We start from the raw sequence: 144,179 nt of genomic DNA on the forward strand, positions 1-144,179 counted from the left end.
GTCAGCTCGAGTCTTTCCATTGGATCTTTTCCCTTTGGAATTCTGTTACCCACGCTTTAAGTCGTGATCTACTCGTGCATTTTTATCCCTTTTTTATCCCCAGGAGAGTCCCCAGAGTCTTGGTCCCATGGAGTGAATTTCTCATATGGGTTATCAGTGGCTTCTGATTTCTTTGCTTTTGTGGACACATATCTCCATAGAGTGCTGCCATTTTTCATACCTACATTTGCATCATGAGGTATCTTAGGGACCAAAATTCGTCTCTTTGTTATTATTTAAGCCCATTCTACCCCGTCGAGACGAAGATTTTAACCTTCACTTCTCCGGCTAGAATGACCTTAAATAGGGGCATCTGTAAGACCCCAATTTTGACCTTAAGATCCCTCATGGCATCATAACATTGCATTTGCATTACCTCAAGGATCTTTAGCATCTTGGTTCCCTTTACCTTTGGGTGGGACTCCTTGTGATTGGTTTGAGATCACCAAGCATGCTTGAATTATACATCATTGTTTCTCTTACTTTTGTTTACTAACCAAAAGCACAAAAATGTGTCATTAACATCTTTTGTTTGAAGCTTGAGTATCATCCAAGACACTTTGTGGGTTCTATTTAGATGATCAGTCAACACAAGGGAATGGCTTGAGATACTTCCAACAGGTTCAAATGGGGTCTATTCGTCAGTCAAAATGTTAATCTTGAAGGAGCAAAAGTTTGTTCATGAGCTGTCATGCTCGCTAGGCGAGCAGAATGGGTCGCCTAGCGAGTCCCAAGAAAAGCCACCAGCATCACCTATGCTCAGAGGAATTTCTTGAACTGTCATGCTCGCTATGAGAAGCCCACGTGTTTTAAAAAAAATAAATTAACATGAATAAATAAATAAAATATAACAGAAAAAATTTGGACTTGGGCCTCTCTCATTTGAGCCCACAGGTCCACAAAATCAGGTTATAAATTCAGACTTTCAGTGAAATAAAAGGCCATTCTATTCCTATTACCCGGACAGGGAAAAAGATAGTGAGAGAAGAGCTAACAGAGTTCAGAGCAACCTCTAGAGACTGAAGGGAACTCATCGACAAAGAACCAATTCCCTCTCATATAAACCCTAAGAGTGCTTTGCAAACCCAACCAGGCAATTCAATTTCATTCGATCTCTCCAATCAGGTTTGCCCTTATCCTCATTACTCTATGCTTTTAATTTGAATACTCTGAATGTATGAGGTATTATGGGTGAATTTGATACGCTTTTGATGCATGTGTTTGACAAGAGGTTTAGGCCTCCTACCCTTGGTTGCTTTTTTTGAGCTTTTTGTGAATTTTAATGGCATGATTCATGTGGTTACATTTTGATTTGGGGGCAACTTTTGATTACCCTATCTTGTTTCTCTAACCTGTTTGTTGAGTTTTGTTTTGTGAGGGCTCATATGACTCTTGCAGAGATGGCTTGCCTGGTGTTCCACTTTATTTGTGGGATACCACCTGGAGGTTTATTCCGATTACCTGTACTGACTCACTTTCTTTGATGGTGCTAGATTGAGAGATCTCTGGGTTTCTTATCTCTTTAATTGCTGTTACTTCGGATCTTTATCCGTACGGTAGATCTCTCGATCCCTTTACTTTTCCCGCATGTTACCGATTTCTTAGGTTTCGTATAGCCTCTCGTGGCATGTCATTTAAGGTAGCGCGGTTCCTTCATCTAGGACTGCCTTTTTGCATGAGCAACCCTAAACACCCCAAACTCATTGATTTTTCTTCTCCTAAGAACACGTTATCTCCTTCTACTACAGGCGAGTAAGTCTCCAAAGGTCGAGCATTCGGTAGATTGCGTAGTAACGTCGTTCACCCCAAAACACAACCCCTACCCCATAGGTGGTCGAACTACGTTTTTCTCTGATTTTCATCCCAGATGAGATACGTAGGCATAAGACGCGATGTCTTAGCGAGCACACTCCTCTTTAACCCATAGGTAGCCGAGCTACGAAGACTCTGATTCTCAGATTCAGATGAGATACATATGCAGTGGATGCGACTTCCGTGCGAGTCATTTTCTTTTGACCCTTCTTTTAGTAAGTAGTACATTAGATAAACATACACACTTTTCTCATCCCTTCAATCATGTTTGCACAATAAAATTTTCAAAAACAAAAACAAAAACAACAACCTTTGCAACAAATGTGAAAAGGGCTCCCTAGGAGTACCTAGGATGCTTTGGGTGCCTAACACCTTCCCATTGCATAACCAACCCCCTTACCCAGATCTCTGACATTTTTATTAGTTTTTGATTCGATAAAACTTTTAGGTTTTTGTTCGCTTTCTAACCATTCCTTTGGATAAATAGAAGTGCGGTGGCGACTCGACTTGTATGGTTTACCTTGGATTTAGTCAATATCTCTAATGGTAACGAATACCCTGCTACATTAGCCTTTGAGTATGTTATGATATGGTATCTTTGTGATGTCTTGAGTGTCTTTATGTATTGATGCAATGATTTGATCTCAAAATTCTAATATGTCTTTGGCTATGTCTAAATTGTCCACACTTGTGTTCATTTTACTTTACAAATTTACATGTTGATCATATGCTTTGATGCTTAATTTGGATGTGGTATTGTTGCTCATTTTGATTTGATAATTTGTCATTTTCTTGTATCCTTCTTTCATGACTTGATATGGATTACTTTATTTATATTTCATCTATCCTTTCATGACTTGATATGTTTTGTTTAGTTTCCATCTTTTTGTTTCATGACATGATATGGATTACCCTGTCTACCTTCTATCTGTTCTCCCATGACTTAATATGGAATTCTATGGCTTGTATCTTCTTTCCATGACTTGATATGGATTACTTTGTTATCCTTAACCCTAGGTCAATCGTTTCATGATAACTCAGTGTAACACCCCAAAATTAGATACATTGCATTTCATCATGTCAATCGGGATTAGCTCCAAGAAGCTTGAACATCATCCAAGACACTTTGTGGGTTCTATTTAGATGATCAGTCAACACAAGGGAAGGACTTGAGTTACTTCCAACAAGGGTCTATTCGTCAGTCAAAACGTTAATCTTGAAGGAGCAAAAGTTTGTTCATGAGCTGTCATGCTCGCTAGGCGAGCAAAATCGGTCGACTAGCGAGTCCCAAGAAAAGCCACTAGAATCACCTACGCTCAGAGGAATTTCTTGAACTGTCATGCTCGCTAGGTGAAGCCCACGTGTTTTAAAAAAAACGAAGAAAAAAAAAACGAAAAATAAATAAATAAAATATAATAGAAAATTTTTGGACTTGGGCCTCTTTCATTTGAGCCCACTGGTCCACAAAAATCAGGTTATAAATTCAGAGTTTCAGTGAAACAAAAGGGCATTCTATTCCTATTTCCCTGACTGGGAAAAAGATAGTGAGAGAAGAGCTAACAGAGTTCAGAGCAACCTCTAGAAACTGAAGGGAACTCATCTGCAAAGAACCAATTCCATCTCATATAAACCCTCAGATTGCTTTGCAAACCCAACCGGGCAATTCAATTTCATTCGATCTCTCCAGTCAGGTTTGCCTTATTCCCATTACTTTATGCTTTTAATTTGAATGCTCTGAATGTATGAGGTATTTTGGGTGAATTTGATACCCTTTTGATGCATGTGTTTGACAAGAGGTTTAGGCCTCCTACCCTTGGTTGCTTTTTGTGAATTTTAATGGCATGATATAGGGGCAACTCTTGATTACCCTATCTTGTTTCTCTAACATGTTTGTTGAGTTTTGTTTTGTGAGGGCTCATATGACTCTTGCAAAGATGGCTTGCCTGGTGTTCCACTTTATTTGTGGGATACCACTTGGAGGTTTATCCCGATTACATGTACTGACTCACTTTCTTTGATGGTGCTAGCTTGAGAGATCTCTGGGTTTCTTATCTTTTTATTTGTTGTTGCTTCGGATCTTTATCCGTGTGGTAGATCTCTTAACCCCCTTTAACTTTCCCGCATTTTACTACTTTTTGCCTAAAGACCTCCATGAAGAGGGAATTGACGGATAAAAGGGATCAATAGTCAATCCCCCGTTATTCAGTGCGTCGTTCTTAAAGATCACACTACGTGTCGATGCTTCAGAACAAAAACCCCAGATCTTTTGTCCGGTCGGTCAGTGGAGAGGGTTCCACCTTTCTGAAACCCCATTTTTTGTCATGAGCTCACCCTGTCCAGGGTTAAGAGCTATGAGGTCTTATCCTCATTACCCCTTTTGCATGAGCGTTCCTAAACACCAACAACTCATTGGTTTTTCTTCTCCTAAGAACACGTTATCTCCTTCTACTACAGGCGAGTAAGTCTCCAAAGGTCGAGCATCCGATAGATTGCGTAGTAACGTCGTTCACCCCAAAACACAACCCTTAGTCCGTAGTTAGCCGAACTACGGCTTGCTCTGATTCTCATTCCAGATGAGATACGTAGGCATAAGACGCGATGTCTTAGCGAGCACACTCCTCTTTAACCCATAGGTCATCCGAACTACGAAGACTCTGATTCTCATATTCAAATGAGATACGTATGCAGTGGATGCGACATCCGTGCGAGTCATTTCCTTTTGACCCTTTTTTTAGTAAATAGTACATTAGATAACCCACACCCTTTAGACAAGAACTACAAGAGTGGATCCCATAGAGTACTACGGATGCGTAGGGGTGCTAATACCGTCCCTTCGCATACTCGACTCTTGAACCCAAGATTTGGTTGCGAGACCTTGTCTTTTCCTTTCCTTTTTCCAGGTTTACTTCGAGCGTTTTCTTTCCCTCCTTTGGGATAAATAACGCACGGTGGCGACTCTTCTATCTTTCCTTTTTCGCCGGTTATTTTTTCGCAGGTAGGTTGCGACAACTGGCGACTCTGCTGGGGACCCGGTTTCCCTGAGCGAGTCCCTCCTAGCTTTTGTAGGTTGTTTGTTTGTTGGGTGTTTATCCTTTTGTACAGTTATTTATTTTTCAGCCTTTACCTGCTTGATCTTATTGCATTGTGTACATATGATTTCCGTATCTGATGGTTCTGTTTTTGGGGTGGGATGTTCTATGAGAGGTGAAAGGCCCAATACACAGGTTATGAGTGAACCTTAGGACACCTAGGAATAGAGTGATTCATGGGAAGCGGGTGGTATGGCGCCACTTAGCGGAACATGGTATCACGAGCAGTTCAGATTCTGATGGGGTATTATCGTTGCATACACCTGGTGCGCATATGATGATATTCTTGAAAGGATTGTTTATGATGCGTTTTTCTTGACCTTACCCTGGCCTAGATTACACCCGTGAGTGGGACGGGAATGAATCATTTACAGGTACTGATGGTGACTTGTTCTGTTGGTGACTATTGTTCGGTTCTTGTTGGTGACCGTTGGTTCTGAAGTATGGGTTCTGAGTTGATGACTCTGTTCTATGGTTCCCGGTTCCGACTTCATGCCGAAGTACTAATCCGGTATTATATTCCTCAGTGGGTTTCTCTCTGGGCAGTGCAACCTGACACATGTTCAAGCGGATCCAGCAATCCTGATTGACATGCCTTTGCATTGCATAACATCATCTGCATATTTGCATCCAACATATCATGCTTATTCATCTGCAGGGTATTCCCTTCCAAAGGGGGGGCGCCTTAAAATTGAATAAGCAGCGCATCGCATACCATGCATATTAACCCTTGTTTGTTTTGCAGGTGTCACCGCAAAGTCTAATGTTTGTTCCCTGTATCAGGCACTATTGGTCCCAAGCGAGTCCACAGGTACCCGACCAAGGTAAATTATCCGCAACTAGCAATGGACCAGGTACAGAAAGAGCTGGTTGATATGCGTGAAAGGATGGATCAGTTCATGACATTGATGACTGGTATGGCAGAAGGCCAGGAAAAGCTGAGGGAGTTGGTTGAGCAACCGAGGCCCAATCCAGAGGTAGAGATACCAAATGCTGAGGGAAACCCTGGTAACCCTGGGAACGCTGATAACCCTGTGAACACTAGTAATGCAGGTAACACGAATGCTGATGGAAACCCGGGTAATGTTGGCAACACGGGGAATGTTGGAAATGGTATTGGCGGAAGGTACAATGTGAATCAAGGAATTCGGATTAACGGACGCCCCATTACTGAAGATTATCAGTATGATCAATTCTCTGTGCACGACGAAGCTCACGAGACCACTCGCCGTATGGATGAGCTTGCTGAGAAGCTCAAATCTTTGGAGTCTCAAAATTCCTTAGGTTTTGATGTCACAAATCTTGGTCTGTTTCAATGAGTAAGGATTCTTCACAAGTTCAAACCCCCTACTTTTGAGAAATACAATGGGGCTTCTTGCCCACGCACTCATCTCCAATCTTATTTGGGAAGGTTGGGAGCCCACACGGAAGATGAAAAGTTGTGGATGTACTACTTTGAAGACAGTCTAACTGGAGCTTCTCGTGAATGGTATTCTCATTTGTCTCGTACTACCATCAAGAGCTGGAAAGACTTGGCAGAGGCTTTTGTCAAGCAATATCAATACAACATGGACTTGGCTCCAAATCAGACCTTATTGCAAGGAATGTCTCAGACTGCGAAGGAGACCTTTAGAGAATATGCTCAGCGGTGGAGACAAATTGCTGCGTCCGTCCAACCCCCTATGTCTGAAAGGGAGATGGCGGACATGTTCATGAACACTCTTCAAGGCAATTATATTGAGAGATTGGCTGCTTGCCCGTCAATCAACTTTGCAGAGATAGTAATTGCTGGAGAAAGAATCGAGAGTCTGTTGAAGATGGGCCGCATTCAAGACGATAGTGCTTCCAAGAAACCATTTGCTGATAACGGTCAGCAAAGAAGAGAAGGCGAGACAAGCGTTGTGTATGTCGGCAGAGGCAGGGGCAGAGGACACCCTAATTATTATCAAGATCAAGTGGCCGTAGTCACTATTCCTACACCTGCTCCTCAACAACAACAACAACCGCAGTATCATCCACAACAGCAACCCAGGTACAACAATCAACAACAAGGAGGTAATCTGGGTCAACAAAGACACTATCAACAACGTCCAAGGCAGACGGACCGGGTCATTGAGCCAATCCCAATGCCTTATTCCGTATTACTTCCCAGGCTGATTGACCAAGATCTGGTTACGTTAAGAACTCTGGCCCCACCAATCGATCCCAATAATTTGCAAGGCTCTCCAGCTAAAGGTACAAGATTTGAGAGATGCCCAGGCTATCAATTTTTCTCCAGTGCCTAATGTTATCCAAAACCCGATGCCAGCTCACGGCGGGCAGAGGATTAATGCTGTTGATAGTGGGGAAGCTTTGAATTTGGTTTCTGATGTGACTAAAGTGAAGACTTCGCTATCGGTGGTTAAAGACCGACTCTTGAAAGGACAGATTTTCCCGGGCTGTGGGGAAGAGTGCAGAAATTGTCAAGCTGCCGAGAACGGATGTGACAGTTTGAGAAGAGGTATTCAGCAACTGATAGATGAAGGTTGTCTTCAGTTCGATCAGACCCGTCTAGTGAAGAATGATGTGTCGACAGTGACGTTTTATTTCACTCCTGAAGAAATATATGTTCCCGAGAGACCTGCTCCGACAACAGTTTATTTTCCAGAAAGTACAGAACCAACAACAGTAAACATCAAAAGTCCAGCACCAGTTACAATTTACTCTGACAGCCCTCAACCGACTTTGGTTAGTCCGGTCACCATCACGGTACGAGGACCTGTTATGTATGAGAAAGACAGTGCTATCCCGTGGCACTATGGGGTTGATATCTACTGCCAGGGGCAGAAAGTTAACAGGGAAGACATTGACATTGGTAGCTCCGCTGTAGACAATGTTGGAGGAGTTGGTGGCTTCACTCGCAGTGGACGCCTGTTTGCACCATCAACATTGCGCATGAATACTGAAGCTGAGGCAGCTGCCAAGGCTAAAGGAAAACAGGTAGCCACCGAAGAGGTTACTACTGAGGAAGCTCCTCATAAGACCATATTTGAGAAGGAAGTGGATGAGTTTATGAGGATTATCAAGAAAAGTGACTACAAGGTAGTCGACCAGCTAAATCAGACACCCTCAAAGATCTCTATTCTCTCACTATTGATGTGATCTGAGGCGCACAGAGCAGCCTTGTTGAAAGTAATGAATATGGCCTATGTTCCACCAGAGATAACTGTTAACCAGCTAGAGTCGGTAGTTTCAAATGTAAACGCTAGCCATGGGCTAGGTTTCACCGACTATGACCTGACATCTGAGCGCAGGAATCACAACAAAGCTTTACATATCACAATGGAATGCAAGGGGGTGGTGCTTTCCCATGTTTTGGTTGATACATGCTCTTCTCTGAATGTTCTTCCAAAGAAAGCCTTAATGAAATTGGATTGCGATGGCATCATCCTGAGGCCAAGTAACTTAGTTGTGCGGGCTTTTGATGGCTCTAAGAGAGCTGTCTTTGGCGAAATTGAGTTGCCAGTTATGATTGGACCGCAGGTGTTCAAGAGCACCTTTCATGTGATGGATATCCAGCCTGCTTATAGCTGTCTGCTAGGTCGGCCCTGGATTCATGATGCCGGTGCTGTTACTTCTACTCTCCACCAGAAGCTCAAATATGAACTAGAAGGTCAAGTCGTCACTGTCTGTGGTGAAGAGGATATTTTTGTTAGCCACCTGTCTACGTTTAAGTATGTGGAGATGGATGGCGAGATGCATGAGATGCTGTGTCAGGGCTTCGAAGCCATAAACATCAGTGAGATCGCGCCCGAAGCAGTCTTTTCACCTAAGTCTGAGAAGGTCGGGACTTCTATCTCTTCATACAAGCAAGCTGTTGAAGTGGTTAAAGCTGGTAATGCCCAAAGCTGGGGCAAATTTGTGGAGCCAATCATCAAAGAAGACAAGTTTGGATTGGGGTATACTCCGGGGTCTCAGAAGGATGAAGCTGGTACTTTTTCCAGCGGGGGTTTGGTTTCTCCCCACATCGTCAATGCTGCAGATGAAGATAAGGCTGACAGCGACTGTGACTTAGATAGCTGGATTCGCTTGTGTGTCCCGGGAGAAAAGCTCAACAATTGGTCGTCTGAAAAAGTCGTCCGGATTACTCTACTGAAAGAGTAATTTTTATTGTTTTCCTTTTTACATGCATAATAAAGTCTTACACTTTGCCCAAGGTGTAATGACTCATCTGTAGGGCCATCCATTTACTTGCATTTCACAATTATTTTCATCATCAATAAAGGACAACTTTTGCAAACAATTTTGTGTTCTCTTTCTTTCAATTATTTTTACTTTTACAAAAAATGGCAATGTTTCTTTTTCGTTTTTTCTTCTTTCCAAAAAAATCTCGTTCTAAAGTAAAGCATGATCACCCGAATCTCACTGCTAACGACACTGCTATGGCCAAGTATGACTTCGACAATCCTATCTATCAAGCCGGATAAGGGGTTGGGGAAGATTGTGAATTGCCTGAAGAGTTAGACAGGTTGTTGAAACAGGAGGACCGAGCTATTACACCTTATCAGGAGGTGATTGAGACCGTCAACATTGGTACCGAAGACGACAAGAAAGAGATCAAGATCGGGGCCAGTCTACAGGCCGAGAGGGAAGACCGTTGATCATGTACTTGACTGTGTTAGAAAGGTCAATGGGTTGTGTGCTCGGTAAGCATGACGAGTCAGGTCGAAAAGAGAACGCAATATACTACCTTAGCAAAAAGTTTATCGACTATGAACAAAGATACTCACTGCTCGAGAAAACTTGTTGCGCTTTGGCATGGGCTACTCGCCGACTAAGACAGTATATGTTGACTCACACGACTCTATTTATATCAAAAATGGATCCAGTCAAGTATATTTTTGAAAAGCCAGCACTTACCGGAAGGGTACTTAGGTGGCAAATGATACTGACAGAGTATGACATCCAATACACTTCGTAAAAGGCCATCAAAGGAAGTGTCTTGTCAGACTATCTTGCAGAGCAACCGATTGATGATTACCAACCTATGAGGTTCGACTTTCCTGATGAGGACATCATGTTTCTCAAATCGGAATGTTGCGAGAAACCACTCCCGGAGGAGGGCCCTGACCCTGAATCCAAATGGATTATGATGTTTGATGGGGCGGTCAACGTCAATGGTCAGGGAATTGGTGCAGTGTTGATCACGCCAGAGGGGGTTCATATGCCATTTTGTGCCAGAATAACCTTTCCCTGCACCAACAATGAAGCCGAATACGAAGCTTGTATCCTAGGACTTGAGGAAGCCATCAACCTACGGATTAAAACCCTGGATGTATACGGGGATTCAGCTTTGGTCATCAATCAAACCAACGGGAAATGGTATACACATCAGCCTCATTTGGTTCCTTATAGAGACTACACGAGAAGATTGTTGACTTTCTTTACGACAATGAAGCTGCATTACATTCCTCGTGAAGAAAACCAATTTGCTGATGCTTTGGCTACCTTGTCTTCGATGATTAAGGTGCTATGTGGGAACTACGTACCCCGAATTGATGTATCCCGGCTTGATATACCCACCTATGTAGGGAGTATCAAGTTGGTGAATTGGTACTCAAAAGAATTCTTCCTCCCAACATAGATCATAGGGGCAAATGGACACCGAACTATGAGGGTCCATACGTGATTAAAAGGGTTTTCTCTGGCGGAGCTTTGATGCTAACGACCATGGATGGCGAAGACTTCTCATCCCCTGTCAACTCAGACGCAGTTAAAAAAATACTTCGCATAATTGACCCGCTGGACAAAAGAAAGAGAGTCCAGGAAAAAAGGGCATCCCGACGAACCAAAAAAAAAGAATAAAGAGGTTCGGGCAAAAATTAGTGATATAAAAATAAAAATGTACACCCGGTGAGTCGAAAACCCGAAAGGGTGGCTCAGGCAAAAATGGGTATCCCGGTGGATTGAAAACCCAAAAGGGCGATCCAGGCAAAAGTTAGGGAATAAGTGAATGACTGCAATCTGAGTTCATCTGTGTTATATCACCGTTTCATTCAATCCGGCAATCTTCGAAGGTTTAAAGATCGACTTATCATCCACTTTAGAAGGCAAGATGAGCAGAGCGTCTTGAGATCATACGAGCCATAGCAGATTCGAAACTCAGTGGGACCCCGTATCCACGTTGCCATTAGGATAGTTTCTTTTGTTCAAATTACAGCGATCGCCTCTTTTCAGGGATCAGCTTCCTGATGTACTCGCCTATTCCTGGCACAAATTTTTCAACCAATAAAAGTCGAATAATTCAGTTAAAAAGCCTCTTTATTTTTTTCGTTTATCAGTTTGTTTGCAAAAGATGTCTGAATTCTTGATGAAACATATTGCATGTGAACATAATGGCGGCTTTTGCAGATGATTTGCACAGGAAAACACTTAAAATTGCTTTGAATGTGCTTAATCCCGGACGGTGAATTCAAATCGAGCAATTCCCCCGGGACATACGTGTGTGTTTGCAGGTCACAGGAACCGGATGCCAAGTCATGAATCCTCATCCCCAAGTGGTTGACAAAGTCTATCCTCAGCAGAGCATGTCCCCCCAGTAGAGTTGCACCTTTATCCCCAGCAACAGCAGAGTAGTTGCATACCCAACAAACAAGAGGGTGGTGTCCCAAGTGTTCATCCCATTCCCCAGCAGATTATTTTTAACAGATTTGTTTTGATCCTCAGCCTGAGGATGATCAGCAAGTTCATATCCCCAACAAAGGTCGATTCCTACGACATTTCCCCAAGAAGTGCTTTCCCCACAGACTCTCCTCACAAAGTCTCGCCAAACAAAGTTTCCATAGTTGATACTTCCCCAGCAAGGTCAACTTTCCAGAAAAAAGCCGATTTATTTTCGGTGGCTCCCCGGTCCCGGCAGACGGATCGTTCCCCACAGTGCATTCAAGGATTGATACAGCGATCCGTTCCCTACCGGAGCTTGCTTCCCCAAGCAAATTTCTTTTTACACCATGCATAACATTTGCATTTGCATGCATATCAAGCATACACATAAGCTGATAAACAGGTTCTTCATAGCAGACCGAAGAATTACTTTACAACCAAAGTCATGAGATTCAGCCAGAGGATCAAGTGTGTGTGATCCAGCATGAGGGTCATTTTGAAGATTCAGCCTGAGAATCATTTTCCAATGAGCCAGCCTGAGGTTCATTTTGAAGATTCAGCCAGAGAATCACCTACAAGCGTTATTTCCCCAGCAAATCAGCTAGAGGAGTAGATTGACAATTCAACAGAAAATCAATCTACAAGAGGATCCAGCCTGCGGATCGCAATTTAAAAACAAAAAGTCTAACTGAAGGGTCATTACAGCATGTTATAGCCTGAAGAATATGTACGAAGCCCAAAAAGTGGAATATTCTCGAAGCTGCATACCTAACATGAAGGCTGGGTGTAGATTTCGAAAGAGGGTCAACCAGCGCATGCCTCAGATACGAGATCCTGATGATGGGAATTTATCATCAAAACGAAGTAGATCTAGCCAGAAGATCGAAGTCAGGTCTAGCCCGAAGACCGAAGATGGATTCAGCCAGAGAATCAAATTGAGTAGATTCAGCCAGAGGATCGAAACTCCAAATCTAGCCAGAAGATTGAAGTAAAGTCTAGCCCGAAGACCGAAAATGGATTCAGCCAGAGAATCAAATTGAGTAGATTCAACCAGAGGATCGAAACTCCAGATCTAGCCAGAAGATCGAAGTCAGGACTAGCCCGAAGACCGAAAATCAAACAAAATAGATTCAGCCAGAGAATCGAAACAAAGAAGATATAGCCAGAAGATCGAGGAAGATCTAGCTGGAAGATCGAAGTAGATCTGGCCAGAAGATCGAAATAGATTCAGCCAGAGAAGCAAAGAGAATAGATTCAGCTAGAGAATCGAAGAAATCAGATCTAGCCAGAAGATCGAATCGTATCCAGCCTGAGGATCAAAATCAGATCTATCCAGAAGATCGAAGTAGATCTAGCCAGAAGATCAAAATCGTATCCAACCCGAGGATCAAAATCGTATCCAGCCCGAGGATCAAAATTAATATCCAACCAGAGGACTAAATTGAGTATGGATTCAGCCAGAGGATCGAAACTCCAGATTAAGTCAGAAGATTGATTCAGATTCAGCCAGAGGATCGGAATAAACAGCGCGGTGTATTTCAGCCTTTTTGTGGTGCTCTCAGAGCGCAAATTTTCGGGGTGTCTTTGGTATTCAATCACAGCTCACCCTATTTGTCTGATAAGTTGTTCGCTTTCATCCTGCTCGGGTTAGCTGATGACTGAATAGGGGCAGCTGTAACACCCCAAAATTTGCCCTCCTCATTCATGCATTCCTTTTTAGGTCATTTAACATTTCACATTGCATTTCATCATTATCAATCAGAATTAGATACATTGCATTTCATCATGTCAATCGGGATTAGCTCCAAGAAGCTTGAACATCATCCAGGACACTTTGTGGGTTCTATTTATATGCTCAGTCAACACAAGGGAAGGACTTCAGTTACTTCCAACAGGGGTCTATTCGTCAATCAAAACGTTAATCTTGAAGGAGCAAAAGTTTGTTCATGAGCTGTCATGCTCGCAAGGCGAGCAGAATGGGTCGCTTAGCGAGTCCCAAGAAAAGCCACCAGAATCAACTACGCTCAGAGGAATTTCTTGAACTGTCATGCTCGCTAGGCGAAGCCCACGTGTTTTAAAAACAAAAAAAAAAAAAAAAAAAAAACAAAAAAAAAACAAATAAATAAATAAATAAATAAAATATAACAAAATTTTTTTGGACTTGGGCCTCTCTTATTTGAGCCCACAGGTCCACAAAAATCAGGTTATAAATTCAGAGTTTCAGTGAATCAAAAGGGCATTCTATTCCTATTACCCTGGCTGGGAAAAAGATAGTGAGAGAAGAGCTAACAGAGTTCAGAGCAACCTCTAGAGACTGAAGGGAACTCATCTGCAAAGAACCAATTCCATCTCATATAAACCCTCAGATTGCTTTGCAAACCCAACCGGGCAATTCAATTTCATTCGATCTCTCCAGTCTGGTTTGCCTTATTCCCATTACTTTATGCTTTTAATTTGAATGCTCTGAATGTATGAGGTATTATGGGTGAATTTGATACCCTTTTGATGCATGTGTTTGACAAGAGGTTTAGGCCTCCTACCCTTGGTTGCTTTTTGTGAGCTTTTTGTGAATTTTAATGGCATGATTTGGGGGCAACTCTTAATTACCCTATCTTGTTTCTCTAACCTGTTTGTTGAGTTTTGTTTTGTGAGGGCTCATATGACTCTTGCAGAGATGGCTTGCCTGGTGTTCCAATTTATTTGTGGGATACCACCTGGAGGTTTATCCCGATTACTTGTACTGACTCGCTTTCTTTGATGGTGCTAGCTTGAGAGATCTCTGGGTTTCTTACCTCTTTATTTGCTGTTGCTTCGGATATTTATCCGTGTGGTAGATCTCTTAACCCCCTTTATCTTTCCCGCATTTCACTACTTTTTGCCTAAAGACCTCCATGAAGAGGCAATTGACGGATAAAAGGGATCAATAGTCAATCCCCCGTTATTTAGTGCGTCGTTCTTTAATATCACACTACGTGTCGATGCTTCAGAACAAAAACCCCAGATCTTTTGTCCGGTCGGTCAGTGGAGAGGGTTCCACCTTTCTGAAACCCCACTTTTTGTCATGAGCTCACCCTGTCTAGGGTTAAGAGCTATGAGGTCTTATCCTCATTACCCCTTTTGCACGAGCTTTCCTAAACACCAACAACTCATTGATTTTTCTTCTCCTAAGAACACGTTATCTCCTTCTACTACAGGCGAGTAAGTCTCCAAAGGTCGAGCATCCGGTAGATTGCGTAGTAACGTCGTTCACCCCAACACACAACCCTTAACCCGTAGTTAGCCGAACTACGGCTTGCTCTGATTCTCATTCCAGATGAGATATGTAGGCATAAGACGCGATGTCTTAGCGAGCACACTCCTCTTTAACCCATAGGTCAGCCGAGCTACAAAGACTCTGATTCTCATATTCAGATGAGATACGTATGCAGTGGATGCGACATCCGTGCGAGTCATTTTCTTTTGACCCTTTTGTTAGTAAATAGTATATTAGATAACCCACACCCTTTAGACAAGAACTACAAGAGTGGATCTCGTAGAGTACTACGGATGCGTAGGGGTGCTAATACCTTCCCTTCGCATAATCGACTCCCGAACCCAAGATTTGGTTGCGAGACCTTGTCTTTTCCTTTCCTTTTTCCAGGTTTACTTCGAGCATTTCCTTTCCCTCCTTTGGGATAAATAACGCACGGTGGCGACTCTTCTGTCTTTCCTTTTTCGCCGGTTGTTTTTTTCGCAGGTAGGTTGCGACACTCAGGAAGATGTTTCCCTCTTATCCTAACTTTAGGACCACTATTGCATTCAGGTAGGTTGCCAACATTAGGATTTATATTGAGAATTACTTTCGATTTTCCATTTCTCTTTAGCATTCATTCTAAGACAAAAACCTTTCTTAACCAAAATCCAAAAACATGATTATGCTATTTGAATCCTTTCAACAATAAGAGAGAAGTACTCAGATACCACCTGCCTTGGGGGGATCATTTGATGTATTCTTTCAGCAAAAATACTCAACGGATCAAACTTCTTTTGCTGCTTGGCTTTTCTTATGAAAATTTTCAATAAGGGTGGTTACCCATAAAAAGCACCAACAAACTAACATTTTTAAGAAGAACTATAATGCTCTGATTCTTTATTGATACATAGGCACTGGGTTGTAAAACCTAAGCGAGCGCAATAATAAAAAAAAATCTTTTTATTTTTCTTTTAAGTAACTCATCCATTTGTATGCATTTCCTTTAGTCAGTAAGTTTTAGAATAAACACACCCTTTTGATTAGAACAACAATAGTGGATCATGTAGAGTACTACAGACGTGAGGGGTGCTAATACCTTCCCCTTGCATAATTGTCTCCCTTACCCATCTTTTGGTTGCGAGATCATCAAATTCTTCTTTCTGTATGTTTACTCAGTGTTTCCTTTCCCTCTCTTGGGATAAATAACCTTGGTGGTGATTTGTTTTGTGTGCGCGTTTCTCTGAGATGCGACACCTGCCCCCTACTTGTTAAACCTTTGCTATAAATTTGTCTAAGCCTAAATTCTATTTTATCCCTTCTCTACAAGCCTGAACCCTGTGTTTAGCACCCTTTTCCCCAAGAATATTAAACCGTTATTTAAGTACACTCTCCCAAGCCCAAAATCTCGTTTTTTCCCTTACCTTCTGTCGCAACCTGAAAAAATACAGTGTGCGAAAAAAACAACCGGCGAAAGAGAATGACAGAAGAGTCGCCACCGTGCGTTATTTATCCCAAGGGAGGGAAAGGAAACGCTCGAAGTAAACCTGAAAAAGGAAAGGACAAGACAGGGTCTCGCAACCAAATCTTGGGTTCGGGAGTCGGTTATGCGAAGGGAAGGTATTAGCACCCCTACGCATCCGTAGTACTCTACGGGATCCACTTTTGTGGTTTTTTGTCTAAAGGGGGTGGGTTTACCTAATGTGTTTATTTACTAAAAAAAGGGGTTGAATGAAAATGACTCGCGCGGATGTTGCATCCACTGCATACGTATCTCATCTGAATATGAGAATCAGAGTCTTCGTAGCTCGGCTGACCTATGGGTTGGGGGGATGTGTGCTCGCTAAGACATCGCGTCTTATGCCTACGTATCTCATCTGGAATGAGAATCAGAGCAAGCCGTAGTTCGGCTAACTACGGGGTTATGGATTGGGTTTTGGACGAACAACGTTACTACGCAATCTACCGGATGCTCGACCTTTGGAGACTTACTCGCCTGTAGTAGAAGGAGTAAACGTGTTGCTTTGGGTTTTAGGGTTTGGGATGCTCGAGGGCAAAAAGGCAGTCCTTGACGAAAGAACCGCGCTACCTGCAGGGATATGAATACAAAACACAAAACATGTATCTCAAAGTAAAATGCCACCAAGGGGCTCAAACATTGCCTCCTATCGAGGTCTTCCAGCTAAGAAAGCGATAAAGTATGAGAAAGGGAAAAAATTACCACACGGATAAAGATCCGAAGCTATAGCAGTTAAAGGGGCAAGAAACCCTGAAATGTCTCCAGCTGGACCGTCAAAGGAAATCAGTCAACACGAATAATCAGAATAAAACTCCAGGGGGTATCCCACAAATAAAGTGGGAAACCACGCGAGTGTCTCTGCGAAAGCCATGTGAGCCCTCACAAAACTCGACAAAGGGTTAGAGTAGTAGGATGAAATCAAGAGAAAACAATGCCATGGAAACACAAGACAGGTTAGAATAAACAAAATAGGGTAACCCAGAGTTGCCCCTAAATCAAAATGTAACCACATGAATAATTCCATCAGAATTCACAAAAGGCTCACAAAAAGGTATCAAATTCACCCATAATACCTCATACATTTAGAGCATTCAAATAAAAGGCATAAAGATGATGGATATAGGGCAAACCTGATTGGAGAGCTTGTTTGAGTTGCGCCCGTGAGGTTTACAAGTTGAGTTCCTTTCAGGGTTTGGAGGTTGCTCTGAACTCTGTTGGCTTTTCTCTCACTATCTTTTCCTCAGGGTTTTGCTTCTCTTCCTTCTTTCTCCAGTGAATCTCCCAGTGTAACTCCAAGTGTCCAAGTGTCCAAGTGTGTTTTCCTCTACTGAAACTTCAGTATTTATAGACTGATTTTCGTGGGTAATGGGCTCAAATGAGGGAGACCCAAGTCCAAAATAATTTGTTATATTTTATTTATTTATTTTATTTATTTATTTTATTTATTTATTTAATTAATTAATTAATTAAATTATTTATTTATTTATTTATTTATTTATTTATTTTCGTTTTTTTTTCGTTTTTTTTTTTTTTTTTTTTTTTTTTTTTTTTTTTTTTTCAGGACAAATGAAGGGTAAATTTTGGGGTATTACACCTTCTCTTCAAGCCTAAACCTTGATGTTTATCCCTTTCCTTTTCTCTAGCAAGCCTAAACCTTGATGTTTATCCCTTTCCTTTTCTCTAGCAAGCCTAAACCATTGATTAGCCATTATTATCCTTCTAATCCTGAATTCTTTTTGGCCATTACCCTGTTTGAGCCTAAACCTTCGTTTAGCCCCTGTCCTGTTGAACATGAATACTATCAGACCTTCATGTGAGTCTTTTCAAGCCCAAATCCTATTTGGACATTACCTTTGCTTAATCCTAAGCATAGCATTCAACATCCTTTTTACCTAGTGAGTCTAAAATGTTTGCATTCCCTAAGCCTGGACCATGTTGTCTAGCCCCTTTCCATCCAAGGCTGAATTGATTGTGTAACCACTATCTTTTGCAACCTAAAAAATTGTTTAGCCGTATCCTCACCAAGCTTGGACCTTGTTGCCGAGTCCCTTTCCGTCCAAGCCTAAACTTATTTTTTAGCCAGTATATTTTGAAGCCTAAACCGTTGTTTGGCCATATCCTCTAAAGCATGGTCCTTGTTGTCTAGCCCTTTTTCCATTCAAACCTAAACTGATTGTTTAGCCACTATCTTTGGAAGCATAAATCGTTGTGTAGATATATCCCAAATCCTAGACCTTGTTGTCTAGACGTTTTCCATCCAAGTCTAAACTTATTATTTAGCCATTATTTTTGAATCCTAAATTGTTGTTTAGTCGTGCCCTTCACGCCTGAACCTAGCTGTTTAGCCCATTTATATACCCACAGTAAGCCTAAACCATTATTTAGCCATTCTCCTCAAGCATGGACCTTTTTTGTTCAGCCTCTTACCTCTTTTCAAGCCTAAGATATGTTTGGCCTCTAACTTGTGAAAGCCTAAATTGTAGTTTAGCCATGATACCCCACATCTACGCTTGGTCCTCTTCCCCCGCAAGCCTAAACTCCCTTGTTTATCCCTAGGTCCCCCAAACAGGTTTAAAGTATTTTTAACTCTTGTTGTATCACTTCAAGCCTAAACCTTGTTGTTTATCCCCTCATATTCCCATCAAACCTAAATTGTTGTTTAACAGCACCATCCTAAGCTCAATCTTTTTGTTTGGTCATCTCTCCAACAAGTTTAAACTGTGGCTTTACCTTTTGTATCCCCTAAGCCAACTCTCCAGCAGAATCTAAACCATTGTTTAATGTTCTATGCTCATTAATCCTAAACCGTTGTTTATCTAATCCCGTACAAGCCTAAACCTTATTTTTTAGCCTTCCCAAATTTTCCCAATTTCCTCAACAAGCCTAAACTTCTCATTTAGTCCCTCCTAAGCGTAAATCTTTGTGTTTGGCTCTTCTATCCATAAATCCCAAATCTTTGTGGCTGACCCTTCTATCCATAAAGCCCAAATCTTTGTGTTTGACCTTTCTATTCATCAAGCCCAACTCTTTGTGTTTGTCCTTTCTATCCATCAAACCCAACTTTTTGTGTTTGTACTTTCTATCCATCAAGCCCAAATCTTTGTATCTGACACTTCTATCCATAAAGCCCAAATATTTTTATTTGGCCCTTTATTCCATCAAGCCCTAATCTCTTTTTTAGCCCTTTTATCCATCAAGCCCAAATCTTTGTGTTTGGCCTTTCTATCCATCAAGCCCAAATCTTTGTGTTTGACCCTTTTATCCATCAACCCCAAATCTTTGTGTTTGACCCTTCTATCCATCAAGCCCAAATCTTTTGTTTGGACCTTCTATCCATCAAACCCAAATCTTTGTGTTTGACCCTTCTATCCATCAAGCCCAAATCTTTGTGTTTGGCCCTTTTATCCATCAAGCCCAAATCTTTGTGTTTGACCCTTCTATCCATCGAGCCCAAATCGTTGTATTTGACCCATCTATCCATCAAGCCTAAGTTGTGAACTTAGCCCCATCTTCTATCTAGCAAGCCCAAGTCTGGTTGTATTTAGCCCTTCTTCTCCATCAAGCCTAAGCTGTGAACTTAGCCCTTGTTCTACCCCTAAAGGCGAAATCATGTTGAATTTGGCCCTTCTTCTCCATCAAGCCTAAGCTTTGTGCTTAGTCCTTCTCCTCCATAGAGACCAAACTTAAATCGGCATCCCCCTCCTTTATACACATAAAAACCTGATTACTCTGATTCAAATTTCCTTTAAAAGCCCGGTCCCTGACTGGCCAATCATTTCTTCCCCAAATAAGTCATCTATCATCCCAAACAAGGTCAAAGACCATAGACTAATTTTTTTGGGAATTTGGAAAAGTCAAAAGTATTTAAAATCAATTAAAAAACAAGTCAAAAATTATTAAATTCACAATAAATATCACATCTAATCCAAAAAATGATTTTAATTCAAAATATGAAATATGAAATTATTTAAAGACTTTTGGTGAAAGTCCCATATTTTTTGAATTAATATTTAATTTAATATGAATTTAATAAGAAAAAACTATTTTAAAAATTAAAATGAAAAATTAAATAATCATAAAAAAGGAGGGCCATCAGATCTCCCTCATTAATTGAGGTGGCAGAACTGATGGCTAAGCGCGTGTCATACATGGTACACCCTAGTCAATGCATAGCAAACATGGTAATCAAATTCAAGGGACGAGATTAGAGGATGGGAACCAAATAAGATGGCCTGGACAAAGCTAGCGCATCACCGGAGCCCTAGCTCCGGTCATCTTCTCCGGTGACCCTCACCGGACTGGTGACCAAAAATGTTCACAAAAACACATGATCCATATACTATTTAAAAGAGAAAAATGCCAGGGCCTCGATTTTGACCGCCATTTCCTCCAAATCTCAATATATAGAAAGATACGTGGAATTGAAAAATGAGGTATGCAAACTGAGTTGCTTCGATTCAACCTCAAAGTATAAGTATAGAGAACCAAGCAAAAGTATAGAGAAATGAGAGAGAACCGAAGACTTGAAGTTTGAGAAATTTCACCTTCAGGTGATGAATTTTGAGCTAGATCTCGATGCAAATTCAATTGACCTTGCTTCCTCTTGCTTGCAGGAGATGATTAGAACACAAATGGATTTGAATCCTTGGAGTTTTAGCTCAAAATTTGAAGGTGAACTAAAACTCGATTTCAAGTGAAACCTTCAAGGTATTCTTTCAATGGAGGTTAGGGGGATTTGCAGATCAAAGCTTGGGCAAGGTCCTCTAATTCTGAGGCAATGGACATGTATTTATAGGCTTGTGAATTCATTTCCACACCATTTGATAAAATTGGTCAAAAATAGTAACTTGTGTGCATGGGTGCATGGGCATGCATTTAGGCCCAAATGATGATTGCAACAGGTCCAAATTCGTGCACAATTGAAGCTTAGATCACTTCATGAAGCCATGCAATGTTGTTTGAAAGTTGAGTTCAAAGCTTTCCAAATAGGGCCATGCAAAATAACCATGCGCAAGTCCCTTAATTTTGATCCAAATGTAATGATCTTGGACTCTTTGTAAAGATAGCATGAATGGGAACAACTTTGATGTCAGACCATTTTACATTTGAAGCTTGGATCATGATGAATTTTTGTGTGGAAGTTGGATGAATCAAACATACTTTAAATATTTCTAAGTTAAAAGTCAAATGACCCCTTTTTCCACCTTGAATAACTTTTACTATGAGCTTCAAATGACTTTGGTTCCTTCTTAAATGCTGTATATATTTTAATTATATTAAATTTGGTCACAAATTTGACACCATTTGGAGCTTGCATGATGGAGTTATGTATTTTATAAGTTGAGGAAAAAAGCTTGTTCAATGATGATAGCCCAAAATGACCTATAATGTTTCCTCATGGCACATGCCCTTGCAAGTGGAATTTGGAATTTCTCAAAGAATAAAAGTTGTATAGTCCATATTTAAATTGATCATGAAACTTGGATAACCTTCATATCACAAATATTGAGGAAGTTATTGTTCTTGGAAGTTAACCTTCTATCTAGGGCACAAACAAAATGACCTAAAATCTTTCACCATGAAAAGTGACTTTCCAAGAAAATTTATATCTTAATGCCAACATGAAAGTTGTTTAGAGTGTCATAAAGAGTAACTTTGATATTGGAATAATTTTCATATGATAAAAATTGTAGGAGATAGAGTCTAGGGAACCCTAGATTTGACTAGTTGACTTTTCTGGTCAACCTCCTTGAACCAACTTGCAAACTTGAAGTTATTTTTATCTTTGGAGCTCATGGAGGATAATATATGCTTATGATGAATTAAAATGGAGTATCTCTTGATATATTTGACTAAAAATTTTGAATAAATTTGTTGAGGAAGACACACAAGATACCCAGATGAATTAGGGCTTCCTTGACAAACAAGCTTCAATCTCTTGATGAATTCTTGATTGAAATGACAAATAAAGAACAATGGGATCCATATATGAGGCTTAGAACCAATTTTTGCCTTAGCTTTCTTGATTCCTTGCATTGGGGGTCCCAAACCCTATATGTGAGCTTGATGGGGCACAAGTGGATGCACACATTACCTACAAAAGAAATAAAACTACACTAGACATATTTTTGGATTTTGGTTAGTAAACAAAGAAAAATAAATTATGATACAATCAAATGTGCTTGGTGATCTCTCCCAATGCAAACACAATGAATGACAGGTGAGAAGGATACCAAGGTATGATCCCAATGCTAGTGCCAAGTCATGAGATGGCATGAGGGATCTTAGGGTCAAAATTGGGGTCTTACAACTGCCCTTAATTAAGGAAATTCTATCTGAGGATGTGAAGGTTAAAATCTTAATGTCAACTCGGTAGAATTGACTTAAATAACAACATCAAGAAACAAATTTTGGTCCCTAAGAGACCTCATGATGCATATGATATGAATGCGAAAATAATCTTTGTGGGGAATATATTGCCACAAAGGAAAAGAACCAGGGAGAGACTAAAAAATCCACAGGAGCACAATGCATTCCATAAGGAAAACTCACTGAGGAGACAAAGACTCTGGGGGATAACAACTTATGCATAGGCCAGACTACGACTTAAAAACTTCTAGAGATACGGAGGAATTTCCATGAAAATAAATCAATGGAAAGAGTTGGACTAGGGAAAAATCTGCATGTATCAGGATAAAACCAACACAGCAAGGAACATCCGCTGAGGGAAGAGAGTAAATCAGAACGAAGCTGAAATACTCAAACAAACAAAAGGGAATTTGATTCCACAAAGAAACAAGAATCCGGACTCAACTAGGGAAGAAAAATATTCAACACAGGAGTAAAAAGAGATATATCATCTACCACATGTTACTGGGTAGGAAGATAATACACTTGGGAAGAGGGACATATGTTAATGGTTAAGGTAAACATATCAAGGATGACCCACTGAGGAAAAACGAGGAATATTCATCACCCGTTACTAGGTAAGAATAAACTACTGGGAAAATGAAGCAAAATAAGATTTACAACTACCTAAAATTAGGCAGAAGACCAAAAAAAGAATATTTGTCATTGATTTAAGTGAACATATTAAGACTCAAAAAGTAAGAATATTCGTCACCGATTAAGATGAACATATCAAGGATAGACTGTCTGGGAAAAATAGGATTTACAACTACCGTTTAGTGGGTAGAAGACCAAAAATGAGAGTATCTGTCACCAGTTAAAGTCAACATATCAAGGATAAACTCAAAGGAAGAATATCCATCACTGGTTAAGGTGGACATATCAAGGATAGACTGTCGGGGGAAAATCACCAACTACCGATTAGGGTGGCTTAACAAAGGTGATCGACCATAAAACATAGGATTTATATCTACCAAAAATTGGGTAGAATACCAAACAAGAAGAATATTTGTCACCAATTAAGATGAACATATCAAGGATAAACTTGCTGGGAAGGAAGGAAGAATATCCGTTACCGGATTATAGTAAACATATCAAGGATATACCACCTAGGGAATGAGGAAGAATATCTGTTACCGGTTAGGGTAAACATATCAATGATAACCTACCAAAAGAATAGGATTTACAACTTCCAGTTACTAGGTAGAATACCGAAGATGAGAATATTCGTCACCGATGAAGATGAACATATCAAGGATAAACTTGACGGGGAAACGAAAAACAAATCCGGTGGAGAAATCAAAGAAGTAAATTACCTTTTACCAGTTACTGGGTAAATTAAGACAGGTAAATTACTCAACATCAAGAAGGATATTACTAGTCACTAGGTAATAAACTCTTGGGGGACCAAAAGATCTATCTAGGTAAGAACAAGAAAGAAACAGTCAAACAAGACTCAACCCAATGAGGACATAACTCAAGGGGAGAGGTTCCATCCAGATAATGAATTGGGGAGGAAACCGAAATAATAATCATCCACGAGGAAATAACTCAGTGGGGAAGAAGAAAGGGTAAACTCTTTCTGCTTAAGGGGCTGACACTCTACATTGAAGGAGTACCGACACACCAAATTTGCATGGGGAAATAATATCTCCAAAGCAGGGTATCAGGAAAATTAGGTCAATGCATAGAAATGCACAATGAAATATTTGATGTTATGTTTATGCATGTATATGCATTAGTATGTATATGATTATGCTGACAAACAAACACAAAGGATACAAACACTACAGATCCAAATCATCACAACTAGATACTTGACTAATATTAGGAAGATGGAAACAACAACTGGAGAACCTGATAGGGATTAAAATAAATCATCGAGGATATAAATCCTAACTTCAAAACATAACTCCCTGGGGATGGCATAACCAAATGCTCAAGGAAGTCTGGGGATATAACAATCCAAAATCAAGTGCTCAACTATGGTTGGGAGAAAGAAATGGGAAAGATGCGTCCAACCAGAAACTGCTGAAGGCTAAGTGCTCTAGGAGAAATGAAGAATTTATATATCAATAGCAATCGTGGGGATTAACATAAATCCACCTCAAAACTCAAATCTCAAGAGAGGAGGAAACAAATGCTAGGGTATAAGCAAAGATTGGCAAAGATCCTGCTTAAAGCTCAAAATCTCTAGGAGAGGAGAAAATACAGCTTGGCGACTTTTGCCGAGGGGCAAAAGTACTGCTGAGAATATCAACCAAACTGTTCAGGATAAGGGATCTGCTGAGAATCCACATCTTCAAGTTAAGGGATATATATATATATATATATATATATATATATATATATATATATATATATATATATATATCTATATATATATATATATAGATATATATATATATATAGATATATATATATATATATATATATATATATATATATATATATATATATATATATATATATATATATAACACAACAAGTCAATGCTGCGAGGAATTTTAGGTCAACACCATATCAAATGGGAGACAACCCTACAGGTGATGACTGCATCAATACTTCTCAAAGCAAAATACTACCGGAATGAGTATATCTTTCATCAGAAGATGGAACTCTGTCGTGGATCCACATTACAACAAGAGGCAAAACTCCAAGTGGCGAATCGAACAACCTACTGGGGATTCCATCAATTAAATCAACTTTGTGGGGACTTCACTGGGGAATAAAATTATGCCAGGAAAAATCAAAAGCCACACGAGGATGCAATCAACAACAATTCCTTCAGAGGAGAACAAAAGTCACAAGGCTCCTCTTGGAGATTGAGAAATAAACCAATTCCATGGTTCCAAAAATATCAACCGGATCTGCAGACTCACGCGGGGGAAAACCTGCCATGGCTATGCAATAACCAAATAAAGGTGCTAAGGGATCTGACAACCAAATAAAGGTTTCACTGGAGATCCAAGGCTCAATCACACAACAAATGCAAATTGAGAATGAAAACTCAAGAAAGCCTCAGTTGGGGAAGGATGATCTTCGAAGAGAACAACACATTAGATCCACCGGGGATAAATGATAAGCTGCTTGGGGAGCAAATCATCAACCATGCTGGGCATGAACGACGAATTGTTGGGGAAATAAAATCACAAAACAAATGCTCGGGGTAGACAATAATGTTTCACATGTCAAAACTTATCGTTCTTAGATTTCTATTGACATTCCTTTTTGAATTCAATGTTCTTAAAGTAAATGCCTTATTATTTCAGAAAAATGTTTATTCATTAATTTATTTATTTCGAAATTATCATCATAAAAATTCAATTTTATTAAACAGAAAAAAATAAGAATACCAAATAATTGGATAAAGGCTCAACTTTATTTAATAGAATGGTAGTCCATAAATGACAGGACTCCAAGGATCTTTACAAAGTTTGAAAATAGTAATTTATATTGAAAAGGGCTACATCGAATACAATAACCACTACTTTCCCTACCAAGATTGAAATCGACTATGCTCTTGTCTTCAGTTGAGAATGATGAATCAGAACCAAATGGTTGTTCAAAATTGCTTCCATGATCAAATCCAGTCGGATGTAGTTACTTGCCACAATCCCTAATTATTGCCTAGATTGCCCCAAGGTGGGGTACTCAATCTACCAAGATGATTTTTCCGTTTTATATCTCTATTTTTTTCCTGGATCTCCCTTTCGGGTTTTCAATCCACCGAGACGCTCATTTTTTCTTAAGCCGCCCTTTCGGGTTTTCAACTTATCTAGTTATTCTTTTTCTTTTTTTAGGCGAGGTATTTCTTGACTAGATCGGTGTTCACGGATCAAGTGAACTCTTCACCATCCATAGTTGTAAGAATTAATGCACCGCATGAGACGACTCTCTTAACAACATATGAGCCTTTACAATTAGGAGGCCATTTTCCCTTAGAATCGGGTTTGAAAGATAAAATCTTCTTGAGCATGAGGTCACCTTCTCGAAACACAAGAGGCTTGACCTTCTTATCAAAATCTTTCTTCATTCCCTATTGATATAACTGACCATGACACATGGAAGTCAATATCTTCTCTTCAATCAAATTGAGCTGGTCATATCTGTTCTGACACCATTCAACTTTGATTGACTTGGCTTCCATCAGCACATGCAATGATGGGATATCAACCTCTACAGGGAGCATAACTTCCATGCCATAAATAAGAGAGAAAGGGGTTTCCCCGGTTGAAGTGCGGATGGATGTATGGTACCCATGCAAAGAAAATGTGAGCATCTCATGCCAATCTTTATACGACACAACCATCTTCTGGATAATCTTCTTGATATTTTTGTTTGCAGCTTCAACAACCCCATTCATATTGGGTCTGTAGGGGGAAGAATTATGATGTGCTATTTTGAAGTCTCTGCAAAGAGCTTCTACCATATTGTTACTCAAGTTCGATCCATTATCGGTAATGATCTTACTTGTCACACCATATCGTCATATAATTTGATTCTTGATAAACCTTACAAAAACTTGCTTGGTCACATTTGCATACGATGTCGCTTCAACCAACTTCGTGAAGTAGTCAATAGGCACTAAAATGAAACGATGTCCATTTGAGGCTTTGGGCTTAATCATGCCAATCATATTAATTCCCCACTTGAAGAAGGTCCATGGGGAGGAAATGACATTCAAGTGTGTCGGAGGAATATGAATCTTATTCGTATAAATTTGACACTTATGGCATTTCTTCACATACTTGCAACAGTCAGATTCCATTGTCAGCCAATAGTAACATACTCTCAACATCTTCTTTGCCATAGCATGTCCATTGGAATGAGTACCAAAGGAACCTTCATGGACTTCTGTCATCAATAAGTCTACTTCGTGTCTATCCATGCATCTGAGCAAAACCATATAGAAATTTCGCTTGTAAAACACATCACCATTCAGGTAGAAGTTTCCACCTAATTTTCTCAAAGTCTTCTTATCTTTCAAAGATGCCCCAGGAGGGTAAATCTGACTTTGGAGGAAACATTTAATATCATGGTACCATGGCTTATCATACTTGATTTCTTCAACAACAAATACATGATTTGGCCTATCAAGATGCATCACAGTCAAATTAGGAACTTAATTCCAATACTTCACCACGGTCATGGAATCTAACGTTGCAAGAGCATCTTCCATCCGGTTTTCATCTCGAGGGATATGATGAAACTCAACCTTTGTAAAGAAATTTGATATCCTCCTCGTATAATCTCTATATGGTATCAAACCAGGTTGATTTGTCTCCCATTCACCATTGATCTGATTAACAACCAGAGCTGAATCTCCATAGACGTCAAGATATTTAATTCTGAGATCAATGGCTTCTTCGAGCCCCATAATGAATGCTTCATACTCAACCATATTATTTGTACATTTGAAGGTCAATCTAGCTGTAAACGGAAAATGAGTTCTTTGAGGAGTAATAATCACTGCCTCAATGCCATTAGCATAAGAATTAACAGCTCCATCAAATACCATGCCCCAACGGGAACCAGATTCTGACCCTTCTTCAAGCAATGATCCATCACAATCTTTCATCTTCAAGTACAAAATATATTTATCAGGGAAATCGTACTATACTGAATGATAATCATCAATATGTTGGTGAGCCAAGTGGTCATCCAAGACACTACCTTGAATGGCCTTATGAGCTTGGTATTCAATATCGTACTCATACAATAACATCTGCCAACGGGAATTCCTCCCAGTTAAAGCAGGCTTCTAAAAAATATACTTGACTGGATCTACCTTGGATACTAACCAAGTAGTATGATTCAACATATACTGGCGTAGACGCTTAGCAGCCCAAGCCAAAGCACAACATGTATTCTCAAGCATGGAATACCGAGTCTCAAAATAGGCGAACTTCATACTGAGGTAGTAAATTGCATATTCTTTCTTTCCAGATTCATCTTGCTGACCAAGAACACAACCCATACTTTCTTCAAGCACTGTCAAATACATGATCAGAGGTCTTCCTTCAACAAGTGGAGATAGAATCAGAGTCTCAAGCAAATATTCTTTGATACTGTCAAAAGCTTTTTGGCAATCCTCGGTCCAATCACAAGACTGATCTTTCCGAATGAGCTTGAATATAGGTGCATAGGTCGTGAAAACCTCTGACTTGCTTCTCGATTTTGGGCGCAGGAATCTCTTATATGGCTTTGACCTTGGTAGGATCAACTTCAATACCCTTCTCGCTAATAATAAAGCCAAACAACCTACCAGAGCGAACACCAAAAGTACACTTATTGGTATTCAAGTGGAGTTTATAATTCCTCAAACGTTGTAATAACTTCAACAAATGATCAACATGTTCATCTTCGGTCCTTGATTTGGCAATCATATCATCAACAAAGACCTCAATCTCTTTATGCATCATATCATGGAAAAGAGTGGTCATGGCTCTCTGGTACGTTGCACCAACATTCTTTAAACCGAAGGGCATCACTCGATAACATAATGTTCCCTATGGCGTAATGAATATGGTTTTCTCCATATCTTCGGGTGCCATCTTAATCTGATTATAACCAAAAAATCCTTCCATAAAAGAAAAGACTTCGAATTTAGTTGTATTCTCTACCAACATATCAATGTGTGGCAGAGGAAAATCATCTTTCGGACTGGATTTATTCAAATCTCTATAATCAAAAAACATACAAACTTTTTTGTCCTTCTTAGGAACAAGCATAATATTGGCCACCCACTGCTGATATTCGGAGGAAACAGGGAAACCATCATTGATCTTCTTCTGCACTTCCTCCTTGATTTTCACTGCCATATCAGGATGAGTTCTTCTCAACTTCTGCATGACTAGCGGACATTCTGGCTTCAACGGCAATCTATGCTCTGCAAGACCAGAATCAAGACCTGGCATGTCTTGATAAGACCAAGAAAACATATCAGAGTACTCTCAGAGAAGCTCAACCAACCTCTTCTTAACCTCTGGATGAAGTTGTGACCCAATCTTGACTTCCTTGATACCATCTTCAGAACCCAAGTTGACTAATTCAATCTTCTCTTCAAACAAGTGAATGGTTCTTTCCTGGTGCTCAAGCAAACTGGATAACTCATCAGGGACGTCTTTGTCATCATTCTCTTCCTCAGCTTCAAACACATGGAAATCAAAGTTTGGAGAGGGAGTATGATCATTATGTTCAATGGGTTTGAGGAACAACCTGCATAATGATTTGATATTTTGATTTTAGAGAAATGGAGTGCAAACAAATATTATGCAGATATGGGAAAATTTATTATTCATTCATGTTCTTTGTGATTACCATTTCCAGAAAAAGCAAAAAGCAAAAACATCATAAATGTGGATGAATAAAATTGTATTGTATTGATGATAATATTGAAAATTTCCAACAATGTTTCACTTCTCCCTTAGGAATAGGAGAAAGATTTTTCTTAAACAATAAGGCAAATTACTTTGAACGATGGACAAAAATAGGAATGTCTACAGTGACCCAATTGTTACAAGTCTGTCCGCATGTCACAAAGTTGGCACAAACTTCTTCGTCTTCATGGATTGCAGTTGAGTGTTGTTCACATTCATGAATGAACCCTCCGCTATGGAAAACTGGTTGCATATCCTTGACATTTTCGTTGAGCGAACCTTGCTGAAATTCCTGACCAGCCCTATTCTTGTTCTCGATGACTTCTATGACACGACCCCACTTGTCGGTGTTACCATCCTGAACAACTTCCCTTGCATCTTTTAGAGAAGATGTGGATTCCCCAGTCTTATGAACTTCATTAGCTACAGACAAAGCTTGGAACAGAGTCCCAACTTCTTCTTTAGCTTCAACATAAGTGAAGGAGGACAAATGGCTTACCAACATCGCTTTCTCTCCTCCTACAACCACGAGCTTGCCATTCTTAACGAATTTAAGCTTCTGATGCAAAGTCGATGTGACAACACCAGCCTCGTGAATCCATGGCCTTCCAATAAACAATTGTAGGCCAGGTGGATGTCCATTACTTGGAAAGTAATCTGAAATTCACTCGGACCAATCTTGAGTGGAAGGTCGACCTCTCCAATGACAATTTTTTAGGAACCGTCAAACGCTTTCACCACCACACCACTGTACCTCATTAGGGCGCCCTGATAAGACAACCTTGCCAAAGTTGATTTTGGTAGCACATTCAATGATGAACCAGTATCCACTAAAACATTGGACAAAGCGTCCTCTTTACAATTAATGGATATGTGAAGTGTAAAGTTGTGATTTCTGCCTTCCACAGGAATCTCTTCATCATAAAAGCTCAAATTATTGCAAGAAGTGATATTAGCGACCATATGATCAAACTGATCAACAGTGACATCATGCTCAACACAGGCTTGCTCCAGCTCCTTCTGCAATGCCTCTCTATGCGCCTCAGAGTTCATCAATAATGACAAGACAAAGATTTTGGATGGTGTTTAGAGCAGCTGCTCCATAACATTAAACTCACTCTTCTTGATTAATCGTAGAACCTCATAATCATCATATTTAACCTTCAACCTACTGGATTCACCAAACTGACAAGTTGAAGTGTTAACAGGATCAACTGAAGGAACATCTGCGTTCTTACCAACCATAACCTTCAGAGATACTGGGCCAAACACATGACCGCTACGGGTCACCTTAATAACATATACAATGCTCACTACTGAATTTACTGCGGGAAGAGGAACCTCTTGCCCATTCTCAATCATTGTAGCATTGTATTTATAAGGTACATCTTTATAGGATGGTTATGGGACTGGGCCCGCTAACCGTATTACCAATAGTGATACCGATCTATTATCACTTTTACTGCTGTCAAATTCGATCACTACTCGCTCTTGAGTCTTGAATACTGGTATAATTTCATTCACATCATTACCCATGTTCCTGGACTGTTGACTATGAATTACACCTTCATCCACCAACTTCTGAATGTCCCTCTTGACATTCACACATCCTCGAGGATTGACACTACAGATAACACAACCATCATGGTCATGCTCACAATCACTGATGAGGCACAAAGTCCTATGCATTCCCACCAACAACTGTCGGATATGACGAACATCAAAGACCCTGAAATTACCCAGAACCATCTACCATGTTCACAGAAGCATTGCCATGAGCGGACAATGGATTAGCTTTGACATTTGTTATGCAGTCCTCAAAGGACACCATACCACTCTTGATCAACTTCTGGAACTCATTTAATGGGTAGCAATTTTCAATATCATGGTCAGGAGCTCCCTGATGAAAAGCACAGTGCAAATTGGGATTGTACCACCATGGACGAGTATCGGGTGTATGCGGAGGATTCCTCAATTGAATCAGATTCTTGACAACCAAAGAAGGATACAATTTTGCATAAGTCATTGGAATGGGATCAAAAGTGACCTTGTTGTTGCTGTTACTGAACTGGTACTGATTGAATTATTGAATTGTTAGAAAATACCGGAATAACTGAGGATACTTGATGATGATGCTATTGAGATATGGAATTCTTCCTTACACGAGGCCTCCTCTGCCTCCCTACAGTCACTGCATTGGTTTCCCCCTCCTTCTTATTGGAGAAACTTCCACCATATTTCTTGCTTGTAGACACCTCTTCTTTAGATAACCGGCCCTCTCGGACACTCTCTTCTAATCGCATCCCCATGTTCACCATTTCGGTGAAGTCATTGGGAGCACTGGAAATCATAAGTTCATAATGGAATGAACTCAAAGTTTTGAGGAATATCTTTGTCATCTCTTTTTCCTCCAACGGTGGGCTAATTTGAGCATCAAGCTCCCTTCACCTCTACGCGTACACTTTGAACGTCTCTTTATACTTCTGAGATATGAACCTTAACTGATCACGATCGAGAGCCATATCAATATTGTACTTGTATTGTTTGACGAAGGCCTCACCCAAGTCGTTGAAAGTATGAATACTAGTAGTGTGTAAACTCATCACCAAAGAGTTTCACCGGTCAGACCGTCTTGAAAGTAGTGGATGAACAGTTGATCATTATCTATCTGAGTAGATATCATACGGGCATATAATACAAGATGACTCAGAGGACAAGTATTTCCCTTATACTTCTCAAAGTCTGGGACCTTGAATTTGATAGAGATATTGACGTTGGGCACTAAGCACAATTGAACAACACTCTTACCGAACATATCTTTACCCCTAGGGGTCTTTAATTCCTTTCTAAGCTCAAGAAATTGGTCTTTCATCTCATCCAATTTCTCATACACATCAGGGCCCTCAGACGGCTTGGAATGATAGATGGTTTCCTCAACACGAGGTATAATATGCATAACTGGAGGAGGAATAAACATGACTGGGCTAGATGCGGACATAGGAGCAAGAGTCAGAGCATAACCTTCAGGCATGAAGTTCGGAGGCATTCCCCACGGGAACGTGACAAGCATGGCTAGTGTAGACTGGCTAGCAGAAATCACAGGCACTGGTGCTGAAATAACCTTTGAGATGACAGTCCTTTGAGGAGGAGTGGCAGAAGTTGGAAATGGTTGATTATGAGAAGCAATGACAGACTCCATTAGAGCAGTGAGTCTGACAACTTCTTCCTTGAGCTCTTTGTTTTCCTGTTCCAAATGATCCATTCTTCTTTGACGATTAGCTCGAGTATTGTAGTGATGAGTCGGCTTGTCTAATATAAAGACGAAGATCAATAAGACATCTGGGTGAAGAACCCTGCTTATGCAAATGATGCATGGAATGCAATGTTTTTATTTTAATTTTCAAGGAACATTCAAATCCTTAATTGCAAATATTTCAACTTAATAATAATAATAATCAATAATAATATTTGAGTTGACCATAAAAATCTCTTTTTATTCATATAAATTTAGAAGGATTACATAGAGTATAATTTCAGAAACCAAAAATACAAATACAAGAGAAAAGTAAAGTATCATCCTAAGGATCCCTAGCAACTGAATCAGCTGAACTGGCCAAGGGCATGTACTTCCTTCGGATGCGTCTGATCTCTGATTCAAAAGTTGTCTTCATCTGAGCTTTCCCCATGACATATTGATCGAGGATCTTCTTCCAAGCACCGAAAGGCTAAGGAATACTAGAGGAAAATAAATCCTCTGGCTCTCTTTGTCTTTTCATTGCACGCTCTTCAAGAATCTCAATGAGTGCATCTTTATCCTTAAACTCAAGCTGCAACTCTACTTGCTTCCGATTCAAAGCATGGAACTATTCTTCCCACATGTCCTTCTCTTGCTTCATCTTGGCGAGTGCGTCTTCTAACTCCTCTACATCTTGGTTAGGGAGAGTCGATGGCTCATCCACAACCATATACATATGTCTTTCGCATGTGTACGACATCTTAAGCTCCATATCTCTCTTCTTCACCCAAGTAGTGTAAACTTCAAAAGCTACACAATTGCATGGACCAAGCTCGGCTATTCCCTTTTAATTAACATTATGGCAAACTTGCATCATTCTACTCTTCAAAATTTGGGGGGGGGAACCCAAGCTGACAACGAGTCAAAGCAGGGTTGTAGTTAATTCTTCCTTGTGTACTAATTAGAGGTACATTAGAGAACTCACCACAACTGTCAATAATCTCTAAGACATCTAATACCGAATCATACCAAACAATATCATCATTAGTGAGAGACAAAAGTCTCTGAGACAACCATAGACATTGTTGGTTCTCCAAGAGGGCTGGTGTCTGAGGCAAGTGAGAAATAAACCACTTCTATAGAAGAGGAACACAACACACAATGGTTCCACCACCCCTAGAATTCCTTAAATGCAGAGAGAAATACGTGTCACCCAACAAAGTTAGAACATTATTTCTAATCAAGAATATTCTAATGGCATTAACATCAACAAAGCTGTTGATCGCGACTTAGTAAGTCTATGTGAATCGTGACTGCAAGTGCATAGTCATATTGTATAGTTTTAAAGATTATCGAACCCACAAGGACTAATAATCGAACGTATCAGGGTCTAAAGTTACTATGTAAATCTAAGGCGAATGATTGTTCTAAGATTGGAGGGATGAAGAGAAATAACTATAAAATAGAATAAAGATAAATATATAAGATATAGGGGATATCGGAATGTAATACATCAAACCTCGGGGATTCGACATATAGTTGGTGTAATCTTATTGGTTATAATATTCTTCAGTAGATATTATTTATAGAAAGGACTTAGTCTGACACTCTCATATTTATTGACTCTGACCATACTCCTAAACCATAGTGCTTGGCTCTCGCGATCTCATTTTGAATTTAAAAGTATTTTTTGAATATAGATAAGTCTAATTAATCCTAAGGTGCCCTCGTTGTATTTAGGATTAATGCATAGTTTCAGCTATTTGGTTAAAATCTCAAACTCTCGTTCTTGTTGACCGTAACCTTAGTTTGTTTTGTACTCTCGTACGAAAAACAGTTTGATTAAATTAAGAAACTAAAACGGAAAAATAAGTTTTAATAAACTAACACGAATTATTTATTGAATCTCGTCGTTTTGACGGTCTTTACATACCGATACCTAAGGTTTAGCCGGACATAGATCCGATGACAGACATGGCAATTGGGGAATTGAACATACAGTAAGGCATAAATAAATAAAACAGTAAATAATAATAAACCTGGATTGCAATTTAAGAACTGGAATTGAATGTTGAATCTTCAATTAAATAATTCCTGCAGGCTTTGGCAATGAATACCCCTTACAATTGAATCCCAAATGCCTCAAAAATAATAAATCGTAATAGTTCCCGATATGGAGAAACTATCACTTTTCCAATGGTAAGAAACTTCCTAGAAAACTAAAAGAAAAATAATGCTGAAAATAATTAAGCATAAACTAAAAGCTTGAAGAAGAGAAGAGAGAGACGCCCCATTAGTAAAAACTCACATTACCATATATACTCCCCACATTCCTTAATAGTAGCTTTCCATTTCTCCTAGTGTGGAGTAGTTGATTGAAAAAGTAAGAATCAAACATGGAGAGGATTGTGGAGAAAGTTATGGAGAGGAACAAGGAAGGAAGACTGGGTTGGTGGCGGCCGCCACAACTCTAGTGTGGTCTTTGTGGCGGGCGCGACCTATTGTGGAACGGGCGCCCCACACGTCCGACCTTTGTGGCTGACACCACATTGTGTGTGTGGGTGCCACCACTTCCTAAGGCCATGTGGCTGGTGCCACCTTCTTCAAATGTGGTGGGTGCCACACATTTCTTTATTTTTGCTCCAGTTTCTTCCCTTTTTCTTTTCTTTTTGCTATTTTCCCTTTTTCTTGCATATACATCTCTTATTTGATAAATACCTGAAATAAACATAAAATATGGCGTAATATTATGGAAAATCAAGTAAAAAGCAATGTATATTAAGTCAAATATACGATACATTTTCGCGTTATCAAACTCCCCCATACATAAACCTTTGCTTGTCTTCAAGAAAATGCCGCGTACATGAATAAAAAAGTTTTGTAAAATCTTTGCAACATACAATATCAAGACTCGTAAAAGACACAGTTGCATTCGAAGACTCATTCTAGTCTATAAACTTTACTTTGGTAAAAAATTGCATCAACAGGTACCAACACACTAAGGGTATCTTTGGAACATATAGTCGCAATAGTGCAACCATAAGTCTCCCTCCTATACAAACCAATCTGAATCATGTCGTCATGCCTAAGCCTACCTTACTAAACCTTCTTTTTATACTTTTTCATTCTTCCGCAATCACATTAAGCCCGTTATCCTTTCACATTCATAACAAGATAATTTGTTAGTGACTATGATCTCATCATTATTTCTTTCTTTTTTGCAGTTTGGCTCAAATAATAGTTAAAGATGGTTATACCGTTGGGATAAATGACTGGGTGAGGATCACCTAACTTATAGGGGACAACATTTTTCATACATTTAGTCAATATTTTTCTCTTTTAATCCTGAGATCATACACTTATTTGCATCGACTTCTTGCGTAGTGTGTTCTTAGGATGGTGCTGACTGCTAGATAAACTACTTAAGGAATATTAAAGGATAGAATTTAAGGTTATGGCATGAAAAGTACTCAAATAGATCATATACTTGGGAGACTTAAGGTGTTAAAACGATACCGATCTTGTAAAGTTTTTTCCAAATCTCTACAATTCAACCTTAGTTTCATTTATAGTTATGAATTTTCAAAAGATGTACTGAATCTCTAAGTCCAGATTTTTGCAACAAAAAAATTGATATGGCTTAAGCAAATGGGAGAATCAGTAAATAACGGAAACCACGCATAAAGACTCGACAATACATTGATATTTGACTCGACTGACACTTAACAAAAATAACAAAAGGAAATAACAATGACAATAATTTAAATCTACCTAGAAAGCGATAAATAAAAGCGGTAAAGCTTCATCCCCCATACTTAAACCTTGCATTGTCCCCAATGCAACGACATAAGATAGGAAAGAAAGATAGAACCTGGGTAGCCTGCTACTGGTGCATTCTGCCACATGTACATGCACGTCCACTGTTTCCTGGATGGTCAGGTGGCGTATAGTCTTGTAGATCTTCCACATGCACTGCCAATGTTTCCATATCATCGATCAAGCTAGACATGTCTTGTTTGGTTCAGAAAGCGTATTCGTTTTGATCATGATGCATCTGGTGAATTATTTGCATCATTTCTGTTTGTTGAGCTTCCATGTTTTGGATTTGTTGGTCGCGTTGAGCGTCTTTTTCGCTACGCCGCAGCAGTTCAATATAGATCTCCTCAAGAGTGACAGGTGCTGCATTTCTTCTTCTGGGTCTTTGGCTGGAGGATGTACCTTCAACATTTTCAGATGACATGTGTGTGGTGTGTGGGTCAGTAGTGGGAGCATCTTGCTCCGAAATAGAATCGTATTCGGTGTCCCCACCAGTAGCTACATTCTCAGGAATATGCACGGGGACCGGATCATGAATATAACGAAAATTTTCCTGGTTACGCACATTTGTGCGAGTTGGATTTGGGAGGATGAAATCTTGTAACACATTATTTGCAATTATTAAATTAAACTTACCTTCTCTCCTTCGTTTTACCAATTTCATGCTCCTCACCATGTCAATGTCAATGGCATGATGCGGGAGTGGGGTTAGCCTGGAGAATTTTTCTTCGAGTCCTAGGATTCTGGCTATGGAGGTTATTAAACCTCAAAAAATAATCGGCCCTCTCTTTGCATTGACTAATGGCCTGCATGTGAGAGAACATAAAAGGGACGGTATTCACCTTTTGTGGCAGAAAAGTGGCGAACAAATAAAAGAGTTCTTTTTCGTTCACCTTGTTAGAGTTTGCTCGGCATAAAATGCTGGATGCCAAAATTTGGCAGAAATATCGAATAGTCGGGTTGTGAATTAAAGTGGCTCTGTTTCCCTCAAAACTACGGGTTATTATACCTGTTATTTCCCTCCAAAATGGTTGAAAGGCGCGTTGCCAACCCTAAGTATCTGGGACCTCACTTACTACGCCGCCCCCATGAGAAAATTGTAGCAGGTCCGCTAGTTGGGAAAATGTAAAGGCATATTCGATGTTGAACAAATGAAACTGGACAAACCCACTGGAACAGTTTGTGTTAGGTGTGGGACTAAAAACTAAAGAACTTAGAAATTCAAGTGTTAATTGATCATAGACAAGGTTCTTAAGAGATAAGAAATCATTTAAATTTAAAGTGTCTTGCATATAGTTAACACTATCTAAAAATCCTAAGGCAAATAAGCAGGGTTCATCGATGTACCTTGTTGATTCGATTTTTCTTACGCTTAGAGTCGTGTAAGTCTCTTCTTGTAATTCACCTGGCTCGTCGTTTCTGAACATTATTTCGTATTCCCTCCTCTGTTCCATGATGAATTTCACACTTCTTGTGTAATGTAGTGAGAATATAGCAAGAGAGGGGAGAATTATGCTTATGAGAGGTGTAGTTCTGTGAGATTATGTTGGTGGTTTATATAGAGATGGTTGTGGTTGGTAATTGATGAATGAAATTAATTTTATTGATGGTTTTCAATTCCACGGTCAAAGGATGTGAGAGTGGTTAAAGAGTTTTAATACAGTGTCCAGCATGCAAGGGACATGGTATTGAAAAGGGATCATGTGACATTAATACAACATAAAGCATGTGAACGGTAATGTATTGGCTGACACAACTTTTTATGCTTGTGGAAAACACCATTAGGGACTTGTGGTGGACAACACAGTCTTCACATGGGCGCCACAGCCTGTGTGTGGCAGGCGCCACATGCAGTGTTGTTTGTTACCATGTGTGGACCTCTTTATTGCTTTGACCATAATTTTCATTTGAATTTTAATTTACCGGCATAAAATAATGGTTTAATAATTAGTTAGAAGAAAACCAACATAATATATAGGTAGGAATGAGAAACAAGATATGGTAAAATGACATTAAAACGCAAAAGTGAAAAATAAAAGAATGGGGTAGACGGGAAAAGATGATATAATTCGTCTACTGGAATGAAAAGAAATGAAGTAATTAAATAAATTCCCAATGTGTAAAAACAACAATAAAATTCTAAACAAGAAAATAAAATAAATGTCAGTGCATTGGTAATATTCAAATAAATTAGCCATTACGGCGGCTGCTGGTAGGAGGAGCAAACGAGTAGAAGTGCTGGTAAATGTGATCCAGGTTCTCTGTCAGTACATCCATAAAGCCGTGGAATTCCACGTGCAAGGTGCTTAGCTCGCCTTTCAGATTGGCGATGTCTATCTGAACAACTTTGATGGTAGCAGCATGATCGGTGAGAGGTGCATCAGGTATAACTGGGGCGTGTGATTCAGCGTCAGAGAGATAAGTGTATTAGGGGTCATAGATTTGAGGTGTCTCTGGAGGAGAAGGTGGTGCATCTGGTGGTCCATCCAAATCATAGAGCCAATTGTTCCTATCATGTACACTCGTCCTATGGTCTGGCAGGGTAAACATGTGTACTACTTGGTGGTTAATTAGAAATTTAAACACATCCAGTCCTAGGTTCCTAATGATACCGGTGTTGAAACAAAATCCGATATTCATTGGTCGTATCCCACCTAAAGGGTTGAGCCTGATAAGTGGTTGTCTCAGTCCGATGGCATTTGCTATCATGGTCACTAAGCCTCCCATTAAGATTGGTTTATAGTTATCATGTGCTATACGGTCTAAATTATCTATCATAAATGTAGTGGCGTTAACAGGTCGGGCCTGTGATGCCCAATACATTATAAAGACTTCATCCTTGGACACGAAGGTTTTGTTCTGTTCCTTTCCAAATAAGGTGTGGTCTAGGATCTTATGAAAGTAATGAATGGCAGGGTTATGGATGTTCTCGGAATGCATAAGATCCGGCTCGGGATGGTCGTTTCTTGTGATGCTACCTCAAAAGTGATCTAATTCAAGGTCTATAAGCCTGACTTCCTGGGTAATGGTAAAGGTATCAGGACCATTAGGGCATCCTAGAAGTTCATCTATTTCTCTATGGGTGCAGCGGTAGTCATTATCAAACAACCTAAAGGTGATGAGGCCTTTGTTAAATCCCATACCATGGTTTGGCAGGTAAAATAGGGAGCTTAAGAATTCTAAAGTTGACCTACTGTAGGAACTAAATTTTCTTTTGATAGCAAGGCTATCCTAGCCAATTTGGTTAATTAGGAACATGATATTGTCTCTTATACCTAACTTGGTCATAGTACGTCGATCTGGGTATATGGTTAGTGTCATTTCCCTCTGAGCTAGAGCCTCAAAACGTCTCCTTTGAGCTCTGCCTATGAAGACTATATCCATGTAATCTACTTGTTGCATTGTGATGGTCAGTGGCTAGATAAATTTAAGTAGATACTGGTATTAATTCAGTAATGATTAATAATTAAGAAAAATACCTATTGACTTTATGAAAGGGAAGAAAGAAAAAAATGGATAGATAAAAAAAAGACATTAATAAAACAGGAAATATTTGCTATGTTTTACGTCGATAGCGCGACGACTCAAGAGTGTAAGTACTCATGGTGGTTATTTCGAGGATGAATCCTCGATCAAAATTTTAATTATCATCGATTTCAATGGCCACTTATCAATCCATCTCTCATATCCGTCACCTTTTCTTCTTTTTCTTCTGCGAGGTAGTTTATCCTTCTGAACTTGTGGTGGTGGTTCTGGCTCTATCTCGAGAGATAACTTTTCAGGTTTAGGTTCTATTTTTGCATCCACCACCTCAAAGTCTGGTTTACCCCTTCTAATACTAATGAGTTCCCTAGTTTCATGGTCTTCTAATTTTTTCTTCTTGTTCAGGGTCTCAAATAAATGTGTATTGGTGTGGATATTTTCTGATAGCTCTTTATATCTTTCGGATTTGGGATCTACCTTAACTTCCACAGACCTTCGTGGGAAAGGAATTGGTGATTTATAGGGAGGAGGAACAACACATAGTGCTTCCTTCTCTACCTCTTTGATAACCTCCCTTTCGAGTGGTGTCGACGGATCTTTCTTAATCTCTATTCTTTTCTCACTTGAATCCTCCTCATTATTACTCTCCTTAGGATTTTCGGTAATTTTTTCACTGATCATTGTTACAACATCCGCATGTTTCTCAGGGAATGATCCTGGAGGTGTCTATGCAAGCAGAGAGATTTGAGTCTCCAGTGCCTCATTGTGAGTGACGAGGGACTCGACCATAATGTTCAGTTGCATAAGGGTTTCATTGGTATAGAGAATTTGTTTTCTAAATTCTTCATTTTGAAGAGTTTGTGTAGCCATAAAGCGTTCCATCATAGATTCTAACCTAGAGTGAGTTTGCGTCACAATGAAAATCTCCATTAATATTTCCAGGTTGGATTTATAGGAATCTTGCGATTCCTCAAAATACTGGGAGTGATAATCGTAGAGAAAATTTGGGTATGTAATAGAGAGAAAAAATGCCTTAGTCTATACTGGGCAACACTGGAGTTATGATATTGACTAAATTAGTTCCTGGCAACGGCGCCAAAAACTTGATCCCAACTTAGTAAGTCTATGTGAATCGTGACTACAAGTGCACATTCCCATCGCATAGTTTTAAAGATTATCGAACCCACAAGGACTAATAGTCGAACGTATCGGGGTCTAAAGTTACTATGTTAATCTAAGGCGAATGATTGATCTAAATTGGAAGGATGAAGAGAATAACTATAAAATAGAATAAAGATAAAGATATAAGATATAGGGGATATCAATATGTAATACATCAAACCTCTGGGATTCGACATATAGTTGGTGTAATCTTATTGTTTAAAAAATTCTTCAGTAGAAATTATTTATAGAAAGGACTTAGTCTCACACTCTCATTTTTATTGACTCTGACCATACTCCTAAACAAGAATGCTTGTCTCTCACGGTCTCATTGTGAATTTCAAAGTATTTTTTGAATATAGATAAAGTCTAATTAATCCTAAAGCGCTCTCGCTGTATTTAGGATTAATGCCAAAGTATCTGGTTAATCCCAAAGTATCTAGTTAAAATCTCAAACTCGTTCTTGTTGACCGTAAACTTAGTTTGTTTTGTACTCTCGTACGAAAAACAGTTTGGTTAAATTAAGAAACTAAAACCGGAAACATAAGTTTTAATAAAAACTAACACCAATTATTTACTGAATCCCGTCGTTTCGACGGTCTTTACATACCAATACCTAAGGTTTAGCCGAACATAGATCCGGTGACAATCATGGCAATTGGGGAATTAAACATACAATAAAGGAATAAATAAATAAAATAGTAAACAATAATAAACCTGGATTGCAATTTAAGAACTGGAATTGAATCTTGAATCTTTGATTAAATAATTCCGCCGGGCTTTGGCAATGAATACCCCTTACAATTGAATCCCAAATGCCTGAAAATTAATAAACCATAATAGTCCCTGATGTGGAGAAACTATCACTTTTACAATGGTAAGAAACTGCCTAGGAAACTAAAAGAAAAATAATGCTGAAAATAATTAAGCGTAAATTAAAAACTGGAAGAAGAGACGAGAGAGACCCCCCATTAGTAAAAACTCACTTTACCATACATACTCCCCACTCTCCTTAAAAGTAGCACTCCATTTCTCCTAGTGGGGAGTAGTTGGTTGAAAAAGTAAGAATCAAACATGGAGAGGATTGTGGAGAGAAACAAGGAAGGAAGACTGGGTTGGTGGCGGCTGCCACAACTCTAGTATGGTCTTCGTGGCGGGCGCCACCTTTTATGGAATGGGATCCACACACGTACAAGCTTTGTGGCGGGCGCCATATTGTGTGTGGTGGGCGCCACCACTTCCTAAAGCCGTGTGGCGGGCGCCACCTTCTTCAAATGTGGTGGGCGCGACACATTTCTTCATTTTTGCTCCAGTTTCTTCCCTTTTTATTTCCTTTTTGCTATTTTCCCTTTTTCTTGCATAGACATCTTTTATTCGATAAATACCTAAAATAAACATAAAATACGACGTAATATTATGGAAAGTCAAGTAAAAAGAAATACATAGTAAGTCAAATATACGATACGTTTTCGCGTTATCAGCTGTCAATGTTAGGGAATAATGCTAAACCATAGATGAGCAAGAAAAAGATGGCTTTAAAAGCGTCTATGCTACCAGCTTGAGAATAATCAATAGCTCTACCAATGAAAAATGCAGAAGTTAGCTCTCGAATCCCTCCTTTCTACGTCATACTAGCATCGCTCTTAGACTTCTTCAGATGCAGAACATCAACTATGACTTGAGATCTAGGAATCTCTTCTAATCCACTGAAAGGAACGTTGTTAGATACGGGTATACCCAAGAGACAAACATACTCTTCCAACATGGGAATGAGCTGATAATTAGGAAAAGTGAAGCACCAATAAAGAGGATCATAGAACTGGACCAAGACACTCAAGAGTCCTTCCACAACCTCAGTTGACAGCACAAATTAAAGCTTCCCATGACGTTGCTTGAAATCCAAGGGATCTAATACAAAGGATGATAGATTCCTTAGCTCTTTCAACTCGGGAGATATGAAACTGTACTTCTTAGTGTTCGTTCGTCCATAATCCATAGTCTGAAAATATTTGCAAATATGACCTTAGTTCCTTGAAAATTTATTGTTGTGATGAATGCTATGATGCGCATGTATGCATGAATGCAACAATCACACACAAAGGACCACACACAAGGAAAACAGTAATAAAGGTCACGAGATGGATCAAGTTATCATAAAGATCAATCATCCATTTTGGTGGATTATGGTTTTCACCTTATCAACACCAAAGTTCCATTGATTTTGATGATAACTGATCGGATCAATCGAGAATAAAAGGTTTTGTTGTGAGTCACGAGCATGGAGTCAGGTTAAGAACCATCCAAAAGGAGTGTACTAAGGATAAAAAACCTGTATAGCATGTTCTAAAAAGTTCCTAGAGTCGTGATCCCATCTATCAGATATTTTAGGTTAGGATGACTGACTCGTCAACCCATAGTATTCTTAAGAGAAACTCATCTGAGTGTAGTATCGCGTAACAACTATTATCAAGTTTACACATGGACAGTCTCCGAACTATGTCCTAAATAGGCCAAGTTGGGTTAAATGTTCTACGATCCTCAACTTCTCGGACTCTCAGGTCGAAAAAAGTAATGCTTATCCACGACTTATTCGTGTGACATCAGTAATTCCAAAGGGGTCTCCATTGAGTAGATGGGTCTCAAGCCATCTCGTTAAGGACTACTCCACACGAGTCGAACATGACTATACCATCCTTCTATCTTAATTGCACTCAAGTTCGGGTTAGAACTTATCTCACCACTCAGAGATCACCAAGAAAGATAGAAAGAGAGTATCACACAACAATATATACAAATAGTAAAACATCAAATATCAAAAAATATAAAAACACAAAAAGTAGGCTAAACCCACTGAGGACTCATCCCCAGCAGAGTCGCCACTTTATTTCTATAGCAGTAAATTTATAACCACTTAGCTATTGGTTAACTCAGCGTCAATAAAACCAGAGTCGTCACCGCGCCTTTATTATTTCCAAAGAAAAAGGGGAAAAAGTACGAACAAAACCCAAAGATAAGAATTTTTCAAATAAAACTAATAAAATATCAAAGATTATAGGTAAGGGGGTTGGTTACACAGAGGGAATGTATTAGCACCCAAAGTGTCCTAGGTACTCCTAGGGAGCCCTGTTTTGTGTGCACGTGTTTTAGCTGAAAAGATGTTTGCTAAAGAAATTGAATGTGGGGATTATAAAAGAATTCATTTATTATATTTTTGTGTTTGAAAAGACCTTCGGTCTTATGCCTACGTACCTGTAACGGTGCATTCGTGACGATCGAGTTATGGATAAACCCGATGTCAATTGAAAAATCAGATCCGCCACCGCCCCTTATTTGTTTTCAAAGGAAAAGGGAAAAGTAAGAACAAAATCCAAAGATAAGCAGTTTTCAAATCAAAACTAATAAAATGCCAGAGATTACAGGTAAGGGGGTTGGTTACACAGAGGGAAGGTATTAGCACCCAAAGTGTCTTAGGTACTCATAGGGAGCCCTTTCTGTGTATAAGTGTTTTAGTTAAAAAGATTTTTGATAAAAATGGAATGGGGGGATGAGAAAATAATCCATTGATTATATTTTTGTGTTTGATAAGGTCTCGGTCTTATGCCTACGTACCAACTAAAAATGAGGGATCAAAACCCCGTAGTTCATGGTAAATTTTTTAAAGAAAGTTGGTGAATTGTTTTTAACAAAAGTTTAACAGGAAAGGCACAAGGATGGCCAAATATTTGAATGGGGATGTTAGTTTTTTTTGTCTTTTTTGAAGTTAAAGTCAATATGGTTAAGTTCATTCACAATTTGATTTAAGAAAAAGTTTAAAAATTCAATGGCATAAGGCCAAAGTTTCTAATTATTAAAACATGTCTAAGTTGAAAAACACACGCAAAGAAGATTTTTTAAAAGGAGGGAGAGATTTGAAACTAAATAAGCGGGAGGTGATGAAGAGGTTATCCTAGACAAAAGTTTAAAAGTTAAGAGTTGAAAAGATCTGACCAATGGGATGCAATCCACAAGACAAGAATGTCAGATAGAAACCCATTTCCTTTGGACTTTGGAGCAGACAATAAGCATAAGCAATATCAAAGCAAACCATATGAAGACCAAGGAATCAAATAAAGATAGCCATAATACCCAAGCAAGCACTCCATTAACTAGCAGTCTTCCAATGTATCAGATGAAAATATTCCTTGGCAAATTCTCAAAAACAATTATCAGATATCAACAATAATAATATTATAATAATCAAGCACAAAGACAAAGTGGCAGATGAACCATGGGCACTCAAGGTTTACATCAGATGAAAGGCACGGTCAAGGATAACACAGTCTCAGCATATTGGCATTGGACAAGTCCTCAATTCATAGGGAATGTTGCCTAATTCTAAGTCCAAGAGTTCAGATCAAATCCAATAGTCCACCAACATATTTTTCAGAGCTTTTGTTATTATTAAGTATTTTAATGTCCTAAGACCACAAACAGAAACAAATCACAACCACACAAAATATACAAACACAAGATATGACTCAAGTGAGCAAAAAGAAAATGACTGAAAAACACAAACATATTGCATGAAATGCAAATGGAAATGAATGATAAAGGTACTGAAATTTAAATTTGCATTAAGTAAATGACTTGAAAGTAAAGCAATATTAATAAGAGGTTAGTCAAATGTTAGTTAAGAGTTTAATTGTTTAAGTCATTCTTTGGAGAACACTCAACCATTCATTCACAAATATGAAGACATGAACCAAGACATCATCCATGAGAAGGGCTCCAACTTGGATAAATCAACAAGTATGCCAATAGCTCTCATGAATGGAAAAAGGGTCAAGTCTTCACACAATGCCATGAAGAATAGGAGACTTACAATCTCACTTACAAGAATGCAATGCCTTGTGGGGAAAATTTAGCTTTATGTTAAGCAATCGTAATTGGACATAGGTTGAAGTCACAACTATCTAAGGCGAGGAAAAAACGATATTGGTGTTAATGTATGTTAGAGACTTGGTACAAATAAACTAAGCTCCTAAAACATACCACGCACAGAAAATAAAGATGGGACAGACTTATCTCAGTCTGGCTCATGTTGATTCGTCTGACACAAAGGCATTGATGAATCAACTAGCATTTGGACATTAGTGAAATCATAGCTCAATAATGGATTGGGAAAGAATAGGGATGAAGATGAAAAAGGGAGGGGAAATAGAAACCCAAATTGATCATAAGAGGAAATTCATCTGATCAATACTATCCATTCATCTTGAGGGATGAAATGTACATTTCATCAACCCCCAAATCCAATAGTATTGATCAAATAAAAGTTCAAATCAACCATGATCAAGGCCAAACATAAAGTCAAACATCACCAAGTCAAACAAATTGCTCAACAATATTTTCAAGCAATTAATCAATTAAAGATCATATTTCAAATGAATTAGAATGCATTTTTAAATGGACAAAACCTCAAATCCCCTCAAATCACCAAATAAATGGCCAAGGGATTTATCCTAGGTCAAACAAGGTCAAAGGACCTTAGACAAAAAAAATCATAACTTTTGGAAAGTCAGAAGTATTTTAAAATATTTAAAAACAAGTCAAAAATCAATTAATTCACAAAAAATATCAAAATTAATCCAAAAAATGATTTTGACCCTAAGATCCCTCATGGCATCATAACATTGCATTTGCATTGCCTCAAGGATCTTTAGCATCTTGGTTCCCTTTGCCTTTGGGTGGGACTCCTTGTGATTGGTTAGAGATCACCAAGCATGCTTGAATTATACATCATTGTTTCTCTTACTTTTGTTTACTAACGAAAAGCACAAAAATATGTCACTAACATCTTTTGTTTGAAGCTTGAGTATCATCCAAGACACATTGTGGGTTCTATTTAGATGATCAGTCGACACAAGGGAATAGCTTGAGATACTTCCAACAGGTTCAAATGGGGTCTATTCGTCAGTCAAAACGTTAATCTTGAAGGAGCAAAAGTTTGTTTATGAGTTGTCATGCTCGCTAGGCGAGCAGAATGGGTCGCCTAGCGAGTCCCAAGAAAAGCCACCAGAATCACCTACGCTCAGAGGAATTTCTTGAACTGTCATGCTCGCTAGGCGAAGCCCACGTGTTTAAAAAAAAACAAAAAACGAAATAAATAAATAAATAAATAAATAAATAAAATAAATAAATAAATAAATAAAATATAACAGAAATTTTTTGGACTTGGGCCTCTCTCATTTGAGCCCACAGGTCCACAAAAATCAAGTTATAAATTCAGAGTTTTAGTGAAACAAAAGGGGATTCTATTCCTATTACCCTGGCAGGGAAAAAGACAGTGACAAAAGAGCTAACAGAGTTCAGAGCAACCTCCAGAGACTGAAGGGAACTCATCGGCAAAGAACCAATTCCCTCTCATATAAACCCTAAGAGTGCTTTGCAAACCCAACCGTGCCATTCAATTTCATCGGTCTCTCCAATCAGGTTTACCCTTATTCCCATTACTTTATGCTTTTAATTTGAATGCTCTGAATGTATGAGGTATTATGGGTGAATTTGATACCCTTTTGATGGATGTGTTTGACAAGAGGTTTAGGCCTCCTACCCTTGGTTGCTTTTTGTGAGCTTTTTGCGAATTTTAATGGCATGATTCATGTGGTTACATTTTGATTTGGGGGGCAACTCTTGATTACCCTATCTTGTTTCTCTAACCTGTTTGTTGAGTTTTTTTTGTGAGGGCTCATATGACTCTTGCAGAGTTGGCTTGCTTGGTGTTCCACTTTATTTGTGGGACACCACCCGGAGGTTTATTCCGATTACCTGTACTGACTCGCCTTCTTTGATGGTGTTTAGCTTGGAAGAGTCTTTGGGTTTCTTATTTATCTAATTGCTGTTACTTCGGATCTTTATCCGTACGGTAGATCTCTCGATCCCTTTACTTTTCCCGCATGTTACCGATTTCTTAGGTTTCGTATAGCCTCTCATGGCATGTCATTTAAGGTAACGCGGTTCCTTCATCTAGGAATGCCTTTTTGCCTGAGCATCCCTAAACACCCCAAACTCATTGATTTTTCTTCTCCTAAGAACACGTTATCTCCTTCTACTACAGGCGAGCAAGTCTCCAAAGGTCGAGCATCCGGTAGATTGCGTAGTAACGTCGTTCACCCAAAAATACAACCCTTACCCCATAGGTGGTCGAATTACGTTTTGCTCTGATTTTCATCCCAGATGAGATACGTAGGCATAAGACGCGATGTCTTAGCGAGCACACTCCTCTTTAACCCATAGGTAGCCGAGCTACGAAGACTCTGATTCTCAGATTCAGATGAGATACGTATGCAGTGGATGCAACATCCGTGCGAGTCATTTTCTTTTGACCCTTCTTTTAGTAAGTAGTACATTAGATAAACATACACGTTTTTCTCATCCCTTCAATCATGTTTGCACAAATAATTTTTCACAAAATACCAACCTTTGCAACAAATGTGAAAAGGGCTCCCTACGAGTACCTAGGATACTTTGGGTGTCTAATACCTTCCCATTGCATAACCAACCCCCTTACCCAGATCTCTGACATTTTTACTAGTTTTTGATTCGATAAAACTTTTAGGTTTTTGTTCGCTTTCTAACCATTCCTTTGGATAAATAGAAGTGCGGTGGCGACTCGACTTGTATGATTTACCTTGGATTTAGTCAATATCTCTAATGGTAAAGAATACCCCGCTACAGAAAAGTGGCGACTCTGCTGGGGATCGAAACATCCTATTGGGTTTTACCTACTTTTCATATTTGTTGTATTGTATTGTATATTTTTTTGTGTGACATATTTTTGTGCAATTTGGGATTACTGTATTGTATGTAATGATTGAATTGTTTAAATATTAATTCCTTGTATGCTTGGTGATCTTTGTGAGATGAGTTCTATACCCGAACTCGAGCGCACTTAGGATAGGAGAATGGCATAGTCTTGTCGACTTGTGTGGAGTTATTCCTTAGCAAGTTGACTTGCAAGTCCATTCACTTGGTAGAGGTTATGTTGGGATCGATAATGTCACACAAGTAAGTTGTGGTTAGACATTACTCTTTCCAATATAGACCTTAGAAGCCAAGGACCTTAGTTTACCAAGCCCATCTTGGCCTATTCTTAGGATGTAGTGCAAAAGTCGTTCAAGTGTAAGATTTGATACGATTGTTACGCGATACTACACTCATAAGAGTCTCTCTTGAGAATATTTTTGGAATACGAGTAGTCGTTTCTTTGATAATATTCGAAAGATGGGATGATGACTATGGGAACCTCTTGTAGAACATGTTTGGCAGGTTTAAACCCTAGTACACTCCCTTTTGGGTGGTTCTTAACCTAACTCCATGCTCGTGACTTACAACAAACCCTTGATTCATGGTTGATCCGTTCATGAATCCTTAATATTAATGGAACTTGGGTGTTGATAAGGTGTAAACCATAATCCACGAGAATGGATGGTTGATATTAAGGATAACATGATCCATCCCATGACCTTTGTTTGGTGTGCTTTGCTTGATCCTTAAGTGTGATTGTTGCATTCATGCACTCATTTGCATTCATATCATCAAAATAATGAGAAAAGTTTCAAGGAACTTAAGAGGTTTATTTGCAAAATTTTCAGACATGGAAAGACAAAGAAGGAATACAAAGAAGTCCAGCTTCAGGCAACCAGATTTGAAAGAGTTAAGGAATCTGACATCCTATGTATTAGATCCTTTGGGTTTCAAGGCTCGTTTTGGGAAGCTTCTTCGTCTTCTGACTACTCAGATGGATGAAGGATTGGTGAGTGTATTGGTGCAGTTTTATGATCCCTTGTACCGTTGCTTCACGTTTCCGGATTTCCAGCTTTTGCCTACCCTTGAGGAGTATGCTTACCTTGTGGGTATACCTATTCTAGACCAGTTGTCGTTCAGTGTCTTGGAGAGTATTCCTACTTCTCAAGAGATAGCTGACATGTTACACATAGATGAATCTCAGGTCGGTGCTCATATGACTACCAAAGGAGGAATTCAAGGTCTCCCTTCTGAGTTCCTCATTGCTCAAGCTACTATGTATGGGAAGGCCATGAGTGAGGATGCCTTTGAAGCCATATTTGTACTTCTCATCTATGGATTGGTAATGTTCCCCAACATCGACAAGTTTGTGGATGTGAACGCTATTAGGATTTTCTCTACTCTTAATCCCGTTCTGACTCTGTTGGGCGATACCTACTTCTCTTTGCATTTGAGGAATGCAAAGGGTGGTGGCGCCATTATGTGTTGTTTTCCTCTGTTGTATAAGTGGTTTAGTTCTCACTTACCTCAGACGGTCGCTTTCAAGGAGAACAAGGAATGTCTACGATGCTCCACGAGAGTTATGTCTCTCACTAATGATGATATCTCTTGGTATAACCGTGTGTATGATGGTGTGTAGATTATTGACTCTTGTGGCGAATTCTCCAATGTTCCTCTTCTTGGTACATGTGGTGGGATTAACTACAATCCTATTTTCGCACGTCGGCAGCTTGGGTTCCCCTTAAAGGATAAACCCAATAACATTCTGTTAGAGGGTGTATTCTTTCAGGACGGTAAAGATCCCCAAGGCTTGAAAGCTAGGATGGTCCGCGCTTGGCGCAAGATTCATAGGAAAGGAAGGAAAGAGTTGGGTCCTAAGAATTGCATCGCTTTGGAGCCTTACACTGTTTGGGTTAGGAAGAGGGCGTCTGAGTATCTCATGCCTTACGAGTATCCGAGACCTACACCTATGATTATGGTTGGACCCTCAACCCTCCCTAATCAAGGAGTAGAGGAGTTGAGAGACGAAGACCGTTCACGAGCCTGGATCCGTGAATGTGAAGAGTTGCTTCAGCAGATTAAGGAGAAGGATGCGTTGATTGAGTTTCTTGAGCATCAGGTTATTGATGACCCTGATGATGTATGGACTTCTCTACTTCCTCAGTCTTCTATGTTCTGGAAGAGGAGGTATGATCGACTCGCCAAAGAGAATGCCGATATGGAGGCAGCCTATGAGAGGGAGGTGAAGAGGCTTCGCGCATTTTATCTTCCTGTGTCCCAAGCTTTAGATGATTGTTTCTAGGGATCCATAGGATGATTATTTTCCTTTTCTCTTGTACATGATTGACGATGCTACACTTCTTTTCCCTGATATCATTTGATGAGATATTTCTATATGTGATAAAATGCTTAATATTTCCAGAATTTGCAAATAAAACTCTAAAGTTCCTTTGAAATAAAAAACAAATCATATGCACAAGCATTGCATGCATCATATGCATAAACAAGTTTCATTTCCGGTCCCTTTCCCTGTGGTCTAACTCTGTGTCCTTCATTTATTTTGAAGACAAGCTGACTCACCGGTACTACACTAGAGCCAATATTTCAAGACCATGGATTCACGAGGCAGGCGCCGTGACATCCACCCTACACCAGAATTTGAAATTCGTGAAAAACAAGAAGCTGGTGGTGGTAGGGGGACAAAGGGCTCTCCTGGTTAGCCATTTGTATTCCTTCTCTTATATAGATGCTGAGGTTGAAGTTGGAACTCCTTTCCAAGCTTTATCTATTGCTGAGCCTATTGAGAAGAGAACTCTTTCATTTGCTTCCTACAAAGATGCAAAGTTGGCCATTGAGCGTGGTGCAACCACTGGTTTAGGAAAAATGATTGAGTTAGAAGACAACGAGTCCCGGGCTGGCATAGGTTTTTCTTCTGGTACTTTCAACAAGCAAGGGCTATTCAAGAGTGGAGGTTTTATCCACACCGGTCAGGACGAGGAGGCTGCTGCTGTCTTAGAAGAAGATGTAGAGGATTCTGGCAATTTCATCATCCCTGGAGGGGTCTGCAACAATTGGGTCGCTGTGGATAATCCAACAGTTGTCCATAAGTACACGTAATGATCACTTTATTTAAAAACCCTTCTCCCATGCCAAAAGGAGGAGTGATAACATTGTTGGCAACATAAATACAATGATATTTTCATTCAATAAATTCATGTTAAATGTTTATTTTTCCATTTATTTTCCCTTTTCGCTTTTGCATGAAATTGGTGATCACATAATACCTCAAAATGGAATAAAATTAATCTTTTCATCTGCATAATGATTTGCCTTGTTTGAATTCTAAATCTTTTCATATCCAAAATCATTATGCAGGTTAATTTCTAAACCCATTGAACATAATGACCCAACACCATCTCCCAATTTTGAATTCCCTGTATTTGAGGCAGAGGAAGATGATGTTGAAGAGATTCCTGATGAGATCACCCAGCTACTTGAGCATGAAGAGAAGATCATTCAGCCGCATCTTGAGAATCTGGAAACAGTCAACTTGGGGTCTGAAGATTGTGCGAGAGAGGTAAAGATTGGGGCACTTCTGGAAGAATCTGTTAAGAAGGGGTTGATTAAGTTGCTACGAGAATATGTTGACGTCTTTGCCTGGTCATATGAAGACATGCCTGGTCTAGATACTGATATTGTGCAACATTTCCTACCTTTAAAGCCTGAGTGCATGCCTGTAAAGAAGAAGCTCAGAAGAACTCATCCTGATATGGCAGTGAAGATCAAAGAGGAAGTTCAGAAGCAAATTGATGCGGGGTTCCTGGTAACTTATATATATCCTCAATGGGTGGCCAATATTGTGCCCGTTCCTAAGAAAGATGGAAAAGTCCGGATGTGTGTGGACTATAGAGACTTGAATAAAGCTAGTCCGAAAGATGATTTCCCCCTACCAGATATTGATATGTTGGTAGACAATACAGCTAAATTCAATGTCTTCTCGTTTATGGACGGATTTTCCGGATATAATCAGATTAAGATGGCATCCGAGGATATGGAGAAGACAACATTCATCACACCTTGGGGAACATTCTGTTATCGAGTGATGCCCTTCAGTTTGAAGAACGCTGGAGCCACGTATCAACGAGCTATGACCACCTTGTTTCATGATATGATGCACAAGGAGATTGAGGTATATGTTGACGATATGATTGCTAAGTCAAGAACGGAAGTTGAACATGTAGAGCATTTGTTAAAGCTTTTCCAGCGTTTGAGGAAATATAAGCTTCGTCTGAATCCCAACAAGTGTACATTTGGAGTCCGTTCTGGAAAGTTATTGGGCTTCATTGTTAGTGAAAGAGGTATTGAGGTTGATCCTGCAAAGGTCAAAGCAATACAAGAGATGCCTGCGCCCAAAACTGAGAAGCAAGTCCGAGGTTTTCTTGGCCGCTTGAATTATATCTCCAGATTCATATCCCACATGACTGCCACATGTGCGCCTATATTCAAGCTCCTCCGGAAAGATCAGTCCCATGATTGGACCGAGGATTGCTAGAAAGCTTTCGACAGTATTAAAGAATATCTGTCTGAGCCTCCGATTTTGTCTCCGCCTGTAGAGGGAAGACCTTTGATCATGTATCTGACTGTTCTTGAAGACTCGAGGGGTTGTGTCCTTGGTTAGCACGACGAATCAGGGAAGAAGGAGTATGTTATTTACTACCTGAGTAAGAAGTTCACTGATTGTGAGTCTCGATACTCAATGCTTGAAAAGACATGATGTGCTTTGGCTTGGGCTGCTAAGCGCTTACGCCAGTATATGATAAATCATACGACTTGGTTGATACCAAGTGACTTAGCCAATGCTAAAGGGTTTTAGCCAATGCCAACTTATTGAGAAACCAAGTGATTGCAATTTGAAACTTCATCTGATACATCATTCAAGATCTCTCTAAGTTCATCTGCAACATGATCATTGTGAAGCTGTTTTTTTGAACTTGTGACTTGTGGAATTCATCTGTTACATGGGCTATTTTGAAGAAGATCATGGAATGGATAAGCTTGGATGTGGCCTTATTTATTTGTTTATTGGATTGCTACCCATTTGGTCAGATCTTTTCAACTCTAAACTTTTATGTACATAAGATAGTCTCTTCATCTTCTCCCCATATCTTTAATTTCAAAATTTCTCCCTCCATTTCTCAAAATCTTCTTTATGTGAACTATTTTTTGTTCTAAACTTTGACCACTTTGCAAAAAGATAGAAACTTTGGCCTTATGCCATTGCATTTTCAAACTTCTTTTCTTAAATCAAACTTGTAAATAAACTTAACTATATTTGACCTAAAACATTCAAAAAGCCAAAAGTAACTAACTCATTCAAACTATTTTTAGGCCTTTGTGCCTTTCAAATCTAATTTTTGTTAAAAGCAATGCATCCACTTTGAAATTTGTATTATGAACTACGAGGTTTTGATCCCTCATTTTTATGTTGGTACGTACGCACAAGACCGAAGGTCTTGTCAAACACAAAAATATAATTAATGAATTCTTTTCTCATCCCCCCATTCTATTTATTTGTAAACATCACTTTATACCAAGTACATATGCACACAAAAAGGGTTCCCTAGGAGTACCTAGGACACTTTGGGTGCTAACACCTTCCCTCTGGGTAATCAACCCCCTTACCTGTAATATCTGACATTTTATTAGTTTAGATTATAAAACTTCTTACTTTTTGGGGTTTGTTCGTACTTTTTCCCTTTTCCCTTGGAAATAATAAAAGTGCGGTGGCGACTCTTGTTATTTGATCTCTAGCTTATCAATAGCTTGATGATCATGAATTTACCACTACAGAAATTAAGTGGCGACTCTGCTGGGGAGTAATCTCCAGTGGGTTTAGCCTACTTTTTGTGTGTATATATTTGTATATTGTGATGTTTGTATATATGTATGTGTGATATAATCTGCTTGTTGTGCTTGGTGATCTCTGAGTGGTGAGATAAGTTCTAACCCGAACTTGAGTGCAATTAAGATAGGAGGATGGTATAGTCATGTTCGACTTGTGTGGAGTAGTCCTTAACAAGTTGGCTTGAGATCCATCCGCTCAGTGGAGACTCCTTTGGATTTGGAAATGTCACACAAGTATTTGTGGTTAGGCATTACCATTTCTAATTGGGTCCGAGAAGCTGAGGACCTTAGAACATTTAACCCATCTTGGCCTATTTAGGACGTAGTGCGGAAACTGTTCAAGTGTAGACTTGATAACAGTTGTTACGCGATACTACACTCAGACGAGTTTCTCTTGAGAATATTATGGGTCGATGAGTCAGTCATCTTAACCTGTAATATCCGATAGATGGAATTAAGACTCTGGGAACTTTTTAGAACATGATCTACAGGTTTTTATCCTTAGTTCACTCCTTTGGGATGGTTCTTACCTGGACTCCATGCTCGTGACATACAATAAACCCTTGATTCTTGGTTGATCCAATCAAGTCTTGTCAATATCAATGGAACTTGGATGTTGATAAGGTGTAAACCATAATCCACCAAAATGGATGATTGATCTTGACAATGACTTGATTCATCCCTTGACCTTTGTTTGTTTGCCATGTGTGTGATCCCTTATTTGTGATTGTTGCATTCATGCATTCATGCATTCATGTGCATCATAACATTCATCACACAAAAATTTCAAGGAACTAAGGTATCATTTGCAAAAAAATTCAGACCATGGATTGTGGACGAAGGAACACTAAGAAGTACAGTTTCAGATGTCTCGACTTGAAAGAGTTAAGGAAGCTAGCATCTTTTGTATTAGATCCCTTGGACTTCAAACAACGTCATGGGAAGCTTCTGTCCATCTTGTCTGCTAATGTGGTTGAAGGACTTTTGAGTGTGCTAGTGCAGTTCTATGATCCTCTCTACCGTTGTTTCACTTTCCCAGATTTTTAGCTTGTGCCTACCTTGGAGGAGTATTCTTATCTTTTGAGGATACCTGTTTCTAGTAGAGTGCCTTTTAGTGGATTGGAGGTGATTCCCTAATCTAGTATTATTGCTGAAGCTCTTCACTTGAAGAGGTTTGAGATAAAGGCTCATTGTGTGAAGAAAGGAGGGTTATTTGGGTTGCCATCTGTTTTCCCCATCAAGGAAGCTACCTCTTTTGCTCAAGCCGGTAGCGTGGATGCTTTTGAAGTTATATTTGTGTTGCTCATCTATGGATTAGCTTTGTTCCCTAACATTGACGGTTTTGTTGATGTTAACGCCATTAGACTTTTCTTGATTGGGAATCATGTGCCTACTTTGTTGGGTGATATGTATTTCTCTTTGCATTTAAGGAATTCTAAAGGTGGTGGAACTATTGTTTGTTGCATTCCTCTTTTGTACAAGTGGTTTATTTCGCACTGGCCTTAGACCCCTGCTTTTGTGGAGAACAAACAATGTCTAAGTTGGTCTCAGAGACTTATGTCTCTCAGTAATGATGATATAGTTTGGTATGATATGTCTTTAAGCAGTTTGGAGATTATTGATGGTTGTGGTGAATTCTCTAATGTGCCTCTCATTGGTACACAAGGAGGAATGAACTACAACCCTACTTTGGCTCGTCGTCAACTTGGGTTCCCCTTGAGAGACAAGCCTAATAACACTTTGTTAGAAGGTCTTTTCTATCAAGAGGGTAAAGATCCCCAACATTTGAAGTAGAAGATTGTGCATGCTTGGCATAATGTGCATAGGAAAGGAAGATCCGAGCTTGGTCTGTGCAATTGTGTACCTTTGGAAATTACACTCTTTGGGTGAAGAAGAGAGTTATGGAGTTGAATATGCCTTATCCTTGTGAAAGACATATGTCTATGGTTGTGGTTGAGCCATTAACACTCCCTAACCAAGATGTATAGGAGTTGGAAGACGCGCTCGCCAAGATGAAAATAGATAAGGATATGTGGGAAGAGCGTTTCCATGCTTTGAGCAAGAAGCATGAAGAGTTACAGTTGGAGTCTAAGGACAAAGATGCACTTATTGACCTACTTAAAGACCGAGTGACGAAGAGACAGAGAGAGCCAGAGGTTTCATCTTCTAGCATACCTCATCCTTCCGTTGCTTGGAAGAAGATTGTTGATCAGCTTTTCCTCGAGAAGACTCAGATGAAGGCTTCTTTTGAGACCGAGATTCGTCGCATTCGAAGGAAGTACGCACCTGCAGCCCGATCTTCTGACATTGTTGTGAGGGATCATTAGAATGACTAGTGTCCTTTTCTCTTGTATTTTTACTTTTGGTTTCTGAAATTGTACTCAGTGTAATTCTCCCAATTTATATAAATAAAAAGAGATTTTTGGTCATATCAAATTGTTGCAATTGCCATTTAAATATTATATATTTGAAAATGATATAGTAAATTCCTTGAAAATAAAAATAATCAAGTATTACATTTCATGTATCATTTGCATAAATAGGTTTTCGTCAGATGTCTGATTGGTGTTTCTTTTGTGCTTTAACCAAGTTGACTCACCGGTGCAATACCCGAGCCAATCATCTAAGAATCATGGAACATTTGGAGCAAGAGAATAGAGAGATGAAGGACGAGATCGCCTGCCTGACTGCCATATTGGAGTCGTTTCTTGCTGCTCCGAATCAAGCTTCTCCAACGCCTGCAACTCCTCCCGCGAGGACTGTTACTTCAGAGGTGACTACCTCCACCATGCCTGCTGCTACTACCTATTTCGCGCTGAATATGCCTGCCGGATTCTCGTGGGGAATGTCGCCCATCTTTGTGCCAGAAGGCTTTGCGCCTACATTTGCTTCCATGCTGACATCTAGCCCGATCATGTCCGTGCCACCTCCCGTTGTGCACACTTTGCCTCGCGTAGAGGATACCATCTATCATTCTAAGCCGTCTGAGGGTCCGGATGTTTATGAGAAGATGGACGAGATGAAAGATCAGTTTCTTGAGCTGCGCAAGGAATTGAAGACGCTGAGAGGTAAATATTTGTTTGGAAAGAGTGTTGTTGAATTTTGCTTTCTGCCCAATGTCAAGATCCCGGTGAATTTCAAAGTGCCTGACTTTGAAAAGTATAAAGGGAACTCTTGTCCGCTCAGTCATCTTGTGATGTATGCCCGCAAGATGTCTACTCAGACTGATAATGATCAATTGTTGATTCACTACTTCCAGGATAGTGTGACCGGTGCTGCGCTTCGTTGGTACATGGGGTTAGATAGTGCAAGCATCCACACTTTCAATGACTTGGGGGAGGCTTTTGTGAAGCAATATAAGTATAATGTGGACATGGCGCCGAATAGAGACCAGCTGAGGTTTATGTCTCAGAAGGACAAAGAGACATTTAAGGAGTATGCGCAGAGATGGAGGGAGTTGGCTGCCCAGATCACTCCTCCTTTGGAGGAAAAAGAAATGACAAAGATCTTCTTGAAAACTCTGAGTTCATTTTATTATGAATGCATGATCGCTAGTTCCCCCAGTGACTTGAGGAAGGAGTCCGTGAGGGACGGTTGTCAAGAGATGAGGCATCAACAAGCAAGAGATATGGTAGCAACTTTGGTAAGAAGAAGGATAGTGAGACCAACGCAGTAATTAGTGGGAGGCAGAGGAGGCCTCAAATCAGAAGGAATCCACCACCCCGGTCAACATCATCATCATCAAGTGTCATCAGTAATTCCAGTATTTTCTAATCAGCAAGCAACACAAATTCAACATCAACAACAACAACATCAACGTCAACAACAAAAACCGCAACAAAGAACAAACACCTACAACAACAACAATACCAACAACAATTATCATCAGCAGAACTTTGAGAGGAAGAAGGTCTCTTTTGACCAGATTCCTATGTCATATGCAGAGTTGTATCCCTTGCTAGTTCTCAAGAACTTAATTCAGCCAAGGAACCCACCGCAGATCCCAGAACCACTTCTCTGGTAGTATAAACCTGAGCTCCGTTGTACTTTTCATCAAGGAGCACTTAGACATGATATTGAAAACTGCTATCCATTGAAGTACGAGGTTCAAATGCTTATGAAGAGTGGTATGGTGTCATTTAAGGACCGCACGCCAAATGTGAAAGTGAACCCTTTGTCCACTCATGGGAACTCTCTAGTGAATATGGTGGACGGTTGTCCTGGAGAATTCAAGGTTTATGACGTCCGGTTTATCCGAAGATCCCTGGTGCAGATGCATAAGGATATCTGTTTGGTGAGTGATTGTGAACATGACCATGATGGTTGTGTTATTTGTAGTGTGAACCCAAGAGGATGTGTTGTAGTGAAAAGGGACATCTAACGTCTGATGGATGAAGGCATGATCCAAATTGTTCAATCCCGTCATGTAGATGATGACGTCAATGTCATAGTGCCCATTTTCAAACAACAAGAGCGATTGGTAATTAAAAATGTTGCAGCAACAATAGTAATGCCAATCAAAGATCAATATCGCTGTTGGTAATACGGTTAGCGGGCCCAGTCCCGTACTCATATGATAAGGTTGTGCCTTACCAGTACAATGCTACAATGATAAAGAATGTTCAAGAGGTCTCGTTACCTACGACTAGTTCAGTAGTGAGCATTGCTGACGTTACGAAGGGGACCCATAGTGGTCGAGTGTTTGGGCCAGTGTTCCCAGAAAACAAAGAAGAAATGATTGTTGGTAAGAAGGTGGAGGTGCCTAATACATATCCCATTGGTGTTTCAAAAGATAAGTCTGGTGAATCGAACAACTTGAAAGCTAGTGATGATGATGAGGTACTCCGATTGATAAAGAGGAGCGAGTTTAATGTGGTTGAGAAGCTGCTCCATACCCCCTCAAAAATCTTAGTGTTGTCTCTGCTTTTGAGTTATGAAGCATACAGAGAAGCACTACAGAGAGTTCTTGAACAAGCATACATAGAGCATGATGTTACAGTGGATCAATTTGATCACATTGTGGCTAACATCACTTCTTGCAACAATCTCATCTTTTGTGACGAAGAACTCCCTGAGGAGGGAAGAAATCATAGCCTGGCTTTGCATATTTCAATGAACTGCAAGGAAGATGCTTTTTCAAACGTGCTTGTTGACATCGGTTTGTCACTGAATATGCTTCCGAAGTCAACTTTGTCAAAGCTATCTTACCAAGGAGCGCCTATGAGGTATAGTGGTGTAATCGTCAAAGCCTTTGATGGTTCGCGCAAGACAATAATTGGTGTAGTGGACCTTCCATTTAAGATAGGTCCGAGTGATTTTCAGATTACTTTTCAAGTAATGGATATTCACCCGACCTACAACTGTTTATTAGGAAGGCCATTGATTCATGAGGCAGGAGCTGTTACCTCAACTTTGCACTAGAAGCTCAAATTTGTCAAGAATGGCAAGCTTGTGATTGTTGGAGGAGAGAAGGCGTTGTTGGTTAGCCACCTGTCATATTTCTCTTATGTTAAAGCTGAGGATGAGGTTGGAACTCCGTTCCAAGCCTTATCTATAGCTTCTGAGAAGAGAGTTGGGGCACCTATGTCCTCGTTGAAATATGCTCATAAGATTGTTGAGGAAGGTACTATTGATCAATGGGGGCGCATGGTAGAGGTCTCCAACAACAAGGGCAGAACCGGTTTGGGGTTCCAGAAAGGCTCATCAATTGCAAGATCTGAAGATATGCTACTCAGCTTCCGTAGAGGAGGGTTCATTCATGGCAATGAACAACACTTAGTTGCTGTGCTAGAGGATAGCGAAGAGGAAGACTGCACCAACTTTGTAACGCATAGAAAGACGTGCAACAATTAGACTGCTGTTGATATTCCTGTTATTTTGAATCAATCTAAGTAATTTCTTTTATATTTTAAAATCCTTCTCCTATGCCTAAGGGAGAAGTGAACATTGTTTGGGACTTTTAAATTGATCATTAATAAAATTAATTTTATTCATCTACATCTTTGATGTTTGTTTTTACTTTTTGCTTTATTCTGAAAGTGGTAATCACAAAAAACATAAATAAACAATATAATTGTCCATTTGCATAATATTTTGTCATAAATTCACTTCTCTAAAATCAAAATATCAAATCATTATGCAGGTTGGTTTCTAACCCCATTGAATACAATGATCCTTCTCCTTCTCCAAATTTTGAATTCCCCGTGTTTGAGGCCGAGGAGGAAAGTGATGTAGAAGTGAGTGATGAATTGACTTGTCTTCTTGAGCAAGATGAAAAGGTTATTCAGCCATTTGAAGAGCAGATTGAGTTGGTCAACTTGGGTTCCAAAGATGATGTGAAGGAAGTCAAGATTGGGTCTCGACTGTGTCCATATGTCAAGAAGGGGTTGATTGATCTTCTTCGAGAGTATTCAAATGTGTTTGCTTGGTCCTATCAAGACGTGCCTGGTTTGGATTCTGAGATTGTGGAGCATAGATTTCCGTTGAAGACAGAATGCCCGCCAGTCAAGAAGAAGTTGAGAAGAACACATCCTGATATGGCTGTGAAGATCAAAGAAGAAGTGCAAAAGCAGATTGATGTCGATTTCCTTGTAACACCTGAGTATCCGCAATGGGTGGCCAATATTGTGCATGTGCCGAAGAAAGATGGAAAAGTCCGCATGTGTGTTGACTATCGAGATTTGAATAAAGCCAGTCCAAAAGATGATTTCCCTTTGGCATACATTGATATGTTGGTAGACAATACTGCTAAATTCAAAGTCTTTTTGTTTATGGATGGGTTTTCCGGATATAATCATATTAAAGTGGCACCCGAAGATATGGAGAAGACCACATTCATTACACCTTGGGGAACATTCTGTTATAGAGTGATGCCTTTCGGTCTAAAGAAAACTGGTGCGACTTACCAGAGAGCAATTACTACTCTTTTTCATGATATGATGCATAAAGAGATTGAAGTATATGTCGATGACATGATTGCTAAATCGATTGATGAAGAGGAACATGTTGAGCATTTGTTGAAGCTATTCCAATGTTTGAGGAAGTATAAACTCCGCTTGAATCCTAATAAGTGTACTTTTGGTGTTCATTCTGGTAAGTTGTTGGGCTTTATTGTCAGTGAGAAGGGTATTGAAGTTGATCCTGCCAAGGTCAAATCAATACAAGAGATGCTTGCGCCCGAAACTGAGAAGCAAGTCAGAGGTTTTCTCGGTCGCTTGAATTATATTTCCAGATTCATTTCTTACATGACTGCCACATGTGCGCCCATATTCAAGCTTCTTTGGAAAGATCAGTCTTGTGATTGGACCGAAGACTGCCAAAAAGCTTTTGACAGTATTAAAGAATATTTGATTGAGCCTCCGATTTTGTCTCCCCCTGTTGAAGGAAGTACGTTGATCATGTATTTAACTGTATTCAAAGATAGTATGGGTTGTGTTCTTGGTCAGCAAGACGAGAATGGAAAGAAAGAATTTGCAATTTACTGCCTCAATAAGAAGTTCACCGACTGTGAGACTCGGTATTCGATGCTTGAGAAAACTTGTTGCAAATTGGCTTAGGCTGATAAGCGTCTACGTCAGTATATGCTGAATCATACAACTTGGTTGATATCCAAAATGGATCCAATCAAATATATATTTGAGAAGCCTACTTTAACTGGGAGGATTGGTCGTTGGCAGATGTTGTTATGAGAGTATGATATTGAATACCGATCTCAGAAAGCAATTAAAGGTAGTATCTTGGCTGACCATTTGGCTCACCAACCAATTTAAGATTATCAGTCAGTGCAATATGATTTTCCTGATGAAGAGATTTTGTACTTGAAAATGAAAGATTGTGATGAACAATTGCTAGAAGAAGGGACAGAACCTGGTTCTCGTTGGGGCATGGTATTTGATGGAGCTGTTAATTAGTATGGTAATGGCATTGGGGCAGTGATTATTACTCCTCAAGGCATGCATCTACCATTTACAGCTAGATTGACTTTCAAGTGTACAAACAACATGGCTGAATATGAAGCTTACATTATGGGGCTTGAAGAGGCCATGAATCCCAGAATCAAGTATTTGGATGTCTTCGGTGATTCGGCTTTGGTTGTGAATCAAATCAAAGGAGAATGGGAGACAAATCAACCCGGTTTGATACCATATAGAGATTATGCGAGAAGGATTTCAACTTTCTTTACAAAGGTTGAGTTTCATCATATCCCTCGAGATCAAAACCGGATGGCAGATGCTCTTGCAACGTTGGCATCAATGATTGTAGTGAAGTATTGAAGTTCCCAATTTGTTTGTGATGCATCTTGATAGGCCAGCTCATGTGTTTACTGTTGAAGAGATCAAAGACGAGAAGCCGTGGTATTACGACATCAAATGTTTCGTCCAAAGTTAGATATACCCGCCTGGGGCATCTTTGAAAGATAAGAAGACTTTGAGAAGGTTAACCGATAATTTCTACTTGAATGGTGATGTATTGTACAAGAGAAACTTCGACATGGTTTTGCTCAGATGCGTGGATAGACACGAAGTAGACTTGTTGATGACCGAAGTGCATGAAGGTTCATTTGGTACTCATTCCAATGGACATGCAATGGCGAAGAAGATGTTGCAAGCAGGTTACTATTGGTTGACAATAGAATCTGACTATTGCAAGTTTGTGAAGAAGTGCCACAAGTGTCAAATTTATACTGACAAGATTCATGTTCCTCCGACACTATTGAATGTTATTTCTTCCCCATGACCCATCTCCACGTGGGGAATTGATACGATTGGGATGATTGAGACCAAAGCTTCAAATGGACATCGTTTCATTTTAGTGGAAATTAACTACTTCACAAAATGGGTTGAAGCGGCATCGTATGCAAATGTGACCAAGCAAGTTGTTGTAAGATTTATCAAGAATCAGATCATACGCCGTTATGGTGTGCCAAGTAAGATCATTACTGACAATGGATCGAACTTGAATAACAATATGGTGGAAGCTCTTTGTAAGTATTTCAAGATTGCACATCATAATTCTTCTCCCTACAGGCCTAAGATGAATGGGGATGTTGAAGCTGCAAACAAAAACATCAAGAAGATTATCCAGAAGATGGTTGTCACATATAAGGATTGGCATGAGATGCTCCCTTTTTCTTTGCATGGGTATCGTACATCCATCCGCACTTCAACAGGGGCAACCCCTTTCTCTCTTGTTTATGGTATGGAAGCAGTGCTCCTCGTAGAGGTTGAGATTCCTTTATTGCGTGTGCTCATGGAAGCCAAGTTGTTTGAGTCTGAATGGTATCAGACCAGGTTTGATTAGTTGAATTTGATGGAAGAGAAGAGATTGACTGCCATGTGTCATGGTCAGTTGTATCAGCAGAGGATGAAGAAAGCTTTTGATAAAAAGGTCAGATCTCAAGTGTTCAGAGAAGGTGACCTTGTGCTCAAGAAGATTTTGACGTTCAAGCCAGATTCCCGAGGAAAATGGACTCCTAATTATGAAGGCCCATATGTTGTTAAGAGAGCCTTTTCAGGTGATGCATTGATTCTTAGAACAATGGATGGTGAAGAGTTCACTCGTCCTGTGAATGCAGATGCAGTCAAGAAATACTTCTCCTAAAAAAAGAAAAGAACAACTCGCTAAGTTGAAAACCCGAAAGGGCGACTTAGGAAAAAATGAGCATCTCAGTGGATTGAAAACCCGAAAGGGCGATCCAGGAAAAAATTAGAGACATAAAACAGAAGGAATTTCCCGATAAGTTGAGTACCCCACATTGGGGCAACTTATGCAAAAATTGGGGATTATGGCAAGTAACTGCATTCTGCTGATCTTCATATTTTGAAGGCTTGTTTGAGCACAAGGGTTGACATCAGTTCATTCCTAGTAGCGGTCAAGAGCATAGTGGATATCAAGAGTTGATAGAAGGATTAAGGATCATTTGTATTCAATGTAACCCTTTTCCATGTAAATTACCATTTTCAACTTTGTAAAAATCTATGGAGTCTTGTCATTTACAGACTACCATCCTATCAAATAAAGTTGAGCCTTTATCCAATTGTTTCTACTCTTATTTACTTCAGCCAATAGTTTTAAATTTTATTATGATCATTTTGAAATAATATTTTTTCTAAAATATATAAAAGCAAGAATTTTTCCAAAGCAAGTAAAAGGAATATCAACATCATTTTGATGAATAACAAGTCCTTAAGTGCGAAACATCAGAGGTTCCTCAAGCAGTTAACCCTTCGCGTATCCCTACACGTTTCCTGTTGACTCAGTTCCTAGGACGAGTGTTTGATCCCCAGTGGAGCTTTGTTCCTTGTCCTCAGCTGAATTGGTTGATTCAGATACCCTGCGGCGTGTTGTTTTCCCCGGCAGAGTTTCTGCCTTCCCAAGCGGAGTTTGTACATCCCCAACGAAGTTCATATTTCCTCAACAAGGTTGATCTTCAGAGATGGTTGATCTTCCTCAGTATATCGTATTAGTTTCCCCACCAATCGCCATTCAACTTGCTCCCAGTCAGAATTTCCTCCTGGTTTCTGAGCAACTTTTGTTATGATTATTCTCTGTAGGGTTGTCTCCCATTTTTATGGTGTTGACCTAAAATTCCCCACAGATTGGATGTTTTGTCCCACAACAAATCTCCTCCTTCCCCAGCTAGGTTTGAGCCCTTGGGATGTTGATCTCTCTGTTCTCCAACAGTTGTATCCATATTTTGTGGATTGGCCGAGGATTGTACTCATGATTCAAATTCTTTGCGACACCTTTGTATCCTTTGTGATTGTTTTGTCAGCATAATCATCATATATACATATACATATACATTCATACAATTTCATACTTACATATGTGCATCATTATCTTCGAGATTCTTATTCTCTGTTATGGTGGTACTTTATCCCCATACTAAATTTGGTGTTTGTCCTCCTTCAATTGTAGAGTGTCAGCCCCTTAAGCAGAAAGACTTTAACCTTTCTCCTTTTCCCCACTGAGTTTGTTTCCTCGTGGATGATTGTTATTTCAGTTTCCTCCCCAGTTGATTATCTAGATGGAATTACTCCCCTTGAGTTATGTCGTCATTGGGTTGAGTCTTGATTGGCTGTTTTCTTTCTAGCTTTTACCTAGATAGATGCTTTGGTCCCCTGAGAGTTTATTACCCAGTAACTGGTAATATTCTTCTTAGTTTGTAGTTTGTTACTTCTTACCCAATACCCGTCAAAAGTATCCTTATTTTTCCCTCTGTAGAGTCCCTAGTGGATCTATTCACCAGGAAGTATATCCTTGATGTGTTCATCCTAACCGGTGACAAATATCTTTCTTTCCCCTGCCTGAGTCTATCCTTGATAAGTTCACTTTAACCGGTGATGGGTATTCTCATTCTTTTGGTATTCTACCAACTGAAAAGGTAGTTGTAATCCCTATTTTGTTCCCCAGAGAGTTAACCCTTGATATGTTCATCTTAACCAATGACGGGTTTTCTTCTCCTTGTGGTTTTCTACCCCGTAACTGGTAGTTGTAAATCCTACTTTTCCCCTTGTTCAGAGTCTATCCTTGATATGTTCACCCTAACCGGTGATGGATTTTCTCTTTGATTGGTTTTCTACCCAGAGAGTTAATCCTATTTCTAAGTTTCACAATCAAATTCAATGTGTCTACTTCAACTTTTATGTTGGTAGTGGGAGATAATTCAACTTTTTTGAGCATGTGATATGAGGTTACATTATAGGTCACTTTTGACCTATACCATTGATCAAGTGATTTTTCCAAACTTCAAAAATGCACAACTCTATAATTTCAAATCCAAATAACGTGAAATTGATGACCATTTTGAGGGTCTTTGAAAGAGCTACAACTTTGATGAAGACACCTTTCTCATTTGAAGTTCATATAAAAAGTTAAGCGAGGTGGAATATTGAGACAAAGGGCTTGACACTTTGAAAATATTTTAAATGTCAAAAATTTCCAAACTTCCATCTCAAATTTCTTCAAGTTACAAACTCAAAATGGAAAAGTGTTGAACATGAAAGTTATTCCTATTGATCTCACCTTTCCAAAGAGCTCAAACTCATCCATTTTGGACAAGGAATGTATAGGCTGCGCATAGCATGAACATGGTGTCATCACTTGGCAAGAATCAAATTTCAAATCTTCATAAACACTTGCCTTGCAATCCAAGCTGAATTCAGATCATCTCACACTCATTTGTGGACATATGGAAATGATTTAATAGGCCTATACGCACTCATGCACCCATGCATCATCAATGACCAAATTTGGAAAGTGGATTTCAAGTGTGCAAAAAGCAATGGATTCAGCTATAAATAGAGCCTCACGTGCTCAGCATTTCATACACATTCGCGCCAACTTTGATCCCCCATCTCTAACCCTCACATTGCAATGGATAATCCTGAGAAATTCACTTGACTTTGAGTTTGAATTTCCATTGTTTTGAAATTCAAAACTCCAGGGATCCACAACCTTTTAAGCATTCAATCCTTCTTTTGCAAGCATTTGGAGTGAGATCAAGTACGAGCAAGAGCAAGATCAGTTGAATCCAGACCTCCATTGAAGGTATTTTCCAGAAATTTTGATCTCTTCGATTCTCTCTAATTCTTGCTCAATTCTATTGATTCTTTGGTTGTCTGAATTCCTACCAATGCAGGCAAGAAGATTGAGTTGCTTTGAGGCCAAATCGAAGAAACTCAGTTCATGTACCTCAAATTTCAACTCCATGTATCTCTCAATATACTTGGAGTTAGAGTGAATTGAGGCTAGGTTCGAACTCAGTGCCATTTTTACTTTGAAATCATGTCCTTGTTTTTAATTTTGGTGATGGTTATGACTGAACCAGTCCGGCGAGGTTCGCCGGGGAAGACAACTGATCCTTATTTGTCGGTGGTGTGCTGGAAGGTTCTGAGCCATAGGATCCTTTTAAAATGATTTAATCCCGTGCGTTCCTTTTGAATGCCATGTCTGTTACGCGCTGACTCATGTGCACGGTGGAACATGGGTTTTGATTCAATTGATCTGCCACCTCAATTAATGAGGGAGATCAAGTGGTCCACGTTTTTTCTGATATTTTCATTTTCATTTTAATTGCATTATTTTCAATACTTCATATTAAATTCAATATTGATCCAAAAAATATGGGACTTACACCAAAAGTTTTCAAATACTTTTCTCTTTCATATTCTGAATTAAATTTTTTTTTTGGATTATTATTAATAATTTTTATGAATTAATTGATATTGCATTTGTTTTTAATTGTTTAAAAATATTTTTAAATGTCCAAAAATTATGAAATTTTTTCTCCAAGGTCCTTTGACCTTGTTTGGCATATGATAAATCTCATGGCCATTTCTTTGGTGTTTTGATGAGATTTTAGGAATTGGACAAACCATATTTAATTTAAATGCACTATTTTAGTATTTTTAATTTGAATAAACGCCAAATAAATTTGTTGACCAATTGTGATGACTTGTTTATGTTTGAATCTTGTTGTTGGGCCTTGGTCAAGGTTGATTTGAATTTATCAAATTAATATCATTGGATTTAGGGAATTGATGGAATGTACACTCCATCTCCCAAAATGAATGAATGATATTAATTTGGTAAAACTCCTCCTTTGACCAATTTGTGATTTCATCCATTCCCCTCCCACTTCATCTTATTTCCTTTCTTCATTCATTCATTCCATTTGGCCTATGATATCTCAAAATCCTAAGGCTAGTTGATTGAAAAATTGACATGAGTATGGATGAGATTACACCACCTTTTTTGCATATTCTTTTTGTGTGTGGTATGTTTCATGAGCATAGTTCATAATACTATGTCTCTAACATGCATTAACACCAAAATTCTATTGCCCGACCTCAAATAGTTGTGACTTCTACATAAGTCCAATTACGATTGCTTAACATATCGCTAAATTTATGACATAAAAGGCATAAGCATTCTAGTTAGTGAGATTGTAAGTCTCCCTTCTTTCATGGTTATGTGTGGAAACTTGGCCTTTTTTCCTTCCTTTAGAAGATGTCTTGGTTCAAGGATCCATGCTTGTGATAAGTGGGTTGAGTGTTCTCCAAAGAATGACTTTAATTAAAAAGCAAAGCAATACTAACTTCTAACCTATTAACTACAAACTTTCAATTCCAAGCCTTTATTTTAATGCAATTTACTTTTAGCACTTTATTTCATTTGCCATTGTTCATATCATTCTAATTGTTTGTGAGAGTGCAATTTTCACTTTGTCCACTTGGACCATATTGTTTGATATATTTTGTTTGTGTATACTTTGTTTGTGTGTGTGGTCTTTGACCCTTAACGTAAATAATAACAACAACAAAAACCCTAAAAAACTTTTGAGTTGACTGTTAGCTTGATCTTAGGCAAATGGACTTAGAATCTAGGCAACATTCCTATGCTAAAGGGCTTGTCCAATGCCAACTTATTGACAAACCAAGTGCTTGCAATTTGAAACTTCATCTGATACATCATTCAAGATCTCTCTGAGTTCATTTGCAACATAATCATTGTGAAGCTGTTATTTTGAACTTGTGACTTATGGAATTCATCTGTTACATGGGTTATTTTGAAGAAGATCATGGAATGGATAAGCTTGGATGTGGCCTTATTTATGTGATGCCTTGCTCTTCAAGATAATCTAATTATGCATTTGTGTGTTGCTTGATTCTAAAAGTCCAAAGGAATTCTTGGTTTCAATTGACATTCTTGTCTATTGGATTGCTACCCATTTGGTCAGATCTTTTCAACTCTAAACTTTTAAATTTTGTACATAGGATAGTCGTTTCATCTTCTCCCAATTTCTTTAATTTCAAAATTTCTCCCTCCATTTTTCAAAATCTTCTTTGCGTGAACTACTTTTTGTTCTAAACTTTGACCACTTTGCAAGAAGATAGAAACTTTGGCCTTATGCCATTGCATTTTCAAACTTCTCTTCTTAAATCAAACATGTAAATCAACTTGTAGGTGTTTAATTGGCTGCATTATATGGTAAAACACTAGCTGGATTCTAATGTCTTGACTGATGTCATGACATGGTGTGTATGTGTGACTGCATTGTAGGTTAGAATATCTAACTGTACTCTGATGTCTTGACTGATGTCATGACACACTTGAGTAGTTACTGCAGGATTAGCTAATACAGGATTTATTGAATGTCAAACGGGATATTGTGACATTCATCCCTGTCAGCAGATACTGAGGAATAGAACAGTTGGTGTTCTGTTAGAGCTCAGTATTCATTTGTAGTCTGGTTATCAAGGAAGAACCAGACCTGGCATAAGGCCTACTATATGAATGTCAAACTGGATGTTATGACATTCATCATGGACAGTATATACTGAATAATAGACAGAGTGGTGTTCTGCTACACTTCAGTATATTTCTTAGTCTGTTCTTCAAGAGGATAACAGAACTGACTTAAGGCCAAATGTGTAAATGTCAAATTGGATACTTTGACATTTATTAATGTAAGCTGTTACTGTAGTATGGTCATTTTGGTCATGTACAGGTCAGCAAAATTGTACAGTCTGTTTTCTAGAAAAACAGACTCAGCATATGATCCTTGATGTCAAGCTGAATGTCGTGACATTCATTCCTGACAGCATATGCTGTATTGTAGGTTGTTCAGTTTTCTGTTTCAGCTTTTTCTCAGGCTATTCTTCAGGGATTCAACAGCTTAGAGAAATCCAGGAAATCAACAACAATGCTACATTTAATGAACCTAACAAATAGCCTATTTGTTAGTAACCTAGATGTTGAATTTATGGGAACTCGCGTGACCTTAAATTCAGGAGAATACAAGTGCAAAAGCCCAGGTACTGCAATATAAAAGGAAGTCGTTCCTTCATTCAGTTTTGGGGATTTTGAGGCGTGAAGATTTAGTGTGTCCATCATACTTCACTGCTGTATTTTTGTGAGTCTTGTATTAGACATATCTTGTAAGCCAAGCCATTATCAAGTAGATGATTATTGTGGCATAGGGTGTTCATTGAGTTGTAAGTGTTGTGTCGCTCAAAGCCTTTAAGCGTTAGTGCTGTGTATCTTGATTAAAGTTGTTAAGCACGATCAAGAGTTGTTTGAAGTGTGACTTCAAAATTGTTTTTAATATTGATTAAAGGTAGTAATCACTGAGGTGATTGAGGGGGAGTGAGTAGGAACTCTGATCTTAGAGTAAGATTGAAATTGCATTGGGTAGGGATTAAGTGACAAATTGTAAACGGGTGAGCTTAGCTTTGAATTAATACTACTGATAGTGGATTTCCTCCCTGGCTTGGTAGCCCCCAGATGTAGGTCATGTTGGACTGAACTGGGTAAACAATTACTTGTGTTATTTACTGCACTTACTGTTAAGTTCTGCATAATTCTTGTCTGTGCAGAATTGGATGTCATAACAACCCGTGTGACATCTAAAGTCTGATAACTAGAATTTCAATTGGTATCAGAGAAGGCACCCTGCCTGTGAATTTCTGGGTGAGATCTAGGGAAGTTACTTTCTAGTACCATGGACAAGGATATAGGACACTCAAATAGACCACCCATGTTGGATGGCTCTAATTATGATGACTGGAAGCCTCGTATGATAGCCTTCTTAAGGTCTCTAGATAGCAAAGTCTGGAGAGCTGTCAACAAAGGATGGGAGCATGCAACGAAGATAGGTGAAGATGGAATCAGTGTGCAGATTCCTGAAGAAGAGTGGGACAAGGAGCAAGAGGCATTAGCTCTTGGAAATTCCAAGGCCTTGAATGCATTGTTCAATGGAATTAGTAAGAACATCTTCAGGCTGGTGCACCACTGTGAACTAGCTAAGGAAGTTTGGGATACCCTCAAGGTAACTCATGAAGGTACTTCCAAGGTGAAGATGTCCAAACTTCAGATGCTGACCACCAAGTTTGAAAATCTGAGGATGAAAGAGGATGAGACTATTCATGACTTTCACATGAATATTCTTGAAATTGCAAACACCTCTGGTGGACTGGGTGAGAAAATGGCTGAAGAGAAACTTGTAAGAAATATTCTCAGGTCCTTGCCTAAGAGATTTGCTATGAAGGTCACAGCCATAGAGGAGGCGCAGGACATCTGCAATATGAAGGTGGATGAGCTCATTGGTTCTCTCCAAACCTTTGAAATGGGCTTGTGTGAGAATGCTGAAAAGAAGAACAAAAGCGTAGCTTTTGTATCTAATGCTGAAGAGGAGTCAGAAGCAGGATATACTGAAGGTGATGAAAGTATATCAGAAGCCTTAGCCATGCTTGGGAGACAGTTCAACAAGTTCGTGAAGAAGATTGATCAAAGAGGGAGACCTAATGTCAAGAACATCCCGTCTGACATCAGGAAAAGATCAACTTCTGAAGAAAAGTTCAACCAAGGCAAGGGAATCCAGTGTCATGGTTGTGAAGGGTATGGACACGTCAGAGCTGAATGTCCTACTTATCTCAAGTTGCAAAAGAAGGGGCTAACTATCACATGGTCTGAAGGAGATTCTGAAAGTGAATCTGAAGGAGAATCTGCCAAACATGTCACTGCACTAACCAGTGTTTGTGCCTCTGATGATGACTCAAGTGCAGATGAATTGACCTTTGATGAACTTGCTGCAACCTATAAGAAGTTGTGTACCACCAGTGCAGAAGTCCGTGCATAAGGAGAAAAGCAGAAGAAACTCATCAAGGAACTGGAAGATGAGAGGCAGAAGCATCTGACAGCCATAGAGGGTCTAAATGGTGAGATAGCCTTGCTGACCTCCAAGCTGAATCAGATGACTAAATCCATCAGAATGATGAACAAGGGAACTGACACCTTGGAAGAGATTCTAAAGGTGGGACAGAAGTCTGGAACCAAATCTGGCCTAGGATTTGGGAAAAGATCCTCAGCTGAACACAAACGCCAAAAGGCTAAAGTTCAGAAGTTCAAGCGGAAGTCAAAGCCAATGTCTCAACATCGGGGAACTAAGATGAATAATCATCAGAAGAGGAAATACCAGGAGTGGAGATGTCACCACTGTGGTAGGCTTGGACATATAAAAGCCTTCTGCTACTGGCTTCATGGTTTCCCTAACCAAACCTCGCATGTCAGGCCTAAGCATAAGACATATAAGCGCTATGTCCCCATCAAGAAGCAACAATGGTATGCTAGGTTAGCGCACACAGCTCTAACGGCTTCTACCAGAGAAGACTGGTACTTTGACAGTGGATGCTCAAGACATATGACTGGTATGGAAAATCTACTGGTGGATATTCAACCTCACACTACCAGCTATGTGACCTTTGGTGATGGTTCCAAAGGAAAAATAAAAGGTGTGGGTAAGCTGGACTGCTCTGGAGTTCCAAAACTGAATAATGTGCTGTTAGTAAGAGGACTGACTACAAATCTCATCAGCATAAGCCAACTGTGTGATCAAGGGTTCTATGTTCAATTTACTAAGGAGCTGTGCATTGTGACAAATGGTGACAATCAGGAAGTTATGAGAGGAACGAGGTCCAAAGATAACTGTTATCTATGGGAACCTAAAGTCTCTAACTTTTCCACAATATGCTCCTCAGCCAAGGAAGAACAGGAGGTGAAGCTGTGGCATAGACGTCTTGGACATCTTCACTTACGGGGAATGAAGAAGATTATATCCAAGGAAGCAGTCAGAGGAATTCCAAAGCTGCTTATTGATGAAGGAAGAGTCTGTGGAGAATGCCAGGTGGGCAAGTAAACCAAGATGTCACATCCGAAGCTGGGACATCCTACAACTTCCAGAGTTCTGGAACTGTTGCACATGGACTTAATGGGACCTATGCAGGTTGAAAGTCTTGGTGGGAAGAGATATGCTTACGTGGTGGTTGATGACCATTCCAGATACACGTGGATAAGCTTCATCAGAGAGAAGTCAGATACATTTGATGTCTTCAAAGACCTGTGCATCAGACTTCAAAGGGAAAAGGACAGTTGTGTGGTCCGGATTAGGAGTGATCATGGTACGGAGTTCAAGAATTCCAAGTTTGATGAGTTTTGCTCGTCTGAAGGAATAAGTCATGAGTTCTCCTCCCCTATAACTCCCCAGCAGAATGGGATAGTTGAAAGAAAAAATAGAACTATTCAAGAATCTGCCAGAGCAATGATTCATGCAAAGAAGCTCCCCATGCACTTTTGGGCTGAAGCGATGAATACCGTGTGCTATGTTCACAACAGAGTCACCTTGAGAAAAGGAACCTCCTCAACTCTATATGAAATATGGAAAGGCAGAAAACCCACAGTGAAGTACTTTCATATCTTTGGAAGTAAATGCTACATTCTCACAGATCGTGAACAGAGAAGGAAGCTGGATCCCAAAAGTGATGAGGGTATATTTCTAGGATACTCCACTAACAGCAGAGCCTACAGAGTGTTCAACTACAGGACCAATGTCCTGATGGAATCCATAAATGTTATTGTGGATGATAAAGAGGAAGGGATCGATGTCATAGAGGATGTTGGAACATTCCTTGACAGTTCAACTGACATTCCAGTCAAGTCTGAAGAAGTACAGGAACCTCCTCCTGAATGTGAAGTAGATGCAACCACCAAAATGCCATCTTAGAGTAAGATTGAAATTTCATTGGGTAGGGATTAAGTGACAAGTTGTAAACGGGTGAGTTTAGCTTTGAATTAATACTACTGATAGTGGATTTCCTCCCTGGCTTGGTAGCCCCCAGATGTAGGTCATGTTGGACTGAACTGGGTAAACAATTACTTGTTTTATTTACTGCACTTACTGTTAAGTTCTGCATAATTCTTGTCTGTGCAGAATTGAATGTCATAACAACCCGTGTGACATCTAAAGTCTGATAACTAGAATTTCACAACTTAACTATACTTGACCTAAAACATTCAAAAATCCAAAAAGAACTAACTCATTCAAACCATTTTTATGCTTTTGTGCCTTTCAAATCTAATTTTTGTTAAAAGCAATGCATCCACTTTGAAATTTGTATTCCATACTACGAGGTTTTGACCCATCATTTTTATGTTGGTTCGTAGGCACAAGACCGAAGGTCTTGTTAAACACAAAAATATAATTAATGAATTCTTTTCTCATCTCCCCATTCTATTTGTTTGTAAACATCACTTTATACCAAGTACATATGCACACAAGAAGGGCTCCCTAGGAGTACCTAGGACAATTTGGGTGCTAACACCTTCCCTCTGTGTAACCAACCCCCTTACTTGTAATCTCTGACATTTTATTAGTTTTGATTTGAAAACTTCTTACTTTTGGGGTTTTGTTCGTACTTTTTCCCTTTTCCCTTGGAAACAATAAAAGCGCGGTGGAGACTCTTGTTATTTGATCTCTAGCTTGTCAATAGCTTGATGATCATGAATCTACCGCTACAGGTACCCAAGAAAAGAAAATGGGAGCATCTCATTCCAATCTTTATACATCACAACCATCTTCTGGATAATCTTCTTAATGTTCTTTTTCGTAGCTTCAATAACCCCATTCATCTTAGGTATGTAGGGAGAAGAATTATGATGTGCAATCTTGAAGTCTCTGCAGAGAGCTTCCACCATATTATTATTCAAGTTTGATCCTATATTAGTAATGATCTTACTTGGCACACTATAAAGGCATATAATCTGATTCTTGATAAACCTCACGACAACTTGCTTGGTTACATTTGCATATGATTCCGCTTCAACCCACTTTGTGAAGGAATCAATAACCACCAAAATGAAAACGATGTTCATTCGAAGATCTGGGCTCAATCATGCCAATCATATTAATTCCCCACATGAAGAAGGTCCATGGGGAGGAAATGACGTTCAACAGTGTCGGAGGAACATGAATTTTATCTGCGTAAATTTGACACTTGTGGAATTTCTTCACAAACTTGCAACAGTCAGATTCCATTGTCATCCAATAGTAACTTGGTCTCAACATCTTCTTTGCCATAGCATGTTCATTGGAATGAGTACCAAAGGAACCTTTATGGACTTCAGTCATCAACATGTCTGCTTCATGTCTATCCACGCATCTGAGCAGAACCATATCAAAATTTCTCTTATAAAGCACATCACCATTCAGGTAGAAGTTGCCATCTAATCTTCTCAAAGTCTTCTTATCTTTCAAAGATGCCCCAGACGGGAATATCTAACTTTTGAGGAAACACTTGATATCATATTACCATGGCTTTTCATCTTTGACTTCTTCAATAGCAAGCACATGAGCGGGCCTATCAAGACGCATCACAATAAAATTGGGAACTTCATTCTAAAATTTCACCACAATCATGAAAGTCAACGTTGCAAGAACATCAGCCATCTGGTTTTCATCTCGAGGGATATGATGAAACTCAACCTTTGTATAGAAAGTTGAAATCCTCCTCGCATAATATCTATATGGTATCAAACTGGGTTGATTTGTCTCCCATTCACCTTTGATCTGATTCACAACCAAAGTTAAGTCTCCATAGGCGTCAAGATATTTAATTCTGAGATCAATGGCCTCTTCGAGCCCCATAATGCAAGCTTCATACTCAACCATATTGTTTGTGTATTTAAAGATTAATCTAGCTCTAAACAGAAAATGAGTGCCTAGAGCAGTAATAATCACTACCCCAATGCCATTGCCATACGAGTTAACAACTCCATCAAATACCATGCCCCAACGGGAACCAGGTTCTGGCCCTTCTTCAAGCAATGGTTCATCACAATCCTTCGTCTTCAAGTACAAAGTCTCTCCGTCAGGAAAATCATATTGCACTGACTAATAATCTTAAATTGGTTGGTGAGCCAAATGGTCAGCCAAGGCACTACCTTTAATATCTTTCTGAGCTCGGTATTCAATATCATACTCAGATAACAACATCTTCCAATGGGAAATCCTTCTAGTTAAAGAAGGCTTCTCAAAAATGTTCTTGATGGGTTCCATTTTGGATATCAACCAAGTAGTATGATTCAACATATACTGATGCAGATGCTTAACATCCCAAACCAATGGGCACCATGTCTTCTCAAGCATAGAATACCAATACTCACAGTCGGTGAACTTCTTACTGAGGTAGTAAATTGCACATTCTTTCTTTCCAGATTCATCTTGCTGACCAAGAGCACATCTCATACTTTCTTCAAGCACATTCAGATACATGATCAAAGGTGTTCCTTCAACAGGCGGAGACAGAATTGGAGGCTCAAAAAGATATTCTTTGATGCTGTCAAGAGATTTTTGGAAATCTTCGATCCAATCACAAGACTGATCTTTTCGAAGAAGCTTGAATATAGGCGTACATGTGGCAGTCATATGCGATATAAATCTCGAGACATAGTTCAAGTGAATGAGAAAACCTCTGACTACTTCTCAGTCGTGGGAGCAAGCATCTCTTGTATTGCTTTGACCTTGGCAGGATCAATTCCAATACCCTTCTTGCTGACAATAAAGCCTAACAACTTACCAGAGCGAACACCAAAAGTACACTTATTGGGATTCTTGCGGATTTTATATTTTCTCAAACGCTGGAATAACTTCAACAAATGCTCAACATGTGAATCTATTGGAAATATACCTGAACGTATCGCACGCTTGAACATACAACAGAGTTACCATCAAACTTTATTTATTCCAGAAGGAAAGGGAAAACATTGATAAAACCCGGGGGAAAATAGATATGCTGGGTAAGGAAGTCGGTTATACAAGGGGAAGGTATTAGCACCCCAAACATCAATGGTACTCCATGGGAACCGTTTTGATTGTTCTTGCACGAATAAGTGTTTTATATAAGATTACTCGCAAAAGGATAGGAAAAGGAAAGGAAATAGATAAAGTACTCAGTGAGGATTGGGGCCCTCATGCCTACGTATCCTCATAGTTCAATGAGGAATTCAGAGCTTCGTAGTTCAAGGAACTAGAAGTGGGAGGTGAAAATAAGTTTTTATTGAGGTATGGTATGAACCAAGGATTTGTGTTTTGAACTCCAACAAGGGTGAAAAGATGAACCCAAGAGTATGGTGGCTATCACCAGTACGTAGGCTAGTAAGATCCCCACTATAGGCAAAATCCAAAAGACGAAGAAATAGGTGTTTGGGCATAATCCCAAACATCTCTTGGTTCACAAGGTGATGCAAGAAGGAGAACAAAGAGGTAGTGTATTTGCCTCAAAGATAACTGATATATCACATGGAGTGAATGAAGGTAGAATAATTAATGTATCACAGAGATGAATGGAATGAAGTGACCGAAGTCACATCATTGAATTTTTGGTGACAAGTGACTGAAGAAGTATTATTTAAAATCGAAAGGTGAAAGTCTATTGGAATCCATAAAAGAAATGGGACTTTTACCATAGAGGGAAACAACTTTAACCGATACGTGGACTAGCACGACCGTCGCTATAGGATGTTTATCTAAAAAAGGAGGAATTAAGTGTTTGAAGGTGTAGCCCAAACAACTCTAGGAAGAAATGCGGACTTTTCGCTATACGTCCTAAAAGGGTATGTATGTGTAAGACCCCAATTTTGGCCCTAAGATCCCTCATGGCCCATATCATATCATATCATGGCCTCAAGGATCATTGCATGCCCTAGCTCCCCTCCTAGTGGGTAGGTTGCCTTGTGAGTGTGGTTCTTGATCACCAAGCATGTTTTGAATTTGTATATCTTTGCCTTTCATATGTTTATTAACCAAAAAAGTACAAAAATATTGTCAGTCTAACATTGTTGCTTGCAGTTGAAGCAATCATCAGCAATTAGGTCAAAGTCAGTTAAAAATCAGTCATTGCAGTGGATGGTGGCCATTCTTGCAGAATTTGGGCACCATGATCAATAATCAAGAGTTCATACATCTTGGGACATCATTTGGAATCAAGATCTCAAAGATTTAGGGTTTGGAATTCATCAGAAGTGGTTCAATCATGCAAAACCCTAGAAAGGTCAACTGAAGTCAAACTTGGTCAACTGTGGATTTAATCAGTGATTTGATGGATGAAATTGATTTGAAGGAGCTCATTCATGGCCATACAAGCCTCATATATCATTCCAAACCTCATCATGGAAGAATTTGAGGTCAAACAGAAAATTTCCCAAAATAGAAAGTGGACCTGTAATTTTAACTGCCAAAAATGGAAACTTCTTGATCCTCAACTTGCATCATGATACAAGCTCCAAATGAATTTTTGCCCAACATGAAAGTTGAAGATCTTGTTCTCCCATTTCCAAAAAGTCCAAGAACACTCAATTCCCATGTATGGTTGGCAAGATATGATCAATTCATTTTCACAAAATCTTGAACTTCAAAAGGCCATATCTCTCAAACCATTTGGCCAATTTTGGTGGGGTTTTTTCCTACAAACCACATTTCATCTCCTCTTTCCAAAAATATAAATTTCATGTACCAAAAATCTATGGATCAAAATGGCATTTTTGGACTTGTCTTATTTAAATTCAAGTGTGGACCAAAGTTGACTTTTTGAATTAGGCATTTTTGCTCACTTTGGCCAATTGGGATTCATTTAAGAGGTTATTTGAAACATGTCCAAGGCCCAAACTCGGCCAGAACTTACACCTCCATGTGCATTTTTTCCAAATTAGCAAATTGGCATTTAGCTTCATTTAAGTTAACCTTGTTTAGCACATCATTAACTAAGCTTAAACAGAGATATTTAAAGACATTTTCAGCAAATTGCAACCCTAGCTGCAGCCTCTAACACAACAGAAAAGCTCTCATTCTCTCAATTTGGCATTTTCACGATTTGCATTTTCTGAGCAAAAACTTCAAAAGACTTGAGCATCCATTGGTTTCTTCATCATCTGGCCAACATTGTAAGCTCATTTCAAGCACCATTCATCAACTGTGCTGCAGCATCTTGTTCTGTTCTCTCCATGGACCAACAATGGTGAAACTGGATTTGGACACTCCCAAGCCTTGCTGAGCTCGATTACTTCAAGCATCCATCATTCTGAACCATAAGGAAGATCTGTTTCAAGCTAAGGCACCCAAATAACCACTGCATCTCAAGTTTCTTCAAATCCAAGTAAGATTTTGATTCTCCCTTTTCTCTAATCCATGCCGTGTTTCTGGTAGATCGTGCTTTGCTGGTTGTTATGCAACTCGAATCACTTGATTTGGTTGAGTATTTCTTGAGTTATGTTGTTTTTAAGTTTGAAAGTGAAATGATGTCTTGCTCAATTCACACTGTTTGAAGCTGATTTTGTTAAAATGAATGTTGGATTATGCTTGTGCTTGGTTTGCTGAATCGATTGATATGCTTGCTGTCGATTTCTGGGCATGTTCATTTTCCACGATTCTTGGAGAAGATGAATATGTGTTCTACTGTAGCGAACCCTAATTTTTCCAGAAAGTTTGAGTTTCACGTGTGTTGTTGCGTTCTGTTACTGTTCCATTCCATAACAACCAATTACAACATTTCGCGTGTCCCATTAAAACGGTGCGTTTTGGTTAGTTGGAATTATTATTACAAAAATGCCACTCGGTCAATTGGTTGACTTGTTAATTCATGTTACTTTGTTCATTTTATTCCAAATTGTTACTCAACTTACAAAATTCCTAATTCACTCGTTTCAATTCCAAAATTCATGAAATTTTTTCCATCATATTCACATGAATGTCTATTATTTTATCATGATTTTTGCTGAATTTTTGGTCGGCTGGATTTTAAATGGTATTAGGTTTCTTGACATGTATGCACATTTTGTACCTTTTTCCAATTCTTTTGTGAAATGATGATGATGCATCCTTTTGATCTGAAATTTTTTGTGGTTAATCTACACTCATTCATGTTTGTTTTGATGTAGAGTTCTTGAATTTATCATATGTGGTTGTTAAGATATGAATTTTTGAAGTAGGGTGTGACAATTTGTGTCACACCAATGATATGCAATTTCATGATTTTTGTTGACATGCTTCCTGACCTCCAATTAATGTGAAATTTTGCATGAACCTACTTGTATATGTCTAGTTTCTGTGTGAATTTTCTTGGATTTAATTATGCCATTTCCTATTTGTTTGAGATTTTTCTTCCCTGTTTGACCAAAATGTTGATTTGTGTGACACACCTTGCCATTTCATTTGGGAAATTCTCATACCTTATTGGATGAACATGAAATTTTACATGTGCATACTAGACATCTTAAGCTTTGCATTGGTGTTGATCCCATTCATTTCTCATCTGTTGTCTTTGAGTTATGATTTTTTGAAGTTGATACATGTTTGTTTGACTTCTTTGTACATGCTTGAAATTGTTTTGACTTCCTGATTTTAATTGACTATCTTCCCATGATCCAATTGAGCTGAAATTTTATATGCATGTCATGTTATGGATTGTGATTGATCATGATTTATTTGATGATTTTTGGAATTGATTATGTTTGCTTTTGAGCTAAGTCTTGCTGTTGACTTCTATGAGCTTTCATTTGCCATGTTTTGACTTCTTTTGTCTATGAAATGATGATGATGCATGATATGGATGTGGGACCAATTGAGTTTGCTTCTTAAATGTTTGAATTTGATTTTGGTTGACCATCCCTTGCTGTTTTGACTTTCTCATTTCATTTTGACCCTAGGCTTGTCCTAGTGGTCTTGTTGCTTATGTTTGAGCTCATTGTTTCAGGTTAAGCAACAATGCTTCAAAGAGAACAATCCAAATTTGATTAAGCTTGATTGTTTATCATGTGCTAACCTCTTGGTTTTGTAGGTGGCTTGACTCATGTGATTTGAGTCTTGTGCTTTGCACATTTGCCTGTCTGTTTTGACTGTTGTTTCCTACCTCTTTTTGCTGTAACTGTTGAACTGTGTACTGATTTGTTTGACTATTTCAGGTACCATTAGTTGCTTAGTTCTTTGAACTTGCTTTGCTTTGCTATTTAGCAATTTGCTTTGAGGTATAATTCCTTTTTCTTCATGTAGTCTGGAAGACCTGGCCTGTTACTTGGCCAGGCAACTGTCTGAAGTCCTCCTTAAGAGGCAATGCTTGTGTGTGTTTAATTTTGTCCCAAGCAGGAAAAGTCCTTCAAATAAGGCAATTGGTAGATCAAAGGGATAAGCAACCTATCCCCTACTATTCTGTGAGTCTTCTCCTTGCTCCCATTACATGGTTGTAGCATTGAGATCCAAGCCCAAGATCAATCGAGTCAATAATCTGTGGAGAGAGTTCCTACTTTCTGAACTCCCACACCTTCTGATATTCAAATGCACTCCCTGACCAGGGATAAGAACAATGAGGCACACCCCTCATCTCCTTTCATCTGCTTCACCTTAGCCTCTCAATGGCAAGGTTAAGAGCACCAGTGACCCTATTCCAGTTGGCCTCAGTGCCTTACCCTTTTGTATGAGCCTCATTGTATGGTTATAGAGTGTGCTGTTTGATTCATTTGATTGATTGTTTGTCTTATATGCACATATCTGCTTGTATGCTTTATGCATTTATCATCATTAATTGCCCATTAATGCATGATCATCTCATTTGTCTGTGTGACATTATCATTGTTGTTTACCCATTGAGGACAGTTGTAAGACCATCATTTGGCCATTGCTCCTATGATATGGAAGTGAGTATAAGACCATCTCCTTGGCCACTCATCTTATCTTTGCTTGATGCATTTGATTGTATGTGAGGATGCAATTATAAGTCCCTGTAAGTTGGCATTTGCTCTTCCATGATCACATGTTGCTTTGCTTGTTTGTATGTGAGGATACAACTGTAAGTCCCTGCAAGTTGGCATTTGTATTCCTAGGACCATACTGTGGAGGTTAGAGTAAGCCCAGACAGATTGGCATCTGACATCCATGTTTTGCTTTTGTTTGTTTATGTGAGGATACAATTGTAAGTCCCTGCAAGTTGGCATTTGTATTCCTAGGATCATATGTTGGATATTGGTATAAGTCCAGACAGATTGGCATCCGGTATCCAAGTTTCATTTTGTTTTAGGAGATTAGTATAAGTCCATTGAGTGGCCTCTTATATCCATTTCTGTTTCAGGAGACTGGTGTAAATCCATCTATTGGTATCCGGTATCCACCTTTTATTTCTTTGTTTGAGGAGATTAGTGTAAGACCATTGAGTGGCATCTGATATCCAGTTTTATTTTAGGAGATTGGTATAAGCCCAGTGATTGGCATCCGATATCCGCTTTTGTTGACTTTCCTGTTTGTTTGTTATTATCCATTGCTATTCCAAAGGACACACTTGAATCATCTTCTATATGATTTCAAGAGGTGAACCTTCTAAGAAGTTTTACAATCCATACCCATCCATTCATCCTCATTATGTCCTAAACCTTTTCACACTTGGATTTCAAACTTGACATAGATATTGTGCAAACATCTTCATGTTTTCAAATTAAAAACCTGGACCCCAAGTCCTTGACTTTTTTCAAACTCCATTTCATAATACTTCTTTTGAATTAATCTTAATCATACTTTGACTCCACTTTCCTAATCACAATCAATTAACTTCACTCATTCAATTGTTTTGGCTTTGTCCATTGTTAATCTTTTCACACATTAGCCATAGGTTTCAATTATCATTGTGGTTGATGTAAACCTCACCCTATCTTTAGTGAGTCGACAGTAAGACTTCCGTACTGAAAACAGGGCTAACCCCTCTAGTACGTCGAAGCTATCCTCGCATGGTGGATGTTGGTTTTGGTCGAGTGTTCTCCCATTGATAATGAAAAGCCTCAGTGCTATTGTTTAAAATTGAATCCACTAACTTTTGGAAATCTTTTAGCCGAACTACGGCGTTTTGATCCTTACCTTTGATGGAAGGTACGTAGGCAGCGGGTTCATCCGTTCGAACACAAAAATAATTAAATTGTATATTCTTTTCTCATCATCCCAATCATGTTTGCACAATGTTTATGTCATAACAAATAACAATTTAGTACAACAAGTGTGAAAAGGGCTCCCTAGGAGTACCTAGGACGTAGTGGGTGCCTAACACCTTCCCATTGCGTAATTTACCCCTTACCCAGACTCTCTGATCTTTTTATTAGTTTTCTACGTGTAAAACTTCTTAGGCTTTTGTTCGCTTTTTAGCCAGTCCTTTGGATAAATAAAAGTGCGGTGGCGACTCGAAATTTCATTGTATACCTTGCTTATGGTTTAATCAATAAATCATATAGCGACGAATACACCGCTACAGAAAAGTGGCGACTCTGCTGGGGAGAATGATTGATCCTTGGTGGTATTGCCTACTTTTCACCCTTGTTGTGCTATATTGTTATTTGTTATTTGACATATTCTTGTACAATTTGGGATCACTGTATTGATTGTAATGTGTGAATTGCTTGATATACAATTGCTGTTTGCTTTGGTGATCTCTGTGAGATGAGTTCTATACCCGAACTCGAGTGCACTCTAGGATAGGAGAATGGCATAGTCTTGTTGACTGGTGTGGAGTATTCCTTAGCCAGTTGACTTGCGAGTCCATTCACTTGGTGGAGGTCATGTTGGATTAATAATGTCACACAAGTTATTTGTGGTTAGGCATTATTCTTTCAATCATGTTCCGCAGAAGCCAAGGACCTTAGTTTACCAAACCCATCTTGGCCTATTTTTAGGACCGTAGTGCGGAGGTCGTTCAGATGTCAGTTATGATACGATTGTTACGCGATACTACACTCATAAGAGTTTCTCTTGAGAATATTCTTGGAATACGAGTATTCGTTCCTCCGATAATATTCGAAAGATGGAACGATGATTATGGGAACCTCTGATAGAACATGTCTGGCAGGTTTAAACCCTAGTACACTCCCTTTGGGTGGTTCTTAACCGAGACTACATGCTCGTGACTCTCAACAAACCCGTGATTCGTGGTTGAGTCGTTCAAACATTGTTAATATCAATGGATCCCGGATCAGGTGTAAAACCTAAAATCCACCAAAGCGGCTGGTTGATATTAAGAATGTTAGAGCCGGTTCATGTACCGTTAATATCAATGGAACTTGGGTGTCGATAAGGTGAAAACCTAAATCCACCAAAATGGATGATTGATATTAGGGATACAATGAGCTTTCCCACGACCTTTGCTTGGCGTGCCTTGCTTGATCCTTGAGTGTGATTGTTGCATTCATACATTCATGCATTCATCCGCATCCATATCATCGGAAAAAGAAAATTTTCAAGGAACTCAAAGGAGTTTATTTGCAAAAAAATTCAAAACATGAAAAAACCGGGAAAATTTTTTCACCTGATATATCTGATGAGATATTTTCATGTATGATCAAAATGCTTAAATATTTCAAAGTTTGCAAATAAAACCCTCGAGTTCCTTTGATATAAAAACAAGCATATGCATAAACACTTCATGCATCATTTGCATAAGCAGGTGTTTTGTTCCGGTCTCCCGTCCTGTGGTCTGACCCTGCGATCTTCATTTATTTTGAAGACGCACTTTGCCGGTATTATACCAGAGCCAACTCTGCCAGATTGATGGATCATCCTGAGCAAGAGAATAGTGAACTCAGAGAGATTTTGCCAGACTTAGTGCTGTTGATGGATTTATTCCTGGTTAACCAATCCCGGGCTGGCATTGGCTACTGTTCTGGGGCATGCAATGAGCAAGGTTTGTTCACAAGTGGAGGATTCATCCATGATGATCAACCTGAAGAAGAAGTTGCTGCTATCTTGGAAGAAGATGCAGATGACTTGAACAATTTTGTTATTCCTGGTGGTGTCTGCCACAATTGGGTCGCTGTGGATGTTCCTACGGTCATTCATAAATCAGCGTGATTTGTTCACTTTGTTTAAAACCCTTCTCCCATGCCAAAAGGAGAAGTGATGACATTGTTGGCAGCATTTAAGACAATGATGTTTCATTCAATTAATGCATTGTCAAACATTTGTTTTTCCTTTGTTTTCACTTTTTGCTTTTTTGCATGAAATCGGTGATCACAAAAAACCATGAAAAACAAATAAAACAGCTTTTTCATCTGCATAAATGATTTGCTTGTTTAAATTCAAAAGCCTTTCATTATCCAGAATCATTATGCAGGGATTTCTAAACCCATTGAACATAATGATCCAACGCCATCTCCCAATCTTGAATTCCTTGTATTTGAGGCAGAGGAAGATGATGTTGAAGGGGATTCCTGACGAGATTGCCCGCCTTCTTGAGCACCAAAGGAGCTCATTCAGCTGTATCACGAAAATCAGCAAGACAGTCAAACTGGGGCATTAAAAAAAAAAAACAAAAAAAAAAAAAAAAAAAAAAAAAAAAAAACAAAAAAAAGAAGAGAAGAGGGTGAAAAGAATGAAAAAAATCAAAAACCAGGAAAAAAATTTTTCAAAATTTTTCCAAAGGAAAAAAATTATACCCTCAAGTCCCTAGTTGACTGATGCTGAATGGATTCAGAGTCGTTATGACCAGTTGAATTTGATTGAAGAGAAGCGTTTAACTGCCATGTGTCATGGTCAGTTATATCAGCAGAGAATGAAGAAAGCATTCGATAGGAAGGTCAAGCCTCGTGTGTTCCGAGAAGGTGACCTTGTGCTCAAGAAAGTTTTGTCTTTCGCGCCCGATTCCAGGGGCAAGTGGACTCCAAACTACGAGGGTCCATATGTTGTTAAGAGAGCCTTTTCAGGCGGTGCTTTGATGCTTACAACAATGGATGGGGAGGATTTCACTCGTCCTGTGAATTCAGATGCAGTCAAGAGATACTTTGCCTAAAAAAAAAAGTATATGCAAATGAAAAAAAACAGAATAGCTCGCTAAGTTGAAAACCCGAAAGGGCGGCTTAGGCAAAAAAGAGCGTCTCGGTGGAGAACCCGCAAGGGTAATTCAGGCAAAAATTAGAGACTTGAAAAAAAAGAATATATTTGCATCCCGCTAGATTGAGTACCTCACCCTGGGGCAATCTAGGCAAAAATTAGGGATTTGGCAAGTAACTGCATCCTGACAAGACTTTCTGTTCGTCAGTCGTCATTTCGTCAGAGGATTCTCGATTCGTCGTCGACTGAAGCTTCGGATACATCGAGATTCAAATTGGTAGAGAAAGGATCATTATGTTCAATGTAGCCCTCTTCCAATATATATCACTAATTTCAAATTTGTACAGATCTATGGAGTCTTGCCATTTGCAGGCTACCATTCCATCAAATCAATTTGAGCTTTTTATCCAATTATTTGCACTCTTATTTGTTTCAATTCAGCAAATGTTTTGCATGTTTTAAATTGATAAAATATCATTGTTTTAAACAATCAAATTTTTCAAAATTTTTGTTTTAAACAAAGTGAACATTCACAAGATTGAAAGGATACTCAAGAATATCTCAGTGCTCTCCCGAGGGTGGCGTGATTTCCAACAGGTAAGACATTTGTTCATATTCCTGGTTTGGTTGTATCTCCTTTCTTCAGATCTTTGTTGGGGTTGTTCCTCAAACAGAGTTGTTGTTGGGGTTATTCCCCAGTATAGTCGCAAGCAGAGTGTTGTTGAAGACTTCTTTTTCTCCAGCAACAGTTTTTCCCAGCATGGGTGTTTTCTTGTAGAAGTTTCGGCGGTTGATGGTTTGTCATCTTGGTGCCCCGTCACTTTCTCCAGTGGGTCGTCTGCCCCAGACTTTATTTGTCTCCTCAACACAGTCACGAGTAGAGTTGTTATTGATATCCCCATCGGATTCGCGAGCAGAGTTATTGTCACTCTTCCCAGTGCAATTGCCAGCAGAATCGTCTGTTTCCTCAGCACGATCGCTTTCTTTTTGAAGACTCGGTAAGTCAGTGGTTTGATACCCGATACTTTACTTTTCCCCGGCGAAGTCGTCTGTGGAATTGTTGCTGTCTCTCCATCAGAGTTTGTTCTCCTCAGCAGAGCAGGATTTATTTTCCTATTCAGTGGTTGATTTGGGTTGACATCCCAGTGTATTTCAACCATCTTTTCCTCAGCATAGTCTGCAGAGTGTTTGTTGTAGCAGTTTTGCCTGTTGAATACACTTTCAATCCCTAGTATGGTCGGATGATGGCTCTAGCCTCCAGAGAACGGATTGATTTCCTGACTGTTTGTGATCCCCCAGTAGAGTGGCTTATCTTGCAGATTCTACTTGTTGTGATCAGATTGCTATGTGTATTCTCCCCAAGTGGAGTGGTTTGTTGCAGAATCTACTTGTTTGATCTGTCCTCCCTCAGTGGTTTGTCCCCTAGAGAGTAGCCGACAGTTTTCCCCAATAGAGTTGCCTATGCAGTTAGATTCTATTTGGATGATTCATTCTCCCTCAGTGGGTTGTTCCCCAGTGGAATTATGTGGAGTTGCTTCTACAGCAGTTTGTGCTTGTACAATGCACTTTTATTTCTCAGTTAACACTGGGACCCCCTGCAGATATCTTGGGTTTTCTCTTGTTCCCCTACAGATTCGTCTTGGTGGCTGTTTTGCCTGTTGTGACTTTCTGTACCCTGATTGGGTTGTTTCCTGATATCTCTGACCCGCTGCTTCTTCAGCAGTGCCCGCAGATCTTTGCTTTACAGCATGTAGATCTCCGCAGATTGGCTCTCCAGCTGGTTTTTCCCCTGGAAGTATAATACCGGACGTTTGATTCCTGAACCTGTTTGTGTTAGAATTGTCTGTTTTGTCAGCATTCATCAAACATAAATCACGCATATTCATGCATATTCATAAACATTCAGATATTCATGTCGCATTTCTTGCCATGTATCCTTTGTTTGTTGTTCCCTGCTTTTGGTGTGATGTAGATCTCTTTACAGATCCCCCCAAGCAGATGTCGGGTGTTATAAATCTCTCCATATAGAGTCAGCTCATAAGCAGAAAATGTTTGTCTTTCTTTCTGCAGTTCCCCACCGAGATATATCCTCGTGGATGACGGTTTCTTCCGTTTCCTCCCAACACATATATTGGGATGGATGTTCCTATTTGAGGTACATCCTCATTAGGACGTGTCTTGATTCAGTCTGTCTTTTCGGATCATTCCCGAATTGGCTATTTGTCAAATGTCTTGTGTTTCCCAGTGGGTTGTTCCCCAGCGGAATTTTTTGGGCCTCTACCCTCATACCGGTAGTTGTAAGTCCTATTTTTCCTGGCTTTCTTGACAGAATTTGTGGTTATACACCTTTTATTCTCCAGCCAGAGTTTTGGTTTTCTACCTACTACCCGGTAGTTGTAAATCCTATTCTCCTGCTCTTCAGCAGTTTGTGGTTTGTTATAAACCCTATTTTGGTTTCCCGTGCGGATTTGTGATTTGTTCTATCCCCACGCGGAGTTGTTGGTCTTCTACCCCGTATTCGGTAGATGTAAACCCTAAATTTGTGGTCACCTCCACTCTTTTGGCCCTCTGCCTACAAACCAGCAGTCGTAAGTCCTATCTTTGCGGTTTTTCTACCTACAAATCGGTAGTCATAAACCCTGTTTTCTCCACTTGCAGAGTTAACTTTGTTGTTCATCCCAACCGATGACAATTTCCCTCGTGGGTATCTTCATCTAATTCTTGATGTTGATTTTTTCCTTTGCTTGGATAAGTTGCTCAGATCAGCACGTATATCCCCAGCAAGTCTTTTGTGGATAATTGCCGTATGCTAGCAATTTTATCCCCAGCGGGTCCTTTCACCTTGTGTCAGTGATTGTGTTCCCCGGATCTTTGATTTTCATCAATGAATCCTCAGCAGATTGTCTTTCATTTACCCTTTTGTCGGTAATGTCTGTTGTTCCTGTTGATTGGTCATCATTATATACCTAGTTTGGTATCCCGATGCCTTTCTTTTCGGTTGATTTATCCTTTATTAACCCAGTAACCGGTTGTGGATAATCTTCCATGCGAGTATATTATTCACGGTCTGCCGGTAATGAATAATATGTCTCATGCGCTCTTTAGTTGGAATCCTTTGTTGATTTTCCCCAGCTGAGCAAGATTCGTATTCTTTGTAGAATCGAATATCCATCCTTTAACCAGTTTGTGTTTTGGATGATGAGTGTTTTGGAAGTGAAATCCAATTCACATTTCGGTAGATCACCTATTATATACCCAGTAACCGGTATCTCTGGTGTTTCTTACCATGCGAGTATATTATTCACGGTCTAACGGCTATGAATAATATATCTCATGCGCTCTTTAGTTGGAATCCTTTGTTGATTTTCCCCTGCTGAGCAATATTCGTATTCTTTGTAGAATCGAATGTCCATCCTATAAACAAGTCTGCTGTTCTAGCTTTCTTCAGGGTGATGAGTGTTTTGGAAGTGAAATCCAATTCACGTTTCGGTAGATCACCTATTATATACCCAGTAACCGGTATCTCTGGTGTTTCTTACCATGCGAGTATATTATTCACGGTCTGCCGGTAATGGATATTATATCTCATGCACTCTTTGGGTTTGTGTCCCCAGTTGAGTAAGATTCGTTTTCCCGTTGTGGATTCGAATGTCCATCCTGTAAGTCGATTTGCTTTTTCAAGCCCTCCTTTCGGATGATGAGTGTTTTGGAAGTGAAATCCAATTCACGTTTTCGGTAGATCACCTATTATATACCCAGTAACCGGTATCCCTGGTGTTTCTTACCATGCGAGTGTATTATTCACGGTCTGCCGGTAATGAATAATATGTCTCATGCGCTCTTTGGTCGGAATCCTTTGTTGATTTTCCCCAGTCGAGTAAGGTTCGTATTCCTTGCAGAATCGAACATCCATCCTATAAACAAGTTTGCTTCTCTAGCTCTCTTCAGGATGATGAGTGTTTTGGAAGTGAAAACCAATTCACGTTTCGGTCGGTCACCTATTATATACCCAGTAACCGGTATCCCTGGTGTTCCTTCCTTTCTGCTCCCTATTATGACTTTGGTCCCCTGTGGAGTCAGATTTTTTCCTGAGTTATGTACCTTTTCCAGGTCTTTCTCAGATGTTTGGTTGATTGATATCTCTCACCCTTATACCGGTCTTAGATATTCATTCTTCCTGAGTTTGTTACCCTTATACCGGTAACACCTCGTTCTTGTGCTTCCCTAGTGGAACTTCTTTTTGCTTCTCCCCAGGAGTCAGCTTGTGTCTCTCCAATGGATTTATTTTCCTTTGGAATTCTCTTTTTCCCCAGTGTGAGTCCTTCACTCCCCAGTGAGGTCTCCAATCTGTTTTCTGTTTCCCTAATCATAGTCGTGTCTTGTTCACGCGGTGTCAGTTTTGTTTATCCCCAACTAGAGTCTTGTTAGAGTCTCTGTTCCTGGTGAGTATATTACTCCGATGGATCGTCTTTTCTTCTGTGTGAATCATATTCCCCACAGAATTTGTGTCTTTTGCATGCATACATTTGCATCACGAGGTCTCTTAGGGACCAAAATTTGTCTCATTACTGTTATTTAAGCCCATTCTACCGCGTCGAGATGAAGATTTCTAAACTTCTCTTCTCCGGCTAGAATGACCTTAAATAGGGGCATCTGTAAGACCCCAATTTTGGCCCTAAGATCCCTCATGGCCCATATCATATCATATCATGGCCTCAAGGATCATTGCATGCCCTAGCTCCCCTCCTAGTGGGTAGGTTGCCTTGTGAGTGTGGTTCTTGATCACCAAGCATGTTTTGCATTTGTATATCTTTGCCTTTCATATGTTTATTAACCAAAAAAGTACAAAAATATTGTCAGTCTAACATTGTTGCTTGCAGTTGAAGCAATCATCAGCAATTAGGTCAAAGTTAGTTAAAAATCAGTCATTGCAGTGGATGGTGGCCATTCTTGCAGAATTTGGGCACCATGATCAATAATCAAGAGTTCATACATCTTGGGACATCATTTGGAATCAAGATCTCAAAGATTTAGGGTTTGGAATTCATCAGAAGTGGTTCAATCATGCAAAACCCTAGAAAGGTCAACTGAAGTCAAACTTGGTCAACTGTGGATTTAATCAGTGATTTGATGGATGAAATTGATTTGAAGGAGCTCATTCATGCCCATACAAGCCTCATATATCATGCCAAACCTCATCATGGAAGAATTTGAGGTCAAACAGAAAATTTCCCAAAATAGAAAGTGGACCTGTAATTTTAACTGCCAAAAATGGAAACTTCTTGATCCTCAACTTGCATCATGATACAAGCTCCAAATGAATTTTTTCCCAACATGAAAGTTGAAGATCTTGTTCTCCCATTTCCAAAAAGTCCAAGAACACTCAATTCCCATGTATGGTTGGCAAGATATGATCAATTCATTTTCACAAAATCTTGAACTTCAAAAGGCCATATCTCTCAAACCATTTGGCCAATTTTGGTGGGGTTTTTTCCTACAAACCACATTTCATCTCCTCTTTCCAAAAATATAAATTTCATGTACCAAAAATCTATGGATCAAAATGGCATTTTTGGACTTGTCTTATTTAAATTCAAGTGTGGACCAAAGTTGACTTTTTGAATTAGGCATTTTTGCTCACTTTGGCCAATTGGGATTCATTTAAGAGGTTATTTGAAACATGTCCAAGGCCCAAACTCGGCCAGAACTTACACCTCCATGTGCATTTTTCCCAAATTAGCAAATTGGCATTTAGCTTCATTTAAGTTAACCTTGTTTAGCACATCATTAACTAAGCTTAAACAGAGATATTTAAAGACATTTTCAGCAAATTGCAACCCTAGCTGCAACCTCTAACACAACAGAAAAGCTCTCATTCTCTCAATTTGGCATTTTCACGATTTGCATTTTCTGAGCAAAAACTTCAAAAGACTTGAGCATCCATTGGTTTCTTCATCATTTGGCCAACATTGTAAGCTCATTTCAAGCACCATTCATCAACTGTGCTGCAGCATCTTGTTCTGTTCTCTCCATGGACCAACAATGGTGAAACTGGATTTGGACACTCCCAAGCCTTGCTGAGCTCGATTACTTCAAGCATCCATCATTCTGAACCATAAGGAAGATCTGTTTCAAGCTAAGGCACCCAAATAACCACTGCATCTCAAGTTTCTTCAAATCCAAGTAAGATTTCGATTCTCCCTTTTCTCTAATCCATGCCATGTTTCTGGTAGATCGTGCTTTGCTGGTTGTTATGCAACTCGAATCACTTGATTTGGTTGAGTATTTCTTGAGTTATGTTGTTTTTAAGTTTGAAAGTGAAATGATGTCTTGCTCAATTCACACTGTTTGAAGCTGATTTTGTTAAAATGAATGTTGGATTATGCTTGTGCTTGGTTTGCTGAATCGATTGATATGCTTGCTGTCGATTTCTGGGCATGTTCATTTTCCACGATTCTTGGAGAAGATGAATATGTGTTCTACTGTAGCGAACCCTAATTTTTCCAGAAAGTTTGAGTTTCACGTGTGTTGCTGCGTTCTGTTACTGTTCCATTCCATAACAACCAATTACAACATTTCGCGTGTCCCATTAAAACGGTGCGTTTTGGTTAGTTGGAATTATTATTACAAAAATGCCACTCGGTCAATTGGTTGACTTGTTAATTCATGTTACTTTGTTCATTTTATTCCAAATTGTTACTCAACTTACAAAATTCCTAATTCACTCGTTTCAATTCCAAAATTCATGAAATTTTTTCCATCATATTCACATGAATGTCTATTATTTTATCATGATTTTTGCTGAATTTTTGGTCGGCTGGATTTTAAATGGTATTAGGTTTCTTGACATGTATGCACATTTTGTACCTTTTGCCAATTCTTTTGTGAAATCATGATGATGCATCCTTTTGATCTGAAATTTTTTGTGGTTAATCTACACTCATTCATGTTTGTTTTGATGTAGAGTTCTTGAACTTATCATATGTGGTTGTTAAGATATGAATTTTTGAAGTAGGGTGTGACAATTTGTGTCACACCAATGATATGCAATTTCATGATTTTTGCTGACATGCTTCCTGACCTCCAATTAATGTGAAATTTTGCATGAACCTACTTTTATATGTCTAGTTTCTGTGTGAATTTTCTTGGATTTAATTATGCCATTTCCTATTTGTTTGAGATTTTTCTTCCCTGTTTGACCAAAATGTTGATTTGTGTGACACACCTTGCCATTTCATTTGGGAAATTCTCATACCTTATGGGATGATCATGAAATTTTACATGTGCATACTAGACATCTTAAGCTTTGCATTGGTGTTGATCCCATTCATTTCTCATCTGTTGTCTTTGAGTTATGATTTTTTGAAGTTGATACATGTTTGTTTGACTTCTTTGTACATGCTTGAAATTGTTTTGACTTCCTTATTTTAATTGACTATCTTCCCATGATCCAATTGAGCTGAAATTTTATATGCATGTCATGTTATGGATTGTGATTGATCATGATTTATTTGATGATTTTTGGAATTGATTATGTTTGCTTTTGAGCTAAGTCTTGCTGTTGACTTCTATGAGCTTTCATTTGCCATGTTTTGACTTCTTTTGTCTATGAAATGATGATGATGCGTGATATGGATGTGGGACCAATTGAGTTTGCTTCTTAAATGTTTGAATTTGATTTTGGTTGACCATCCCTTGCTGTTTTGACTTTCTCATTTCATTTTGACCCTAGGCTTGTCCTAGTGGTCTTGTTGCTTATGTTTGAGCTCATTGTTTCAGGTTAAGCAACAATGCTTCAAAGAGAACAATCCAAATTTGATTAAGCTTGATTGTTTATCATGTTCTAACCTCTTGGTTTTGTAGGTGGCTTGACTCATGTGATTTGAGTCTTGTGCTTTGCACATTTGCCTGTCTGTTTTGACTGTTGTTTCCTACCTCTTTTTGCTGTAACTGTTGAACTGTGTACTGATTTGTTTGACTATTTCAGGTACCATTAGTTGCTTAGTTCTTTGAACTTGCTTTGCTTTGCTATTTAGCAATTTGCTTTGAGGTATAATTCCTTTTTCTTCATGTAGTCTGGAAGACCTGGCCTGTTACTTGGCCAGGCAACTGTCTGAAGTCCTCCTTAAGAGGCAATGCTTGTGTGTGTTTAATTTTGTCCCAAGCAGGAAAAGTCCTTCAAATAAGGCAATTGGTAGATCAAAGGGATAAGCAACCTATCCCCTACTATTCTGTGAGTCTTCTCCTTGCTCCCATTACATGGTTGTAGCATTGAGATCCAAGCCCAAGATCAATCGAGTCAATAATCTGTGGAGAGAGTTCCTACTTTCTGAACTCCCACACCTTCTGATATTCAAATGCACTCCCTGACCAGGGATAAGAGCAATGAGGCACACCCCTCATCTCCTTTCATCTGCTTCACCTTAGCCTCTCAATGGCAAGGTTAAGAGCACCAGTGACCCTATTCCAGTTGGCCTCAGTGCCTTACCCTTTTGTATGAGCCTCATTGTATGGTTATAGAGTGTGCTGTTTGATTCATTTGATTGATTGTTTGTCTTATATGCACATATCTGCTTGTATGCTTTATGCATTTATCATCATTAATTGCCCATTAATGCATGATCATCTCATTTGTCTGTGTGACATTATCATTGTTGTTTACCCATTGAGGACAGTTGTAAGACCATCATTTGGCCATTGCTCCTATGATATGGAAGTGAGTATAAGACCATCACCTTGGCCACTCATCTTATCTTTGCTTGATGCATTTGATTGTATGTGAGGATGCAATTATAAGTCCCTGTAAGTTGGCATTTGCTCTTCCATGATCACATGTTGCTTTGCTTGCTTGTATGTGAGGATACAACTGTAAGTCCCTGCAAGTTGGCATTTGTATTCCTAGGACCATACTGTGGAGGTTAGAGTAAGCCCAGACAGATTGGCATCTGACATCCATGTTTTGCTTTTGTTTGTTTATGTGAGGATACAATTGTAAGTCCCTGCAAGTTGGCATTTGTATTCCTAGGATCATATGTTGGATATTGGTATAAGTCCAGACAGATTGGCATCCGGTATCCAAGTTTCATTTTGTTTTAGGAGATTAGTATAAGTCCATTGAGTGGCCTCTGATATCCATTTCTGTTTCAGGAGACTGGTGTAAATCCATCTATTGGTATCCGGTATCCACCTTTTATTTCTTTGTTTGAGGAGATTAGTGTAAGACCATTGAGTGGCATCTGATATCCAGTTTTATTTTAGGAGATTGGTATAAGCCCAGTGATTGGCATCCGATATCCGCTTTTGTTGACTTTCCTGTTTGTTTGTTATTATCCATTGCTATTCCAAAGGACACACTTGAATCATCTTCTATATGATTTCAAGAGGTGAACCTTCTAAGAAGTTTTACAATCCATACCCATCCATTCATCCTCATTATGTCCTAAACCTTTTCACACTTGGATTTCAAACTTGACATAGATATTGTGCAAACATCTTCATGTTTTCAAATTAAAAACCTGGACCCCAAGTCCTTGACTTTTTTCAAACTCCATTTCATAATACTTCTTTTGAATTAATCTTAATCATACTTTGACTCCACTTTCCTAATCACAATCAATTAACTTCACTCATTCAATTGTGTTGGCTTTGTCCATTGTTAATCTTTTCACACATTAGCCATAGGTTTCAATTATCATTGTGGTTGATGTAAACCTCACCCTATCTTTAGTGAGTCGACAGTAAGACTTCCGTACTGAAAACAGGGCTAACCCCTCTAGTACGTCGAAGCTATCCTCGCATGGTGGATGTTGGTTTTGGTCGAGTGTTCTCCCATTGATAATGAAAAGCCTCAGTGCTATTGTTTAAAATTGAATCCACTAACTTTTGGAAATCTTTTAGCCGAACTACGGCGTTTTGATCCTTACCTTTGATGGAAGGTACGTAGGCAGCGGGTTCATCCGTTCGAACACAAAAATAATTAAATTGTATATTCTTTTCTCATCATCCCAATCATGTTTGCACAATGTTTATGTCATAACAAATAACAATTTAGTACAACAAGTGTGAAAAGGGCTCCCTAGGAGTACCTAGGACGTAGTGGGTGCCTAACACCTTCCCATTACGTAATTTACCCCTTACCCAGACTCTCTGATCTTTTTATTAGTTTTCTACGTGTAAAACTTCTTAGGCTTTTGTTCGCTTTTTAGCCAGTCCTTTGGATAAATAAAAGTGCGGTGGCGACTCGAAATTTCATTGTATACCTTGCTTATGGTTTAATCAATAAATCATATAGCGACGAATACACCGCTACAGTATGGAATTCCAAAGAAAGTGTATTTCGATGTCAAAGAGACAGTATGTCACTAGGTGAACGATTTATGATCGTAGGTAGATAATGAATAGTGAAAGATATGAACGATGCCCTAAGGAGAAGGAGGAATAATTAGAAGTATGCTCTCCAAGGATTCGCATCATCATGCCTACGTATTCTCATCGTGCAATGAGAAAGTCAGAGCAATCGTAGTTCGGAACTACGAGAATAGGGAGAGATTTTTGTCTAAGCAACGGGGGACTCACAAGACAAACACCAATTCAAGGAATGATTGCAGTACTGGATAGTACAAGAAACAAACAGTTTGAGATTAAATCAGAATAATATCTTGGATCCAAGAAGGAGATAGACTTTGAATCGGAGAGCAAGGTAGGCATTTACCAATACGTGGACAAGTAAGACCAGCACTATAGAGTAAATACAAAAAGAAAGACTAGATTAAATGTTTGGGCATAGTCACAAACAAATCTCGATTGATGAGGTGGATTGTCGCTAAGACGTCCTAACAGGATAGATAAGGAGTCCAATGAGAAGTATGATTGATCTCAAAATGATGGTATTGATTGCCCGAATGAAGGATGATTGATTGATAAATAGGTTAGAAATAGATAAGGTAGCTCGCGAAAAATTGGGTTCTCCTGCCTACGTATCCTTATAGTGCAATAAGGAAAGGAAAGCTTTCGTAGTTCAACCCACTAGGGATGAAAATAAGATGATCGGGGGCAAAAGAATGTGATTGAATGATTAGATGAAATGATGGAATATATTTTATAGTTACTTGATAAGAATCACACTAAAGTCTATGAGTAAAGGTGGATACTGTTGATGTTAGCCCTAGAGGCCAATACTTTTGGTACTTGTATCGAATTATTTATTAATAATAAAAGACTTTTTCTTTATTATGTTTGTTTAATAAAGTCCCTAGAATAGCTAGTCCGTTTAATGTATCAAGTATGACTTAATCATGAGATCACATTAAACATAAGGACATTATTCTTAAAGTATCCGTAGTCGAGCTTTATTGTGAAGTGGGATAACATTAAAGCATGAAGACTATTATGTTTATAGACTGATGATCACATCTCATGGATCATGGATAAGGAGTTATCAAGTCTTAAACATAGGTATGAATATTAAGAGTAATATTTATACTGGATTAACCCGCTATGAGAATACTATATAGAATGTTATGCAAAGTGTCATAAGTTATTCTCATGGTGATAATGGTGTATACCACCCTTCGATCTGAAACCACTATGGACCCTATATGTAGAGTTGAGTGCCTTATTGTTGATCAAAAAGACAGTTGATGGATACTCCACGAAGCATGCTAAGGGACATGAGTGACCTAGATGGAATTTTCCCATCCTGCGTAACAGGATAAATGTCTATGGGCCCAATATTGAACTGGACAAGGATGACACGGTATATGCCTTGTGTTCAATATAAACATAAGGGTAAAAGGGTAATTATACACATAATTATTATCACATACGGATTTGTCAGATCACATGACATTTTCATGTCTTGGGTAGCAGTGATGTGTTGGTAGATACCGCTCACTATTTATTATGTTAAATACGTGATTTAATATAATTTCCAATGCCGCGAAAACCTACAGGGTCACACACAAAGGACGGATTGATGAGAGATAGAGTAACTAAGGAATACTGTAATGTACGATGCCCTTAAGTGAATAGTAGAACATCGTAAGGTATGGTGTACTTATGTAGAATACAAAATATGGTATGTTGCAATTTCAAGTGCTTAAGTCATTTTGGCATATTATAAGATATGGGTCATATACACTTGAGTGGGCTTTTTAGCTTGCAGCCCATACAAGTGGTTCTATAAATAGAACCCTTGTGTAGAAGCATTAGAAGTTGCAATTTCGTTTCTCTCTCTCTCTCTCACTCTCACTCAAAGCCTTCATTCGTATCAGCTAGCACTGAGATTGAAGGAATTCGTTCATGTGGACTGAGTAGAGGCATTGTCATCGTTCAATGTTCGTGATCGCTTCGTCGATCTGCATCCAAGGTTACGATCGCCACAAGAGGTAACGATTCTATCACTGATCATGCCCATTCGTAAGGATCCTTAAAGGAGAAATTTTAAATTCCGCTGCGTTTTGGATCGCCCTTCTCCTTCAGATACGATAAGCAACGAGCCAAACGTCTCGCACCCAAAGATATCCAGAATGAGTGTAGGAAAGCTCCAGTGTCATTCCTTCTTTACTACTTAAGGCTCATGGCACGTAACTCTCATCCTAACTTTTAAGTCTCAAGAGGAGGATCTTTGTTATTTTAGTGTTGACGAAGACCTTATCAATCGTTCGATTCGAGTTGCACTAAAGTCTATGAATATAGGTGAATACAATGAGCGCTGGGTCATCCGTCCGATATCCAAAGATATTCAGAATGGGGGTAGGAAACCACTTACGAAACCATGCATCTGATAGCTGTTTATTTTCTGTATTTTCTGTATTAATATGATTAAAATACAAAATGAATCAAAAATAAACGAGTAATTAAATTGAGATCGATCAAGTTATATATATGATATAAGTAATCCTGATGCAAAATACGGTATATATGATATATTGTTTCTGTTTCGTTCATTCAAATACTTAATCGTTGTTTTCCTTTGAGCGATCAATGGTTGTTTGCTTCTTGATCCGACATTAGTATGGTGAAGCAATGACGTATTGATCAATCATACTGAATCAACAATCGAGATATCTTTGACGGTCTGAAATTGGTGCATTAGGGTTAATGACGGCACAAGGGTTAGGTTGTCAAAGAGTTATGCATTAGGGTTAATGACGGCACAAGCGTTGTGTTGTCAAAGAGTTATGCATTAGGGTTAATGACGGCACAAGGGTTGTGTTGTTAAAGAGTTATGAGATTAGGGTTGTGACTGCGCAAGAGTTGTGCTTTAAAGTATCAAGTGTTGATGCGAAAAACGACATCGATTTCAAATGAATGGTTCATTAAAATTTTCGGCCAGGGGCATTGCGCCCTTGACCCCCGTCCGCTGATCGGTCAGCAGAACCACCGTCCGCTGACCGGGCAGCGAAACACCCATTTCCGCTGACCAAGCAGCGGACCCCCGACTAACTCTGCGTAGTGTAATCGGTCGCTTAAATTTAATTTGGTTTTAATTAATTAAAAGAATTAAAATTAATAATAATAATGTGTTTATTATTATTGTCTTGTGGTGATCGGTTATGACCTTAGTTTTCCTTTATTTGGTTTTGGGTTTTAAAATACTGTAAGACCCCAATTTTGACCCTAAGATCCCTCATGACATCATAACATGGCATTTGCATAGCCTCAAGGATCATAAGCATCTTGGTTCCCTTTGCCTTTAGATGGGACCTCTTTTGAGTGGTTTGAGATCACCAAGCATGCTTGAATTGTATATTATTGCTTTTCTCATTTTATTTACTAACCAAAAGCACAAAAATATGTCACTAACATCTCTTGTTTATAGCTTGAGCAGTCACAAGGTCTAAAAGCTTCTAAGAGATCCTATGTGCATTGATATGGTCAAGAGAAGATGAAAGCAAGCATGTCAATGGTTCCCAAATCTCTCATCCATCAAATATGCCTCCCAAGTATCTCAATTCATCATTTTGATCAAAGCAAGTCAAGGGGTTTGAGGCTTGTTTCCCAAGGAAACCCTAATTCATCTGTTCATTAAGCAACCTCAGCCCATGGTCAAATACAATCAAGGGAAGTTCTTTAATTCATCATTTCATGCATATTTGAACTTATTTGACTGTCCTCAATCATCAATTCATCAAGATATGAGGTGTGGACTTGAGAAGTTGATCAGTCAATTCATCTAACTATTTTGAAATGCACTGAGACCTAACTTTTTATGTGTTGGTAAAATGGAGATGACCCTAAGAGAAACAATGTTCTTAAGAACCATATGAACAACTTTAATGTTCATAAAAAATTGATTTGAAGCTTGGAAGGTCATCATCCCTTCCAAGACATTATAGGTCATTTTGACTGAAACCCTAATTTTGGGTCAACTTCCCAAGGACATAACTCTTTCATTTTTCATGATTTTGAGGTGATACTTAATGAATTGGAAAGCTTAATGTGTCTAATTCAAATGTTATGTTGAGAAAAATTGTAAAATCTCAAAAGCAATACATGTGATAATGCAAAATATTATAGGTCACTTTGGACCAAATGCATTGAAATGTGAAAAAGTCCAACTTCAAGTGCCCATAACTTCTTCATCGAAAATCCAAATGATGCAAAATTTAAGTCCAAATTGATTGCCTTGAAACGCTCTGAAACTTTCATGTTGAAGAATTTGTCATTTGGAGCTTGCACCATTGAAACCGGAGGGCTTTAACATTGGCCAAATTTGGAAATTTCACATATGCATGTTTTGCACCTTACACTTCAAGCTCAATTTTCATTAATTTCCAAGGCCCAAATGTAGTTTTGATCAACATGACATTTGTTCCTTATGCAACAAGCTTTCCAACCATTACTCATGAGGTAGCATTTCAAGTTTTGACATGGTATTTTCGAAGGCTTGAACATTATAGTGCATTTTGAGAAAATCATTTCAAACACATTGCATGAGCTGATTACATCTATTTTGCACGTCCATTTCATTCAATTATGATCTCAGCTTGCCAAATCAAGTGGAATTGGGCCCTCCATGTTCCTGTACAGACCCATGCATGGAGGCCCCTTCCATTCATGCAAATTTGAAATCACACATTCAGCATTGCCTTGCCTATAAATACATTGCATTCGAGCTTCATTTCTTCAACCTTAAGGCTCCCTACATGCTATGTAACTGAAATCCCACACCCACACCAAAGGAAATCTCTCTTTTCTCTCAAAATTTCAGATCTAAAATTCATTTTCCTCGACTATTTTGTTAGATCTAAAAGTTCCTAGACCTCTTCACCTTGATCCATAGAGCTTTCTGTTTGCAAAAGAACTCAAGGATCGTGATTCAATTCCTCACAATTCAAAGGTTTTCCTCAACTGCATTTTGCTTCGAACCAGCTCATATATTGTTTCATTTGCCTTGATTTTGTGTGATCTGAAGTCCTCTGCATAAAGGCATCACTATTGAGCTTTGAATTTTTGAAATCAAGCAAGTTCCGTTGAACACCACTAAAGTTCCATCTCTGATTTCTCTCTCAATAGGGATCTAGAGTGGAATTGAGTGGCACATGAGTGATGTACATCACTCCACCTTTCGTTTGATACCTGGATCGCGCGTTTTGGTTCACATTTTTTCCTCTGCAAATTTTGACCTTCATCGGAGCTAGCCGGAGAAGACGGTGGCGCTGGCCACCGTCTGGTCTCCAGATCTAATCGTGGCCATCCATTTCTGTTTCCAGATTTAATCCTGGCTGTCCAAATTTATGACTTTTTTTAAATGTTGGTGTGGTTGCATTGACTGAAGTGTTTGGTAGGTGCGCATGTGTGATCCGTCAGATCTGCCAGGTCAATTAATGAACTGGATCCAACGCCTCTCCTTTTTTCTTATTTTCTAATTCTGATTTCTATTTTCTTTTATTTCTTTTAATTCCATTTTATTTCTAAAATTCAATTCTCTCTTATTACTGGTCCAAAAATTATGGGACCAATTGCATTATTTCTCTTTTAATTTCTAGTTTCTAAAAATGATTTTTAATATTTTTTATTTTATCATTTGCTATTTTTTTTAGTAATTTTCTCATTTCTGGTTATTTTTAATTCATTTTAAATAGTTTTTTATATCCAAAAAATATAAAAATATTTTCTCAACCTCTTTGCATGATGATAGATCTATGAAAAATATTCTCATCAATTTATTAATTGATTTGAGATTTATTTGAGATTTTAATTCAATTAGGTTTTTTTTTATGCATTTTTAATTGATTTAAAATAGTTTCTGACTTTTAAAAATGCTGAAATTTTTTGTCAAACTTTGTTTGACCTTGTTAAACTTGGGATAATTCACTTGGACTTTTCAAAGTTTATTTGAAGTGAATTTGAAGTTTGACTTTTCTTTTATTACTTTAATTCAAGTTTTATTTTAAATATTAAAAATGCCAAAAATATTTTATTTGTTTCTTGACTTCTAATCTTCAATTTGCTTCTGTTTTCTATTGTTTGAACTTGATCTTCTCTATCTTTGGTCATAACTTATTGATTATCTCATTCCATTTCATTTAATGCACTTTAATATTCTTCATCTTCTTCTTCTTCTTCTTCTTTTTCTTTTTTTGATCAATGAGTTAAAGATTGGTGGTTAGCATTGATTAGGGAGGTTTAATCTTCCTTGATTCAAATCTAATTCATCTTGATCATGGATCTAGTGAATGGCCTTGCATTAAGGATAGATTGCTTTCTAAATCATGCAAAGAACCTAAATCAATACAAGATCATGTCTCATCTTCTTTTTGGCATGGCAAGTTGTTGGTGTTTGATTCACTAATCAAGACCTCTAACTTGTGTTGTTGCCTACATTATTATTGACCGGCCTCAAATAGTTGTGACTTCTACATAAGTCCAATTACGATTGCTTAACATAGCGCTAAATTTGCCTTATGGCACACTAACTACTAACATTAACCGTTAACCCTTAACATTTAATTCTTGCTCTTTACATTTATGCAATTTACTATTCTTGTACATATTATTCATTTGCTTTTCTCCCTTTGCTCACTTGACCACATCTTTATGTTAATGCAATTTGCCTTTTGCTCATTTGAGCACATAATTGTGTATATATCATTGTGCTTGTGTTTTGTTTTGATTGTTATGGACCAAATGCAAAGAAATGGACAAATGGACTTAGTTTCTAGGATATTCCCTATGCAAAATGGAGTAAAAAGGACCCTAATGTTGAAGATGGATTAGAAGGACCAAACCTCTAAACTCACTCTTGTCCATTCTTGATTTGCTTCATAAGACTTTTTGATGTGTGTGTGCTTTTGTGCTAGGGAATCCTATGAGAACTCAACTTGAAGAATCATTGCCATGTTCATCTAAAGTGAAAGATACAAGAGCCATTGGGGATCTTCTAAGAAGCTTGTTTGATCATGTTGATTGCTTGAGCTTACTTATTTTTGCTTACATATTCCAAAGGATGGGAGCTACTTGGATCATCAATATGATCTCAAGAGAGGAACTCCATTTGTGGTCTTGTTTCTTATCCCTTATCTCTTGTATACGTAGGACTTTAGCCATTCTTCTTCTTCCCTCCACTCTAACCCAAGCCAAAACTTTTGTGCAAACATTTAACACTTCTTTTCAAACATTAGAAACCTAAGCCTTATGCTTTTTATTTTCAAACTTTCTTTTCATAATACTTATTTTGAATTGAACCTTTAAAGTCAACTTTGACCATATTTTGTAAATACTTTTCATTGGTAAAAATAACTCATTCAAATACTTTTTGTGGTTTCAATGGCCATTTTCTTAATCAAAAATTTTCATAACCTTTAGCTATTAGGTTTGAGTTATCCTTGAGGTAAATGTAATACTCACCTATATCCTTAGTGATGGACAATGAGTCTTCCATGCTTATTATAGGGTTAACCCCTCACTAGCATGTGGAAGCTATCCTCACATGGTGGATTTGTGGTTTTAGGTTGAGTTTTCTCCCTTGGATAACAAAAGACCTTAAGGCTTTTGGACCAATCCATTCACCAACATATTTTGATATTTTTACCCCGAACTACGAGGTTTTGATCCTAATCTTTTTTAAGATGGTACGTAGGCAATGAGTTTATCCATCCAAACAAAAAATGTAAATAACTTGTATATTCTCTTCCAATCTCTTCAATCATGTTTGCACAAACAAATTTTCACAAAATACCAACCTTACAACAAATGTGAAAAGGGCTCCCTAGGAGTACCTAGGATGTTTTGGGTGCTTAAAACCTTCCCATTGCATAACCAGCCCCCTTACCCAGATCTCTGACATTTTTACTAGTTTTTGATTCGATAAAACTTTTAGGTTTTTGTTCGCTTTCTAACCATTCCTTTGGATAAATAGAAGTGCGGTGGCGACTTGACTTGTATGGTTTACCTTAGATTTAGTCAATATCTCTAATGGTAACGAATACGCCGCTACAGAAGAGTGGCGACTCTGTTGGGGATATTTGCCTAGTGGGTTTTGCCTACTTTTCATATTTTGTTGTATTGTTGTGTATATTATTTTGTGACATATTTTTTGTGCAATATGGGATTACAGTATTGTATGTAATGATTGAATTGCTTGAATATTAATTCCTTGTATGCTTGGTGATCTTTGTGAGATGAGTTCTATACCCAAACTAGAGTGCACTTAGGATAGGAGAATGGCATAGTCTTGGTGACTTGTGTGGAGTTATTCCTTAGCAAGTTGACTTGCAAGCCCATTCGCTTGGTGGAAGTCATGTTGGGATCAATTATGTCACACAAGTAGTTGTGGTTAGACATTACTCTTTCCAACATAGACCTTAGAAGCCAAGGACCTTAGCTTACCAAGCCCATCTTGGCCTATTTTTAGGATGTAGTGCGAAAGTCGTTCAAGTGTAAGATTTGATACGATTGATACACGATACTAAACTCATAAGAGTCTCTCTTAAGAATATTTTTGGAATACAAGTAGTCGTTTATCCGATAATATCCGAAAGATGGGATGATGACTGTGGGAACCTCTTGTAGAACATGTTTGGCAGGTTTAAACCCTAGTACACTCCCTTTAGGTGGTTCTTAACCGAGCCTCCATGCTCGTGACTTGCAACAAACTCTTGATTCATGGTTGATCCGTTCTTGTATCCTTAATATCAATGGAACTTGGGTGTTGATAAGGTGTAAACCATAATCCACCAAAATGGATGATTGATATTAAGGATGACATGATCCATCCCATGACCATTGCTTGGTGTGCTTTGCTTGATCCTTGAGTGTGATTGTTGCATTCATGCATTCATGCACCCATTTGCATCCATATCATCAATAATGAGAAAATTTTCAAGGAACTTAAGAGGTCTATTTGCAAATATTCAGACATGGAAAGACAAAGAAGGAATACGAAGAAGTACAGTTTCCGACAACCCGACTTGAAAAAGTTAAGGAATTTGACATCCTATGTAGTAGATCCCTTAGGTTTCAAGGCTCGTTTTGGGAAGCTTCTATCTATTCTGACTACTCAGGTGGACGAAGGATTGATGAGTGTATTGATGCAGTTTTATGATCCCTTGTACCGTTGCTTCACCTTTCCGAATTTTCAGCTTTTGCCCACGCTTGAGGAGTATGCCTACCTTGTGGGTATACCTATTCTAGACCAGTTGTCGTTCAGTGGCTTAGAGAGTATTCCTACTTCTCAAGAGATAGATGATATGTTGCATATAGATGAATCTCTGGTTGGTGCTCGTATGACTACCAAAGGTGGAATTCAAGGTCTCCCTTCTGAGTTCCTCATTGCTCAAGCTACTATGTATGGGAAGGCCATGAGTGAGGACGCCTTTGAGGCCATATTTGTGTTTCTCATCTATGGGTTAGTGTTGTTCCCCAATATAGACAAGTTTGTGGATGTGAACGCTATTAGGATTTTCTCTACTCTTAATCTCGTTCCGACTCTGGAGGTACCATTGTGTGTTGTTTGCCTCTGTTGTACAAGTGGTTTATTTCGCACTTTCCACAGACGGTCGCCTTCAAGGAGAACAAAGGATGTCTACGGTGGTCGACAAGACTTATGTCTCTCACTAATGATGATATCTTTTGGTACAACCGTGTATATGATGGTGTGCAGATTATCGACTCTTGTGGTGAATTCTCCAATGTGCCTCTTCTTGGTACATGTGGTGGGATTAACTACAATTTTGGCACGTCGTCAGCTTGGGTTCCCCCTAAAGGATAAACCCAATAACATTCTGTTAGAGGGTGTGTTCTTTCAGGAGGGTAAAGATCCTTAAGGCTTGAAGGACGGGATGGTCCGCGCTTGGCGTAAGATCCATAGGAAAGGAAGGAAGGAGCTAGGTCCGAAGAACTGTATCACTTTGGAGCCTTATACTTCTTGGATTAGGAGGAGAGCTTCCGAGTACCTCATGCCTTACGAGTATCCGAGACCTACCCCTTTGGTAGTGGTTGGGCCTTCAACCCTACCTGACCAAGGAGTAGAGGAGTCGAGGGCCGAAGACCGTTCGCGTGCTTGGATTCGTGAACAAGAGGAGTTGCTTCAGCAGATCAGAGAGAAGGATGCTTTGATAGAGTTCCTCAAGCACCAGGTTATTCATGATCCTGATGATGCATGGACTTCTCTACTTCCTCAGTCTTCCAAGTTTTGGAAGAGGAAGTACGATCGACTCGCCAAGGAGAAGGAAGACATGGAGGCAGCCTACGAGAGGGAGGTGAAGAGGCTTCGTGCATCTTATCTTCCAGTCTCCAGAGCTTTAGATGATTGCTTCTAGGGATCCATAGGGTGATCATTTTATTTCTCTTTTGTATTGTATTTGGTTACCAGGACTGTACTTCTTTGGTGTAAAAATATTTTCCAGATATTATTGATATGATATTTCTGTAGGAGAATTGCCATCCAAGGCGCAACAGAATTTAAAATTTTCTCCATTTAGTGATCCTTACGAATGGGCATGATCAGTGATAGAATCGTTACCTCTTGTGGCGATTCAAACCTTTGGTGCATATCTCTTGAAACGACCAAAACCTTGGATACAAATCCACGGGGCGATCACGAACGTTGAATGATGACAACGTCTCTACTCAGTCCACACGAACGGATTCCTTCAATCGCAGTGCTAGCTGTTATGAATGAAGGCTTTGAGTGAGAGAGATACGAAATTCCAACTCTTCAGTTGTGTTGTATTCCCATACAAAGCTTCTGCACAAGAGCTCTATTTATAGAACCACTTGTGTGGGCTTCAAGCCAAAAAGCCCACTTAAGTGCATTTTGGCCTATATCTCATAATATGCCAAAATCACTTAAGTATTTGGTACCTTACCATATTTCGTATTCTGCTTAAGTACACCGTACCTTACGATGTTCCTTAAAAATTCTATCTCTCATCAATCCGTCCTTTGTGTGTGACCCTATAGGTTTTTGAGACGTTGGCAATTATATTAAATCACGCATTTAACATAATAAACAGTGAGCGGTATCTAGCAACACATCACTGCTACCCAAGTCACGAAAATGTCATGTGATCTGACAAAACCTCCTGTGATAATAATTATGTGTATAATTACCACTTTGCCCTTATGTCTATATTGAACACAAGGTATAGACTGTGTCACCCTTGTCCAGTTCAATATTGGGCCCATAGACATTTATCCTGTTACGCAGGATTGGCAAATTCCATCTAGGACACTCATGTCCCTCAGCATGCTTCGTGGAGTACCCATCAATTGTCTTTATGGTTATCCAGTTACAGACAACGTTGGATCAGCAATAAAGCACTCGACTCTACATCTAGGATCCATAGTGGTTTCAGGTCGAAGAGTGGTATACACTATTATCACCATGAGAATAACTTATGACACTTTGCATAACTTTCTATATAGTATTCTCATAGCGGGTCAATCCGGTATAAATATTACTCCTAATATTCATACCTATGTTTAAGACTTGATAACTCTTTATCCATGATCCATGAGATGTGATCATCAGTCTACAAACATAATAGTCTTAATGCTTTAATGTTATCCCACTTCACATTAAAGCTCGACTACGGATACTTTAAGAACAGTGCCCTTATGTTTAATGTGTTCTCATGATTAAGTCACACTTAATACATTAAACGGACTATCTATTCTAGGGACTTTATTAATCAACCATAATAAAGAAAATGCCTTTTATTATTAATAAATAATTCGATACAAGTACCAAAAGCATTGGCCTCTAGGGCTTACACCAACAATTTCCATATGTGATAAATGCTTAATATTTCCAATATTTGCAAATAGGACTCTAAAGTTCCTCTGATATAAAAAAATTAAATCATATGCATCGCATGCATCATGTGCATAAGCAGGTTTTGCTCCAGGCTTCTTGTTCTATGTCTAACTATGTGTTCTTCATTTATTTTGAAGACAGGCTGTCTCACTGGTACTACACCCGAGCCAACAAATCAAGACTGATGAATTATTTGGAACAAGAGAACTGTGAGCTTAAGGAGGAAGTAGCCAGATTGACTGCCCTAATGGAGTCATTCATGGCTGCCCAGAGCCAGTCGTCTCGGACACCTTCAACTCCTCCCCAGAGGACAATCATCTCTGAGATTGTCTTTTCAACTGTGCATGCGGCCAGAGCACACTTTGCACCAACGACCATGCCAGTCGGGTTTCCGTGGGGGATGCCTCCTAACTTCATGCCTGAGGATGATTGCCAGCGCTCCTTCTGACTTCACCGAGATGGTGAATATGGGGATGCGTTTGGAAGAAGGAGTCAGGGAAGGGCGCCTGACCAGAGAAGAAGGCTCTTCTGCCAAACGTTATGGGACATTTCGGAAGAAGAAAGATGGCGAGGCACATGCTGTGACCTCCCATGTGAAACCAAGAAGACCCTCAGTGAGGAGGAAGACTGTGCGTCCTGCCTGTAACCAGCACCAGGTGGCTCATATAACACCTATTTTTAGAGATAATCAACAGTACAAGTATCACAACAATAATCAGCAACAATCACATCCGCAATATCAACAACAACACCGTCCTCAACAGCAGGCCTACCAGCCTTGAAACAGTAATCAAGCCAGCATAAGCTACAAGAGGAAAAGGGTCACCTTCGATCCTATTCCGAGGACATATGCAGAGTTATATCCCTCTTTGATAGAGAGGAAGTTGATTACTCCACGAGACCCACTAGCTGTACCTACCAACCCTCAGTGGTGGTATAAGCCCAAGTTACACTGTGTTTATCATTCCGGTGCTCCCGGACATGATGTGGAAAATTGCTACCCACTGAAGTCCAAGGTTCAAGACCTTGTGAGATGTGGTATTTTGTGTTTCGAGGATGTAGGTCCTAATGTAAAGAAGAACCCATTGCTCGAGCATGGGAAATCTGTCAACATGGTCCAGGGCTGCCCTGGCAAGTACAAAGTCAAATATGTCAGCCATATTCGACAATCTCTAGTCGAGATGCATAGACTGCTATGTGAGTACATTCATTACGATCACGACCAAGATAGATGCCGAGTTTGTTATGTTAACCAAAGAGGATGTCGCCAAGTGCGCAAAGATGTTCAAGAAATGTTGGATGAAGGAGTAATTGAGATACTTCAAAACAAAAATGTTGACGAATATGCTGATGAAGTCTACGTAATTTCTCCAGTATTCCGGATCCCTGAGCCTGTTATTATCAAGTATGATGGTAGCAAGCAAAAGGTTTCTCTTGCTTTGACCATTAAACCAACTATCCCTATGCCATATTCTTCCGAAAGGGCGGTCCTCTATCGCTATAATTTTGTAGCATTAGAGGATGGGAAAGAGGTGCCCCTGCCCTCTTTGTCTGTTGTTAATATTGCCGACGTCAGCAGCCTGACCCGTAGCGGTCGTGTTTTCTCGGCTTCGCCGAAACCCCAAGCTGATGTTCGAAGGAATGATAGTGCTGATTACGCTGAACGCCCGGTTGGGACTGCTGTGAATGCTCCGAATCCAGCACTTGTTGCCAAACCTACCTCTGTTGTAAAAACTCCTGTCTCTGTTGGCCAGAATGGAAATGCGAAGGAAGATTGTGATGAGATACTAAGGCTCATCAAAAGGAGTGAGTACAACGTTGTATATCAACTTCTACAGACCCCATTCAAGATCTCTGTATTGTCTTTATTGATGAATTCAGAACCACACCGAGAAGCTCTGCAGAAGGTGTTAAATGTGGCGTATGTGGATCATGACGTCACGATAGAATAATTTGATAGTATTATTGCAAACATCACCGTTTGCAACAATTTAAGTTTATGTGATGCTGATCTCCCCAAGGAGGGAAGAGATCACAACTTGGCACTACACATCTCTATAAGTTATAAAGATGACGCATGTCCAATGTGCTGGTGGACACTGGGTCATCATTGAATGTGTTGCCAAAGTCCACTCTTGCAAAGTTATCATATCGGGGGCCTCCCATGAGGCAGAATGGAGTGGTGGTGAAAGCTTTCGATGGGTTGCGTAAAATTGTGATTGGAGAGGTTGATATCCCAGTCAAAATTGGACCAAGTGATTTCCAGATCACCTTCCAGGTTATGGACATTCACCCATCGTATAGCTGTCTCTTGGGCATACTATGGATTCACGAGGCAGGCGCCGTGACATCCACCCTACACCAGAAATTGAAGTTTGTTAAAAACAAGAAGCTGGTGGTGGTAGGGGGAGAAAAGGCTCTCCTGGTTAGCCATTTGTCTTCCTTCTCTTATATAGATGCTGAGGATGAAGTTGGAACTCCATTCCAAGCTTTATCTATTGCTGAGCCTATTAAGAAGGGAACTTCTTCATTTGCGTCCTATAAATATGCGAAGTTGGCAATTGAGCATGGCGCAACTGCTGGATTGGGGCAAATGATTAAGTTGGAAGACAACAAATCCCGGGCTGGCATAGGGTATTATTCTGGTGTCTTCAACAAGCAAGGGCTGTTCAAGAGTGGTGGATTTATCCACACCGGTCAAGATGAAGAGGTTGTTGCCATTGTGGAAGAGGATGCAGAGGATTCTGGCAACTTTGTCATCCCTGGAGGGGTCTGCAATAATTGGGTCGTTGTGGATGTTCCAACAGTTATCCATAAGTCAAAGTAATGGTCATTGTGTTTAAAAAACCCTTCTCCCATGCCAAAAGGAGGAGTGATGACATTGTTGGCGCATAAATACAATGATATTTTCGTTCAATAAATTCATGATAAATGTTTGTTTTTCCATTTATTTTCACTTTTCGATTTTTTGCATGAAATTGGTGATCACATAAAACCCCCCAAAAAATAGAATAAAATCAATCTTTTTCATCTACATAATGATTTGCCTTGTTTGAATTCTAAAATCTCTTTTATATCTGTAGCGGTGTATTCGTCACTTTATGATTTATTGATTAAATCAAAAGCAAAGCATACAAAGAAATCGAGTCGCCACCGCACTTTTATTTATCCAAAGGATTGGCTAAAAAGCGAACAAAAGCCTAAGAAGTTTTACACATAGAAAACTAATAAAAAGATCAGAGAATCTGGGTAAGGGGTAAATTACGCAATGGGAAGGTGTTAGGCACCCAAAACGTCCTAGGTACTTCTAGGGAGCCCTTTTCACACTTGTTGTATAAAAAAGTTCATTTGTTTATGACATATTGTGCAAACATGATTGGGAAGATGAGAAAAGAATGTACAATTTATTATTTTTGTGTTTGAACGGATGAACCCGTTGCCTACGTACCTTCCATGAAAGGTAAGGATCAAAACGCCGTAGTTCGGCTAAAAAATTTCCAAAAGGTAGGTGAATTGATTTTAAAACAAGAGCACTAAGGCTTTTCATTATCAACGGGAGAAAACTCAACCAAGACCAACAATCCACCATGCGAGGATAGCTTCAACATACTAGTGAGGGGTTAACCCTATAATAAGTATGGAAGACTTACAATCAACTCACTAAGGATGTGGTGAGATTTACATCAACCACTATGAGAATTGAAACCTATGGCTAATGTATGAAAACATATCAACAATGGACAAAGCCACAAAACAATTGAGTGGATGTGATTAATTGATTATGAGTATTCACAAAAGGATGGTCAAAGTATGATTAGTATTCAATTCAAAGAAGTATTATAAAATGGAGTTTGAAAAAAGTCAAAGGCCTAAAGCCTAGGTTTCTAATTTGAAAAGAGATGAGAATGTTTGCACAATATGTATTTACAAGTTTCAAAAGTCAACAAGTGAAAAGGGGTTTTGAAACAAAAGGATGTGGATGAAGGAATGTAAAACTTCCTTGAAGTTCACCTCTTGAGATCATATAGAAGATGATTCAAGTGTGTCCTTTGGAATAAACAATAATGCAAGTAAGCAAATAAAAAGCAAGATGATACTGGAGGCCAATCAATGGACTTACACCAATCTCACAAACAAAGGTGGATATCGGATACCAATCAATGGATTTACACCAATCTCCTAAAACAAAACAATGATACCGGATGCCAATAAATGGACTTATTCCAATCTCACGAGGCAAAACAAAACATGGATATCAGATACCAATCAATGGATTTACACCAATCTCCCAAAAAAAACAAGGATATCAGATGCCAATAAATGGACTTATTCCAATCTCCTAAGGCAAAACAAAATATGGATATCAGATGCCAATCTATCTGGGCTTATACCAACCTCCAAAGGATGATCATAGGAGTAAAAATGCCAACAACATGGACTTACAATTGCATCCCCACATACAACAAACAAACAAAAGCGCTAAGCAAAGAGGACATAAGTGGCCAATGAAATGGTCTTACACTAAATCCCTTCCAAATCATAGGAACAATGGCCAATGAATGGACTTACAGTTGATTCGTCAATGGACAAACAAAGATGTCACAGAGATATGAGATGATGATCATGCAATAATGAACAATCAATGATGATAAATGCACAAAGGCAAACAAGCACAAATGAATCAAGCAATCAATCAAGCAAAGTCAATTAGCACCCACTATATACAAGCAATTAGGCTCAAACAAGGGTTAGACTTTAAAGTCAACTGGAATGAAGTAAGTGGTGCTCTTAACCTTAACATTGAGAGTTAAGGTGAAGCAGATGAAAAGGAGATGAGGGGTGTGTGTAACACCCTTCTAAAACACCCCCAAATATTTAATTAAAATAATAAAATATCAATCAGAGTAATTATGCCCCGAAGGGTGTCACACAATCATTTCACACCAATCATCAAAATATCCTGTCATGCTCATTTATTTAATCAAAATAAGACATTTTTGCATAATTCGCAGCGGATACAAAATAACAACATTCAAATCATGTACTACATTACATGTAAAGTTATTCAACAACTAAAAGAAAACATAGTAAAACATCCCATCCCGATGTTACATCTACCAGAGCATGACCCACTAAGGACTACACTAGACTCCAAGGACTAGCTTCTATTCAATCACTGCTCGTTACCTGAAAACATAGTTGTAAGGGTGAGTTCCTCAATCGATATAATAAGCATTATAAAATATCATGTAATGCTAAGTAATATAACACATGTCATCACCCTAATCAGATTACACATATTCAGCAACGGCAATATCAACTCATAATCATCACCATCATCATACTCAAACTCACACAACCATAAAACACACGTATAATATTGGAATACATCCATTCATATTATACGCCATACATACATATATTATGCAATGAGACTCCATGCATGCGGTACCGACTACTCGTGAACATATAGTTCAACCTCACCGACCAAATCCAGGTACGGCTACCAAGCTCACTAGTCCCACTCATTTGAGACCTAGTGACTCACATCACTAATTCCTCACCATGGGAATTAGCTACCACCCCAAGGGCTATGCTGTGCACGCTAAATCACCTAGCATGCAAACATCAACAACAATCCACAATAACTCATCACTAGTTCCTCACCATGGGAATTAGCTACCACCATAAAGGCCACAACATGCATGCTAATCACCTAGCTATGCTACCTCATCAACAACAATTCAAGAATAGATATATGCTCACACTCTAAGCCATAAGACAGTCTATTCACAAATGCACACATAACTGATACATTCACAGCATCATGCATACCATCACACATCATCAGTATTTTATCACATAAGCATATCATATCATGCCAAATAACAACCACAGTATTAGCACACTCTACTAATACCTATACTACTCAAAATAACGGGAAATGATCCCTAATATATCATACATCATCTGCATTACGTTACTCAGCTGAACAGTTAAAAACTGCACAACAACAGCTCAGGAAAATCACCATCCTGCCCATACGCGTATTGCCTAACCCCATACGCGTATGGCCCATCTCCTGACCAAATCCCATACGCGTATCACCATCTCATACGCGTATGCTAAGCGTACCACTTCCCCATACGCGTACCAACAGAGACCAATCTACGTTCAAAACATCATCTTCCTCATCCATACGCGTATTGCCTAGTGCCATACGCGTACCATGCCATCTCATACGCGTATTGCCTAGTGCCATACGCGTATGACCAGAAACCAGAATTTCCAGATCTGCAATGGCTTTCTCTGCTACGAGATCTATCCAATTCAACCTTCCACAGTCTAATTTTACACATTATTCGTTCATATCATCTAACACAAACCATACCCTATTCGATTTCACAAAATCTAACATTTTTACATCTAATTCCTACGAATTCCTCTCAATTTTAACCCAATTTCGTTCATCCAAAAGTTCACAATTTCATCATAATCATCCAATTCAGAGGTAAATCAATAGTTTATCACTACCCATCACATATTATCCCATAATACCCATTAAACGATGATAAACCCCCCTTACCTGAGTTAATCCGGCGAATCTTGTAGCTTCAAGCCCTTCCTCTCTTCAACCCTTGTTCTCTGGCTCTTTTTCCACTTTCTTCACTTTTCTGTCTCTTTTCCTTTTCACGTGAAAAATAAACCTTTTTACTGAATGGGACCTTTTCTAAATTCCAACTTTTATTCCAATAAAATAATAACCCTAATAATAGTAATTCCAATAATAATAAAAATTCCAATTATTAAATTAAATTAATAAATATATTATTAACTCAATTTAAATAATTATCTTATTTTATCGGGGTGTTACAACTCTCCCCCACTAAAAGAGTTTTCGTCCTCGAAAACATACCTCAAGTGAATAACTCAGGATAAGACTCCTTCATCTGACTCTCAAGTTCCCAAGTCACATTGCCACCTGCTGGTCCTCCCCAAGCTACCTTCACCAAGGCAATCTCTTTACCCCGCAACTGCTTCAACTCTCGATCCTCGATCCTCATAGGTGATGTTTCAACAGTCAGGTTATCTCTCACCTGTACATCATCTACTTGGACCACATGCGACGGATCATGAATGTATCTCCTCAACTGAGACACATGAAAAACCTCATGCAAATTCGCAAGTGACGGCGGTAAAGCGATACGATAGGCTACTTCCCCTATCCTCTCCAAAATCTGATAAGGACCAATAAATCGAGGTGTCAACTTCTTCGACTTCAAAGCTCGACCAACCCCAGTTATCGGAGTAACACGAAGAAACACATGATCTCCCTCTTGGAACTCAAGTGACTTCCTCCTCTTGTCGTGATAACTCTTCTGACGACTCTGAGCAATTCTCATCTTCTCCTGAATCATCTTAATCTTTTCCGTAGTTTGTTGAACAATCTCCGGTCCAACCACAACACTCTCACCGGACTCATACCAACATAAAGGCGTCCGACATCTCCTACCATACCAAGCTTCAAACGGTGCCATACCAATGCTTGAATGAAAACTATTGTTGTAGGTAAACTCAATCAAAGGCAAATAACAATCCCAAGCACCTCCCTTTTCCAAAACACAAGCCCTCAAAAGATCCTCTAGTGACTGAATCGTCCTCTCAGTCTGACCATCAGTTTGCGGATGATATGCAGAACTCAATCTCAGCTTAGTTCCCAAAGCCCTCTGCAAACCTTCCCAGAACTTCGATGTAAATCTAGGATCTCTGTCCGAAACAATACTCAACGGAATCCCATGCAAACTTACAATCTTCTCAATGTATAACTCAGCTAATCTCTCTAACGGATAATCCATTCTGATCGGAATGAAATGAGCCGATTTCGTCAATCTATCGATAATCACCCAAATAGCTTCAAAATTCTTACTTGTCCTCGGTAAACCAGAAACAAAATCCATACTGATACTATCCCACTTCCACTCTGGAATAGCCAACGGTTGCATTAGCCCAGACGGCTTCTGATGCTCAATCTTTGACTTCTGACAAGTCAAACAAGAATAAACAAAACTCGCAATTTCTCTTTTCATTCCCGGCCACCAAAATAACTTTTTCAAATCATGATACATCTTCGTAGCTCCAGGATGAATACTCAGACCACTACGATGTCCTTCCTCAAGAATACTCTTCTTAAGTTCGGTAACATTCGGAATACACACCCGATTACCAAATTTCAAAACACCATTCTCATCAACTCTGAATTCACCACCTTGACCTTGATTCACTAGAGTCAACTTATCAACCAAAAACACATCGGATTTCTGACCCTCTCTAATCTCATCCAGAATACCACTCGTTAACTTCAACATTCCCAATTTAACACTATTGTGGGTACTCTCACACACCAAACTCAAGTCTCTAAACTGCTCAATTAAATCCAATTCCTTAACCATTAACATAGACATATGCAATGATTTCCGACTCAATGCATCAGCCACTACGTTTGCTTTACCCGGATGGTAATTCAAACCAAAGTCATAATCCTTCAGAAACTCTAACCATCTTCTCTGTCTCATATTCAGCTCTTTCTGATCAAACAAATACTTTAAACTCTTATGGTCGCTGAAAACCTCAAATCTTGACCCGTACAAGTAATGCCTCCACAACTTCAGGACAAATACCACAGCTGCCAACTCTAAATCGTGCGTCGGATAGTTCCTCTCATGAACCCTCAGTTGTCTCGAAGCATAAGCTATAACCTGCTTATTCTGCATCAACACACCACCCAAACCCAACAATGAAGCATCACAGAAAACCTCAAATAGTTCTGACGGACTCGGTAATATCAAAATAGGAGCAGTAGTCAACCTTCTCTTTAACTCTTGGAAACCTTCTTCACATTTTGAGTCCCAAACAAACGCTTGCCCCTTTCTAGTCAACATCGTCAACGGTAACGCCAACTTAGAAAATCCATCAATGAACTTCCTATAATAACCTGCAAGTCCAAGAAAACTTCTTATCTCAGAAACTGACTTCGGAGCTTCCCACTTAGATACCGCTTCTATCTTAGAAGGATCAACGGCAACACCACCTCTTAAAATCACATGACCAAGAAAACTAACTTCTTCTAACCAAAATTCACACTTTGACAATTTAGCAAATAACTTATTTTCTCGTAGAACTCCTAAAACCACTCTCAAATGCTCAGCATGCTCTTCTTCAGATTTCGAATACACCAAAATATCATCAATAAACACCACAACAAACTTATCTAGGTACGGATGGAAAATCCTATTCATATACTCCATAAATACTCCAGGCGCATTAGTCACACCAAAAGGCATTACAGAATACTCATAATGTCCATACCTTATTCTGAAAGCAGTCTTCTGAATATCCTCAGTCTTCACACGTATCTGATGATAACCCGATCTCAAATCTATTTTGCTGAACACACTCGCACCAACCAACTGATCCATCAAATCATCAATCCTCGGCAAAGGATACCGATTCTTGATCGTCACTTTATTCAGTTGCCTGTAGTCCACACACAACCTCATAGTACCTTCTTTCTTCTTAACCAATAACACTGGTGCACCCCACGGTGACACACTCGGACGAATAAATTTCTTATCCAACAGATCTTCTAACTGACTCTTCAATTCAGTTAACTCCACAGCAGACATACGGTACGGAGCCATCGACACCGGCCTAGTACCAGGTACCAAATCAATCGAGAACTCAACTTCACGCTCTGGCGGTAATTCATTCACTTCTTCCGGAAACACATCAGGAAAATCACACACCACAGCTAGATCGCAAATCACCAGTTTATCTTTAGCCTCCAAGGTCGCTAACAGCATAAACAACTCTGCCCCATCTGCTACTGCCTCATTCACCTGCCTTGCTGATAGAAACAAACTCTTTCCTTCCTCACTCTCAGAAAAGATCACAGTCTTATCAAAATAGTTGATAGAAACTCGATTAAACACCAACCAGTTCATACCCAAGATAACATCGATCTGCACTAGTGGAAGACACACTAGGTCCATCCCAAAGTCTCTACCAAAAATACTCAAAGGACAATTCAAACAAACTGAAGTAGTAGTCACTGAACCCTTCGCAGGAGTATCAATCACCATACATCCAAGCATCTCAGATATCTCTAACTTAAGTTTCACAGCACAATCCAAAGATATAAAGGAATGAGTTGCACCTGTGTCAATAATAGCTACAAGAGGAAAGCCATTAATATAACACGTACCTCGGATCAAACGATCATCTGCAGCAGTCTCAGAACCCGATAAAGCAAAGACCTTGCCTCCCGACTGGTTCTCTTTCTTCGGCTTAGGACACTGTGGGCTGATATGACCCACCTCTCCACAGTTGAAACAAGTCATAGTCTTCAACCGGCACTCTGCAGCCAAGTGACCACCCTTGCCACACTTGAAACACTTCTTCTCAGCACTGGTACACTCATGGAAACGATGTTCAGCCTGACCACATCTGTAACACTTAGCAGGGGCACTGGAGTCTCCCCCACTAGGCCTCTTCATCCCACTCTGTCTCTGGAAACCTTTGCCAGCTGCATACGGTTTCCCACGATCATTTTGATTCTTGCCTTTCCTATCAACCCTTTGCTGATAGCTCTCTGCTCTAGCCTTGGAATCCTGTTCAAAAATCCTGCAACAGTCAACCAAATCGGAAAACACTCTAATCCGCTGATACCCAATAGCCTGCTTGATCTCGGGACGCAACCCATTCTCAAACTTCACACATTTTGAAAATTCCCCAGTAGCCTCGTTATAGGGAGTGTAATACTTTGACAGCTCTGTGAACTTAGCAGCATACTCAGTAACAGACTGATTGCCCTGCTTCAATTCCAAGAACTCTATCTCTTTCTTTCCTCTGACATCCTCTGGAAAGTACTTCCTCAGGAATCTCTCTCTGAACACAGCCCAAGTGATCTCAGCATTCCCAGCAGATTCCAACTCAGTGCGGGTAGCAACCCACCAATCATCTGCTTCTTCTGACAGCATATGCGTACCGAACCTGACCTTCTGGTTATCGGCACACTCAGTCACTCGGAAGATTCTCTCGATCTCCTTCAACCACTTCTGAGCGCCATCTGGATCGTATGCTCCCTTAAAATTGGAGGATTGTTCTTCTGGAACTCACTCAGTTGACGAGCAGCTCCCATTCCCACAACATTCGGATTTCCTCCAAGTACTCCAGCTAGCATACCCAGAGCCTCAGCAATTGCAGCATCATCTCTACCTCTTCCAGCCATCTCTATTCTGAAAACCCAACAAGCTAAAACAATAAGTACTGATAGGGTTACACAACACCTATCCCGTACAGGGGAAACAGAATAATTACGACTCGACTCGATCGACTATGCTCTGATACCACTAATGTAACACCCTTCTAAACCACCCCCAAATATTTAATTAAAATAATAAAATATCAATCAGAGTAATTATGCCCCGAAGGGTGTCACACAATCATTTCACACCAATCATCAAAATATCCTGTCATGCTCATTTATTTAATCAAAATAAGACATTTTTGCATAATTCGCAGCGGATACAAAATAACAACATTCAAATCATGTACTACATTACATGTAAAGTTATTCAACAACTAAAAGAAAACATAGTAAAACATCCCATCCCGATGTTACATCTACCAGAGCATGACCCACTAAGGACTACACTAGACTCCAAGGACTAGCTTCTATTCAATCACTGCTCGTTACCTGAAAACATAGTTGTAAGGGTGAGTTCCTCAATCGATATAATAAGCATTATAAAATATCATGTAATGCTAAGTAATATAACACATGTCATCACCCTAATCAGATTACACATATTCAGCAACGGCAATATCAACTCATAATCATCACCATCATCATACTCAAACTCACACAACCATAAAACACACGTATAATATTGGAATACATCCATTCATATTATACGCCATACATACATATATTATGCAATGAGACTCCATGCATGCGGTACCGACTACTCGTGAACATATAGTTCAACCTCACCGACCAAATCCAGGTACGGCTACCAAGCTCACTAGTCCCACTCATTTGAGACCTAGTGACTCACATCACTAATTCCTCACCATGGGAATTAGCTACCACCCCAAGGGCTATGCTATGCACGCTAAATCACCTAGCATGCAAACATCAACAACAATCCACAATAACTCATCACTAGTTCCTCACCATGGGAATTAGCTACCACCATAAAGGCCACAACATGCATGCTAATCACCTAGCTATGCTACCTCATCAACAACAATTCAAGAATAGATATATGCTCACACTCTAAGCCATAAGACAGTCTATTCACAAATGCACACATAACTGATACATTCACAGCATCATGCATACCATCACACATCATCAGTATTTTATCACATAAGCATATCATATCATGCCAAATAACAACCACAGTATTAGCACACTCTACTAATACCTATACTACTCAAAATAACGGGAAATGATCCCTAATATATCATACATCATCTGCATTACGTTACTCAGCTGAACAGTTAAAAACTGCACAACAACAGCTCAGGAAAATCACCATCCTGCCCATACGCGTATTGCCTAACCCCATACGCGTATGGCCCATCTCCTGACCAAATCCCATACGCGTATCACCATCTCATACGCATATGCTACGCGTACCACTTCCCCATACGCGTACCAACAGAGACCAATCTACGTTCAAAACATCATCTTCCTCATCCATACGCGTATTGCCTAGTGCCATACGCGTACCATGCCATCTCATACGCGTATTGCCTAGTGCCATACGCGTATGACCAGAAACCAGAATTTCCAGATCTGCAATGGCTTTCTCTGCTACGAGATCTATCCAATTCAACCTTCCACAGTCTAATTTTACACATTATTCGTTCATATCATCTAACACAAACCATACCCTATTCGATTTCACAAAATCTAACATTTTTACATCTAATTCCTACGAATTCCTCTCAATTTTAACCCAATTTCGTTCATCCAAAAGTTCACAATTTCATCATAATCATCCAATTCAGAGGTAAATCAATAGTTTATCACTACCCATCACATATTATCCCATAATACCCATTAAACGATGATAAACCCCCCTTACCTGAGTTAATCCGGCGAATCTTGTAGCTTCAAGCCCTTCCTCTCTTCAACCCTTGTTCTCTGGCTCTTTTTCCACTTTCTTCACTTTTCTGTCTCTTTTCCTTTTCACGTGAAAAATAAACCTTTTTACTGAATGGGACCTTTTCTAAATTCCAACTTTTATTCCAATAAAATAATAACCCTAATAATAGTAATTCCAATAATAATAAAAATTCCAATTATTAAATTAAATTAATAAATATATTATTAACTCAATTTAAATAATTATCTTATTTTATCGGGGTGTTACAGTGTGCCTCATGGCTCTTTTCCCTGGTCAGGGAGAGCTTCAAATGATAGAAGGTGTGGGAGTTCAGAAAGTTGGAACTCTCTCCACAAGTGAATGACTCTATAGATCTTGGGTTAAGATCCACAATGCATCAACATGTAATGTGAGCAAAGGGATGACACACAGAATAGTAGGAGATGGACTACACATCTCTTTTATCTACCAATTGCCTTATCAAAGGACTTTTCCTGCTTAGGACAAAGATAAACAATCACAAGCATTGCCTCTTAAGGAGGACTTCAGACAGGTGCCTGGCCACATAACAAGCCAGGTCTTCCAGACTACATGAAGAAGAGAAATTATACCTAATTGGTTAAGCAACCAAGCAAGTTCAAAATGAACTTAAGCAACTAATGTACCTGAAAACAATCAAACAAATCAGTATACAACTCAGATAAACAACCAACAGTTAATGCAACAGACAACCAATATAGGCAAAGGCATAAGCCACAAGTCAATGCCAATTGAATCAACATCAACCTACAAAACACACATTAGTAATCAAAAGCAAATATCAAATGCTCTCAAGATGAGGCATCATCAATTGTGTAACTTGCATGTGCAACCTTAAACAAAGCTTCAAACATGAGAGACAAACCACTAGGACAAAGCCTAGGGTCAAAGGGGGAGAAATAATTCAAAACAGAACATGAAAATTGACAAGAATCAGGATTAAACAAGTTAGAACATCATCCAAAAGGTCTCATGTCAATATCAATTACCAAAAGAATTTCATAATCAAAACATGTCAAGATAGGAAAGTCGAAAGCTCATTGAAGCAACAGAATGAACAAAGGCATATTAATTCCAAAATGGCTCAATAAATCTCAAGCAAAATCATGGCTAAACAGCATACATCAAATGATCGACACACCAAAAATCAAGGCATTTGGACAAGTATAAGCATGGCAAATAAATTCCATAAGGCAATGTAAGCATAAACAAGCTCAAAGGAGGCCCAAATTGATGCATCAACTTAAGGCAATCCTAAAACAGAGAAGACAAATGATAAATGACTCAAACCAAATCCACAACAAACTTCAATGTGTCTAGAAAACAAGTGCAAAATTTCAAGTTCATATGATTAACATCAAGCATTTCACAAATCATCTAAGTTCAACACTCATCAAAGGTTCAAACATGACTAACCAGCAAAGAAAATCCCAAACAAATCCAAAATGAATCCAAAAAATCTACAAAAATTCATAATCAATCCTAACATCCATAAGAAGCATCAGGCATAAAATCAGATCATTTGACATTTATTTGGCATGGTAAATAAAATCAGAAAATCAAGCAAGCCAAGGTGTGACACACATTGTCACACCTATATTAATCATATCATAACTCAAAAACCAGAAATGAGAAAAATGCAAACTCTATACCAAAATGACCAGTAAGGTGTCTAGTTTAAGCATGTCAATTTTCACATTCATTAGATTAGCCATCATCATTTCACAACCAAAATGGAAAGTAAGGTGCAAGATAGCATATGCATGAACAATCCCTAAGCAAAATTAAAATCCATGCCTGCACAATTTCTGGAAAAATCATCAAAAAATAGTAGACATGATAAGGAACACAGTGCAAAAAATCTCAGGCCAATTGGATTAATATTCATGGAGATATGAATTTTTGAATGAATGAAAAAAAATAAAAACATGGAAGCATGGTACATGAATAGCATGGAACATATGAAATAAAATGCAAAAGGATTATGGATTTGGCTGAGCCAGGATTCGAAGTGAAGACGATTTTGAATTGAGGCGCCAGGTTAAACGCCGCGTTTCATTTAATTGAAACGCTGGCCAATGAGAAGCCAACACTTGGACCAACGCATGAAGAAAAAACACCCAAACACATGCAGAGTATGCGGAGAGAGGATCAAACACGGTTTCTGGACAGAAACCCTAACATTCATCATGTGTTCATCGTGTTCATCAGGTCAAGAACAAACTTGCACAGAAATTCACAAACAGCATACCATTGGATTCATCTCACATCACACATCATAGATCCATAACTATTTTAACCTAAATCTACACATGTTCAAAGAATCGAGCAAAGGAAGTTCAACATGTCAAACTTAAAATCATCACAACTACTTCATTACTGCATGAAATTAATGGATCTAAAGTTCAGCATGATCAGCATTGAATGATCTACAAGATGCATATCATGATTCCATGAATTATAAGATTCGAAATCTGACCTCCATGAAGCAACAGAAGTGAAATCGTGCAATTCGGGCCTGGAAAAGCTGAAACAGATCCTCCTCAAAGCTTAGATGAATGAATGGACGAGAAAGAATAGCTCAACAATGCTTGATTTATCCAGAAATTTCAGCTGTCATGGATGTGAATCAAGGTTCACCAGTCTCGATTCTTGCTGAATTCTTCAAGATCTTGCTTCAACAATCTTCAATTATGCATATAGATAATGAACAAACCAAGAATCATGCAATGTTTATGCAGAAAATTGAAGAAAAAGTTTGAGAGTAAAGTGGAGAAAATTTTCAGATCTGAAATTATGAAGTTGTTGTTGTGATTTTCTGTTAGGATTAGGGTTATATACCATCTGTTAATGAAGTTCACTAATCACAATTAAGCCAAATGCAAATGGATTAAGGAAATGGAAGTGTTATGCATTTTGGCCAAAACACCCTCACATGTGCATGGCAATGGAACAATACTCATGTTAGCTTGGAATTGCACTTCAAATGTGATTTGGAGGCAAATGCAATTGGTAAAAGATGAATGCAATGCATAATTTTTAAATTGGACATTTCCCTCCAAAATTCAAATGAAATTCAAGTGAAAAATCCAATATTTTTGTGATGAGAATTGATGAAATGTAATGCATGTTTTGGATAGTTCATATCAAGAGAGAAATGTTCCAAAAAGAACCACTTCAATTGGCCTTTTGGTTCAAAAGTTATGCAAGCTTGAAGTTCAAATTTACTTGGCAATGATTGATCCATAATTCTTCAACCACAAATGAGAAATTCATCTTCTTGGACTTTTTGGAAAGGTGAGAGCAAGACCTTAAACTTCCATGTTGGACAAAATTTCATTTGAAGCATTCTTGATGATGTAATCTTGAGGAGAAGACCTTTCCATTTTTGGCAGTTTTGAATTACAGGTCACTTACTATTTTTGGAAACTTTTCATCTGACCTCAAATTCTTCCATGTTGATGTTTGACATGTCAAATGAGACTTGTATGGACATGAATGAGGTCTCTCTGACCATCTCCCACCTTCAAATCCATGATTGAATGCACAGTTGACTTGTGTTGACTTTTCTAGGGTTTCAGCTGACCTGGCTATGCTCAGATGAAATTCAAGCCTCTACCACTTGAGATCTTGATTCAAAATGATATCACAACTCATATGAACTCTTGTGAATGATCATGGTGCCCAAATTCTTCAGAATGGCCACCATCTATTGCATAAAGAATGCATTGACTGTAATTGCTTCATCTGCAAGTAACAAGGTTAGATGACATATTTTGTACTCTTGGTTAGTAAACAAATGAAAAGCAATGATATACAAATGCAAAACATGCTTGGTGATCAAGAAACCACACTCAAAAGACAACCCACCCACAAGGAAGGAAGCAAAGGTGCACAATGATCCTTGAGGCAATGATATGATATGATATGATGCCATGAGGGATCTTAGGGACAAAATTGGGGTCTTACAGATGCCCCTATTTAAGGTCATTCTAGCCGGAGAAGTTAAGTTTAGAAATCTTCATCTCGATGCGGTAGAATGGGCTTAAATAACAGTAATGAGACAAATTTTGGTCCCTAAGAGACCTCATGATGTAGATGTATGCATGTAAAAGACACACACTTTGTGGGGATATGGTTCACACAGAAGAAAAAGACGATCCATCGGAGTAATACACTCACCAGAAACAGAGACTCTAACAGGACTCTTATTGGGGATAGAAAGAAAAAAGAATGCGTGAGCAGGACCCGACTCTGAATTAGGGGACAAACTGACACGGCGTGAACAAAACACGACTGGACTAGAGACCTCACTGGGGAGTGAAAGACTCAAACTGGGGAAAAGAAAATTTCCAAAGGGAAAAATCCAATGGAAGGACTCAAGCTGACTCAAACTATCCACAAAGGATACTTCGGATAAAAATCCGGACTCGAACCAGGGAAAAGATTCATAAAGAACCTCCCTGCCGGGGAAAATGCATATATTGGGGAAAACGCCAATACAGCAAAAGGGTAAAATCACAACAAGAAACTCCACTGGAGAAGTGTCTAACAAAGAGACTTTCCTGGGGAAGCAACAAGGAAATGAGGTGTTACCGGTATAAGGGTAACAAACTCAGGAAGAAAGAATATCTAAGACCGGTATAAGGGTGAGAGATATCAATCAACCAACATCTAAGAGAGACCTGAAAAAGGTACATCAACTCAGGAAAATCTGACTCCACAGGGGACCGAGGTCGTAATAGGGAGCAGAAAGGAGGGAACACCAGGGATACCGAAGTATATAATAGGTGACCGACCAAAACGTGAATTGGTATATATGCCAAAACACTCATCATCCGAAAGGAGGGCTTGAAAAATCAAATCGACTTACAGGATGGACATTCGAATCCACAACGGGAAAACGAATCTTACTCAACTGGGGACACAAACCCAAAGAGTGCATGAGATATAATATCCATTACCGTCAGAACGTGGATAGAATACTCGCATGAGATATATTATCTATTACGGTCAGAACATAGATAATATACTCGCATGGCAGGAAACACCAGGGATACCGAAGTATATAATAGGTGACCGACCAAAACGTGAATTGGTATATATGCCAAAACACTCTTCATCCAAAACACAAACTGGTCAAAGGATGGAATATTCGATTCTACAAAGAATACGAATCTTACTCTACTGGGGAAGATCAACAAAGGATTCCAACCAAAGAGCGAAAGAGATATATTATTCATTACCATCAGAACGTGAATAATACACTCGAAAAGGAAGACACCAGAGATATCAGTTAGGGCATATAATAGGTGACTAACCAAAAAGAGAGACAATCGATACCAAGCATACGGGTAAACGAGAGACAACTCACAGAGGATAAATTGCAAGCATCCGACAATTATCCAAGAAACCAAAGAATATTCGATTCCACAAAGGAATAACGAATCTTACTCGACTAGGGAAACACAAAATGCTTCGACTGAAGAGTGCATGAGATATATTATCCATTACTGTCAGAACATGGATAACATACTCGCAGGGAAGATTATCCACAACCAGTTACTGGGTTAACAAAGGATAAATCGACCGAAAAGAAAGGCATCGGGGTACCAAAACTAGGTATATAATGATGACCAATCAAAGGGAGCAACAATCATTACCAAGCAAAAGGGTAAATGAAAGAAGACTCACTAGGGATACATTGATACAAAATCAATGATCCGAGGATGAATTGCATAAACAACAATTATCCACAAGGAATTTGCTGGTGACTTCAAAGAGGATAACATTGCAAGCATACGGCAATGATCCAGAAGACAGCTGGGGATATAATTGCTAGCAAAAGGCAATTATCCAGAAGCAAGGGAGGTATATCAACATTGAATATTGAATGAAGATAACCACAAAGAGTAACCACCATCGGTTAGGATGAACAACAAGGTTAACTCTGCAAAGGGGAGAAACTAGGGTTTACATCTACCGAATACGGGGTAGAAGACCAAAACTCTGGCTGGGGATAGGATTGCTAGCAACCGGCAATTATCCACAAAAAAGCACAGACTCCGTTGGGAATAAAACCACAACAGCACAGAATCCACCATCAACCAGAACGAACCACAAAGGTTACCTCTGTTAGGGGAAAAGAGATAGGACTTACGACTACCGAATACTGGGTAGTAGCCAACAAACTCTGATGAGGATACAAGAAATTAGGGTTTACATCTACCGAATACTGGGTAGAAGACCACAACTCCGCCTGGGGATGAAAGAATCACAATTCCGCACGGGAAACAAAATAGGGTTTATAACAAACCACAAACTGCTGGAGAGCAGAAAAAATTAGGATTTACAACTACCGACTACTGGGTAGAAAACCAAATCGACTCTTGCTGAGGAATAAAAGGTATATAACCGCAAATTCCGCCAAGAAGAGTGAACATATGACTTACAACTACCGGTATAAGGGTAGAGGCCCAAAAAGATTACGCTGGGGATACAAGAATTAATGCCGGTTACTGGGCAAATCATTCATTTATTCCACAGGGAAGCACGAGAAACATCTGACAAACGGTCAATTCGTGGTCAACCCGAAAAGACAGACTGAATTAAGACACGTCCTAATGAGGATATAACTCAATAGGAAGATCCATCCCAATATATGTGTTGGGAGGAAACGGAAGAAACCGTCATCCATGAGGATATATCTCAGTGGGGAACTGCAGAAGGAAAGACAGGCGCTTTCTACTTATGGGGATGACTCTATATGGAGAGATTTAAACACCCGACATCTGCTTGGGGAGATCTATTAGAGATCTACAAAACCCATAGCAAGAGACAACAAACAAAAGATATATGGCAAAAATGCAACATGAATATCTGAATGTTTTATGAATATGCATGAATATGCATGATTTATGTTTGATGAATGCTGACAAAACAGGCATATCTAACACAAACAAGCCCAGGAATCAAACGCCCGGTGCTATACTTCCAAGGGAAAAACCAACTGGAAAGCCAATCTGCTGGAGATCCACATGCGGAAAAGCAAAGATCTGCGGGGAGGCAAAAGATCAGAGATATCAAGAAATCACAGAATCTCTGAGTAATGAATCAACAATCAACCCAACTGGAACAGAAAGTCACAACATGCATAAACAGTCACAAAGACAAATTTGTTGGGGAACTGGAGAAATCCCGAAATATCTGCGGGGATCCTCAGTATCAAAAGTTCACTGCACAAGCGAGAACTGCTACGAAAGTAACTTCACACAACTCCACTGGGGAACAACCCACTGAGGGAGAACAGATCATCCATGTAGAATCTTCTGCACAAGCAACTCTACCTGGGGAGAACACAAGTATCCACTCCATTGGGGAACAACCCACTGAAGGAAAAACAGATCACACAAGTAGATTCTGCAACAAGCCACTCTACTGAGGATCAAAAGCAATCAGGAAATCAACCCAATCTTTGGATGCTAGACCACCAACTGACCCTACTGGGGAAACAGAGATTTCAACAAGCAGAAACTGCCACAAAAGCAACTCTGTCGAGGATACCAGCTTTGGCGGAGACTCTGAGGGGAATATCACAGATGCCATCCTGACTCTGTTGGGAATAACAACTCTTTTGGGGATTTTGCATAAATACAATCCACCAAACCACAAATCTACTGACGGCTCCACTGGGGAAATTCCCCGAAGAGTCCACTGGGGATATGGAAGAGAGCTGGGGAATCAACCACTAAATGCTGACTCTTCTGAGGAGAACATCCATAACTGCTGAGGAGGAACATAATCACTACTTTGCTGAAGGCTAAGCGCTCTGATGGGGAGCTAGCACCGACCCCTGCAGGCGACTGCGCTGAGGAAAGTGGTAAAGTACCGGGATATCAATCCACCAACCACTGAATCTTCAAAATGAAAACAACCATGCTGTGGAGAGAAACAAAAACTCTGCTAGCGACTGCATGGGAGAGAGACTACTGTTGGAGAAGAAAACGAAGTCTTCAACAAGCACTCTACTTAGGGAACAACCCACAACAACAACTCTGCTTGAGGAACAACCCCAACAACAAAGCAGGAGAAAGAGGATACACCCATGCCAGGAATATGAACAAATGTCTTACCTGTTGGAAATCATGCCACCCTTGGGAGAGCATTGAGAAATTCTTATGTATCCTTTCATCATTGTGAATGTTCACTTTGTTTAAAACAACAATTTGAAAAAAATTTATTTGCTTAAAACAATGACATTTTATCAATTAAAACATGCAAAACATTTGTTGAACCGAAACAAAAAAGAGTGCAAATAATTGGATAAAAGCTCAAATTGATTTGATGGAATGGTAGTCTGCAAATGGCAAGACTCCATATATCTGTACAAATTTGAAATCAGTGATATATATTGGAAGAGGGCTACATTGAACATAATGACCTTTTCTCTACCAATTTGAATCTCGATGTATTCGAAGCTTCAGTTGACGACGAATCGAGAACTTCTGACGAAAAGACGATTGCGGAAAAGAAAGTCTTGTCAGGATGCAGTTACTTGCCAAATCCCTTATTTTTGCCTAGATTGCCCCAGAGTGAGGTACTCAATCCAGCGGGATGCAAATATTCTTTTTTTTCAAGTCTCTAACTTTTGCCTGGATCACCCTTTCGAGTTCTCCACCGAGACGCTCATTTTTGCCTAAGCCGCCCTTTCGGGTTTTGAACTTAGCGAGCTATTCTGTTTTTCATTTGCATATACTTTTTTTTAGGCAAAGTATTTCTTGACTGCATCTGAATTCACAGGACGAGTGAAATCCTCCCCATCCATTGTTGTAAGCATCAAAGCACCGCCTGAAAAGGCTCTCTTAACAACATATGGACCCTCGTAGTTTGGAGTCCACTTGCCCATGGAATCGGGCGCGAAAGACAAAACTTTCTTGAGCACGAGGTCACCTTCTCGGAACACACGAGGCTTGACCTTCTTATCGAATGCTTTCTTCATTCTCTGCTGATATAACTGACCATGGCACATGGCAGTCTATCGCTTTTCTTCAATCAAATTCAGCTGGTCATAACGACTCTGAATCCATTCAGCATCAGTCAACTTGGCTTCCATCAAGACTCTCATTGATGGGATCTCCACCTCTACTGGGAGAACAACCTCCATGCTGTAAACAAGAGAGAAAGGGGTTGCCCCTGTTGAAGTGCGTACAGATGTACGATATCCATGCAAAGAAAATGGCAGCATCTCATGCCAATCTTTGTACGTAACAGTCATCTTTTGGATAATCTTCTTGATATTCTTGTTAGCAGCTTCAACAGCCCCATTCATCTTAGGTCTGTAGGGAGAGGAATTATGGTGTGCAATCTTGAACTCAGCGCACAACTCATCCATCATATTATTATTCAGATTAGATCCATTATCAGTAATGATCTTATCTGGCACACCATAACAGCAAATCAGCTGGTTCTTGATAAACTTCACAACCACCTGCCTGGTCACGTTCGCATACGAGGCAGCTTCAACCCACTTGGTGAAGTAATCAATTGCTACGAGAATAAACCTGTGTCCGTTGGACGCTTTCGGCTCAATCATGTCGATCATGTCAATTCCCCACATAGAGAAAAGCCATGGTGATGAAATCACATTCAGAAGTGTCGGAGGAATATGAATCTTATCCGCATAAATCTGACACTTGTGACATTTCTTCACATATTTGCAGCAGTCAGACTTCATTGTCAGCCAATAGTAGCCTGCTCTTAACATCTTTCTAGCCATGGCATGTCCATTGGAATGAGTACCAAATGAACCCTCATGGACCTCAGTCATCAACAGGTTTGCTTCGTGTCTATCCACGCATCTGAGCAAAACCATGTCAAAATTTCTCTTATACAGCACTTCACCGCTGAGGTAGAAACTGCCTGACAACCTTCTCAAAGTTTTCCTATCTTTCACAGATGTCCCAGGCGGGTAGACCTGGTTCTGGAGGAAATTCTTGATATCAAAATGCCAAGGCTTGTCATCATTCACTTCTTCTACTGCAAACACGTGAGCTGGTCTATCCAAGCGCATCACGGCAATGTTGGGAACTTCATTCCAATACTTAACCACAATCATGGAAGCAAGCGTACCAAGCACATCTGCCATCCGATTATCCTCTCGAGGTATATGATGAAAGTCAACTTCAGTAAAGAACGTTGAAATCCTCCTTGCATAATCTCTATACGGAATGAGACCAGGCTGATTCGTCTCCCATTCACCCTTGATCTGATTGATAACCAGGGCCGAATCACCATACACATCAAGATGCTTGATTCTCAAATCAATGCATTCTTCCAATCCCATAATACAGGCCTCATACTCAGCCAAATTATTCGTGCATTTGAAAGTTAGCCTTGCTGTAAACGGAATATGAGTGCCATGAGGAGTAATGATTACTGCCCCAATTCCATTTCCGTACTGATTCACAGCGCCATCAAACACCATCGTCCATCTGGAACCAGGTTCCGGACCTTCATCAAGTGTAGGCTCATCACAATCTTTCATTTTCAAATACAGAATCTCCTCATCTGGGAAGTCGTACTGAACAGACTGATGATCTTCAATCGGCTGGTGCACTAAATGGTCAGCCAAGATACTACCTTTGATAGCTTTCTGAGCTCGATACTCTATATCATACTCAGATAACAACATCTGCCAACGGGCAATTCTCCCAGTTAAAGCAGGCTTCTCGAAAATATACTTAATTGGATCCATTCTGGATATCAACCAAGTTGTATGATTTATCATGTACTGGCGCAAACGCTTAGCAGTCCAAGCCAAAACACAGCACGTCTTCTAAAGCATAGAGTATCGAGACTCACAATCAGTAAACTTCTTACTGAGGTAGTATATAGCAGATTCTTTCTTCCCTGATTCATCTTGTTGACCGAGTACACAACTCATTGAGTCTTCAAGAACAGTCAGATACATGATCAGAGGTCTTCCTTCTACAGGAGGAGATAAGATTGGAGGCTCAGACAGATACTCTTTGATACGGTCGAATGCTTTCTGGCAATCTTCGGTCCAATCATGAGACTGATCTTTCCGAAGGAGCTTGAATATTGGCGCACATGTGGCAGTCATGTGGGATATAAATCTGGAAATATAATTCAAGCGGCCAAGAAAACCTCGGACTTGCTTCTCAGTTTTGGGTGCAGGCATCTCTTGTATTGCTTTGACCTTTGCAGGATCAACCTCAATACCTCTCTCGCTGACAACAAAACCCAACAACTTGCCGGAACGGACTCCAAATGTACATTTGTTCGGATTCAGACGAAGTCTAAACTTCCTCAGACGCTGAAAAAGCTTCAACAAATGCTCAACATGTTCAACTTCCGTTCGGGACTTAGCAATCATATCATCAACATAGACCTCTATCTCCTTGTGCATCATATCATGAAACAAGGTAGTCATAGCACGTTGATACGTGGCTCCGGCGTTCTTCAGACCGAAGGGCATCACTCGATAACAGAATGTTCCCCAAGGTGTGATGAATGTTGTCTTCTCCATATCTTCGGGTGCCATTTTGATTTGATTATATCCGGAAAATCCGTCCATAAAGGAAAAGACTTTGAATTTAGCTGTATTGTCTACCAACATGTCAATGTGTGGTAGAGGAAAATCATCTTTCGGACTAGCCTTATTCAAATCTCGGTAATCAACACACATGCGGACTTTTCCGTCTTTTTTAGGCACAGGCACAATATTAGCCACCCATTGAGGATATGTAGAAGTCACCAGAAACCCCGCATCAATTTGCTTCTGAACTTCCTCTTTGATCTTTACTGCCATATCTGGATGAGTTCTTCTGAGCTTCTACTTCACAGGCACGCACTCAGGCTTCAAAGGCAGGAAATGTTGCACAATATCTGTATCTAGACCCGGCATGTCTTCATACGACCAAGCGAAGATATCGGAATATTCTCGTAGCAATTCAATCAGTCTCTTCTTGACAGACTCTTCAAGAAGTGCCCCAATCTTCACCATACGAACACAATCCTCATACCCCAAGTTGACTGTTTCTAGATCTTCAAGGTGCGGCTGAATGATCTTCTTCTCGTGCTCAAGGAGACGGGTAATCTCATCAGGAATCCCTTCAACATCATCTTCCTCTGCCTCAAATACAGGGAATTCAAAATTGGGAGATGGCGTTGGATCATTATGTTCAATGGGTTTTAGAATCAACCTGCATAATGATTTTGGTTAATAAAAACTTTAGAATTTAAGCAAGCAAACCATTATGCAGATGAAAAGATTGTTTTTATTCTTGTTTTTATGGGTTTTTTGTGATCACTGATTTCATGCAAAAGCAAAAAGTGAAAACAAATGGAAAAACAAATGTTTAACGATGCATTAATTGAATGAAAATATCATTGTATAAATGCTGCCAACAATGTCATCACTTCTCCTTTTGGCATGGGAGAAGGGTTTTGAACAAAGTGAACAATTACTCTGATCTATGGATGACTGTAGGAACATCTACAGCGACCCAATTGTGGTAGACACCACCAGGTATGATGAGGTTGCTCAAGTCCTCTGCATCCTCTTCCAAGAGAGCAGCAGCTTCCTCAGGTTGATCAGCATGGATGAAACCTCCACTCTTGAACAAACCTTGCTCGTTGAATGCCCCAGACGAATAGCCAATGCCAGCCCGGGATCTATTGTCTTCAAGCTCAATCATCTTCCCTAAACCAGCAACTGCACCACATTCAATGGCCAGCTTCGCATCGCGATAGGAAGCAAATGAAGGAGACTTCTTCTCAATTGGCTCAGCAATAGATAAAGCTTGGAAAGGCGTTCCAACTTCATCCTCAGTATCAATATACGAGAAAGAAGACAAGTGGCTAACCAGGAGAGCCTTTTCTCCCCCCACCACAACCAGTTTCTTGTTCTTGACAAATTTCAGCTTCTGGTGTAGGGTGGATGTCACGGCGCCAGCCTCGTGAATCCATGGTCTACCAAGGAGACGGCTATATGATGGGTGGATATCCATTACCTGAAAGGTAACCTGGAAATCACTTGGTCCAATCTTGATCGGGAGATCAACTTCCCCAATCACAGTCTTACGCGACCCATCAAAAGCCTTCACAACAACCCCACTCTGCTTCATGGGAGGACCCTGATATGACAATCTAGAGAGTGTGGTCTTTGGCATAACATTAAGAGATGATCCAGTGTCCACCAGCACGTTGGACATGGCATCAGTCTTGTAATTCATAGAGATGTGTAAAGCCATGTTGTGGTCTCTTCCCTCCTCAAGGAGATCAGCGTCGCAGAAACTCAAGGTGTTGCAAGCAGTGATGTTTGCAACTATACTATCAAACTGTTCTATGGTGACATCATGATCAACATATGCCAGGTCCAATACTTTCTGCAGAGCCTCCCTATGGGGTTCTGAATTCAAAAGCAAAGATAAAACGGAGATTTTGGATGGCGTTTGTAGAAGCTGGTCTACAACGTTGTACTCACTCTTCTTGATGAGCCTTAGCATCTCATCACATTCTTCATTCACAACGCCACTCGGGCCAACAGAAGAAGGAGGAGTCTTTTGTACAGAGGAGGATTTGGCAACAGCAAGTGTCGGGTTCTGAACATTCACAGCCGTCCCAACCGGACGCTCGGCAGAATCAGAAGCAACAGCTCTAGCCTGAGGTCTAGGAGCAGAAAACACACGACCACTCCGGGTCAACCCGCTTACGTTAGCAATATTGGTAACAGAAGTTGAAGGCAACGACACTTCTTTCCCATCTTCCACAGCAACTGGATTGTATCTGAAGGGAATTGCTCTCTCAGAAGAATAAGGCATAGGGCCTGCAGGCTTGATTATTAGAGAAGGAGAGACCTTCGGCTTGCTTCCATCATAACAAATGACAACAGGCTCAGGTAGCTTGAACACAGGAGAAATAACATTGACTTCTAGTTCATCTTCATCAACATTACGGTTCTGAAGAATCTCTATGGTACCTTTATCCAATAACTCTTGAAGCTCTCTTCGCACTTGGCGACAACCCAGCCTATTGACGGAGCAAATGCGGCATCTGTCATGGTCATGCTCCATATGGCTGTACTGGCACAGCAAACAATGCAACTCGACCAATGATTGTCGAATATGACTCACATATTTGACTTTATACTTCCCAGGGCACCCCTGGACCATATTCACAGATTTCCCATGCTCGGGCAATGGGTTCTTTGTAACATTGGGGCCTGAGTCCTCAAAGCTCAGAATGCCGCATCTCATAAGGTCTTGAACCTTAGTCTTCAACGGATAGCAATTCTCTATGTTGTGTCCCGGGGCACCGGAATGATAAACACAGTCTTGATCTGGCTTATACCACCATTGCGGATTCGCAGGCACAACTGGAGGATCCCTTGGAGTAACCAATTTCCTTTCCAACAAGGAAGGATACAATTCAGCGTATGACATAGGAATGGGATCAAAGTTGATCTTCTTCCTATCATAATTCAGATTGGCCTGATTGCTGGTACTGCCACGAGGCTGGTAAGCCTGTTGCTGTGGACGGTGTTGTTGCTGATACTGAGGTTGTTGCTGATGCTGATGCTGATTGGGCTGCTGATACTGAGCACTATCTCTGAAGACAGGTGTTATATGAGCCACCTGGTGTTGACTGCTAGTACGACGTATTGGCTTCCTCTGAACAGAGGGTCTTCTTGGTTTAGCATGGGATTGCACAGCATGTGCCTCCCCATCTTTCTTCTTAAACGCCCCATACCGTTTAGAAGAGCTATCATCTTTCGACAGACGTCCCTCACGGACTCCTTCCTCCAGACGCATCCCCATGTTCACCATCTCGGTGAAATCAGAGGGAGCGCTCGCAACCATCCGCTCATAATAGAATGAGCTAAGAGTCTTCAGAAAGATCTTAGTCATTTCTTTCTCTTCCAGCGGAGGAGTAATCTGAGCAGCCAACTCTCGCAACCTCTGGGCGTACTCCTTAAATGTCTCCTTATCCTTCTGGGACATGGCTCTGAGTTGATCACGGTCAGGCGCCATATCAACATTGTATTTTATTGCTTGACGAAGGCCTCGCCAAGATCGTTGAAGGATCGGATGTTTGCGCTATCAAGGCTCATATACCAACGAAGAGCCGCACCGGACAAACTATCCTGAAAATAATGGATCAAAAGCTTATCATTATCTGTTTGCATAGACATTTTCCTAGCATACATGACCAGGTGAGCAAGAGGGCAGGTGTTCCCTTTATATTTTTCAAAGTCAGGCACTTTGAATTTGATTGGAATTTTAACACCGGGAACAAGGCAAAGTTCAACAGCAGACTTGCCAAACAGATCTTTCCCTCGGAGGGTCTTCAATTCCTTTCGCAGCTCAAGGAATTGGTCATTCATTGCATCCATCTTCTCATTGACATCTGGGCCCTCAGACGGCTCAGAATGATAGATGGTGTCGTCTACCCTAGGGATGGTATGCACGACAGGAGGAGCAGCAGCAAGGACCGGGCTAGATGTCGGCATAGAAGCAAAAGTTGGTGCTGGAATATCTGGCATAAAACCCGGAGGCATACCCCACGGAAACCCGGCTGGCATGGCATTAGGCATAAAGTGAGCACTAGCAGTTGGCACAGTCGGAGCAACGACTTCAGATATAACCGTCCTCTGGGGAGGAGTTGCAGGAGGTTGAGAAGGTTGGTTATGAGCAGCAAGGAGTTGCTCCATCAAAGCGCCAAGTCTGGCGACCTCTTCTTTCAATTCACGGTTCTCTTGCTCAAGTTGATCCATAACTCTGGCAGAATTGGCTCTTGTATAGTACCGGTGAGTCAGCTTGTCTTCAAAATAAATGAAGAGCACAGAGTTAGGCCACAGACAAGAAGACCAAGAACAACACCTGCTTATGCAAAATGATGCATGCAATGCTTGTGCATATGCTTTGTTTTATTTCAAGGAACCTTTAGGGTATTTATTTGTAAATTTTGAATATTTAAGCATTTAATAGCATATGGAAAAATATCTCATCAAATATATATTCGAGACAAAGAAGTACAGCATTTTTGATCATTACAAGGAGAAAGGAAAATAAACATCCTATGGATCCCTAGAAGCTCGGGATGCTGGAAGACGAGATGCACAAAGCTTCTTGATCTCTCTCTCATAGGATGCTTCCATATCCGCTTTCTCCTTTGCAAGTCGATCGTACTTCCTCTTCCAGAACTTGGAAGACTGAGGAAGTAAAGAAGTTCAGGCATCATTCGGATCATCGATCACCTGATGCTTGAGAAACTCAATCAGAGCGTCCTTCTCCTTAAGCTGATGAAGCAATTCCTCTCTTTCACGGATCCAGGCACGTGAAAGGTCTTCTTCTCTCAACTCCTCTACGCCTTGGTTAGGGAGGGTGGAAGGCCCAGCCACATTCAACGGTGTAGGTCTCGGATGATCGTACGGCATAAGGTACTCGGCAGCTCTCTGTCTGACCCAAGAGGTATATGACTCCAAAGCAATGCAATTCTTCGGACCCAACTCATTTCTAGTCTTCTTGCAGATCTTGCGCCAAGCGCGGACAAATCTGGCTTTCAGGCCTTGGGGATCTTTACCCTCCTGAAAGAACACACCTTCTAACAGGATGTTATGAGGTTTATCCTTTAGGGGGAACCCTGAAGGTGAGAAAAACAAGAAAGGGGGGGTTTGAATTGTTTGAAAAATAAGCGCTTTTCCAAAATGAAAATCACACAATGATTTTATACTGGTTCGCTTATAACACAAAGCTACTCCAGTCCACCCGGCCAAGGTGATTTCGCCTTCAACAAGGACTTAATCCACTAATCTTGAAAGATTACAAACAACCCCTAAGAGAGAAGAAAATCTCTTAGTCCTCTCAAGTCTACAGACTACAAAGAGTCACTTGAGGAAATCAAACAAATAAAAGATACAAGATATGTAATCTAGAGTGCTTCTAAGAAAGCAAGTATTACAAACTTAAGAACAGATTTTTCACTTAATAAGCAAAAGCTTAGTGAAATTCTTTGAGAGCAAAGATGATTTTCTTGAGCGTGAAATAATTCAGTATAGTTTTGGCTAGTTGATTTCTTGCTTACTGAAAGTTGATTTCTTCTCTATTTATATAGGAGTTGAAATAGTGTTGAAATAGAGTTGAAGTAGAGTTAAATCTGCTGGATAATGAGATGTAATTACGCCATTCCATAAATAGCTTCTGCAGGAGACTTTTTCTTTTAGAAGTGACTACTTACCACAAGTAGTATCTTCTCTCTTGGAAGAGGAGATTAACGTCTCTTTCTAATTGAGGAAATCCATTTGCAGAACTTTAACTTGGCTTAAACGTTACTTCATCATGATTAACAAATCTGATTAGAGTCTTCATGTATCTGGAGAATCTTGGGATCTGGCTTCTGATGTTATTTCTTGAGAGTTCAGATAGCGCTGATAAATTTCAGAGTTTACAGAAGGCATTTGTTCAGAGTCAGAGCTTCTAGACTTTACTTCATGTTCAGATGCTTCTGATACTTTGCAGTTTTGTCCAGAGTCAGAGCTTCTTGAAACGAGATTCCACTTTAGATGCTTCTGATACTTGATAATTTGTATCTGATCTTGTTGTGCATCTGATGACATCATCAGATTTATTTCTTCTATCTTTAGAACCCTGCACACTTAGAAACTTTTCGTTAGGGTGCCATTTTTGGTTTCATCCTTTGTTATCATCAAAATCAAGGAATCTGTTGTAGAACAATTTTTGTTCTTACAATCTCCCCCTTTTTGATGATGACAAAACAACTTAAAATAGCAGATGAAACATGAATAAAATAAGATCAGATAGACAGAAGCTCCCCCTGAGTTAGTGCTAGGGAGTTCAGAAGTTCTTACCAGAGCTTTTCAAGTAATGAGATTTCTGAAACTTTCTGCAAATTCTTAAATTTAATGTTAGAGTTATTTAATCAGAGCTATTTTTATCAGAGCTATTTCTACAAATGTTGCAGAGTGCTTAAGGTTTTAGACAAATTTTCATCAGAGCTATTTAATGATTTCTCCCCCTTTTTGTCAGAATCAAAAAGGTAGATATAAAAAAATAACAAGATAATAAAGAGAAAAACATTTCATTAATCAGAAGCACAAAGCCACAAAGGCATTCAAAACATCAGATCCAAGAGAATATCAGAGCTAAAGAAGACAGAAGCAAAAACACTAGGCAAGCAAACAAAATAAATCCTAAGTGCCTAAGGGTTTGGAGGTTGAGGAAGTCTCTGAAGCAACATGGCAAACATATTCTGGATGTTTTCATTCAAAGCATCTTGCTTGTCCATCCTGGCACGGAGCTCATTCTGATCTTGCTTGATTTCTTTCTGATCTTGCTTGATCTCTTTCAGAGCATGAAGAATCATAGGGATCGCAGAGGAAGACTCCCCCTGAGTCAGAGCCTGCTGAGCTTCAGCTTCAGCAGCAGCTTGGGCTTCTGCATCCGCCTGAGCCTTGGCTTCAGCTTCCTTAATCCTTAGAAGTTCTGCTTCCTTTGCCAGTCTTTCTTCTTCTAACCTTCTTGCTTCTTCTTCAGCTTCCTTAGCCAATCTTTCCTCCTCTAATCTTCTGGCCTCAGCTTCTCTGGCCAATCTCTCTTGGAGCCGTTCCTCGGCATCTCTGATGTAGCCATTTCTGACTTGTTCAGAGATACTCTTCAGCCTATAAGACTCAGAGGTCATCCAACTAATGACTCTGTTCCAGTGTGTCCTAACAGATTTAGGATCATCACTAACTTCAGAGTTTTTAGCCAGAGACTTGACCTTCTGGACTGAAGCTTCTGCAACCTGTATAATGGCCTCCTCAAGGGTAGGTATGGTAAGATCAGGTTCAGGTTCAGGTGAATGAGGTGGAGAGTTTTGAGGGCTGAGATTTAGAGAGGGAGGTTCAGTTTCTGATTCTGGTTGAGGTTCAGATCCAGCTTGAAGTTCAGAATCTGGGGATGAAGCATAGAGGGGATTGACATCTAAGGGTTCAGGTTCTGGTGAAGATACAGGCGGAAGAATTGGTGGTGTGATACCATAGGTGAAGGGATCAGATAGTCGATTTGTAGGTGGTTGAGTTTCAGAAGGTATGGTGGTTGTTTGTTGTGGAAGAGAAGTTCGGAGGGTTGAGGTTACTTCAGATTGTGTTTGAGTTTGTGGGGCGAATTTTCTAGCATAAATTTCAGCTATTGTTGGGGATTTAGGGTCAGAAGGTTCTGATGATGATAAAGAAACACTATTGTATGGGGGTGATTCTGGTGCTGAGGATGATGAAGAGGAAGGGCTGTGGTGATATAGTTGTTTAGGTTCAGAGGGTGGTATGAAATTACGTGCAATTTTTAAAACAGGTAGAGGTTGTGAGGTTCTGATGGTTGAAGGAGGAATGTCAGAGGTTGTAAAGATGGGAGGTGTTGGGAGAGGAGTAGAAGAAGCCATTATAGGTACAGAAGTAGCGGGAGGAAAAGACTTACCAGAAGAGGAGATTTGCAGAGGAGCTGGAGATTTGGTTCCAGAGGTTTCTCCAAGTCTGGCTTTCTTTGCCTTTCTTGCTTCATCAGCTATCTTCCTCTCAGAAAGACCTCTCTTGTATCTGACAAGATCTTCTTCTGAATCCAGACAGTCTTCAATTCTGAAGTCAGAAACATCAATACCTTCATCCAGCAGACGCTGAAGGTAGATAGCAATGGCATCTCTGGGTTCATTCTTGAAGAACCTGTCAAGGCCATGAGGCATCTTCCTCTGATCCTTCAAAGATTCCCAAGATGTATTCAGAGTTGGCTTGACTCTAATCTCTTTGATGATTCCCATGCTCTTGAGGTTTCTGGCATTTAAAGCCTTCCCTACATCGATTGCCAGATCATCCATACATCTGGTCTTCTCCAGATCATCTACCAAGCCATGCTCAATGAAGATGTCAGAAAGCAATCTCCCCAGAGGAATATAAGATCTTGGCTTCAAACTGTTTCTGGTGTCTTTGACAGAATCCCTCAGATATTTGAAAAGAAGAACAGGGAGATTGATCTTGATACCCTTCTGAATGCAATATAAAATGCATTTCTGATCAGCATTTATATAATCAGAGGAGTTGGAGGCTGGGCGATGGTGAATGGTTCCCAGAATTATTTTCAACCATACTCGGAGGTTCTGATGCAATTCCTTGTTCTTAGAAGGGTTTCCCTCAGCGTTTGGCTTGAAGATAGTTGGGTTGATAACCTCAGTGATGCGTTTTGACCTAGGAGGAATGTTGTAAATCCTCTTTCCTCCAGTTGTCTCCATGTTCAGCAGGGAGGCAATTGAAGCTTCAGTGATAACAATCTTCACTCCCAGAACAAAAGAAACAATGAACTGGTCATCTGCATCTGCATGTCTCCAGAATTCTTTGACAAGAAGAGGGTAAATGGGACCATAAAGCCTGTTGAAGTAGTTTTCCCAACCTTGCTTGCGAAGATCTTCAGTAAGATCAACACCGTTTCTTTTCAAGTTATCAAAATCTACCAGCGATTCACACAGTACATCCAAACTTTCAAAGGGGGTTGCAAGATGAATGTGGCGTTCACGGTCCAAAATGTGAGGTTCTTGATAAACGGGGGTTATAGAAACACCGGTGACGGTTGGAGTTGGAACAGAAGATGTTTGAGCGGTGGAACTTGACTCCATTTGCTGTGAGTAGTTGAACAGTTGTTGTTGTTGAGCATCCATTGAGATGAAGAAGATGAAGATTTGAAAGAGTTGCAGAGAAAACTTCGAGAGAGGGTTTAGGGTTTTAGAGTGAGTGAGAGTGATAAGTGTGAAATGTGAGAGAAAAGTGTTTATATACTCTAAGTAAACACATGCAAAACGACACCTCAGAAAGCGTTAGACACAAAACTCAAAAAGGCACGCTTGGGGGGGAAAATGATTACAGCTCATAAATGAATGTCTAATCCCACAGTTTGCACACTGCTCGAGGAAAACTCAAACGTCTGCCTTTTGAATTTCTTGACAGCTGTCTAGAAGTTCTAAAGTTTGACGCTCAGAGTTCCACGTGTTGATGTATCTGATCTTCAGGAATACCAAGAGATTGGTTCTGAAGATGTCTAACTCAGATATCTTCTTAACAATGTAGAAGTATCAGAGTCAGAGGCAGAAGTGTATTTGTTTTTATCAGAGTCTCATTTTACATGTTCAGAGCCAAATTTTACTCAGGGCAATTTTTAATGTTCAGATTTTCTAATATAAAAAGAAATCTATCTTCAGCTAGAGGCTTAGTAAAGATATCTGCCCATTGATGTTCTGTATCAATGAACTTCAATGTTACTATCCCTTTCTGAACATAGTCTCTGATAAAATGATGTTTTATTTCTATGTGTTTGGCTCTGGAATGTAGAATAGGATTCTTACTTAAACAAATAGCAGCAGTATTATCACAAAAGATAGGAATGTTACTCTCAAATATCTGAAGATCTTCTAGCTGATGCTTCATCCAGAGCATCTGAGTTATGCACAGTGACG

This window comes from Lathyrus oleraceus, chromosome 7 (assembly GCF_024323335.1).
Source record: "Lathyrus oleraceus cultivar Zhongwan6 chromosome 7, CAAS_Psat_ZW6_1.0, whole genome shotgun sequence".
Classification (NCBI taxonomy): Eukaryota; Viridiplantae; Streptophyta; class Magnoliopsida; order Fabales; family Fabaceae; genus Lathyrus; species Lathyrus oleraceus.